Source organism: Macaca fascicularis, chromosome 4, assembly GCF_037993035.2.
Source record: "Macaca fascicularis isolate 582-1 chromosome 4, T2T-MFA8v1.1".
In the NCBI taxonomy this organism is placed as follows: domain Eukaryota; kingdom Metazoa; phylum Chordata; class Mammalia; order Primates; family Cercopithecidae; genus Macaca; species Macaca fascicularis.
In genome coordinates, this window is record NC_088378.1 from 168,881,152 (window position 1) to 168,991,549 (window position 110,398).

Sequence of the window (110,398 nt, forward strand, 5' to 3'; positions counted from 1 at the left end):
TGCCCACTGACTCGTGCAGCAGCCCAGCCCTGCCTCGGGGGTGGAAGATCGCAGGGCACAGAGGGCTCGGGAAAATTCTGCCCACCTGCCACACAGCACTTTTCAATGCCAGCTCACAGAGGCTGAGCAGCGCTGCTCTGTCCATCTACCCTTTCCTACCTCAACTGCGTTCACTGGACTGTGAGGCAGGCCCTGGAGGGTTCCTGCTCATTCCTCCAAAAATCAATGCTTCAAAAACCAATCTACCAAACGACCAAACTCACCAAAGGCCAGATTCATTAAAAGCCGATTTGCTGAGTTGTTGACTGGGACTCACAATTACTGACTGGGACTCAGCAGGCCCAGGCCAGGGGCTACTCACAGGGTTGGAGCCAAAGCCACAAAGTAATAAACGGAGATTTGGCCTCGGGCATCCACTCATGCATTCTCCCTGGATAACTCTGCTGAAGGCCTGTGGATTGAGTTGGCTTCTGGTCCGAGGATTCGGGGACCCTGGGTCCCCACTGTTGCTCTCTCAGCCTCCTTCCCACGCGCGGTGTCTCCCGAATGGCTCTCATGTCATTTGTTGCAGCCCCACTGGTTTCCCGGTTGGAGGTCCAGGCTGCTCACAACCAAGGGTGAGCAGGCACAAAGCCTCCAATCGCACTCGAGCCTGCAGAGATGCAGGCAGTCACCTGCCATTCTTGATAGATAAACCCCAGGACACAGAGGGTTATCCCCTGCAATGAAGGCAGCTTCCACAGCTGCCTCTGGCCTTTTATGTTCCTGCACCCTCTACACTCCAGTCTCAACATTGCAAGAGATAAGCCTGTCTGTAATTTAAATAATAATTTTGAAATATGCCCTTATCTGTACTGGAAACATGTTCTATAGATTTTCTCATGGCCTGCTTGGAAATTAGAAGCGATTTTGTCACTTGGAGCGTATGACTGACGGCATATGACGACTCTCTGAAGTGTGTTTTGCCTTTTTGTGTCCAAGCTGAGAGAAGGGCCCCCTGAGCCACAAGAGGGCTCAGTCAAGTGAAGGAGTTTCCCTTTCCCTTGGAAACTAGAAGGGATTTTGTCACTTGGAGCCATTACGTCTAGATTTCATCAATATTGAACTATCCGGCTTCCCGCAGCCAGAGCTGCGTGGAGACCGATTTTCTTTCAACCCGATTCAGGCTGCAGACCCTTGGTGAGGATGAGCTCACACTGTCTGTCCCACCTCGTTTAAGGCTTCTGTGGAGACTTTTGGAATCTGTTTTACTGACTTTTTTCGTGGTGATCACTTATTATTCAGCATTTCAGCATTATTCAGCTTTTTATAACCTATTCTAGCACCAACATTTTGTTAATTCCAGGATTTATTCCATTTGAGAGACACCCAGGCTGTTTCAGCTGCCTCTGTTTCCCTCCAGCTGCCGTCTTCCAGCCTTGCCACTGCTCAGTGCTGCTGAGGGCCGTCACCCAAGAGGAGACCTCCCTGCTTTCCTGTGGCAGGCCCCTGGCTTCTGGGTTGGAGGTCAAGGCTGCTGACAACCAAGGGGTGAATGAGCACAAAGCCTGCATTTGCACTCTAGCCCGAGAATAGTCCAGCCTGGGCTCCTCCCACCTCAGAAAAGGGAGAGCTGACTCTATATTTAAAAGGCTTGTCATCGAAAATAGCTTGTCTCTGCGCTCTCCTCCAAATTTCTTACAGCAGGAAAAGAATGAACTTCGCTGTGTACTGGAATCAGATAAGACTGCCCACAACTTAAAAGTGTTGAGGAAAAGAGAGGGCAAGTGGCTGGGTCAGTATCTCTGTTATTCCTCGTTTTATCCATTAAGGTGCTTTTCCAGATAACCTTTCCAAGCACGTGAGACACCTTTTAACGTTTTCCTACAAGAGACTGAAAAGGAACCGGGGTGTCCATGGCCACACGCTTCCATCTGGGTAAATGTCACCACTGAAAACCTGTCGACTTGGCACTTTGAAATGAGTGTCTTGAACACCTGCTGTTTCCCTGACCCTTGTAGTTTCCCTGAGAGGCTTGGAGTGGGAGGGCAAAGTTCAAGGACAACTAGCATCGATATTGGTATTGAAATTAGACCGGGCGTCATTCCCACCATCAGGACTGGGACCGCTGCCTTTGTTGAACGTTGTCACTAACTAGGACTCAGGGCTGAGCTCTAGCTTTGGGAGTAGCTGCTCTTTCTGGGATGCATGGGGAAAAAATACCAAAACATTGACTAATCTAAGTCTCATTTCTCCCAGACCACACCCATCTTGGGATAATCAAGGACTTGGATGACAATCCCACTAGGATTTGTCCCCAGCAGTCACCTAGACACCGCCATCCCTTGCCTTATACTTACCCACAGTTGGGAACCTGAAATGTTTCTCCTTTCAGCTATTTTTCCATTTCACTTTTCAGAAGTTTTATTATCATTCCTTCTGCCCAGGGCCTGGTGGGCCTCTGCTATTCCTAAAAGTCAAGAAGAATTCCTTTAAATCCTAAAAGTGAAGAAGAACATTTTTAAATCCTAAAAGTCAAGAAGAATTCCTTTAAATCATTACAGGCCTTCCAGCCAATGAGTGCCATCTGGCTGGTCTTTCAGTAACTCCTTCACTTGATTGAGCCCTCTTGTGGCTCAGGGAGCCCTTCCAGTTTTCAACTTGGACACAAAAAGGTAAAACACACTTGAGAGAGCCGTCACATGCAGTTGGCCCTCTGTATCTGCAGGTTCCACATCCACAGATTCAACCAACCACAGTTAGAAAATATGCAGAAAACAATGTTTTCACAAAGTACCAAAAAGCAAAACCTGAATTTCCTGCATGCCGAGTACTCCACTGAATCCACATGAATGAAGTAATGTGGAGGGACTGTATTCAGTATTAGAAATAAGCTAGAAAGGATTTAAAATACATGGGAGGATTATATAGGTTATATGCACATACTATGCCATTTTTTATCAGAGATGAGCATCCGCAGATTTTGGTATCCATGAGGTGGTCCTGGAACCAATCCCCAATGGATACCAAAGGATGACTGTACTAGGAAAAATGCAAGCAGGTCATTAACGGCTATACCAGAGAAATAGGTCGACGCTAAGAACTGAGTTCATAGCAGACAGCTCTGATCTGAAGGAGGTCGATGTACTAATGCAAGGCCAAGGGCAGGCTGAGAACAGAGGTGACAGGGCTCAAGAAGATAGAAGGGCAGAGAAGGAGGTTCCTACGGGGTGGTTGGTGCGTGGACTGAAAGAAAGGCACAGGCATCTAACCTAGCATCTAATAACCCGTCCTTTGATGGTCTTTACATGATCTAGACTGCATGATTACTGCCTCCAATGTTCTTAATATTCTCAACATGCTTTCATCATTCAGATTTCTAAATCCATCTGCTTAGAAACCTCAAGCATTGTTCCTTAAACCAATTCCTCTGTAATGCAACCTAGTTTTCTAAGCAAGGGAGCTTGTCCTCCAGCACTTACTGACTCGTGGCAAGTGACGCCCCAGAGATGAGGACACTATATTTATCTAAATTTTTTTTGGTTATGGATGACAGAAATCCCACAAAGAATAGCTTAAGCTATTTCTTAGGAATTTATTTACTATAAATTCTTGATTAAATAATTATGAGTTTGCCGGGCGTGGTGGCTCACACCTGTAATCCCAGCACTTTGGGAGACTGGGGCCGGGAGTTTGAGACATTCCTGGCCAACATGATGAAACCTCGTCTCTACTAAAATTACAAAAATTAACCAGGCGTGGTGGCGCATGCCTGTAATCCAAACTACTCGGGAGGATGAGGCACAAGAATCACTTGAACCCAGCAGGTGGAGGTTTCAATGAGCCAAGATTCTGCCACTGCAGCCTGGGCAACAGGATGAGACTTTCTCTCAAAAGAGAAAAAAAAAATTATTATTGGAAGGTATTAGAATGCATTGTGGGATCCAGGGAAGGGTGGACCAGCAAGCTGTGAGAAGAACGAGGATGTGTTTGGGTCTCAGGGATAACTGGAGTCAGGGTCTAGATCCCCCCAGGACTCCTCATCTCTATCTGTGCCTCTCTTCAGAAGCCTGCACTCTCCCTCTCTGCAGGACAGCTTTCTCCAAAGGCGAGAAACACCAAGGCCAACTCGTGAATCTCACATTCTATTGCTCTTACTGCCAGAAAGAAACTCTCTGTTTCACTAATAATTCAAAGCATTCTGGGGGAAGATTCTCCAGGCTCAGTGTGGCAGTGTGCCCACCTGAATGCTCACTTTTGCCACTTAGCACACCCATAACACCAGTGAGCTGTGGGGGCAGGGGAGAGCATGCCATGAATGCAGCAGCTCCCAGGAGCGCCATGCAGTAGAAGCACGATCCGTGTTCCCAGGAGAAGAGAGAAGCCGGGTGTCTCGTAACACAGATGTCCAGAAGACTCAGAAAATCCTTCTTCACCTGGATAATGCCCATTTTCCCCAAGGCTCATCTCAGGTGACACCTCCAGAAAACTTTCTGTAGCCCCAGTGGATCAGGTACCCTACCGACATGCCCCCATCACCCAGCACAGGCACCTATCTCTAGCCTATATTTTTGATTCCCCTCCTCACCTGTACCACCCTGGGGAAAACAACTGTGGCTGTGCATCTTGGCATTTCTAAGACATAATCCAGTGCCTGTCCCATGACATGCTTTCAATTCACATTTCTTAAAACATGCATCAAAGAAACATTGAAAAATACGAGATAATACCAAGGAAAGAGGCTACAGCCCCACTGTATGAGTCCGTTCTCACATCGCTATAAGGACATACCTGAGCCAGGGTGATTTATGAAGAAAAGAGGTTTAATTGACTCACGGTTCCACAGGCCGTACAGGAAGCATGGCTGGGGAGGCATCTGAAAACTTTCAATCATGGCGGAAGGCGAAGGGAAAGGAGGCCAGGTCCTACATGGTGGGAGCAGGAGGAAGAGAGCGAAGCAGGAGGTGCTACACACTTTTAAACAACCAGATCTTGTGAGAACTCACTACTAAGAGGACAGCAAGGAGGAACTCTGCCCTCATGATCCAGTCATCTCCCACCAGGCCCCTCTTCCAACATTAGGAATTACAATTTGACATGAGATTTGGGCGGGGACACAAATCCAAACCTTTTCACCCACCAAGTGTAACGTGGCTTGCGGGCCACTGGGTACAGAAGATGAGGATGTGAGGAAGTCCTGGGCAGCATCGCACACCAGCCCAGAGCAACCGAGGGTACTCACAGAGGCACCAAAACAAGCTGAGTTTGTTCAGTTTACGTTGTTTAAACAAGAGAATGTCTAATTTTCAAGATTTTCATTAACATTGTTTTAAAAATTTGTATTCCATCTCTATAAACGTCAATTTCCTTCTGTGATTTCTGTGAACCTGTGCTCTCTGGATTGTCTTTTCTGTTTATTTTGAGGAGGGAATGTAATAAGCATTTATCACATGCCAATTATGAGGCAGGAATGGTGCTGGGCACCAGCAAGACGTTCAAAACTCTCAGACACAATCAAATCAGAATCACACTGTCAGTGCTTTGGTAGAAGCACCCAAAGGGACTTTGAGAGCAGAGGAGAGAGAATTCTCAATCAGGCTGGGGCATCTGGAATCTTCCAGAAGCTGCATTGTGGAGAGTGAGAGGTGTGTTGACTTGGGTTTTTTGATTACAGCACAGAATCTGCCTCTGGCCAACTCAGGCAAAATGGAACCACATTAGAATGAATCTATGAACACAGACTCGGCAAAGGCAGGAGTCACACCAAATCAAGGGATCTGGCCAGCAAGACTCACAGGTAACCCAGCTGGAGCTGCAGAGCTGGCTGAATGAGCTCCTCACACTTCGTTTCTTTCCTTATGTCACTTCAGTCACATTTCCAAATCCTGAGATGAGGATCCAGGGGCCTGGGCTGAATGACACCCCTTTCCTTTGGCCAGGAGAGGACAGAGGGTGTTACTGACACCCCCACAGTGTTGCACAGGATGGTGGAGAGAAACGTTCCCTGAAGAATAAGGAGAAAGAGATGCTGATAGTAAAACAAGAAATGATCAGTAAAGTGAAAATTAGTTAAGTGAGGAGGTAGAGAAGAACATTGCAATTTTACGGAAATACAGTTGCTTATATGATTGGAGCAAAAGCCCAGTGTCAGAGAGTCACAAGAGTTAGCAAGATGAGTAGGCAGGGGTTGACCTCAAAGAACTTCCTGAGCCAGGCCACAGTCTGTACCCTCTCCTGACAGACGGGAGAACCACTGGGAGGTTTGAGGCAGGAAAGAGACATAATGAGATTTGCATTTTTAAAAGATCTCTGGCAGAGATGGAACTGGATGGGAGGAGGCTGAGCTACTGGAAGCCGCTTTAGGATCTAGGTGGTGAGTGAGGCGTTCAGGAAGGAGGTGGGGGCAGGAAAAGACTAAGAACTGCTGAAGGGGAGAATCCTAGGACTTGATGGCTGAAAGTGGAAAATGGGTGGGGGAGGGCAGCCAAAGGATAAGGGGATTTCTGACTTGATGGCTAAGGGTGTGTTGGAGGGGAGCGGTACAAGGTCAGCACATTTTTGGACACGTTGAGTCTGAGGTTCTTACGAGGCTTCCCAGGGTCTTAATAATCCAAATCCTACTCACTCCCGGTTATAAATAACAGCAAAAAATAATAAACAATATTATTCCCTCATTCATTTGTTAATCAAGCATTTAGTGGCCACCTATAACGTGCAGGTGTTGGGAATATAGCACATAACAATTTCTCTCTGTAAGGACTCACAATCCAGCACAGATAAGTGAACACAGGAATACAGTATGATAATATTCTGCTACAGACAGTAAGAGACTGAAGTAAATTTCCTCTTTTGCTATGAGACTTAGGTGGAAAGAAAGAGTAGAGGCCATTTTAAATATTATGGCAGTCCTGAAGTCATTCTCTTGCATTCCCAAAACTGACATACTCAACTCTTCAAATGTCTTTAATTTTTACATCATGAAAACATAAACTTAACCAAAAAATTCTTCCTCCACAATTCCTTTCAGTTTGTTTCCACTAAATAAGTATGTTCATATTCACACAGGAAGATACATTACACTGCTGAACACCAAGTAACTGAGGAGAGGTTGCAAATAGCTGGAGTAAACAGCAAATTGATTAAACCATAAGTTGATAGAAAGCTCAGACGTTGCACAAACCCCGATCGCTCTCACGACCAACACCAGCGCAGCCCAGGGAGCGTATCTTAAATCGGCAATCTGGAAACTCCCCCGTGGCCACCTGTTCCCCTTGCTGTTCTCAGTCCCAGGCTCTGGACTTCATACTCACAGGCACACACACACATCCCTGCAGACATCTGTTTTCAAGAAATGGTGGTGCTAAACTCCTCCCGGAAAATGTGCTGAGAAAATTCTTCTATCCATCAGCTGTGAAGAGCAGAAAGCAAACGGGAGGCGAGGGCCCTTCCAGCTGCCCCGCGCTCTTGCCCGATGGATGGCTGTCGTCCACCTGAGGGCTCTCATTTCACTGACAGCTGCTAACATCTTCTAATGCTTCCCTGGTGTCTTGCTGTGACAGTTAATTTTGCATGTTAACTTGGTTAGGCTGCATTGTCCAAACATTTGGTCAAACGGTATTCTGGATGTTTCTGTGAGTTTTTTTCAATGAGATTAACATTTAGATGAGTAGATGTTGAGTAAAGCAAATGACCCTTCATAATATGGGTGGGCCTCATCCCAACAGTTGGAGATCTTCATAGAACAGAGACCGACTTCGCCTGAGCAGAAAGGAATTCTGCCAGCAGCCAGCCTTTGAACTCCACCTGCCACTCTTCCTTGAGTCTCCAATGTGCCAGACCACCTTGCAGATTTTGGACTTGCCAAGCTTCCATGATTTTATGGGTCAGTTACTTAAATCTCTAGTTACTTAAATCTCTCTCTGTCTCTCTCTCTCTGCATCTCTCTATCCTGTTGGTTCTGTTTCTCTAGAGAACTCTGACACATATACTTGGCTCATCTTCAGCTGTGTTGCCCAGATGTTTTGCCCCCGAGACCTGTAGTCAGCCTCTAGGGCCTCAATCCCAGCATGGTTTCTGCACCTGCCATGCCGTGGTGTGGAAGGAAAGGGGAGGAGGAGGTGGGCTGCAATGGCACAACCGTGTTGGGCAGAAAACTCCATGCTCAGGCCTTATGTGAGCCTTTCTGCCCCCAATGCCCACCTCAACCCGTCTAGGAGAACGTGAGGCCTCCAATTGTGCTGCATTTAATTGGAAAGAGTGGCAGAGCGAGACTGTACCAGAAAGTTCCCATTGAACCCTGGCCATCGACGCAGCCCTTATAAGGGGTCAAGAGCATGCCAGTCCCTTGCTTCTCTGCGTTCATCAGCATTGGCTGAGTACATGCTGTGACTGACTGGTGTTGGTACAATGGGCACAGAGATTAATAAGACACAGTCACTGCCCCCAGGGAGCCAGAATGTCATGTCCCTTTTCTTTTATTCTTCCACAAAACTGGAAACATCATCCAGACATCAGAATTTCAAGCTTTTTTTTTCTTTTTAATCCTTTCAGAAACCACTTAAAGGGAAAACCCACTGACCACCAACTGAGGGCTGAATTTTCACAGCCCCTAACATCCAGGTGACTATACCCAGAGGCACAACGGAATTCAAGTGCTAAGGAACCACAGGCATTTTAAAGATAAATTTAGCAGCATTTTTAGGCACTGCTGTTAAGCTTGTCTGTTCTACCCCCTGATTTGGGGGCATAGGTTTCAGGTTCTTGAAAGTGAGGCTACATCCATTACAGGTTAGATTCTTAAAAAGGGAGATGCATAAGAGTTTATAGAGTTTTAAAATACATATATATTTTTTAAAATTGTAGTCAACAGAGCACTCGGAGGGAATTACAGGTTTCCTTTGGAAGAGGTAAACATGCTTCAAAACTTCTTTCCCAGGAGGCTGTGTAGTTGTATTCACATTGTCGTCACTAGGTGGCAGCAGAGGTACTTCTGTGACTTTCAACCATTGGCTTTGGAAGGGATGGGGGAGGGGAGGCAGCTGACTCAGGCTTCACTTTGATGTAGGTGAGTGTGGGGCTTTTCCTCCGGGCATCAACTATGTCAAACCACCATAGTATCTATTAATGTCAAAATAAGTACCCCACAGTATAGAATTGATTTTAATACATCATTATCAATATGTGGCCAACAGGGAAATTTCCTAGATCTCAGATGCACTTTGTCCCCCTTGTGTGGCCTTTCCTTGGTGTTCCTGAATAGTAGAGATAATCTAGTTTTAAAACTGGTCCTTTTGTGAATGTGTACTTTCATAGCTCCATGTCTCAGGCACCCCTAGACTATTCACTTAGAATATTAAGTGAATAATATAGAATACCCCCAGGAGTATTCACTTCTCTATTCTCAGGCTGCCTTGGTGCAGACAAATATATTGTCCCCAACTTCCTGCCTTGTGCCCGAAGAGAAAAAATGCTCATCATCACTAGCCATCAGAGAAATACAAATCAAAACCACAATGAGATACCATCTCACGCCAGTTAGAATGGCGATCATTAAAGTCAGGAAACAACAGGTGCTGGAGAGGATGTGGAGAAATAGGAACACTTTTACACTGCTGGTGGGACTGTAAACTAGTTCAACCACTGTGGAAAACAATGCGGCGATTCTTCAAGGATCTTGAACTAGAAATACCATTTGACCCAGCCATCCCATTACTGGGTATATACCCAAAGGATTATAAATCATGCTGCTCTAAAGACACATGCACACATATGTTTATTGCGGCACTATTCACAACAGCAAAGACCTGGAACCAACCTAAATGTCCATCAACGACAGACTGGATTAAGAAAATATGGCACATATACACCATGGAATACTACGCAGTCATAAAAAAGGATGAGTTCATGTCCTTTGTAGGGACATGGATGCAGCTAGAAACCATCATTCTGAGCAAACTATCGCAAGGAGAGCAAAGCAACCACCACATGTTCTCACTCACAGGTGGGAATTGAACAATGAGAACACTTGGACACAGGAAGGGGAACATCACACACTGGGGCCTGTTGTGAGGTGGGGGGAGGGGGAGGGATAGCATTATAAGATATACCTAATGTAAATGATGAGTTAATGGGTGCAGCAAACCAACATGGCACACGTATACATATGTAACAAACCTGCACGTTGTGCACATGTACCCTAGAACTTAAAGTATAATAAAAAAGAAAAAAAAAGAAGTCGTACTAAAAAAGTGCCTATGGAAAACAGCAGAATTTGACTCCGTTCTCTGTGTCTGGAAATGAATGGATCAACCTCCAGTTAGGGATGCTGTAGAGATGTTTCCTGGATTGAGAAAGATGAATATTGAATTAGAAGGTGACCAAAGTTCCTTCTAATTCTAGGATTCCATTACTCATAAACACATGGCAACTACAATAAACCAGCACTCCACAGTACCTCCCAGTGAGCCTGCTTTGGGGATACCCTCCTTAAGACATGTTCAGATCATGCAGTAGCTACAGTCTATACCACTCAGCCTTGAGCTAGAAGAGCTGCTCCACCAGCCCCTTCCTCTGTTTTCTGCCCCTGCATGGGCCCTTCCTCCATGGTTTTTATCACTGCATGGTCTTACATTTACTTGTGTGCTTGTTGCATCAATGTCTACCTCCTATCCTTCACTGAAATCTGCAAAGGACAGAAACTAGGTCTGTCTGTGCTCAGCACTGTATCCCCAACACTGCACAGAGTAGGAGCATAATTGTTGAATGAATGACTGCATACCAGTCCCCCTCGGGCCCATCACTCTTCAGGATGGAAACCATCTGCAGACTGGGCACCTTCATGTCCATTTCTCTGTTCAGTGAGCTGGTCCTGGCTTTCTGCAGCTCAACCTGGCGCTCACAGGAGACCTTGAGAACTCTAGAGAAGCAGGTGATTGGCCCTCTGAGTAAGGTTCCTTCCAGCAAAGTTTACACTGTTTGACCTGCCAAAACAAAGACTTGACTTGAACTGTTCCATTACATTGTAGCTCCAGTGTCTTGGGGGGACCCTCCGATTCAGAAGAGAGTTCTTTATGTCTGCAATAGACCCACATACCTCTCTATATCTTTAATCAAAACCATCAGAACACTGCCACTTTCGTTCTGCTTCCAAAATTCCCAAAATGGGTGATTTTTGCCCCCAAAGGACTCACATATCAGTGTAGCCCTAGTGGGAAGCAGGACAGAGGACATCTCCCAGGCGTATCAGGCAGCACAGAGGGAAAAGATGCCAACACAGGGCTAGGATGTGACCTGATGTGACCTAATATGACCCTTGACAGGTTCTTACTTCACATGTTGGCTTTAGTTTCTTCCTCTGTAAAAACAGAAGGTTTGGTTTGGTCAGATAGCATCTCAAGTCCCTTCCACTCCTGAAAATCTATCATTATGCCTGGGTCATGTGGCTCAAGGGCAACTACCCCATCCCAGGTGAAGACATCCCATTTCTAGACACACTAGTTTGAGGCCTGCTTCAGTAGACTATTTCAATCCCCAAAGAAACTATAAAATGATAGGAGCTTTTCCCTAGATTTCTAACCTTCTCCTTAACACATTATGGCTGAATCTCTTACAGATGTTTCTTGACAGATCATAGTGAAATTACTTCTCAAGAATGACAATCAAATGGAACTTTGTCATTTTTTAATTTAACATTCACTATTGTGAGTTTCCTCAAGGATTTCCAAAGGCTACATGATTATGGCACAACGGATAATTTTTCTGGGGCCCGATTTTAGTAGCAGATGCTACTCTGAGCCGCTTAGCCAATCGATGGGCCTGCCCACCTCCAGTCTCCACAGGGAGAGGCAGTCCTGTTTTCCTCTGCTTCCCTTAGCACACTCAGCAACCGTCATACAGTGATAAAAGTTTCACTTCTTTAATGGAAACAGCACCCAAAGAGAGCCCAGTGTTTACGCTGGCGATGAAAGTTGAAAGAAAGTGAAGAGTTGTAAGAAAATGACAGTTCTTCCAGAAAGTGGAAGTTTTAGCTAATTATGGCATGGTAGGAGCTGTAGTCTTTTAAGGGACAGAGAGTGTGTGGGAAATCCCTCAGTATTTTTTTCTCTCCTTTTTCTCCATTCTCTGGTGCCCCAACCCTCAGGCAAGCCCACAGCAGGCTCGGTGCAGCAGTGAAAAAGGCCAGCAACAGGCATCCGCAGGAGCTACAGCTCTAAGGCAGAGAAAGCTTGCTCTCAGTTCAGCAGAACTCAGCTCCAAGAAGGTGGCACGAACCCTGTCGCCTCTCTCTCTTCCTCTCTCTCCCGCCCTCTCTCTCCCCTCACTGCTGTAAGGCAGTCACAGAAGTGGGTAGTTACTGGCTGGACAACCATAAAATAAAGCCTCAGGGAACCAGAGGTGCTAAGGAGAGAGCAGAGAGAGGAATTTGGGAAAGCATACAGCATTATCCCCAGAGAAGTAAAAAAAAAAAATATATATATATATATATATACATATACATATATATATGTGTATATATATATATATATATAAAATAAGATTGGGAAAGGAACTCCATAAAGGGGTTTATGAACTCCTGGCTAACCCCTGGCCTGAGCATGTATAAATCTGATCCTAATTGGCATTCAAAAGACTTTGAGAACTGAGATTAAGAGACAGGTCTCCCCAGGTTCCAGTCTGACCTCTTGGGTAGGGGGCACTCACAGGGGGCACCCACTTGGGAATGATCTGAGTAGCATTGAAAGGCTTTGAAAATTGAACTAACATTGGAATTGCAGCTCAGAGAAGATGGGTTGAAATGTGAGGCCTGAACGTAACCAGGTCAAGCGCCTGCCAAAACAAAAATGTCAACATCTTCTGTAGGATTTAAACAAAACCTGAAGTCTTAAATATAATAATCAAAATGTTCAGGGTACACTCAAATAGTATTCAGCATATAAAGAACCATGAAAACCTCAACATGTAAGGGAAAAGTCAATCAACAGATGCCAGTGCCATGATGACACCAACGTTGGAAGTACCCGACAAAGTTTTTAAAATGCTTGTATGAGCAATCTTGAAGACTCTTGAAGAAAAAACAAAAATACAAGGTATCATTAAAGAAACAGAAGATATACAGGACAAAAATTAGAAATTTTAGAGTTGAAAGTATAATAACCAATATTAAGAAAACCACACATTAGATGGGTTCAATACCACAAAGGATGTGACAGAGGAAACAGTGAACTTGAAGATACATCAAAAAAAGAGGGAAAAAGCGTTGAAAAAAATCTAGTAGAACTTCAGGTACACATAAAACAATAATAAAAGTTCTAATGTTTGTGTCGCTGGAGTTTTAGAGGACAAGAGAAAGAGTGCAGTGCTGAAAAAAAGTTTGAAAAACCAATGGCTGAAGACTTCCCAAGTTTGGCAAAGGATATAACCTACAGATTTAAAAAGTTGACTGAACTTTAAACAGGATAAACACGAATAAAATTATGCACAGATGAGTCACAATGAAATTTTTGAAAAATAAAAAGAATGAAAAAAGTTTTAAAGCAGCCACAGAAAAACAGTGCATTGCAAATAGAGGATTTTCAATTTGAATAACTATAGATTTTTCATCAAAAACTATGGAGACAAGGAAGCACAACAACATTTTAAAGTAGAGAAAGAAAGAAAGAAAGAAAAAAAGAAAGAAAGAAAGAAAGAAAGAAAGAAAGAAAGAAAGAAAGAAAGAAAGAAAGAAAGAAAGAAAGAAAGAGGGAAGGAAGGAAGGAAGGAAGGAAGGAAAGAAAGAAAGAAACAAAGAAAGAAACAAAGAAAGAAACAAAGAAAGAAAGAAAAAGAAAGAGAAAGAAAGAGCTATAAACTCAGAATTCTGCGAAATAAATACATTCTTAGATGAAGGAAAACTAAGAGAATTCATGACCAGTGTACCTACTTAAGAGATTTGCTAGATAAGTTTTTCAGGCTGAAAGGAAATGATCCAAGAAGAAATCTCAGAACTTCAGTAATAAAAGGGAACACCAGAAATGGTAAGTATCTGGGTAAATATAATAGACTATTCTCTTTTTGAGTACTTTAAAACATATCTGATGTTTGAAAGCACAGGGTATAACATTGTCTGATGAAGTTTTCAATGTGTGCAGATGTAATACATAAAAGAGAAAGGTAACGAAACCTAGTGGTAAGTTTTACACATTCCAATTAAATTGGTAAAATGCTGATTATAAATTGCCATTAAAGTGTTAAAGTTTGTATTTTTTTAAATCCCTAGAGCAACCACTAAAAATGTTATATGAAAAGATATGGTTAAAATCAAAATAAATTCAGATGGAATGCTAAAAACAAAAAAGTTCAAATAATACAAAAGGCAGGAAAGAGAAGATGGACAGGAAGAAAACACAAATAATAAAATGGAAGACCTAAATTCAAACATATGATAATTACATTAAATGTAAATGGTCTAAACAATATCTAGTTTTTACCTCAACTTTGATCCCCATTTAGGGAATCCTAACTAAAAGGTTTTAGAGACTTCCAGAAACCACTGGACCATACTTTTAGAATCACTGCATTTGAATTTTTATCATTTAAAAATAACTAAAAGTGTTGCAAATGGTTGCCTCTGGAGAGTTGGCATTGTGATGGCTTTAGGGAGAGGTCGGAAAAGGAACTAATTTTTTGTTTAATCTACATGATCTGACATAGGCTGCAATACATAAGTTAATGTCTTTTACTACCACATAGTTTTCAACTATTTCTCTAGGATGGTGGTAGGCACCCGTAATCTGAGCTACTTGGGAGGTTGAGGCAGAAGAATCACTTGAACCCATGAGGTGGAGGTTGCAACAAGCCGAGATCATGCCATTGCACTGCAGCCTGAGAAACAAGAGTGAAACTCTATCTAAAAGAAAAAAGAAAAAAAAATCAGACTTAATCTGCACTATAGACCAAATAAATCTAACAGATATTTACAGAACATTTCATCAAACAGCTGCAGAATACACATTCTTTTTCTCAGCACACAGATCATTTTCAAGGATAGACCACATGTTAGGTCACAAAACACGTTTTAAAACATTCAAAAAATTGAAATCATGTCAAGCATCTTATCTGACCACAAAGGAAAAAACCTGGAAATTAATAACAAGAGGAATTTTGGAAACCATACAAAAACATGGAAATGCCACAATATGCTCCCGAATGGACAGTGGGTTAATGAAGAAATTAAAAAGGAAACTGAAAAATGTCTTGAAACAAATGATAATGGAAACACAACATACCAAAACCTATTGGAAACAGCAAGAGCAGTATTAAGGGGGCAGTTTATAGACATAAGTGCCCACATCAAAAAAGAGGAAAAACTTCAAATAATCTAATGATGCATCCTGAAGAATTAGAAAATTAAGAGCAAACCGTATCCAAAATTGGTAGAAAAGAAGTAATAAAGATCAGAGTAGAAATAAAGAAAACAATACAAAAGATGAATGAAACAAAAAGTTGGGCTTTTGAAAAGTTAAACAAAATTGACAAACCTTTAGCCAAACTAAGAAAAAAGAGAGATGATGCAAATTAATAAAATCAGAAATGAAAAAGGAGACAACACAAATGATACTGCAGAAATTCAAAGGATCATAGTAGCTACTATGAGCAACTATATGCCAGTAAATTGGAAAGTCCAAAAGAAATGGACATACTCCCAGATACATACAACCTACCAAGATTGAACCAGGAAGAAGCCTAAAACATGAACAGACCAATAACAAGTAACAAGATTGAAGCCATAATAAAAAGTCTTCCAGTCAAGAAAAGCCTGGAACTCCCAGCTTCACTGCTGAATTCTACCAAATATTTAAAGAACTAATACCAATCTTACTCAAACGCTTTCAAAAATAGAGGAGCAGGGAATACCTCCAAACTCATTCTATGAAGACAGCATTGCCCTGATACCAAAACCAGACAAAGACACATCAAAAAAAAAAAGAAAACTACAGGCCAATAACTCTGATTAGTATTGATGCAAAAATTCTCAAAAAAATACTAGCAAACCAAATTCAACAACAGATAAGAAATATCATTTATCATGGCCAAGTAAGATTTACCCCTGGGATGCAAAAATGGTCCAACACATGCAAATCAATGTGATACATCATATCAACAGAGTGAAAGATAACAACAATAATCACTCCAATTGATGCTGAAAAAACATTTGATAAAATTCAACATCCCTTCATGATTAAAAAAAAAAAAAAACCTCCAAAAACTGGGTATTGAAGGAACATACTTCAACTGTAATAAAGTCATATATGTCACACACACGGCTAGTGTCATTCTGAATGGGAGAAAAAATAAAAGCCTTTCCTCTAAGATCTGGAACACAACAAGGATGCCCACTTTCACCACTGTTATTTGACATTGTACTGGAAGTCCTAGCTAGACCAATCAGACAAGAGAAATAAGTAAGAGGCATCCACATTGGAATGGAAGAAGTCAAATTATCCATGTTTGGAGGTGATATGATCTTGTATTTGGAAAATCCTAAAGACTCCATACACAAAAAAAACTATTAGAACTGATAAACAAATTCAACAAAGTTGCAGGATATAAGATTGACATACAAAAATCAGTACCATATCTATATCCCCCACTATGAACAATGTGAAAATTTAAAAAGTAATACCATTTACAATAGCTACAAATAAAAGTAAATACCTAGGAATTAAAAAAAGAACTGAAAGATCTCTACAATAAAAACCATAAAACACTGATGAAAGAAACTGAAAAAGGCACCAAAAAAATGAAAAGATAATCCAAGTTCATGGACTGGAAGAATCAATATTGTTAAAATGTCCATACTACTAAAGCGATGTACAGAACCCATGCAATGCCTATCAAAATACCAATAACATTCTTTACAGAAATAGAAAAAAGCAATCCTAAAATGTATGTGGAACCACAAAAGCCAAAGTTATCCTGAGAAAAAAGAATAGCCAAAACTATGCTGAGAAAAAAAGAACAAAACTGGAGGAATCACATTACCTGACTTCAAATTATACTACACAGCTAGAGTAACCAAAATAGCATCGTACTGGTACAAAAACAGACACAGAGACCAATGGAACAGAATAGAGACCCCAGAAACAAATCCATTCATCTACAGCGAGCTCACTTTTAATAAAATGGACATCATTATGTCAGGTAAAAGAAGCCAGGCACAGAAAGACAAACACGTTCTCACTTATTTCTGGGAGCTAAAAAATCAAAACAACTGAACTCATGGATATAGAGAGTAGAAGGATGGTTACCAGAGGCTGGGAAGGGTAGTAGGTGGCTGACAGGGAGGTGGGGATGGTTACTGGGTACAAAAACAAGTCCTTAGAAAGAATGAATAAGACCTACTATTGACAGCACAACAGAGTGACTACAGTCAACAATAACTTAATTGCATATTTTAAAATAACTAAGAGTGTAACTGGATTGTTTATAGCATAAAGGATAAATGCCTGAAGGGCTGAATACCCCATTCCCCATGATGTGATTATTTCACTTTGCATGCCTGTATCAAAATATCTCATGTACCCCATAAACATATACACCTACTATACACCCAGAAAAATTAAAAATAATTTAAAAAATAAGTATTGGATTGCCAGGCACAGTGGCTCACACCTGTAATCCCAGTACTTTGGGAGGCTGAGGTGGGCAGATCACGAGGTCAGGAGATCGAGACCATCCTGGCTAATGTGGTGAAACCCCATGTCTACTAAAAATACAAAAAATTAGCCAGGTGTGGTAGCATGCACCTGTAGTTCCAGCTACTCGGGAGGCTGAGGCAAGAGAATCACTTGAACTAGGGAGGCGGAGGTTGCAGTGAGCCGAGATCACGCCACTGCACTCCAGACAGAGCGAGACTCTGTCTCAAAAAAAAATAATAATAATAAAAAACAAATAAATAAAAGTATTGGCAAGTTTGTGAAGAAATTGGACCTTTTGTGCACTGTTGGTAGGAATGATGCAGCTATTAAGGAAAACATTATGGCAGGTCTTCAAAAAATTAATAATAGGTTTACCATATAATTCAGCAACTCCACTTTTGAGTATATACCTCCCGAAATGGAAAACTAGGAGTCAAAGAAGTATTTGTACACCTACATTCATAGCAGCGTTTTCCATAATAGTCAAAATGTGGAATCAACCCAAATGTGTCCATCAGCAGATGAATAAACAAAATGTGGTGTATATACCTATATATATATGTAATCAAATATTATCTAGCCTTAAGAAGGACTGAAATTCTGACATGTACTATGATATAAATGAACCTTGAAGACATGCTAAGTGAAATAAGCCAGACACAAAAAGACAAATACTGTATGATTCTACTTATATAAGATACCTAGAAAAGTCAAATTTATAGAAACAGGAATAGAATGGTTTAATATTAAGAAACATATTAGTTTTAGGCAAGGCATCAGTAAAAAAACAGAATCTTTTCATGAATACCAAGAAAGTATTCAATAAAATCCATCATCCATTCCTGTTGAAAACTGTTCAAAAATTAGAACCAGAGTAATAATGCATTAATATGAAATGGCTCTCTCTCCTAAAAACCAAAAAACCAACATCACATTTAAAACCCTAGAGGATATCCTCTATAACCATTACTAATTTATGTTTTAGAAATTGTAGCCAACACAAAAATATATAAAACAAATAAGAATTATATTTATAGTAAGAAAAAGAAAACATATATCATTGTTTGTAGGCAATATTTCTAGTGATCTAAAAGTACATTCTACACTTTACAGAGAACCCTTCTTTCTGTTCGTCTTCACTCCTCCCACCTTGATTCCAGTTCCTCTTTTATCTGAACATTTATCACCCTTAATTACTCGTTCTTGCTTTAATCCATTTTAAAATATTGCAGCCAGTTTGGACTGTTAAAGACATCTTTCTGCAAACAGTTATCCAGGTGGCCTTGAATCAACCCAGTTCTTCTACTTTTCTCACTTGTAGTTTTCGAGAATAAGTATAAAATGTGCTGGGAATGCAATGTCCTGAGATAGAGAGAGGCTGGCCACAACAGCCTGGGCTTTATTCCAGTTCCCCTCCAGAAACAGGATGTCCTTCGGTGCTTTGGTCCAGGGACCCCCCAGGACTCCGGAGTGTAAAACACAGAGCGGGGTGCTTTCTGGGATCCCTCACCTGCAGTGCAAGTGGAGGATGTACAGCCAGGACTCCACCTGCCTAGGGCAGCTTTCCTGAGCCTTGAAGGACCAGCTTACAATGGACCTTAGGCTTCGGCTGTTCCTGGCTACCTTTCTGTGAGTAACGAACCCACTTCGTGTAACCTGATGTGTGGGTGGGTGATAAGTCGATAACCAGTGTATAGTGGGCCTGCTTACACTTTCCACTTTAAATTCCCAGTAACTTCTCTTTGTTCTTAGAATGAAATCCAAAGTCTGAACACACCCTATAATGTTTTAAATGAGCTGGCCATTTTCTACATAATATTTAACAACTGCAATTATTTTATACATTTGTCCACCTATTACTTTTGCCTTCCTCCCCTGGAATGTGACCTCCATAGAAGCTAGGCATTTATGTGTCTGGTTCACCCCCATCTCCCTAGTGCCCAGGACAGTTCTGGTACATAGTAACCACTCAATGAGCACCTCTTGGAGACATAAAGGAATGAATTTCAATTCTGAGCATCTATAATTTACGAAATAAAGTAAACATTTTTCTCTGGAAAGTTTCATGAGGAAAGGTTTTATCACAGCACTCGATAGCCAAACATTTCAACATGAAATTAATGAAAAGAAATGAAATTACCCAGAACACAATGGAATATTTTTAAATGGGTTTGAGATCAGCAATTGTACTTAATATGAGTTTTTGAAAGTATGACAGCAACAGAAAAGTTGATCTTAGCTTCTGAAAGTTAATAAAGCTGAGTACAAAGTTTAAGAGATTACTGCCTAGAAATCCACAATTAATCAAATTAACTCCAGCTACATTAAATAGATTTGTGGCCTTAGGCATATCTGCCATTACTTTATTTAAGTTAGGAAGGAATTTATTGCTTTTCAGTAAGCAGGGTCAGTGACAGAAAAGCTGAAACATCCATGGATCATCTCACGTTTTTACCCACTAATTCTTTTGAATGAGTAAGTAGATGTTGTCAACTTACCGCTCCTATAGTTTGACATGGTTTGGTTGCCCCCTCCAAATCTCATGTTGAAATGTGATCCTCAGTGTTAAAAGGGGGGCCTAATGGGAGGTGTATGGATCTTGGGGGCAGACTCTTCACGAAGAGATGGAGGATGGGGGTAGTAGGTATCAGTGAGTTCTTACTCTGTTAGCTCCCAAGATAACTGGACATTAAAAAGAGCCTGGCACCTCCCACCTCTCTCTCGATTTCCCTCTTGGAAGTGATCTCTGCACAAGTCAGCTCCCCTTTCCCTTTCACCAGGAATGGAAGCAGCCTGAGCTGCTCACCAGAAACAGATGCTGGTGCCATGCTTCTTGTATAGCCTGCAGAACCATGAGCCAAATAAACCTCTTTTCTTTATAAACTACCAGCTACATGTATTCTTTTAGAGCAACAAAAGCAGACTGCAACACCAACCTTGCTAAATGCTGCCAATACCTTAATGAAGTAGGTGATCACAGCAGATAAACGGCAGATCATTTTACATAATCATGTTATATTATTTGTCTTAATCTCACGTGATTAACAGCAGCCCTAATATATTAATTCCATCTGGCCTGGCTACCTGTGGAGTCACTGTAAGGCATATAATTAGATTTATAAGGGCTGTCTGCAATTATAATTTGGCTTAAAACATTTGGAGGTATGAAATGTGCACTACATTTCTGCTCCATGAAATTCTACAGATGCTTTAGAATGAAAACAGTCATTCAAGAGAATAATCACATTGTATTATTATAATGAAGTGTTACATTGGCTGAATTGAACCTGTGATTTTTCTGCAATTTTTCTATCAATAAAAGCACTGACAACAATTTAATTCAGCTTGCCCAGCATGATCAAAGATACCATTGAGGGAGAGGAATCAGCAAGGATCCTAGCCTAGCTGGGGACTCAAGACATGACTTTGACATGATATTGTCAATTGCAGGCCACAGCAGTGAGGGTGGGGAAGTCCAATGGACAAGTGGAGTCCCAAAACAGGTTCACTGGAGGCATAAAAAAATGCAAGGAGTCAAGTTCAAGAGACTAAATGCATAGGGGTCAGTAATGTAAAGCAGTCATTATGACCTTCCTCTATGAGGTGAATGTAAGCACTTCCAAATATAAAAGAAAGACATGAGTAGTCAGCAAAGAAAGAGAAACTAGTTTTTAAAAAGCCAAACAGAAATTTGAGAATTGAAAAACAGAATACCTGAAATTTAAAAATGCACTAAGTGGGCTCAATAACAGAATTGAAATGAGAGAGAATGATGTCGGTGAATTTAAAGATAGATCAGTAAAAATTACCTTTCTGTAAAACAAAGAGAAAAAGGATTAAAAGTAGGTAAATAGCCACAGGAACTTGTGGGACAATCTCAGTATCAGTGGAGTCCCTGAACAAGAGATGAAAGATATCGGGACAGACAAAATATTTGACAAAACAATGAACAGAAATTCCTCAAATATGGCAAAAGACATAAATGCATAGATTCAAGAAGTCTAGAAAAACCAAACAAAATAAACTCAAAGAAAACCATGCTAACACACATCAAAATTAAACTGCTGAAAACCAAAGATAAATATCTAGAAAGCAGCCATAGCAAAATGATATATTTTGCAAAGGAGACCAACAACTCAAATACTAGTGAATACTAATGATTCCTCATTAGAAACCATAAAGGCAGTGGAGTAAAATCTTTAAAGTGCTAAAAGAAAAAAAATGTCAACTCAGAATTATATATCCAATGAAAATATCCTCCAGGAATGAATGTAAAATAAGGATATTCTCAGATGAAGGAAAACAAAGAGAATTCATTGCCAATGTATCTAAGAAAAATTCCTAAAGGAAGCTAATGTGGAAGAAAAATGTTCCTAGAAGAAAATCTGAAACTTCAGGAATGAATAAAAAACAGTAGAAATGATAAATAGCTGGTTAAATAATACTTTTCTAAGTTATTGAAACTATGTATGAAGTTTGAAAGCAAAAATTGTAACACTGTTTGGGAGGGTGTCAATGTATCCAAATGTAATACAGATGACAACTATAACACAAACAGGGAGGGTGAAGAAACCTATATGGTTACCAGTCTTCAACATTTTACTTGAAGTTGTTAAATATTAAATCCAGATAAACTATATATATGTATGTATGTGTGTATATATATTCACAAACATACATATATGTGTATATGTGTGTATATATATAATATCATAATATTATATATTCTTTGGAACAACCACTGGAAAAAAATACAAAGAGATTGATATGGTTTGGCTCTGTGTCCCAAATCTCATGTCGAACTGTAATCCCCATGTGTTGAAGATGGGGCCTAGTGGGAGGTGACTGGATTATGGGGGCAGATGTTTCCCTTGCTATCATTGTGATAGTGAATTAGTTCTCAAGAGATCTGGTTGTTTAAAAGTGTGTAGTTCTTCACCCTTCATTCTCTCTCTCCTGCTCTGCCATGTGAAGATGTACCAACTTCTCCTTCACCTTCTGCCATAACTGTAAGTTTCCCGAGGCCTCCCCAGCCATGTTTCCTCTACAACCTGCAGAACCATGAGTCAATTAAATCTCTTTTCTTTATAAATTCCCCAGTCCCAGGCAGATTGTTGGTTTGAGGTTTTTTTTGTTGTTGTTGTTTTGTTTTGTTTTGCTTTGTATTGTTCTACAGAGTCTTGCTCTGTCTCCCAGGCTGGAATGCAGTGCCACAATCTCAGCTCAACCTCTGCCTCCTGGGCCCAATCAATCCTCCACCTCAGTCGCCTGAGTAGCTGGGAGTACAGGCATGTGCCACCATGTCTAGCTGATTCTTTTGTATTTTTTGTAGAGATGGGGTTTCACCATGTTGCCCAGGCTGGTCTCAAACTCCTGAGCTCAAGAGATCCACCTGCCTCAGCCTCCCAGAGTGCTGGGATTACAGTTCAGGTAGTTCTTTATAGCAGTGTGAGAATGGACTAATACAGACATAAAGCAAAAATAAATAAATAATTAATTAATTAAAAAATTTTTAAAAACTACCCTAATGGATAAATTAAAATGGAATACTAAAAATAATTCAAAGAAGGTAAGGAAGGAGAAGAGAAGAGCAAAAACAAACAGAAAAATAACAAAATAGGAGGTCTATATCTAATAATATCAATAATCATATTAAATGTAAATGGTCTAAATATATCATTTAAAAAACAAAGATTGTCAGATTGGATTTTTTTTTAAAAAAACTAACAACTATATGTTGTCTACAAGAAACCTACTTTAAATATAATGATACACATATATTAAAAGTCAAAGAATGAAAACAGATAAACCACGCAAACACTAATCCAAAGAAAGCTGTGTTGTCTACATTAATATAAAAAATAGACTTCATATAAAGGAAAATTACTTACCAGGGATAAAAAGGGACAGTACAAAATAATAAAGGTCAATTCATCAAGAAGACATACAGTCATCAGTTTGTAGCCACCTAACAACAGAGCTCCAAAATGCATGAAGCAAAAACTGATTGAACTGAACAGAGAAATAGTCACATTTACTATTACATATGGTGACATCAACATTCCTCTCTCAGTAATTTATGGAACAAGGAGACACAAAATCAGTAAGTGACAATGAATGATAGGATGCACACTCTTGTGACGACACATGGAATGTTCACCACGATAGGCCACATACTACTGGATATAAAACCACTTTAACAAATTTAAAAGAATTGAATTCATACAAAGAATGTTCTTCGAATACAGTGGAATTAAACTAGAAATAAGAGAAAGATCATGAAAAATCCCCAAATACGGCCGGGCATGGTGGCTCACACCTGTAATCCCAGCACTTTGGGAGGCCAAGGTGGGCGGATCACGAGGTCAGGAGTTTGAGACCAGCCTGGCTAACACAGTGAAACCCCATCTCTACTAAAAATACAAAAAATTAGCTGGGCATGGTGGCGGGCACCTGTAGTCCCAGCAACTTGGGAGGTTGAGGCAGGACAATGGCTTGAACTCAGGAGGCGGGGACTGCAGTGAGCCAAGATCGCTCCACTGCACTCTAGCCTGGGTGACAGTATGAGACTGTCTCATTAAAAAAAAAAAAAAAAAAAAAAAAAAAAAAAAAATCCCCAAATACTTAGAAATACCTTACCTTTCCTCCCTTCAGGAAGGACACCTGAGGCACATGTTCTTCACTGGCGCCCAGGATACTACAGTAGAATTGAGTGTCAGTTGTCCACAGAGGTAACTTGCTTGATGATTTTACCCTTTAATGCCTGCCTTTCCCTGCCTCTTTTAATTCTCTACTCTTACACCAAGGTTTCCTGGAATCAGTCCCCAAATAAACTCCTCTCTTGGGGTCTGCTTCTGGGAGACCCTAACCTAAGACAGCTGCATATACAGTTAATTCTCATTATTCATGATAATTAGATTTTCTAAAGTCATAGCAAACACTGAATAAGTCAATACTGAACCATTGTTTCTAGGGGTAATACAGGATTAGTTTCCTTTGAGTCTCTTGTTATATTTTCATCAACCAGTCAATACATAAGCTTATCTGATGTGTGTTTCTGTTGAAAGACACATCATTTTAAAAAAAATAATATGGCCGGGCACGGTGGCTCAAGCCTGTAATCCCAGCACTTTGGGAGGCCGAGACGGGCGGATCACGAGGTCAGGAGATCGAGACCATCCTGGCTAACACGGTGAAACCCCGTCTCTACTAAAAAATACAAAAAACTAGCCGGGCGAGGTGGCGGGCGCCTGTAGTCCCAGCTACTTGGGAGGCTGAGGCAGGAAATGGCGTAAACCCGGGAGGCGGAGCTTGCAGTGAGCTGAGATCCGGCCACTGCACTCCAGCCCGGGCGACAGAGCGAGACTCCGTCTCAAAAAAAAAAAAAAAAAAAAAAAAAAAATAATAATATATATATATATATATATATATATACACACACACACACACACACATATACATATAGTTGATTCAATAATACTGAATTTGCTAACAGCATTATAAACTCAGGCCTGAATGAAGTCTATCTCACATTTTCTCTATGAGGCACATCACAGCCTTATTGCTTTTATACTAGATAGCAATTCAGCATTAAGCTTGCAGGCCATTTTAAATAGCAAATCACACACCCACAAAAAAAGCACAAAAATATGAAAATATGTGGCACTAAGTAAATCCCAATAAGGACATTTGTTTACAGTATGACAGTTGAAAGAAGAAGGCAGAAGGTCACCTTGTTTGACCTCAGCCGTGAATACGTGCTTCAGGCAAGTCAAATTTTCCAACACTCTGGACATGTTGCAGATGCCCCATGAGTATTGATTTAAAGTTTACAAATAGGCCGGGTGCAGTGGCTCACACCTGTAATCCCAGCACTTTAGGAGGCCGAGGCTGGTGGATCACCTGAGGTCAGGAGTTCAAGATCAGCTTGGCCAACATGGTGATTTTCCATCCCTACTAAAAATACAAAAAAATTAGACAGGCATAACGGTGCATGCCTGTAGTCCCAACTACTCCAGAGGCTGAGGCTAGAGAATCACTTGAACCCAGGAGGCAGGGGCTGCAGAGAGCCGAGATCATGCCACCACGCTCCAACCTAGGAGAGACAGCAAGACTCCATCTCAAAACAAACAAACAAACAAAAAAGATAAATAAAAAATAAAGTTTACAAATAAATTTTAGCAAGTAGGCAAATTCTCAAATACACAAACTGCAAAAATAAAAAATAAGGATTGACTATGTTTTTCCAACCTTATTTGAAGTCAAGCTGGTGATTTGTGGGTGAAATTTTAAATGTACTTCTTTCTTATACGGAATGGAGAAGGCAGGAGCACCTTTGCTGAGTCAATAAGGACACCATCTGCGTCTACGAACCAGGGATGCCATTCTGGAACATTCTTCTCAGCCCTTAAATGCATGTAAATTATATAACATTGTGCTGAATACATATAATTGTCTTTGTGGCTCTCTGTGGTTGACTAAATTGTAGGTATTGCTCTTCTTCTTATGTATTCATTAGGACAGGTAAATTTATTTAAACTGTAGTATAAACAAGAAAAAAATGGAATGACTCCAGGAAAAAACAGCCATTTCTTACACAGTGTATCTATCAGTTCCAATCATTTTCAGAGGGAGTGTCCTCCAAAAATGACTTTTGCTACAGAAGGATAGTTGAAAAGTAATCCTCAAATACAAGGTCAGGTTAATGCTTGTGCAACATACAGAAAGAGTGGATAAAAGAGCCTTGGATGAATGAACAAATCATGCAGGTGTAAAGCACTTAGACAGAGGTGATAAAATGAGTCAAACGTTTACTTTTGAAATGACTTTCTTCTCTAAATTATAACGATGGGAAATAAGAAAAATGCCCCAAAGCAGGTAATATTCCAGCATATTATTTTTAATATCTCTGACATATAAGGTTGTGTAGGAAGGCAATACAAAGTCTAGCTAGGAAGAAGAAGAGAGGATTACAGGTTTAATTTATCTCAAGCTGTCATCCAACTAAAGCAGGAAACAATTATGATACAGAACGTCGAACATGGACTAATCATTTTAATGACTAATGGAAAAAGCTATAATAGATTTTTCACCCAGAAACTTATAGTTAAATAATACCATAGTTTCCTTCGTACCACTTTTCCCGGTTCATTTCGGCACAGGAACTTGGCCATAGTCAAAGTCCTTTCCTTTAGCTACCACTCACTGGAAAAGCAACAAAACACACAAACCACAAAAACACTCATGTTAACACCTTCTGACAACTTAATAAAAAGGTAGCAACTGACTCACAACGCATTATCAAATGTGGAAAAGCACGCTCTAGAAGGAAACTTTCAACAGCTCATCCATCATCCAACAAACCTTCACAGAGTACAGTATTTTCTGTCAAGCAGTGTGTCCGGAAATGAGAAATGGGGTTGAATATAGGGTAGAATTCTTCCCAGGATATGCCCCTTGTAATAAAACAGATTACTAATCAGACATAAAACACAGTGACATAGGGGCCAGAAGAAAGAAATGCCCAGGAGACTGCAGGAGCTCAGAAGAGAAGTAACCAGTGGGTGGGTCAGAGGAGATTCCTGGATATGCCAGTGCCTGGAATGAGAGAACCTGGAAACCCAGAGAAACTGGGCATCCCAAGTTCACCTGAAATGGGAAGTTAATGTGTGGGCTGGAAAGAGGTGCCTGAGAAGGCAGGCAGGGGAAATCTTGTGGGCCTTATTTGCCAGTGCTAAGGAGCTTGGGTTTGTTTAGCGGGCAAAGGGGACTCACTAAGAGATGTTCAGTCTTGGGGAGAGACCGGGGAGAATTGTGTGGGGTGTAAGATTTAAAATTTAGGGAGACCAGCCAGGAAGCAGGGAGAGAACGGATTGCAGAGGTGGTACTAAATTAGCAACACTGGGAAGTGGCTGCTACAGGAATCCAGGTAACAGTAATCTCAACATCAATGAGGGCATGAATTAAGACCATGTAGAGGGATATGAGATGAGGGGGGAATTAAAAAATAATTATTTAGGAGACAGAATCACTAGTATTTGGTGAATGATAGATGTGAGGTGTCAGTGAGGTAAGGGAATCAAAGACTCTTCCAGATTTCTAGCTTGCACTGTTAATTGGACAGTGTGTATCAGAATAGTTCCTCAAGACTGAACGGGACAGACTTTGTATATGCTGTAATAACAGTATCTGATGATGCAAATATTGGAAATAAAAATAAAAATTATCATGACTGCCAGAGTCATCATGTAACATTCTACTCCGATATAATCTACTCTGTGATCTCAGAAAAGAAACATCCTCACTACCACTGAGCACAACCTTGTGAAGCTGATACCCTGACCCGAAAGATTCATTACAGCCGGAGACAACATCTCCTGGGCACCTGCTAAGAGAGTCTGAGATTCTCTGAACCCAAAGAACATCAACGGCCCTCCTAGGCAGCATCAGTCCCCTGCAATTCTACCACTTTAAGGCCACCACCATGTTTCGGTTTTTTTCCCTATACACAGGTTAGACAGGATCTAACCAGACTGGAGGACCCCCTCCCCGAGGTTTTCATAAGCGCCAGAGGAAGCTGGTTATATAACAGGGTGAAGATGAGCGCTTTAGAGAGGTCTTGACTGAGCTTCTGCCTTTCGTACTCTTACCCGGAAGCATTACACCCTGAAGATATATCTGGAGTCCAGGATTTCACGGAGAACTGGATAGCTGGGCATGCCAATTGTATCTTCAATGGCTCTCTGCTTGCGCTCGGCACGGAATCCAAACTCCTTAGCACAGATACAAAGATCTTCAAGCTCAGGTGGAGCATTTACCCAAATCACAATGGTTCCCTTTTGCTGCAACTGGCCCTCCCACCCACAGGGCCATGGCAGCCATGTTTACAAGGCATAGTCTGGAGACCTCTTAACAGTTTACTAAACCAAACATGGACGCAAGATGACCCTCTGCCAGGAATGTCTGTCTCTTCTCTTTTTCTCAAATGCTGGATATAATGGGACTTTAGTAAATGACAGCTGGTAGAGGTGCAAATGATTTACCCAATAGGAAAAACATTCCTCCCGAGGTCATGGTTTTATTGCTCTGTAGGATATTAACCAGTTTTGTCTCTAGCTTTGCAATCCATTCCAGCATTTTTTTTTTTACATGGACTATATTAACTAGTCTTTTAACCTCTTCTTTAGCACCCTGTTGGTTCCCTAATTAATGAGCTAAGTAAATCTCTGACACATGCTCTTTCTATATCTTTAAAATTATACTTTGAAAAAGATAAGCTCATTTCCCACACCCCACTCTTTTCTGTGGTAGGAATAAGCCTGAGAGTAGTTTGTATTGCAAAAGGTTTTACTATCAAAATATGCTTACCAGTACGAGATTTTAAAAATATTTCCACGACAGCCGTTTCATCTTCTGGAAATGAGTGAGTCTTGTATTATCTGCAATATCTGATTACTGCATTTCCATTACCTCTGAGGGTCACCTAACAGCCTTGGAGAGAGTCAGGGTCTCTGAGAGAGGCAGCTCTGCCTACCAACTACCACTCTGTAATATCTGGAGAGGCCGGGTGTGGTGATTCACGCCTGTAATCCCAACAGTTTGGGAGGCCGAGGCGGGTGAATCACCTGAGGTCAGGAGTTTGAGACCAGTCTGACCAATCTCTACTAAATACAAAAAATTTAGCCAGGCCTGGTGGCGCATGCCTGTAATCCCAACTACTCGGGAGCCGGAGACAGGAGACTCACTTGAACCCGGAGGTGGAGGTTACAGTGAGCCAAGATTGTGCCATCACACTGCAGCCTATGCAACAAGAGGGAAACTCCATCTCAAAAACAAAAACAAAAAAACAAAAACATGTATCTGGAGAAAGGCTTTGGGATAAGCCCAAATTGTTCTACTTGACTTTCGGTGTTGCCCTACCTACACTATTAGCCAGATCTATCTGATGAAACTTACTGCTAAAGTTACTTGAGACTTGGATTCTGCTCACCTGCAAGCCTCATGTCTTTGGGGAATTCACCAGGTTAATCTTTCTGGGTCTCAGTTCCCACATCAGCTCAACAGGGCAATATGCTCAACAGGGCAATTTCCACATCAGCTCAAAAGGGCAATATCGTTTTCCTTACAGGGTTGTCCAAAGACTTACAATTAGCCTGGCTCACTATCGATGGTCCACAAGTGTCAGCTACCTAATACTAAAACGCCTAGGCATGCTTGGATAGGACAACTTGGGCACAGAATTTAGAGGGGTGGTTTTGTTTTGTTCTGTTTTGTTTTTTGGTTCTCTGGGAACTGGACAAGGTGACACAGCCAAGGCCCTTCCAACTCTTAAGAATTCTTCCCCAAAGAAAATACTTTGCATATGCCTCAGCAGAACTCAAAAATATCCACGAACTCTTAACTGACACTAAAAAGGTGCATACTCCAAAAATCACTTCTGATTCCCAGGTGTCCTACCAGGTCTGCAAATCTTCGATTTGGGGGTGCATGACCTAGCTGCTCTTAAGCATACGCCCTCAATTGTTACCCCATCTCCCGGCTCACGGCTGGCCCTCGGGATGCAGCGACCCCTCCTCGCCAGGCTCCGCGGGACTCCGGGAAGGGCACTCAGTGCTCCAGCAACGGCAGGGTTCGCATTGCTGAGGTCCGCCCAGAGAACAGCCGCGCCTCCAGCTCGCAGTTCCTCGGAGCCAGGCCCGGGAGCATTTGTGCCCCGCCCCACGCGCCGCGTAGGCCTCCCCGGATCACCGTCCCCGCACCCCGCGCCCTTCCTCCACTCCCGGGTGATACCTCGCCTCGCTCTGGCTCCGCCCCCGCATCTCAGTCCCGGATCCTGACCGCCTAGAGACCCCGCCCCGCCCACGCCCCGACCCCCGGCCCCACCCCCGAGCCCCCGCAGCCCCAGAGCCGCCCACGGGCTACTGACGCCGAAAGCGGCCTGGCTACGTTCTCAGCCTGGCCCCGCCCCAACCCTGGCCCCGCCCATGCCCCAGGCTCCTGCCTGGGCTCTGCTCTCGGCCCCGCCCCGCACCCAAGCCCCGGCCCCACCCCCAAACCTCCGCAGCCCGCGAGCCCAGGCCCCGCCCCCGAGCCCCGGCCCCGCCCCTGAGCCGCCCACGGGGTAGCGATGGCGCACTTGGCCTGGAGACTTGCAGAGCGTTGGTGTCCGAGGTAAGCTTGGAGCCCCGGCCTCCCGGCCCAAGGTTGCCCGCAGGATACCGCTGTCCAGGCGAAGGTCGCCGCCGTTGAAAGACCCTCCTTCCCTATTGTCTAGGTGGCAACAGGACTTTCTTTGCTGGTTTTCCAGCGAGGCAGTACTAAAGGATAACCCCCTCACTCGCGCGCCCTCCTGCACCGATGGGCCCAGAGGGGTCAGCATGGGCGCGTCGGAAGATCAGGGCTATGGTTCTCTGTCCGCAGTCCCCGAGGTCTCCGCCTGCGTTCGCGCACGCTCCCATCCTCCGGGGGCCGGACTCCGGGCGGGTGAGCCGCCCAGCTGGGCACGGTGGTTCCCCGGACACCCGGGCCTGCACTTCCCAGCCGGGCTGCCTCTGGGGTGCAAAGCGTTGCTTGCTAAAAGCGAGGTAAACGCAAGCCGTTACCACTCGTGTGGACTTAACACTCTTTGCCCTTTGGAGAACTCGTATGCTATAAAGTGAAATGGCCGGGTACGCAGTCACGGCTAAGCAGCACGCTCCACGTCCCTGGGGTCCCGGGAACCCCGCACGAATCTGTGTGTAGGGAACAAAACCGAAACACGGTGGTGGCCTTGAAGTGGTAAAATTATTAGTGATTTTCCCGACTTTATGTATTTCTTAAATGGTCGTGTTTTTGCTATTTGTTTTTAAAACTCACGCTTTATTTAAAAATAAATAATTTGTTCCACATTTTGTGGAAACTTGTACGTTTCTTCTTTTTGTGGACATTTTAAATTTTTCTTTCGTTTTCTACTTGGAATTTGCCATATAAGATGCAGTTTTTCCCTTTACAGAAAATCATTTTAATATAAAACTTACTGTAGGCTGATCTTACTGAATCAGTTACTAATAGTCCAAAGTTTGAACCTAGAGTTCATTGTACCATTTTCGAGTTACGTAATTGTGTTTGTGTGTGAGGTTTGGGCTTTGTAACCTGTATTATTTTAATCATCTTTGATGCCATTAACTCTACTATTCCGGGTCATCGTCGTGAACATCCATTTTTTGCTTGTGGCCTGCCTGAGTCCTGTGCATTGAAGTTTGCCACCCCACCCCCGCTCACTATGTGTGCTTAAAAACCTGCTCGTCACCCCGCGGTGGTTACTGTTTCTGCTCTGTTCCTGGCTGGCTGGTTAAACATCCCCACAAAAGGGGGCACGCCTGCTGAGCCTCCTCCTTCACTGACTCCCTTCCACTGCAGGTAGATTCCCTCCCATCTGCTGAGAAGGCTGTGGCTCTGTCTGGAATGCCAGCAACTGTTGCTATGCCCTTTTGAATATTTCTTGTATATTCACATCCATTCTCCCTTCCTTCCACCTGTGTGTATGTTGGAAACCGGTTTTCCAGCAAAAAGACAAGAATTGACCTGATATAGTTTATGGCTTATCAGTGAGTGCAGAGGCTGTTTCAGGACTTTGGGACACGTTACAAAATTCTGTGCACTTTAGCTTTTTGGTCTCTTGCTGTTCACTGTCTTGCATGCGCTTCACTTCTTGCTTTTGGCAAAATTTACATGGTATTCCTGTTCTGGCTGTTTTTATCTTAAATTGCTTACAAATACTTCCCTGGATGGTTATTTACTTTTCCATTTATTTAAAGTTAGTACTGTTAGCTTCCGTATTGAGTTACTATCTTGGAATCCTTACAGCCAATTATTTGCAGCCAGTTTGCAGAGGCAAGTATAAAGAAAATATGGACAAACATAGCATTTTAGTATGTATGGGTTGGGAACAATTAGAAATCAGGCTGCAGAAATGTGAGGGTTGGGAACATATAGAAATCAGTCTGCCTAATTGTAGTTCTCTGCAGGTCATTAGTTTCCCAGTAGTTCAGCTGCACCTGAATAGAACAGCAATGAGAGCCAGTCAGAAGGACTTTGAAAATGCAATGAATCAAGTGAAACTCTTGAGGAAGGATCCAGGAAATGAAGTGAAGCTAAAACTCTACTCACTGTATAAGCAGGTAAATGCCTACGGTCTGACATTTAAATAATTTTAGGCAAATGACTCCTTAAGTAGATAAACTGTGTGTTTACTAAAATGTAGCCTTAATATTTTGGGTTTGTCTTGCTCCCTCTTAAGTATGTGTGTGTGTGTGTGTGTGTGTGTGTGTATATATATATGTGTGTGTGTGTATATATATATATGTATGTATGTATATGCGCGCAAGTTTTTTAATATTAGACCTTGAAATATTATCAAGGCACAAAGTGCCTCAGTGTCATGCCAGAGTAAAAGAGACTTACGAGATATAATATTCACATTTGTAGACCTTATTTAGCTCTTGATTAGAATAAATCAATTGAAAAAGGTATTTTTAAGATAATTGGGGAAGTTTTGAATAAGGTCAGAGTGTTAGAAGATACCTAGAAATCATTGTTAATGGTGTCAAGGTTATATAAGAAAATGTTGATATTTTTAAGAAGTGCATACTAAAGGATATAGGGGTGAAACAATGGATAGTTGAAGTTCTCTAAGCAAAAAAAGAAAGAAAAGGATAGATGAGGCCAGGCATGGTGGCTCACTTCTGTAATCCCAGCACTTTGGGAGGCTGAGGCGGGCAGATCCCTTAAGGTCAGGAGTTTGAGACCAGCCTGGCCACCATGGTTAAACCTCGTCTCTACTAAAAATACAAAAATTAGCTGGACGTAGTGGCGTGCACCTGTAATCCCAGCTACTTGGGAAGCTGAGGCAGGAGAATCGCTTGAATCAGGTTGCAGTGAGCCAAGATTGCGCCACTACACTCCAGCCTGAGTGACAGAGCAAAACTCTGTCAAAAAAAGAAAAAAAGAAAAGAGAGAGAGAGAGATGAAGCAAGTAAGGCAATTTGATCGTTGTTGAACCTGGATGATGGGTATTGGGAATTCATTATCGTATTCTACTTTGGTATGTTTGGAAATGTTTATAACAAAATTTAAAACCTAAAGCTTTGAAGTTTCAATGCCAAAGACTTCCCCGATGTATCTGCCTCTCTGGGCTCCTGTGTTATCTGTTTTTCTGTGCTATGATGGGTATGAGCTTCTCTTTCATATGGGTGTGTATAGTAAAAAATTTAACGTTGTCCCAAAGGACGTGTGGCTTTGTCCTTAGCTTCTGGGAAGGGAATCTCTAAAGCCTGATAGGAGTGTCTTTATTTGCCTGGATTGTCTTAACAATGTGATTTAGGGTGGGGGCTTCAGGTTATACAGTCAGGCACAGGTGATGGAGCCCCACTGAAAACTCTGGACACTGAGACTGATGACCTGAGCGTCTCTGGTTGGCAGGACTCCCTGTCACATCAGTTCGGGGAGAGGTGCCCTGTCCTGACTCCATGGGGAAAGGACAGTGGAAACTCCACGTTTGCTACTGCCCCAATCCTCCATCCCTTGGATGATTCTCATCTCTATCCTTTCCCTTAATAAACTACTAACTGTGCGTTTAACAACTTGCAGTGAGTTCTGGGTGTCTTTCTAGTAAATTATTGCACCTGAGGGTGGTCTTGGGCGCCCTCCAGCCTTGCAGTCGGTGGTAGCATTGAGGACAGTCAGGAGACAAGGGCAAGCCCTTATGCTGTGGGCTGTGTTCCCTCTAACTTCTAGGTTGGCTAACTCTTGCCAGATGACACTCTCTCTATCTAAAGAAATTCATAGCCTCCTTTTCTGCCTTTTTCTTTTTCTTTTTTTGAGACAGTTTTGCTTTGTCACCCAGGGTGGAGTGCAGTGGCACCATCTCAGCTCACTGCAACCTCCACCTCCCAGGTTCAAGCAATCCTCCTGCCTCAGCCTCCCGAGTAGCTGGAATTACAGGAACTCGCCACCATGCCTGGCTAATTTTTGTATTTTTAGTAGAGATGGGGTTTCACCATATTGGTCAGGCTGGTCTCGAACTCCTGACCTCAGGTGATCCACCCACCTCCGCCTCCCAAAGTGTTGGGATTACAGGTGTGAGCCTCCCGGCCTGTTTTCCAAAGACTCTTTCTTCTTTCCTCTTTTAGCTAACTGTATTATAAAATTTTAAAATTTTAAGTGGAATTTTGAATTGCCATTTCTGAAAAGTAGCTGAATGGGATATAATTATTCATCTCAAAATACCCACTCCGTCTAGCCTCAAAAATAAAATTTAATTCCTTTTTGCATTTTACTTACATGTTTTTCAGTTAAGTTTCCTAAGAATCAGTGGCTCTGACAGCCCCACCCTAGCCCCTCAGCTGCAGTTTCGTTGCCCAGGTACCAAAAGTCCACCACTGAATTCGTGGTGTCTTTTTGTACCTTTAGATGGGCTTTTGGAATATGCTGTCGGTTTCCAAATATTTGTTGACTAGTTCCTTTTAAAGATTGTTTGCTTGAATATTTTGATTGATTGTGGAAAATATGATTACCAATATAAAACTAATGAATCATTAGATTTTTTTAGAAAGTACTTCCCCAAAACCTTTATTTTCATAGACAGGCAGTTATTTATTTCCAGTCTTTTTTCTGTTGTTTGTGCATTTTTGGCAATAACACCAAAAAGACTGGAGGGGAGAATTCCGATCAATTTACATACCCTGTGAAAGGATTTGGGGGAGGCATTCATGCGCCTGTGGATTTTATGGGTCTTAAATATTTAGGGATCCAGTTTACATGGTCACTTGACTATATTGCCCCTCTCCTTTTCACAGGCCACTGAAGGACCTTGTAACATGCCCAAACCAGGTGTATTTGACTTGATCAACAAGGCCAAATGGGATGCATGGAATGCCCTTGGCAGCCTGCCCAAGGTGAATTTACTAGTTACTCTGCTTTTATTTGCTGTCATTCTAAAGAAGTTTGGTGCTTCTCATTAAGCCATTATAAATGGAGCCTTCAAGATCTTGATGTGCTTCTATTCTTTCTTCATTGCAAGATGCTAGTTATTAGTCTAGTAACTTTCTCAACGTGCTTATTCATTGACCATGGACTGAGGCTGTTTGTCATCTTCCATTCAGGAAACTGCCAGGCAGAACTATGTGGATTTGGTGTCCAGTTTGAGTTCTTCATTGGAATCCTCTAGTCAGGTGGAGCCTGGAACAGACAGGAAATCAACTGGGTATGAAACTCTGATGGTGACCTCCGAAGATGGCATCACAAAGATCATGTTAAACCGGCCCACAAAGAAAAATGCCCTGAACGTGGAGGTAATGTTACCTGCCCTCGGAGTTTGTCCTGTTTTTCTTTTCTTCTTCTATGTGTTTCACGCAAAAGCTGTAGAGTTTCAGCATCATTCCTATTTTATGGTATGTCTTGTTTGATTTGTGCAGGAAGGTTGGTAATTGTGGCTACTTCATACAACAGAGTCGAGCGTTCATTGTTTAGAGTTTGTGAACTTCAGGTAGGTTCTGATATACCCAAAAGGCGCCGTGATTTTCCTAATGATGGAAGCACAAATAATATAAATGAAACATGTTGCTGTGAGAGAATTCGCATAGAAGCCATCTATGTTGGTGTAGACTGCTCCCAGAAGTATCTTCATGTCACTTAGACGTGAAAGTAAGTCTTTCTGCTTGCATGGGGGCTTCATTTTTTACAAGTATAGGGAGAAAGGAGAGAAGGACTTTATCTTAAATCATTACTCAACTCGGCTTTAAAGTAGCTGCTTCACTCGGCAACTTCAGTCTTTGAATCTCTCATTGAACTAGAATGATAATAAAATAACCACTTTAGCCCCTTCTCCTTGAAAAAAATTATAGGGAATTAATTGGATGCTTGGTGCTCCACTGGGACTAAAATTTGAGAGGACTATAGCTGTTGGGTCAGTAACCTCCATTGTGGCAGAAAGAGCATACTCACTTTAAAATCATCTTCAGAATTTCCTAAAGTGGGATATATGTCATTCAACTCATAAAGCATTTAATGCTCAAACTTTATTTCCACTTTGCCCTGACTCATTTCTCTACAGCTATGGTAATCACAGCTACTCTGTACAGAGTGCCTAATGAGTGCCAGCACTCTCTACACAGGTGTTTATTTAATCCTCACAAGGAGCCTACTGTTATCATTTCTTAATAATAAGATAATTAGATTAAGAAGTAACTTGCTCAAGTTCACATAACAAATAAGCAGCAAAACCTAAATTGAAACCCTGATAGCCAGTCGTGGTGGCTCACCCCTGTAATCCCAGCATTTTGGGAGGCCAAGGTGGGCAGATCATTTGAAGTCAAGAGTTCAAGACCAGCCTGGCCAACATGGTGAAACCCCATCTCTACTAAAAATACAAAAAATTAGCTGGGCGTGGTGGTGCGCGCCTATAGTCCCAGCTACTGGGGAGGCTGGGGCAGGAGAATCTCTTGAACTGGGGAGGTGGTGGTTGAGCTGAGATCACGCTATTGCACTCTAGTCTGGGCCTCGCAGTGAGACTCCATCTCAAAAAAAAAAAAGAAACCCTGATAATCCATCTTCTAATCCTGGTCTCACCAGTTGCCCTGCTGTGTTGTGTTATCACTATAATAATGATGGAGTGAGTTCCTTATCACTTCCCTCAGGAGAAATGCTTAGATGCTTATTCATGTACAGTCATCCCTTGGTATCTGATGGGGATTGGTTCCAGGACCTCCTTATGGACACCAAAATCCGCGGAACCTGTAGTCCCCCATAAAAAGGCGTAATATTTGCATATAACCTCTATATACACTTTCATATACTTTAAATCATCTCTAGAGTACTTATAATACTGCATACAATGTAAATGCTCTATTAAAATAGTTGTTATACCTTATTGTTTAGAGACTAATGATAAGAGAAAAAGTCTGTACATGTTCAGTATAGACACAGAATTGTTTTCTAGATATTTTTGATCTGTGATTGGTTGAATCTATGGATGTGGAACCCGTGGATACAGAGGGCCAGCTGTTTTATGTGAAGTCCATGTTTCTTTTGCAGTGTATTTATATCTATAAGTATCAGGCCTCTTCATTCTTTCCCACACTGAAATCTCATCTAAGATTGAAATTGCACCTGTTTTAAATGCATTAAAAGCTATATAGTTGCATGTCCAAGATTTTCAGAAATGTTGCTGATTTAAAATTTTGCGGCCCCTTCCTTGAATACCATTACAGTGTCTTGAAAATTCCAGCCAGACACTTCCCAGACTGCCAGGGGCTTCCTTGAGGTCACAACAGAGACGTTGCTTTGTAGAAAGTTTTCTCTGACCACCTCTCACTGCCCACTCTAGATAGGCCTCAGCACCTGCTCTGAGTTCCCTGCTGCTTCAGGCTTTCCACCCCTCTCCTCATTTCAATATGATAGTCCTCTGTTAATTCCAAAAGCTCAAGGACTATTTCTTTCTCGTTCCCTTTTGGAAAAAAAGTGGTTTATAGCCAGCAGCTCCTACCATAGCACCAGGTACTTAATATGCACCAAGTAATTGTAAAAGGAATGAAAATTCTTTCAGGTGTATCGGTCCACCTTTTTTGGTTATAAAATACAACCAAAATAAATGTTAGGCACTTTGCTGAGAGCAGGCTTCCAGCCTGACATTTAGTGAATCCATTGATGGATGATTCCTGTGTTCAGAGTTCTTTTCTTTTCCTTGTCTTCCCATTACACAGATGTATCATGAAATTATGCATGCACTTAAAGCTGCCAGCAAGGATGACTCAGCCATCACTGTTTTAACAGGTAACAGATTTTCTCAGACATCCTAATTAAATTCCTATTTTGAGGGGCGTCTTAATAGATAGGAAATTGAGTTAAAAAGCTCTGAGACCCGGGGGCCGAGGCGGATGGCTCACGAGATCAGGAGTTCGAGACCAGCCCGACTAACATGGTGAAACCCCATCTCTGCTAAAAATACAAAAATTAGCCAAGCGTGATGGCACACACCTGCAATCCCAGCTACTCAGGAGGCTGAGGCAGGATAATCACTTGAACCCGGAAGCTGGAGGTTGCAGTGAGGCGAGATCGCGAACCACTTTTTTTCCAAAAGGGAACAAGAAAGAAATAGTCCTGGAGCTTTTGGAATTAACAGAGGACTATCATGTTCAAAAGAGGAGGAGGGTAGAAAGTACGAAGCAGCAGGGAACTCAGAGGAGGTGCTAAGGCTTATCTAGTGTGGGCAGAGTAGGAGGTGGTCAGAGTACTGCACTCCAGCCTGGGCGACAGAGCGAGACTCTGTCTCAAAAAATAAATAAATAATTAAAACTCTAAGTTCTTTTCCAGTACTGTCATACTCTGGTTTACAAATACACAAAAACTATTTTTAAAAACCCACAGATATCCACTTCTTTGCAATTACCCAACATAAATTAAGACACATAATGTCCACAAAAAGACTTTTACAGGCGCACTCATGGTAACCTGATTTATAACTGCCAAAACCAGAAAACAACTCAAATGTTCAAAAACACACGGATAAATAAACAAATTGTTGACTATTTGTACAATGGAGTACTCAGCAATAAAATAGAATAAATGATACAAGAATATGGATGCATCTTTAAAACGCAGTTCAGCAAAATAAAGACAGGAGTTTACATATTTATATGAGTCCATTTGTAGAAAGTTCTACAGTAGGCAGAAGTTCTTCTCTGTGGAAATTGAAGTCAGAAAGTGATTGCCTTGGAGCAGGTGGGATGGCTAGAAAGGAGCCTACGGGAAACTTCTGGGGTGACGGAGATGTTCTGTATCTTGTTTTGGATGGTGATCTTGTGGGTATTTAAAAATATTAAAACAACTAAACGAACATTTAAGAACTGGTTGTTTTATTATACATAAATTATACTTTAATTAAACACGCACACTCAGAAGCACACTTTCAATGGCTCTTAGAATAAAGGAAAAAACTTCCTCATGGGATCTACGAAGCACCGTCAGGTCTATTCTGCCAGTGCACACCCTGCACCAACTTCCCCCTGGCTTTCTCTGAGTCAGCTACAGTGGCTCTTATTTCATCTACACTGGGGATAACCTCTCTGAAGAGCCTTTGAACAGATCTCAATTCAGTTGTCCCTTCCTTAGGAAAGTTCTTTCCTGAACTCCCTGATTAGACCAGCCCTCCTGGTACATACCCTCATTTCATGATGCACCTCTCCTCTATTTCAGCAGTGGCATTAGCTACATTTATCTGTGTGTTTTTATAGATCAGTGTCCCGTGTACTCACTAGTTGGTAAGTTAGGGCAGGAACCATCGCTGGTTCTCCAGTGTATTTCCCGTGTCTAACCATAGAGTTTTCCATGCAGTAGATACTCAAGAATTACAGGATGAATGAATGAGGGATCTGTTGATTTTCTTACTTATAGGAAATGGTGACTATTACAGTAGTGGGAACGACCTGACTAACTTCACTGATATTCCCCCTGGTGGAGTAGAGGAGAAAGCTAAAAATGGTGCCATCTTACTGAGGTAAGAGTAACCGACCTTCCTGTGATCCCAGAGCGCCCGTTCTTAGTCATCAAAGTGGTAGGTAGTTGAGCAAAAGTGAAATATCTACTTCTCTGTGTCAGTGCAGTTAATTGTGACTTTGGACAAGCATATTTCTCTAAACTGCCTCCATCCATAGGTGGGCATTCATTCTCTGTCTTTGACCTCTGTTACCTGTTCATCCTGCTGGTCTCATGAGATTTGACTGGAAAACATAAGAGTGAGCTATAGTTGTAAACAAAATTATCTTGCATTGAGGTAGAGGAATGTGGCAAATTCTCATCCAGCCAGCGGAATGGGCGATTTCCATGAATGCTGAAAGTAGGAGACTCGGAGGAGTCTTATAAAACACAGGAGGACGTCATGGAGCTTTCCTCTTTTTTCCTGCCAAATCTGCCATTCCCACTTGCTGTGACATTGCAGCGTGTGCTCAGTCACCTAACCTCATCTCTAAGACTGCGGCTGGTTTACAGCCCTGAACTCGCTGTCCAGAATACAGGATTCAAACCAGGGTTGACCTGTAGGTCTCTCCGGTTGGTCTTCCATCCACTGCCATTCAAATGGATGCCCTGGATGAATCTGGTGCGGAAGATCAGGGAAGTGGCAGGACAGGGAGGCGCTGCCGGTGGTGGCAGTGGAAATACCCAGCCTGACAAAAGGCTTTATCTCAGAGTCAGACCGTCTTGCCCTTGCTTCAGTCATGCTGCTTTGGCACATTTCATGATTTTGTGTTTCCATTTCTGTAGGGAATTTGTGGGCTGTTTTATAGATTTTCCTAAGCCTCTGATTGCAGTGGTCAATGGTCCAGCTGTGGGCATCTCCGTCACCCTCCTTGGGTTATTCGATGCCGTGTATGCATCTGACAGGGTAAGTCAGCTCCCAGAAAGCAAGAGGTCAGGCAAGCAACACGAGACGGGAGCCTTTGAATCCTCCTTCAGCATTGCCAGTCATAAGCAGGTTACATGTTGTTTGTGGTAGAATTAACTGAATTTAGATTTTTCCCAAAGCATTAGTCTAATTTGACTGATTTTATTTTTCCTTCATTATTAACTTGCATTTTGTTGTAAACATTGTTCCAACTCTGATTGTTCTAGATTCTAATCAAGTTCCACAACAGGTACTCAGTTTTCATGTTACTCTGAAATATTCAGGAGACACTGGAAAATTTGTTATGGGAGGGAGGAACAGCATCTTTGCAGGTTGTGGAAGGGATTATTTAATCCTTTTTACTGAGTAAATGGATTTAGAATTTTAGAATGAGAAGGAACTGTGAGCATTATCTACTCTCACTCCCTTTGCAGATAAGAAAACTGAAGCTCTGAGAAGTTCCTTGCCCAGAACACAATTCAGCCTTGTGTTCACCATTGCATTATATAGATTTTAGTTTTTAGTTTTACTATAGTAGTAATATATATGTCATAGTGGAAAATAAAATTTTGAAAGATATGAAAAAGTACCAAGAAAAGCTACAAGGTAAAAATCACTCCTTATTTTACCACCTAGAGATAACCAGTCCTAACATTTGGGTTATTAACTTATCTTGTTTAACCAGTCCCTGCCTGCTGGAACCCTAGGCTGTTTCCAGTTTTTATCATTACAAGCACCTAATAACCACCTTTAGGGCATCAGATTGTTCCAGTGACTTATGCTTATGTGATGGTAAAATGTGCTGATTACAGCCTTCTAGGAAACATGGTTTTTACCACTGAAGAGATTTCTAGTTTTGTTCAGAGGTAATCTTCCCCACTGATACACAGGACCATATAATAGCATCCTTAATTCTTTGAATTTTCTTTTGCTGGATTCCATTGAACCAGATTGGATGTATTGACAGACCTAATTCTTAAGAATAATTTTCCCGCAAAAAACAGCAAATGAGATTCTAGGTGCCAGGCTGCCCAACCTTTGTAGGTGGAGGTTTCTGTTCAGAGGCAGAGATCAATGTCTTCGTTCACAGTCTTGTGTTATGTGACTGATTAGTCATCGACCTGCTTTTAACAGGGACTGGGTCAATAGCTCCTGACCTAAAATTGGGGATCTCTTTCTTTAATACTTGGAGGGCAAATAGTGTATTTGAATCTTGTTCTGATTCTCCCACTGAATTGAAAATTACTTTCAATATACATCTTTTTTTTTTTTAAGAGATGGAAGTCTCAGTCTGTCACCCAAGCTGGAGTGCAGCCGCACGATCTTGGTTCACTGCAGCCACCACCTACCGGCTTCAAGCGATTCTCCCACTCAGCCTCCTGAGCAGCTGGGATTACAGGTGCACGCCACCAAACCCAGCTAATTTTTTTGTATTTTTAGTAGAGACAGGGTTTCACCGTGTTGGCCAGGCTGGTCTCGAACTCCTGACCTCAAGTGATTCGCCCGCCTTGGCCTCCCGAAGTGCTGGGAGTACAGGTGTGAACCACCGAGCCTGGCCTACGTCATCCTTTTAAAAATTTTGATGACTTCCATCTTATGATATAAATTATAATGTTGAAATCAGAGAAGATACATACACAATATATATAAAACGTATCTAGTCTATATATTATAATGTATATTGCATATGTATATTAAATGTTTAAAAATTTGGCCAAAAGTAAAATTTATTTGTCAAATAGTATCTGCTGATAAAAGTTTACCCAATCTAATAAACCAAGCATCAATTTAAAATAAAGGAAATTGAGGTGGGCAGATCACCTGAGGTCAGGAGTTGAAGACCAGCCTGGCCAACATTGTGAAACACCATCTCTACTAAAAATATAAAAATTAGCAGGGCTTGGTGGCAGGTGTCTGTAAGCCCAGCTACATTGGAGGCTGAGGCAGGAGAATTGCTTGAACCCAGGAGGTGGAGGTTGCAGTGAGCCAAGATCGTACCACAGCATTCCAAGCTGGGTGACAGAGCGAGACTCCATCTCAAAAAAATATATAAGCAAAAAATAAATAAAATAATGGAAATATGCTAAAGGAAAAGGCTGTAGAAAAAATCGTTTTATAGGATTTATCATTATTGGCTTCAAGAATAAATATATTAAATGATGGGTTAATATTTAACCCATATAACCAAAATATTAATTAGTACATTTTATCTATTTTGTACTGTGGGCAATCGTTACTAATGCCTATTAGCTCTGTCAGCAAATGATACATTTCCTGTATGAGTTAAGAAAAAGGTAGAAATCATAACTGATAAATCTTTGAGTGGTCACTGTTTAGGCACTCTGTTACATGCATTGTATTTATTATAAGTATACGCATACATGCATACATATTCACATAATGTACAGAACAGCCCTATGAAAGAAGGACTTGGCCGGGTGCAGTGGCTCACACCTGTAATCCCAGCACTTTAGGAGGCCAAGGCAAGTGGATCACCTGAGGTCGGGAGTTCAAGACCAGCCTGGCCAATGTGGAGAAAACCCATCTCTACTAAAAATACAAAAATTAGCCAGGCATGGTGGTGGGCGCCTATTGTCCCAGCTACTTGGGAGGCTGAGGCAAGAGAATTGCTTCAACCCAGGAGGCAGAGGTGGCAGTGAACTAAGATCACATCACTGCACTCAAGGCTGGGCAACAGAGTGAGACCCTGTCTATAAAAACAAACATTCTCCTCCAATGTGGCAAAAATAATTTTTACAATCTAGGCTGGGCATGGTGGCTGATGCCTGTAATCTCAGCATTTTGGGAGGCCAAGGCAGGTGTATCACTTGAGGTCAGGAGTTTGAGGCCAGCCTGGCCAACATGGTGAAGCCCCGTCTCTACTAAAACTACAAAAATGAGTTGGGTGTCATGGCACATGCCTGTAATTCCAACTGCTCAGGAGGCAGAAGCAGGAGAATCGCTTGAACCCGGGAGACAGAGGTTGCGGTGAGCCGAGATTGTGCCACTGCACTCAAGGCTGGGCGACAGAGCGAGACTCCATCTCAAAAAAAGAAGGATTGGTTCCCATTTTACAAATGAGAAAACTGTGGCCCAGAGAGGGCAAGAAACCTTCCCAAAGTCACTAAGTAGTCTGATGCCAGAGCCTAAACCCTTAACTCCATCTTCTGCTCTCTTTCTGAAAATAAGCATTTTAAATGCTGCTTATTGGCAACTTGGCATGTACCTGTTTGTGTCCCTTTAGCTGTTGTTGGCAGTTTTCTCAGTTTCCTGCTTACATTCCTTAGGCTGTGTCTTCTGGGTACATTTTTTTGAATAAGTTTTCTTTTGGATAAAAAAAGAAGATACATGACATTAACAAACTTTTTAAAATATTTTGATTTTTTGATTATTTTTATTTATATGCTGCATAGCATACATTATAGATTTATATCTTCTAACAATTATGCATTAAAAATAACACCGTGTCTGGTTATAGGAAATGAAATCTAAATATTCTTAGTATTGAAGTTAGATAAAATTTAGATACATATGGCCAAATTTTGAAGTTAAATATGAAAATTTAGATAAATTTAGATATTCTTATCATCTAAATACATATTATAAATTTTAAATTAACATTCTTTCATAATTTACTCATCAAGAAACAAAAATGTTTCTTAAATGTAAAAAAAATGAAAAAAACTAAAAATGACTATATACTAAATAACCAATATGGAATTAATTCCAGTAGTTAAAGCCAATCAAAAAACCACTGGGGCAAAATCAAGACAAATGATAGATTGAGGAAACAGTTTTTCTTTTTTTTTTTTTTTTTCTTTTTTTGAGACGGAGTCTCGCTCTGCCACCCAGGCTGGAGTGCAGTGGCCGGATCTCAGCTCACTGCAAGCTCCGCCTCCCGGGTTCACGCCATTCTCCTGCCTCAGCCTCCCGAGTAGCTGGGACTACAGGCGCCCGCCACCTCGCCCGGCTAGTTTTTTGTATTTTTTTAGTAGAGACGGGGTTTCACCGTGTCAGCCAGGATGGTCTCGATCTCCTGACCTCGTGATCCGCCCGCCTCGGCCTCCCAAAGTGCTGGGATTACAGGCTTGAGCCACCGCGCCCGGCCTGGAAACAGTTTTTCAACTCATGTAACAAAAGCTGATCTCTCTACAGTATTTTTTAAAGTTTGTCTATAAAGCTAAAATAAAAATGGGCAATGGTGAGGAATGAATAGGTTAGACAAAATGAAATGTAAAGGGCTATTAAAACCATATGAGAGAAACCACTGAGAAAATGAAAAGATAAGCCACAGACCAGGAGAAAAGATTTGCCCGAAGCCACAGAGCAGGAGAAAAGATTTGCCTGATGCTCTAATAAAAGACTTGCAACCTGAATGTGCATCTTACAACTATATAATAAGAAAGTAAACAGCCTAACTTAAAAAATAGTGAACAAAATATCTTAACAGTTGCTTCACCAAAGAAAATATACATATGTCTAATAAGTACATGGTAAAAGACTTCATACCATTAATGGTTAGGGACACGTAAATTAAAACCACAGTGAGACCCCACTACACACCTACTAGCATGGTTAAAATGAAGAAGACTTTTAATAACTAGGTTTGGTGAGGATGTAGAGCAATTGGAACTTTCATACATTGCTGGTGGGAATGTCACATGGTACAACCACTCTAGAAAACAGTTTAGCAGCTTCTAAGCTAAATATACATTTACCACACAGCCCAGCCATTCCACCACTTAGGTATTTACCTGTGATAATTGCAAACACTCAGTTTTCACCCAGTGACCTGTACACAAGTGTTCCTAACTACCTTTTTGTTAAAATTATCTGAACATTTTTATTTTTTAATTTTTTTTCAGTTTCATTGAGGTATAATTGACAAATAAGAATTGTACAGTCAGGTGCGGCATAACAACATTTCAGTCAATGACAAACTGCATGTAAAACGGTGGTCCCCTAAGATTGTAACACCATATTTTACTATACCTTTTTTTTTTTTCACTGTCACCCAGGCTAGAGTGCAGTGGCATGATCTCAGCTCACTGCAGCCTCCTCCTCCCGGGTTCAAGCAATTCTTGTGCCTCAGCCTCCCGAGTAGCTGGGACTCAAGGTGCACACCACCACACCAGGCTAATTTTTGTATTTTTTAGTAGAGATGGGGTTTCACTATGTTGGCCAGGCTGGTCTTGAACTCCTGACCTCAGGTGATTTGCCCACCTCCACCTCCCAAAGTGCTGGGATTACAGGGGTGAGCCATCACACCCGGCCTACCTTTTCTATGTTTGATATATTTAGATACACAAATGCCATTTGTTATAACTGCCTAGAGTATTAAGTATAATAACATGCTGTCCAAGTTGGTAGCCTGGAAGCAGTAGGCTGGACCACATAGCTAGGTGTGCAGCAGGCTGTAGTGTCCAAGTATGTGTAAGTATACTCCATGATGTTGGCACAATGACAAAATTGCCTAATTAGGCATTTCTCAGAACATATCTCCATTGTTAAGCAACACACGACTATGTATATTTAAGGTGTTCAACTTGTTTTTCATGGCAGCCTTCTTCATAGTAGCCTTTCATACATTGCTGGTGGCAATGTGAAATGGTACAACTATTTGAATACTAGAAACAACACCAGTGGCATTAACTGGTGAATGATAAACATATTATTGTACCTCCATACAAAGGAATACTACTCAGAAATAGCAAGGAACAAACTACTTATACAACAGCATGGTGACTCTCAGAAGTCAGACTCAAAAGGCTACAGAATGTAGGATTCCACTTACACAACATTCTGTAAAAGTCAGAACTGTGGGGAGAGAAAACAGATTAGCGGTTGCCTGTGGGTGGGAGGGAGGGACTGACTATAGAAGGGCCCCCAGAACCTTTCGGGGTGGTTGAAATGTTCCACATCTCAATAGCGGTGGTGGCTACATAAGTCTGTATTTGTTAAAACTCATCCAACTATACACTTTTAAATGGTGAATTGTGTGTGCATATTAACCATATAATCTTAATTTTTAAATAAGTATTATTAAGTATTATGAAGTTATAAGCAAATCGTGATTTTTTAAAATAACACATGAAACCAGGCGCGGTGGCTCACACCTGTAATCCTAGCACTTTGGGAGGCCGAGGCGGGTGGATCACCTGAGGTCAGAAGTTTGAAACCAGCCTGGCCAACATGGCAAAACCCCGTCTCTACTAAAAATACAAAAATGAGCCAGGCATGGCAGCACATGCCTGTAATCCTAGCTACGTGGGAGGCTGAGGCAGGAGAATCGCTTGAACCCGAGGGGCGGAGGTTGCAGTGAGCCGAGATCACGCCACTTCACTGCAGCCTGGGCAGAAGAGCGAAACTCTGTCTCAAAAAACAAAAAAAAATCACACATGGAAGGATGGTTTTCTTTCTCTCCTGCCCCTGCAGGCAACATTTCATACACCATTTAGTCACCTCGGCCAAAGTCCAGAAGGATGCTCGTCTTACACTTTTCCGAAGATAATGAGCCCAGCCAAGGTAACTTTTGGAATGTTTAAAAATAAAATTGTATGGGTCTCTCCGTTCTTTCCCTTGCTGATATGGACAAAAGAGAAGCTAATTATTTGCTCTTCAACTCTAAGAGTTTTACCAGTGGAGGAATCAGGCTATGGGAAGTATCTGCGATGCAGGAAAATTAGACATTCTCTCTGCAACTCCCAGAACTGGGATCCTCTTTCAGCTGGCTGCTTAGTGCTAGCTGCATTGCAAGCAGCACAACACCTCCGCCTTGCAGCTGTGTGGTATTAGTCCCTTGAAGGACCAGGGCTGTGCCAGCCTCCCTTGGTCCCATGAGTTTGGAGGCCACTCGGTTCCTTTATGGATGACCAGTGTCTCCTAAGGAGAAACATGATGATGTCTTCATTTTCAGAGTTATGGTAAGTACCAACAGATGGGAGGTTTTGGGGGCTCACTGCTGCCAGAGCCACTCCCAATCACAGCAGCCCCTCCCTCGGCCTGCCTCACAGGTGTATTCTCTCCCAGGCTGGTTAGGTGGCCGCTCAGGTCTTTCACTGTGTTTCCTTGTTGCCAATGCCCTGTGGCATGACTTAAAGGGGATTGTGACAAGACTGGAAGCTGAGTTATAGGAAAAGGACTTGGCAAATATTCTTCAAGATCTCAAAGTGGGGCAGCGGGAATTGAGCCTGTTTTCATTGCGTATTAGGATTTTGTTAAAAACTTGTATGTTTTTACTCTCATTAGGCTATCACAGACCCTGAATTGAACTTGGGAAGGGGGCAGAACTGACTCTACAAGTCTTAGAGCATTTAACTAATTAGAGCATTCCTTGGCCGGGTGCAGTGGCTCACACCTGTAATCCTAGCACTTTGGGAGGCCGAGGTTGGTGGATCACTTGAGATCAGGAGTTCAAGACCAGCCTGGCCAACATAGTGAAACCCTGTCTCTACTAAAAATACAAAAATTAGCCGGGCATGGTGGCGGGCACCTGTAATCCCAGCTACTCAAGAGGCTGAGGCAGGAGAATCATTTGAACTCAGGAGGCGGAGGTTGTAGTGAGCCAAGATCGTGCCACTGCACTCCAGCCTGGGCAACAGAGTGAGACCCTGTCTCAAAAAAAAGAAGAGCATTCCTTTTCTGGAAAAGAAATTGCAGATGTAGAGAGGATATCCGCTTAATGTCTTCAGTTTTTTCAGAAGCGTAACTGTAAGTCTTTACTTTCCTTCAGTCAAATAGAACGAATTTGAGTACCAGTGCAGGTAAAGAAAACTCTCAGAGCCAGATCACTGGGTAGAGTTTCCAGAGAATGGAATTTTGAAAGTTTCTAAAGGTTGACCCAATGACCGTGATTTTTCTTTCCTTTTTACCTCTTTAAAATAATAGTTTATAGGGCCGGGCGCGGTGGCTCAAGCCTGTAATCCCAGCACTTTGGGAGGCCGAGACAGGCGGATCATGAGGTCAGGAGATCGAGACCATCCTGGCTAACACAGTGAAACCCCGTCTCTACTAAAAATACAAAAAACTAGCCGGGCGAGGTGGCGGGCGCCTGTAGTCCCAGCTACTCAGGAGGCTGAGGCAGGAGAATGGCGTAAACCCGGGAGGCGGAGCTTGCAGTGAGCTGAGATCCGGCCACTGCACTCCAGCCTGGGCGACAGAGCGAGACTCCGTCTCAAAAAAAAAAAAAAAATAATAATAATAATAATAGTAGTTTATAGTGTATAAAATGGAAAATCACAGTTGCTGTGGGTTGTAGAATCAAGCATCTGCTTCAGGTCATTTCTGCCCTGGGCCCCCGATCTTGCCCCTCCAACAACGACACACACAGAAGCAGCAGCCCTTACAGACCTTCCCGGGAGCCTGTCTCCGCACACAGTTTGCAGACCATTGCCTACTGAGGTCATCAGCTTCTCCCTTACTGAGAAATACCAGCAACCTCAAAAGACCATGAGTAAATCTCTCTCAGCCTCCTGAAAGCAGTTAACGGAAGCCTTGTTTTATTAAGTTACTGTCTTAACCTTGCTTCTTGCTTTTCATTTCAGGCAACAGAGATGCTTGTTTTTGGAAAGAAGTTAACAGCAGGAGAAGCATGTGCTCAAGGACTTGTTACTGAAGTTTTCCCTGATAGCACTTTTCAGAAAGAAGTCTGGACCAGGCTGAAGGCATTTGCAAAGCTTCCCCCAAATGTTAGTATTTATCTTTTACTTGTAAGAACGTTGAAAATGATTTCCTAAGAGAAAAATGTATTTGCCTTCAGAGAATAAGTCATAAAAAACACAAGACACATCTTCAGTTACCTCTAAGCACATCGAAATTTGGGATTAAGAAATAACTGTAGTAATGTTGGAAATACAGTACTGATTTTTACAAAACTTATCAAATAGACCTTCCATTTCTGTGTGGGGACGGAGGGGCAATTCTGTATGGGGATTGCTTGAGCAGGATGCTAGGCAGTATTTGCTGAGTACTTTTCCTTTGGAATCCAGGTGAGAAGCGTGGATTAGCTACTTTAGGAGAGTCTTATTGTGTAGCACTTTTGTTTTTATATGTGGTAGTGACAGTGACTGCTTTTATATTCTTGCTATTCAAAATGTAGTCCTGGAACCAGATGCTTGAGCAGCTACCTGAGGCTTTTTGGAAATGTGTTATCACAGGTCTGCCCCACACCTACTGAAGTGATTTATATGCACACTGAATTTCAAGAAGCCCTGTCTTATATTATACATGCAGCTTAAGATTTAGCAGCATTAGGGCCGAGAATGGTGGCTCACGCCTGTAGTCTCAGTACTTTGGTAGGCAGAGAAGGGCAGATCACCTGAGGTCAGGAGTGCAAGAACAGCCTGACCAACATGGCAAAACCCCATCTCTATTAAAAAAAATATATACAAAAATTAGCCAGGCATGGTGGTGGGTGCCTGTAATCCCAACTGCTCTGGATGCTGAGGCAGGGAGAATTGCTTGAACCAGCGAGGTGGAGGTTGTAGTGAGCCAAGATTGCACCACTGCACTCCAGCCTGGGCGACAGAGTGAGACTGTGTCTCAGGAAAAAAAAAGATTTAACAGGATTCATTAAATGAACATGGGAGAAACAAGAACCAGAATCATAGAATAATCCCACTCCTGTTAGATTAACTTTTTTTTTTTTTCTTTTTGAGACAGAGTCTCACTCTTGTCACCCAGGCTGGAGTGCAATGGTGCAATCTCGGATCACTGCAACCTCTGCCTCCCGGGTTCAAGCGTTTCTCTTGACTCAGCCTCCTGAGTAGCTGGGATCACAGGCATGTACCATCACAGGCATGTACCATCACAACCATCTAATTTTTGTATTTTTAGTAGAGATAGGATTTCACCATTTTGGCCAGGCTGGCCTTGAACTCCTGACCTCAACTGATCTGCCTGCTGCGGCTTCCCAAAGTGCTGGGATGACAGGCATGAGCCACCACCTCAAGCCTAGATGAACTCTTCACCTTATTGTTGGTTTTGTTTTTCCAGGCCATGAGAATTTCAAAAGAGATAATCAGGAATAGAGAGAAAGAAAAACTACATGCTGTTAATGCTGAAGAATGCAGTGTCCTTCAGGGAAGATGGCTGTCAGATGAATGCATGAATGCGGTGGTGAACTTCTTATCCAGAAAATCAAAACTGTGATGACCACTACAGCGGAGTAAAGCATGTCCAAGGAAGGATGTGCTTTACCTCTGATTTCTAGTACTTAAACTAAATAAGCTTCATTGTGCCTTTTGCAGTACTAAAATATCAGTTACAATGATGATATTTCACTACAGCCCTGATGAATAAAAATTTTGTAAAACAAGCTTAAGAATTCACATAAGTTTTTGGTAGTAGAGAGACTTACGTCTTTTGACATGAATCGTTGTTGCCAGGAACACTGGAACATGGTGCCTGGGGTCCTACTTTGAAAAGCACTCACAGCATTACAGGCTGAAGTCATGTCTTTGAATGCCACTATAGCACTTTGACGTCCACAAACAGTGACTGACTGAATTGGGCCAAATGCGGACAGCCTACAGATCACTGACTTGAGGTCTTCGGTGGGTTGCATGTTCTTTTTCAGCCATCTAGCAAGGGAGCAAAATGGAAGGAATAGTATTACTAGAAAACAAGAATCTTAGTTGGGGTTTTTTTTTTTTTTGGACAATTTAATAAAGAGGCATGAAGGGAAAATTGGGTCATTTCATTGGAAAGCAATGCTCTGCATCAGTAATTGTTTTCTTATTTGTTAGAGAGTCCCGTTGTTTCATGTGGTAGTTTATGGAAGGCATACCTGCAAGCTCCCTTGATTGACCTTGCAACATCCTGTCTTGATTTCATAGCTATCACTTGACAAGGACTGAGGGTGTAATTCCAAGGGCTGCAGAAGAGGATGGGATATTTTGCTTTTCCTAGTCTTCCGTTTGACCTTTCCTTCAAGGTCAAAGTTAGCTAACTCACCAAATCTCTTAACTTTTTAGTTCTAAATTGTTTATTCCAGTAATTGTAATCCAAAATGTTCAGTTTTATCGAAAATAGAATAGAAATAAGCATTAGTTTCGATTGAGCAGTTACTAGTGCTTAATGTCCATTATCATATTTTATCCACCAAAAGCAATGCCAAAAATTAAAAATGAGGTCTGTTGCTACTACTCATTTTCAAGTAGGCATCCCGAGACATAGAGATTAGCTTCTCCAGAGTCAAATTTCTGGTAAATGTCAAAATGAAGATAAAAACCCAGGCAGAGTTTTCATTCCACAGTGGCAGCACAAGCCAACTACTGGCCATTCCTCCCACAAATTACAACTAAAATCTCTACATGAAATATGAAAAAGAACTACTTGAGCATGCTGAAATTAATCAAAAGCAGGTGGATTGTGGAAGGGTGTCAAAATACAGAGAAGCAACTACACAAGGATACGTTTCCCAGATTACAAGAAATAAACACAATTGCTGGAATCTATCTCCTGAGCATGGTGTTAGAAGTAATGGCAAAAACTGCAATTACTTTTGCACCAACCTAATACTTTTGCCTCAAAGGCACAGCCCTATTGTGGAGCAGTGCTGTGATGACCATGGAGTGGCCAGCCAAATAGAAGCTGAGGAAAACAAAAACACCTTGAAAAGAAAAAGGGCCCTCTGGGGGCTAAAGAGTGAAAGCAAGAAGAGAATCCCAGAGCAGAGAGAAAGAAGTTCTAATTCTGCGTATGAACCCGGATAAGTCTGATTCATAAGTGAGACAGACTCAAACCAGCAGAGCAAAGGCTTTGTGAAGTGTACTGAGATTTTAACCACCACCCACAGAAGATCAAGACCGCTTGTAGTCAATCTAACCAGATTGATTTCTTGCCAAAACAAAAACAGCATTTTCCAGATGATTGTAACATGATCCACAAAAACATAACTTCCATCCAATGCCACAATATAGTAAATATTATACCTTGTAGATCCTGGGATCCCTGTGCAGTTGCTTCTCTGTCTATTATGTCATATGGATCCACAATCCATCCATACAATAGAATATCTAAGGCCCTAAGAAGAATATTTACAAAATTATGTGACATAGAAACAAACATGGGAATGTGAACACTTGGGTGAAATAGACAATCTGCACATGTCAATCCTGAGATGACCTGGACTTTGGAATTTTTACACACAGTCTTATAGTTCTTATTACTACATCCCATGAGGTCAAGAAAAATACACTAGAAATGATTTTAAAATATATGAATTTTCAAAAGAGAAATGTTGAAAAGAGAACCAAACAAAATTTAGAACTAAAAATGTAAAAAATAAAAATTCACTGAAGAGACTCACTAGATGCAAACTAGATGAAAAAGGAAGGAGTCAGTGAACCTTGAAGATATATCAATAGAATTTAATATGAAGAACAGAGATAAGGAAACACAAGGAAAAAATGAATTAACAGTGATATCAGCAAGATGATGAAAGAGGAAGTTCTAAGCCCTCATACTCCCACGGAAACATCAAATAAATACAGACTGACTAAAATAACTTTATGAGTTCTGGAAACTAGTCAGATACCTCCAGCAAACAAGTGAATGCCCAATCAAGAAAGTCACCTTAAAAATGGTAGGAACTGGCAGGGCGCAGTGGCTCATGCCTGTAATCCAAGCACTTTGAGAGGCCGAGGCAGGCGGATCACAAGGTTGGGAGTCCAAGACCAGCCTGGCCAACACGGTGAAACCCCATCTGTACTAAAAATATAAAAAATTAGCCAGGCTTTATGGCACACACCTGTAGTCCCAGCTACTCAGGAGGCTGAGGCAGAAGAATCGCTTGAACCTGGGAGGTGGAGGTTACTATGAGCCGAGATTGTGCCACTATATTCCAGCCTGGGTGACAGAGTGAGACTCCATCTTAAAAAAAAAAAGTAGGAATTTGTGGGGAAAAGAAAGAGAGATCAGACTGTTACTGTGTGAAAAGAAAAGGAGGAAATGTGGGGAAAAGAAAGATCAGACTGATCTCTACTGTGTCTATAGACACAGTAACAGTCTGATCTCTCCTGTGTCTATAGACACAGTAACAGTCTGATCTCTCTCTCTTTTCCCCACAGGAATTTTTGTAATATTTGCTCTTACCCTCTTCCCTGTGTGGTGCAGTCAGAGGCAACTGGCCCAATCCCCTGTTCCCTCCCTCAGGACAGGAGCAGAGTGAAACTTGTTGCCACATCCTGGCCTGTCTGTGGGCTGCCTGTGGAACTGGTGTCTATAATGTCCAACTCAGATACCAGACAGGAAACAGCAAATAGTTTTGATTTCAGGCTGGAAGCCACAGAAGGCAGTGGTGAGCAATGCAGCACATGAAAACTACACAGGGATTGCTGCCCTCTGGGCTTCTGAGGGCAGGAGATTACAAACAGAAGAATACAATAGAGTATCTAAGGCCCTAAGAAAGAGCTGCAGTGAGACTTTAGGAAATGAAAACCTTTAAAATCACCTGTGATGGGGAGGGGGGCGCCACAAACACATTCACTGGAAGGAAGCATGCCTAGAAAATACCCGAGAAGACCTGGACTAATCTCAGATTAGTGAAGGTCTCATGGGCTCACAAATTAGTGAGGTCTTACATGCCAGTCTGCAAAGACTGGGAGAGTGGCCACATTTTTTTTAAATACCCAATTTTCAAAAAGAGATCATAAGGCATGTAAAGAACCAGGAAAAGATGGCCCATTCAAATGAAAAAAATACATCTCCAGAAACAGTTCTTGAAGAAACACAGGCATCAGGCTTACTAGACTTTAAAACAACTGTCGGCCAGGTGCAATGGCTCATGCCTGTAATCCCAGCACTTTGGGAGGCCAAGGCAGTCAGATCACTTGAGGCCAGGAGTTTGAGACTAGCCTGGCCAACATAGTGAAACCCCATCTCTACTAAAAATACAAAAAAATTGGGGCATGGTACTGCACACCTGTAATCCCAGCTACTCAGGAGGCTGAGGCATGAGAATCACTGGAACCCAGGAGGCAGAGGTTGTGGTGAGCCAAGATCACATGACTGCACTCCAGCCTGGGCAACAGAGTGAGACTCTGTTTCAAAACAACAAACAACAACAAAAAAACCCCACAACTGTCAAATATACTCCCAGAACTAAATAAAAACATGAACAAAGAACCAAAGAAAGGAAAGCATATGAACAAAATGAGAATATCAACAAAGATAGAAATCATAAAAAACAATTCTTGAGCTGAAAAGTACAATAACTGATTTGAAAATTTTATTAGAGGAGTTCAACAGCAAACTCAAGTAGAAGAAAGAATAAGCAAATTTGAAATCAGCTCATTTGAAATTATTGCATTTGAGAAGCATACAGAAGAAAAATACAGTGAACAGAGGCTTAGGGACTTATGAGATGCCATCACGCTGACCAAGATATGCATAATGGGAGTCCCAGAAGGAGGTGAGAAAAATGAGAAGAGCGACTATTTGAATAAATAATAGCTGAAAACATGCCAAATGTGAGGAAAGACATGGATATACAAATCCAAGCTCAATGGTCTTCAAGTAGGACAAACCTAAAGAGACCCATACGGAAATACATAATCAAAGCTGGCAAAAGTGCCAGATAAAGAGAATCTTGGAAGGTATCAAGAGAAAAGTTACTCATTATGTACAAGAGATCTGCAATAAGACTATCAGTGTATTATTTCAGTAACAACCTTGGAGATTAGAGGCAGTGGGATGATATATTTAAAGTGCTGAAAATTTTAAAAAAAACAAACAAACAACTGTCAACTGAGAATTCTATACCTGGTAAAATATTTCTTCAAAAATGAGGGAGAAATTAAGACATTCCCATAAAAACAAAAGCTGAGGGAGTTTATTATTACTACACCTGCCCTACAAGAAATGTTAAAAGAAGTCCTTCAGTTTGAAATGAAATAATGCTAGATGGTAACTGGAAGACATATGAAAATATAAAGTTCTCCAGTAAAGGTAAAAATATGAACAAATATAAAAACAGTATGAATGTAATTTTTGTTTATAGCTCCACTTTGGATTTTCTACAGTATTTAAGAGACAATTGCATAAAATAATTATGAATCTATGTTAATGAGTATATAATATTAAATGGTATAATTTGTGACATCAATAACATAAGGGGAGAAGAGCTTTAAGGAAGTAGAGTTTTTATATGCAACTGAAGTTAAGTTGGTATCAATTAATATAGATCATCATAACTCTAGGATATTATATGTAATGCCCAAGGTAAACACCAAGAAAATATACACAAGCAGAAGTGAGAAAGGAATCAAAATGTGCCATTACAACAACTTTAAACATAAAGGAAGGAAGGCAGTAATCAAGGAAATGAGGGAGAAAAAAAGCTGTAAGGGACCGAGAAAACAAAATGGCAAAAGTAATTGCTTTCTTAGCAATTACTTTAAATATAATTGGATTGAAAACATATCAAAAATCATAAGTTGGCAGAGTGGATATAAAACCAGAATCAACTGTATACTGTCTAAAAGAGTCTCACTTTAGATCTGAGGATATGAGTAGGGTGAAAGTGTAAGGATTAAAAAGATATTCCATGCCAATAGTAATAAAGAGACAGCAGAAATGGCTATACAATTGATAAAATAGACTTTAAGTAAAAAACTGTTAAAAGAGACAAAGAAAGACATAATATAATGCTAAAAGGTTCAATTTACCAAGAAGATATGACAATTATAAACATATACACTAAATATTAGAGCTCCAAACTGTATGAAGCAGACATTGACAAAATTGAAGAATAAATGGCTCTGCAATAATAGTAGAAAACTTCAATACCTCCACTTTCTTCAGTGGATAGAGAACCAGGCAGAAGATCATAGGGGTACATAGGACTTGAAAAATACTATAGACCAACTGGACCCAACAGACACGTACAGTACACTGCACTTAATGACAACAGAATATGTATTTTTTAAGTGCACATGGAGCATTTTCCAAGAAAGATCATACGTTAAGCCATAGGACATCTTAATAGATTAAAAATTGAAATATGAAATATCATTTCTGATCACAATGAAATGAAACTAGAAGTTAACAGCAAAAATCGGGACAATTCACAAGTATGTAGAAATTAAATAACACACTTTTAAATAACCAATGGGTCAAGAAAAATCACAAAGAAAAAATTTAAAATATCTTGACATGAATGAAAACACTACAAACCAAAACTTATGGGAGGATGTGAAAGCAGTGCTAAAATGGAAATTTGCAGCTGCAAACACATTAAGAAAAAAGAAAGATTTCAAATAACCTAGATTTACACCATAAAAAACTAGAAAAAGAACAAACTAAAACCAAAACTAGCAGAAAGAAGAAAAAAAATAAAGATTAAAGATAAATAAATACTAGCAATGAACATTCCAAAAAGGAAATTGAGAAAAACCATTCAATTTATAACATCAAAAATAACCAAGTTTAGGAATCAGTTTATCCAATGAGGCAAAAGACTGTGTGAAAACTAGAAAAAATTACTGAAATAAATTACAGAAGACATAAATAAATGGGAAGACTTCACATGTTCATGGATTAAAAGGCTTAGTATTATTGAGATATTAACACTACCCAAAGTGATTTGCACATTTAATGAAATTCTATCAAGATCCCAACAATGTGTTTGCAGATATATAAAATGTATTCTAAAATGCATATGGAATCTTAAGGAACCCCAAATAGGCATAATTACCATACGATCCCTCAATTCCACTTCTGGGTATGTCTTAGTGCATTTTTGTTGCTATGACAGAATACCACAAACTGAGTAATTTATAAAGAAAATGTATTTATTTGGCTCATGGTTCTGGAGCCTGGGAATCCAAGATTGAGGGGCCACATCTGGTAAGGGTCTTCTTATTGCATCATATCATGGCAAAAGGCATAGCATGTCAAGGAACCACACATGTGAAACAGAAAAAGGAAGTTGACTTTCTGACATACTAACCCACTTCCACAATAATGGCATTCATCCCCTCATGAGAGCAGAACCTTCATGACCTAATCACGCCTTAAAGGTCTCACCTTTCAATACATCACATGGCAATTAAATTTCAACATAAGTTTTGGAGAAGACATTTAAACCATAGCAGAGAATATACCCCAAATAACTGACTAGCAGAGACTTGAACAGATATTTGCATACAAAGCATTATTCACAAGATAGAAAAGTAAAAACAAGCCAAGTATCCATCAACAGATGAATGGATAAACAAAATGTAGTCTATATGTAGAATGAAATATTATCAGCCTTAAAAAAGGATAAAACTCTGATACATGCTACAACATAGATGAACCTTGAAGACGTTATGCCAAGTGAAATAAGCCAGACACAAAAGGACAAATATTGTATGATTCAATAGGCAAATTCATACAGTCAGAAAATAGAATAATGGTTACAAGGTGCTGAGAAGATAAAGGAGTAGGAAATTATTGTTTAAAGGAGAAACAGTTTCATTATGGGATGATGAAAATGTTCTAGAGAAGGATAGTGATGATGGTTGCATAACAATGGGAATGTACTTAATGCCACTAACTTAATTACACTGAAGCACTTAAAATGGTAAATCTTATGTTATGCACATTTTACTGTAAGAAATATTTTTTAAAAAGCAATGCAATTCACCATATTAATAGAATAAAAGAAACAAATTATTCATAGATACAGAGAAAGCATTTGACAAAATTCTACATTCATGTGTAATAAAAACAACTAGAAGCAGTAGGGAATTTTCTCAAACTTATAAAAGGAATCCGCAGAAACTTAGAGTAAACAAAACACTGAATTGTTTTTTCTGTGAGATTGAGAAAAAAATGAAAGATGTCTGCTTTTACCACATCTGTTCAACACTGTGCTGAAAATCTTAGTCATTGCAATAAGGCAAAGAAAGGAAATAAAAGAATAAAGAATGGAAAGGAAGATGTAAAAATGTTTCTGTATTTGCAGATAATATGACTATTTACATTAAAAAAATCCCAAGGAATTATATGATCCAGGAATCTCACTTCTGGGTATTTATCCAAAAGAATTGAAATCAAAATCTTGAAGAGACATTAACACCTCTATATTCATTGAAGCACCATTCACAATAGCCAAAGTATGGGAAAAATGTAAATGTTTGACAGAGAAGTGGATAAAGAAAATGTGGGCCGGGCGCAGTGGCTCAAGCCTGTAATCCCAGCACTTTGGGAGGCCGAGACGGGTGGATCACGAGGTCAGGAGTTCGAGACCATCCTGGCTAACACGGTGAAACCCCGTCTCTACTAAAAAATACAAAAAACTAGCCGGGCGAGGTGGCGGGCGCCTGTAGTCCCGGCTACTCGGGAGGCTGAGGCAGGAGAATGGCATAAAAAAACCCGGGAGGCAGAGCTTGCAGTGAGCTGAGATCCGGCCACTGCACTCCAGCCTGGGCGACACAGCGAGACTCCGTCTCAAAAAAAAAAAAAAGGAAATTTGGTATATATATACAACTGAAATACTTGTCAGCCTTTTAAAAGACAGAAATTCTGTAATATGTGACAACGTAGACTCACCTTGAGGACATGCTAAGTGAAATAAGCCAGTCACAGAAATAATGCATGATTCCGTTTATATGAGGCATCTAAAACAGTCAAAATCATAGAATCAAAGAGTGGAATGATGGTTACCAGGGCCTTGTGGGAGGGGGAAATGCGAGTTAATAATCAACCGGCTTAAAGTTTCACGTAATCAAATGAATAAGCCCTAAATATCTGTTTACAACACTGTCCACAATAATGTATTACGTGCTTAAAAATTGTTGAGAGTTTTAAGACCTCATGTAAAGTGTTCTTATCACAATAAAAGAGAAATCCCAGAGAATCTAAAAAATAGCTACCAGATGTAATACATTAATGTACAAGTTTGCAGTATACTACGATAATACACAAAAATCAATTGTACCCTTATATTTCATATTTTTCATTTACAGTGGTGCTATAAACTATAAAATACCTAGTGTCGAGGCTCAGAAAATGATACTCTAGAGTATGGCACTTTGGCATGTTGAATGCTTTGGATTAAATGGAAGGCCTCCAAACCAAGGTCTCTCTAACCTTCCCTTGTTTCTTCCCACAAGTGCAGGGAGGGGCTCTCTCTAAAGTTCCCGTATCTGACTGAGGGAAGTTATTCTCAAAGAAAAACAATTGCCTTTAATATTATGTCTGAACTCTCATTAATGAGGAAAGATTAATCACCAAAGAAAAAATAAAGGTTGTCACCACACCCACCTAGACAGACTTTTCATGTACTCTTCTGAGGGCTCTTCTGAGAGACTTTATCTGCATAAGGCAAACTGTTCATGGTGCAGTTCCACCCCTCACCTTCCCATAACTTGTCGCCATCTCTCCCAGAGCTCAGAGGGACTCTGTCCCAGGCTATTGTCTCTTTTTTGGGCCCAGTCATCTCCCCTAAATATAATTTACTTTTCCTCTAAAATTCCTTACATCCCCCACCTTCCTCTCCTCTATGAAGGGGGCATTTAGTCATTAACCACCTGGCCCTTCTTTGAATTTTCATAACTTGTGTGACTCCCATGCACTTGCACCTTCATAAATCTGTATGCCTTTTCTCCTGTTAATTTGTCTGTTGTTGAGTTTAGCAGACTGCTTTCATCAACCTTCAGAGGGAAAAAGGAAAGCTCCTTTTACCCCTGTGCTAGTAATAAATATAACAAAAAATATCTAAGACTTCGTCACTGAACTACAAAACATTGTTAGGAGACATTAAAGAAGACCTAACCAAAGGGCAAATATATCCTGTCCATGTTGAAAGTCTCAATATTATTAAGATGGAAGGTCTTCCCTATTGATCCTGATTCAACTCAATCCCAAACAAATTCTAGTAGTCTTTTTGTAGAAACTAACAAATTAGTTCTAAATGTTTATGGCAATGCAAAGAACCTAGAATAATCAAAGCAATTTTTAAAGCAGAAGATCAAAGTCAGATGCCTAACACTACCTTATTTCAGGACCTGGCCACAGTAAGAAAGTCTTGTTTGGGCAAAGACATATAGATAAATGGAGCAAAATAGGATCCAGAAATACACTCAAATATATGTGGAAAATCATTTTTTATGAATGTGCCAAAGCAGGCCGGGTACAGTGGCTCATGCCTGTAATCCCAGCACTTTGAGAGGCCAAGGTGGATGGATCACTCTCAAGTGAGTTCGAGACCAGCCTGGCCAAACATGGTGAAACCCAGTCTCTACTAAAAATACAAAACTTAGTTGGGTGTGGTAGTAGGCACCTGTAAACCCAGCTACTCTGGAGGCTGACACAGAAGAATTGCTTGAACCCGGGAGGCAGAGGTGGAGTGAGTCAAGATCGCACCACTGCACTCCAGCCTGGGTGACAGAGCGAGACTCCATCTCAAAAAAGGGGGGGGCCAACCCCCTTTGGGTGTCCTCCCTTTGTATGGGAGCTCTGTTTCCACTATATTAAATCTTGCAACTGCACACTCTTCTGGTCCGTATTTGTCATGGCTCGAGCTGAGCTTTGGCTCGCTGTCCACCACTGCTGTCTGCCACCATCGCAGACCTGCCACTGACTTCCACCCTTCCGAATATGGCAGGGTGTCCGCTGTGCTCCTGATCCAGCAAGGCACCCATTGCCACTCCTAATCGGGCTAAAGGCTTGTCATTGTTCCTGCATGGCTAAGTGCCCAGGTTCATTCTAATTGAGCTAAACAGTAGTCGCTGGGTTCCACGGTTCTCTTCTAATAGAGCTATACCTCTCACCATATGGCCCAAGATTGCATTCCTTGGAATCTGTGAGGCCAAGAACCCCTGGTCAGAGAACAAGAAGCTTGCTGCCATCTTGGAAGCAGCCTGCCACCATCTTGGGAGCTCTAAGAACAAGGACTCCCTGGTAACATTTTGGCGACCACGAAGGGACTCTCCAAAGCGGTGAGTAATATTGGACCACTTTCGCTTGCTATTCTGTCCTTCCTTAAAATTGGAGGAAAATACTGGGCACCTGTCGGCCAGTTAAAAACTATTAGCGTGGCCACCAGACTTAAGATTCAGGTGGGAGGCTGTCTGGGGAAGCACTTTCTAACAACCCCCAAACCTTCTAGGTTGGGAGCGTTGGTCTGCCTGGAACCAGCTTCCGCTTTCAATTTTCCTGGGGAAGCCCAGGGCCAACTAGAGGCAGAAAGCTGTCATCCCGAACTCCTGGCGTTAGCTGGTTGAGATCATGGCACAGCCGAAGCCTCTACTCAACAGTCTCCCATGTGTGTGCCCCTACTTTTCCTTCTGACCCATACCTCCTGGGTCCCAACCACGAATTTCTTGAAAGTATAGCCCCGAAATTCTCCTTACCTCTGAATCTACTTCCTCCGATCTCTGTCTCCTAGGTACTAATGCTTGAGACCTTCACTTCCTCTCCCAAGTATTAGAGCAAGTTTTATCTCCAAAGGGATCTAAGGAAGCTCTATGCTGTGTCCTTAGGCATCTAGGCTATGAACCCAGGGAGTCTTTTCCCTGGTGTCCCTCCCAATTTAGGCATACTGCTCTAGATATGGGCAGTTATGTGAGACCCATTGCCCACCACGCTTGCCAGGGCCTTAGAACTGATGACCCAGTACTTTAACAATTGGAACTGGGTCTAAGACAATATAATAGATCAGAATGAAAGCAAATTGAGTAAGTCAAGGAGAGAAGAGACAGAGAGAGACAGAGAGAGAGAAAAGAGACAAAAGAGAGTGAGAGAAAGAAAAAGAGAGATAGAAGTAGTAAAGAAAAAACAGCATGCCCTATTCCTTTAAAAGTCAGCGTAAATGTAAAACCTATAATTGATAATTGAAGGTCTTCTCCGTGACCCTATAACACTCCAATACTACCTTGTTGCCTTCTCCATGACCCTGTAACACTCCAATACTACTTTGTTGTCAGCGTAAACAAGGGTGTAGTCTGAAAACACTGAGACCACTGACAACCAGTAAACTTCCTATCAAAAATCCTTAACCCAGAAACCCGCGGATGGTCCAAATGCATTCAATCTGTAGTGGCAACTGCTTTGCTAACAGAAGAAAGCAGAAAAGTAACTCTTAGAGGAAATGTCATTTTGAGCACACCTCACCAGTTCAGAATTATCCTAAGTCAAAAAAGCAAAAAGGTAGCTTACTAACTCAAATCTTAAAGTATGGAGCTATTCTCTTAGAAAAAGGTGATTTAACATTAACCAATGAAAATTCCCTTAACCCAGCAGATTTCCTAACAGGGGATTTAAGTCTTAATTACCATACAAAGGTCCAACCAGACCTAGGAGGAACTCCCTTCAAGACAGAACAATAGATGGCTCCTCCCAGGTGATTGAGAAAAAAACCACAATGGGTATTCAGTAATTGACAGGGAGACTCTAGGAAGCAGAGTTAGGAGAATTGCCTGATCATTGTTCTGCTCAAAAGTGCAAGCTGTTTGCACTCAGCCAAGCCTTAAAGTACTTACAGAATCAAAAAGTCTCTATCTCAATCCTGACTCAAAAGGTTACCTACACCCTCTCTGAAATGAATTTGCATAAGAATTGTTGTTTATGGGAATGCATCTTGATGGGGCAGCTGGGTTGTTATGAAATACTCAGGAACCCAGCCCAGCTCCAGAACTCACCTCTGAGAACAAAGGCAATGTTGGGCATGCTGGTAAAGGACCACTAGAATCCAGCAGCCTGGGCCTCTTTCTCTGTGATCAAGAAAGGCGGGAAAACAGTTGCAGGACTGCTTCATTGGTGAGTGTAACTAATCCAATAAGCAGAGGTCCATGGGTGGTTACGCACCCTGGAAAGGAATAAGCATTAGGACCGTAGAGGATGCTCTAGGACTCATGCGCATCAGAAAATGACTAGGGGTGCTGGAATCCCTATGTTCTTTTATCGGATGGGAAACATTCCCCCCCAAGGTAAAATGCCCCTAAGATGTATTCTGGAGAATTCGGCCCAGTCAGAGTGTACGCACCTTTTTCCCTGTCAGACTTGAAGCAAATTAAAATAGACCTAGGTAAATTCTCAGATAACCTTGATGGCTATATTGATGTTTTACAAGGGTTAGGATAATCCTTTTATCTGACATGGAGAAATATAATGTTACTGCTAGATCAGACACTAACCGCATATGAGAGAAGTGCCGCCATAACTGCAGCCTGAGAGTTTGCCAATCTCTAGTATCTAAGTCAGGTCAATGATAGGATGACAAGAGAGGAAAGAGAACAATTCCCCACAGGCCAGCAGGCAGTTCCCAGTGTAGACCCTCATTGGGACGCAGAATCAGAACATGGAGATTGGTGCCACAGACATTTGCTAATTTGTGTGCTAGAAGGACTAAGGAAAACTAGGAAGAAGCCTATGAATTATTCAGTGATGTCCAGTATAACACAGGGAAAGGAAGAAAATCCTACTGCCTTTCTGGAGAGACTAAGGGAGGCAGTGAGGAAGCACACGTCCCTGTCACCTGACTCTACTGAAGGCCAGCTAATCTTTTTTTTTAGATTTGTAGAATAAAAATATTTATTCACATAATTTTAAATTAAAGTTGAGGCTAATAAATCTGTCGTGGTAATGATTTAAGCGCAAGTGATGCTTGGCTTTCTTTAACATTCATTTCTTTTCTTCTGAGTGAAGGCGTATCAGTTATTCTTGAACAAGTCAATACAGCTTTGCAAAAAGGAGACATTGTTCTGTGGGGAAAAAAGTCAAGGCAGACCAACGAATTATTAAAACTTGCCATATACCTGTAATGACGCAAGTCCACCAACATAGCTTTTCACAGGAGATTTAAAGTCAGCCAGAGCAAGCTGGCCCTTCTCTTCGTTAAATCCCAGACGAACTGCAACATACCACTCATCCCAATTTCATGCGGGAGAGCTCCTCTCCCTCCGTGGGTAAGGCCACCAGCCAAAGAGCTGACATTCGCTCCAGCACCTCTGCCCTCACCTGCTTGCTCCTAAATGTGATCCTGCTTACTGTAACTTCTTAGACACTATGTCAGTGCATTGTTTTATGAAGGTGAGGGCCTTGGAAAGATTGCATAAAAGTTGCTAGAAATTAGGACTGGGAGCCGTGGCTCACACCTGTAATCCCAGCACTTTGGGAGGCCAAGGCAGGTGGATCGCCCGAGGTCAGGAGTTCAAGTCCAGCCTGGCCAAAATGGTGAAACCCTGTCTCCTGGCATGTTTTATTTCCAGTTCAGATGTTTCAAGTAGATTCTTTCTAAATGCTGCCACTCCTTTCCGTTTGAAATTTATCAGTTCTTCTTTTGGAGATTTGGAAGGTTGTTCAAATTTCTGGCAGCACTCCTGCTGGTGTGCCTCAGCCAGCTTGATGTCTTTGCTCTTTAACCGGACCTTATCCAGAGATTCGTTTGAGTTATCATAGTCAATGAGGGCTTTGGTGCGTCTGTATAAGAGATCCTTAGCAACTTCGATGTTGAGCGTGTAGTATCAGAGGAGCTCTGTTAGCTTCAAATCTTCATCTGATGAAACTCAACCCTCTACTCTCCTAAGTTTCTCAAATAGCTCAGCAACCTTCAATGGGTACTTTTTGATGACTGTGGGCTCTTCTAAAGCCAGGTTATGTAAGCAGGCTGCAGTGTGAATATAGTCATCGGTAACATTTTTATGAGATCTGGTCATTTTGTCAGCTTTCACACAAGAATCTTTGATGCTATTGTAATAGTTAATAAGGAAGTTCTTCTCTTGCTCAAAGAAGTCATCTACCTCCTTAACTCCAGTAAAAAGGACTTCAGCACTTTTCACCACACTTTTGAAGAAGCCTCCAAACATCCCTTTAGTATTTTTCCACCTAACACTTAGATCCTGATCATATTCTAGGAAAACATGGAAGTGGCGATCTTTACTGAGAACAGGGCTAGATGAAAGCCATTGAAGAAAGACTTCATGGGAGGACACAGTCTTCTTAAAAACATCGAGATACTCAGCTTCCAGTTCTTGTATCATCTTGGCAAATTCTTCTTTGGTCATAGACCCTTCACCTTCTCCCAGTTTCTGCATCTTCTCTTGAGGACCATCAAAGTCGGGCTTCGTAGGAGCAGTTGGAATCTGAAGCAGAGAGCTCAACAGCCTCTTGTCTCAGCAGTGATGTTTTCTAGTTGGGGCCTTATTCTACTCTTGCTGGTTCACAGGAGACAACCACTCCACACCTGTGGGGCTACTTAAGCGTCAACTCCTGTTTTTTCTTAACCTTCCTTATTTCTTCTGGCCGTTTAGAATGAGGTGTCTTCCTGAGAGTTGCGTGTTCACTTTGATGGCAATCATTTGTTCAGTTTATCCATTACAGACAATCATTCCGAGCACAACAGTGTTTATACTGCTTCAATGTTGGCCTAAAACTAGTACAACGAATGCTAGGCACCAACAATTAGCTGTCAAGATTATAAAGTCTCCAGTATTCCAAAGGAATTTTTTCCTAATCCTAAAGGATAATCAAGGACTCTAATTTTGAATGAACAGAACATTTCTAAATATAAGCTTTGGTACTAATTTTGTTTTATGATTAAGAAATCATCATTTGGACAGGTTCTTCAGTCTGCCTGGCAGGACAAAATGCATGGAAATCTCCTTTAAAATCAGTTAAGACTCTGTTCCTGCAGCCAAGAATGAACAATCAAGGGCTGAAAACTGCCTCCTTGAGCACTTTTTTTGTTTTTTGGCAGATAGAGTCTTTCTCTGTCACCCAGGCTGGAGTGGAAGGCCAACTAATCTTAAAGGATAAGTTTATCACTCAGTGAGCTGTAGACATTAGAAAAAAACTTCAAAAGTCCGCTTTAGGCCAGGAACAAAATTTAGAAACCCTATTGAACTTGGCAACCTCAGTTTTTTTATGATAGAGATCAGGAGGAGCAGGTGGAATAGGACAAACGAGATAAGAAAAAGGTCACTGCGTTAGTCATGGCCCTCAGGCAAGCGGACATTGGAGGCTCTGGAACACGGACAGTCTGGGCAAATCGAATGCCCAATAGGGCTTGCTTCCAGTGCACTCTACAAGGACACTTTAAAAAAGATTGTCCGAAAAGAAATAAGTCCCCCCACTTGTCCATGTCCCTTATGTCAAGGGAATCACTGGAAGGCCCACTGCCCCAGGGGACGAAGGTCCTCTGAGTCAGAAGCCACTAACCAGATGATCCAGCAGCAGGACTGAGGGTGCCTGGGGCAAGCGCCAGCCCATGCCATCACCCTCACAGAGCTCCGGGTATGCTTGACCATTGAGGGCCAGGAGGTTAACTGTCTCCTGGACACTGGCGTGGCCTTCTCCATCTTACCCTCCTGTCCCAGGCAACTGTCCTCCAGATCTGTCACTATCTGAGGGGTCCTAGGACAGCCAGTCACTAGATACTTCTCCCAGGCACTAAGTTGTAACTGGGGAACTTTATTCTTTTCACATGCTTTTCTAATTATGCCTGAAAGCCCCACTTCCTTGTTAGGGAGAGACATTCTAGCAAAAGCGGGGGCCATTATACACCTGAACATAGGAGAAGGGGAAACCAAGCCCCAGTACTCAGCAGGAGAAATAGAATGGGGAACCTTATGAGGACATAGTTTCCTCCCCTCAGGATGGCTAGCCACTGAAGAAGGAAAAATATTTTTGCCTGAAGCTAACCAATGGAAATTACTTAAAACCCTTCACCAGACCTTTCACTTAGGCATTGATAGCACCCATCAGATGGCCAAATTATTATTTACTGGACCAGGCCTTTTCAAAACTATCAAGCAGATAGTCAGGGCCTGTGAAATGTGCCAAAGAAATAATCCCGTGCACTGCAGGCCATACATTTCAATCCCTGTATCTTTAACCTTCTTGTTAAGTTTGTCTCTTCCAGAATCGAAGCTGTAAAACTACAAATGGTTCTTCAAATGGAGCCCCAGAGGCAGCCCGTGACTAACATCTACTGTGGACCCCTGGACCGGCCTGCTAGCCCATGCTCTGATGTTGATGACATCAAAGGCACTCCTCCTGAGGAAATCTCAATGCATGACCTAATTCACCAGGAAGCAGTTAGAGTGGTCGTCGGCCAACCTCACCAACAGCACTTGGGTTTTCCTGTTGAGAGGGGGGACTAAGAGACAGGACTAGCTGGATTTCCTAGGCCGACTAAGAATCCCTAAACCTAGCTGGGAAGGTGACCACATCCACTTTTAAACACAGGGCTTGCAACTTAGCTCATACCCAACCAGTCAGGTAGTAAAGAGAGCTCACTAAAATGCTAATTAGGCTATAACAGGAGGTAAAAAAGAGCCAATCATCTATCGCCTGAGAGCACAGGGGAAGGGACAATGATTAGGATATAAACCTAGGCAATGGCTACCCCTTTGGATCTCCTCCCTTTGTGTGGGAGCTCTGTTTTCACTCTATTAAATCTTGCAAAAAAAAAAAAAAAAAAGTGCCAAAACAATTCAATAGGGAAAGGAAAATCTTTTCTTTCTCTTTTTCTTTTCTTTTCTTTTCTTTTTTTTTTTTTTTTGTGAGATGGAGTCTTGCTCTGTCACCTAGGCTGGAGTGCAGTGGCGCAATCTTGGCTCACTGCAAGCTCTGCCTCCCAGGTTCATGCCATTCTCCTGCCTCAGCCTCCTGAGTAGCTGGGACTACAGGCACCTGCCACCACGCCCAGCTAATTTTTTGTATTTTTAGTAGAGACGGGGTTTCACCGTGTTAGCCAGGAGGGTCTCAATCTCCTGACCTTGTGATCCGCCTGCATTGGCCTCCCAAAGTGCTGAGATTACAGGTGTGAGCCACCGCACCCGGCCAGGAAAATCTTTTCAATACATGCCAATGGATCAACTAGATAGCCAAATAGAAAACAGAAATTAACATCAAACCAATGAATATCAAAACCTATACAAAAATAAAGTAAAATGGCCTACCAACCTAAATTTAAAGCTTAAAACTACAAAACTTCAATAAGGAAATATAGGAGCAAATCTTGGCAACCTTGGACTTGTCAAAGGATTCTTAGAACATAAAATGCAAAAACTGTAAAAGAAAAAAAATTGATGAATTGAGAATGTAAAACCTTTGTTCTTCTGTATTATCATGAAATAATGAAAGGCAAGCCACCATCTGGGATAAAATATTTGCAATGCTTGTATCAAAGAATTTTATATTGAAAATATGAAAAAAGCTCTCACAACTTCATAAGGCAAAGAAAATGTAAAGTAAGCAGAAGATGTGAACCAGTCACATCACAGAAAACGTTTGAGACATCTTTTCTAGTAGGGGCATGGAATGATGCTCCCCAAGATCAGAACACACAGGCGGCCCTTCCATTGAAATCAGCAGGGATGTGTGAAAGTCAGCAGGGGTAGGAAGTGTCAGCAAGTATTTGCTAAGACCTGCCTCTAAATTCCAGAGGGATAACACATGACCAGCCCAATCACCTCCATTCATACATAAAATCCAGTGACAAGTCCCCAGAAGGAGGTTCCACACCATATGCCGGGTCTTTTTCTCCAAACTTGTCTCGGTTCCCTTGTACCCAGGCACCCAAGCATTGTTTTCCTGCCTTTCCATGTAGATTGGCTTGCGGCTACTGCTGCAGGATTTCTGGCCCCGCTTCTAGGGGGAACACTCTTTTTATCGGGATCTAGTCTTTCAGAGTCCTTCTTTCTCCTTCTGTATTTTATTTTCTCAAACACTTGTGATGTTAATTTGACGTCCCAGGACATCAGGACTCTGTTTCTAGGTTTTTTTTTTCCTGGATCATTCTTCCCATTTTTGTGGGACCCCTTTATTCTCATTAATGGCCTTGAGGGTAGAAAAGTATTTTTCCAGGCTTACTTTTCCCTGCAAGTGGTCAGGCCAGCTGTGATTACTTGTGAAATGCTAAAAATATCAGACTCTACACATCACAGATGATTTCCTGCTGACTTGGAAGGGCTCAATGGTTCTCACCGCTGGCTGTGCATTATCATCTCACCTGGGGAGCACTCTGAAAACAGCATGGCTTGGCCACCGACCCTGAGATGATGGTTCAGTTGGACTGGATGGGCCAGCAGGCACGGGTGACGCTCATATGCAGCCAGAGTTCCGAGCCACTAGAAGGTTGGCAATGAATGGCTTCCTCTGACAAAGACCCTTTGCTTGGGCAAATTCTAGTCAGGCTTCGCAACCTTCTCCTAGGCCCATGTTCACTGCCTTGTTAAATCCAGCTTTAGCAAATAACACTGCCAAGACAGTTTAGCAAGAATCCCCCACCCTCAGTACCCAATCACCCTCAATATTTGATCAAAATTCTTCAGTCCCCATCCTTGGTGTCTGATCACCCTGGCCTGCCTTCAGCAGGAATTCTGCGAGGCTGATTCAGCCAGAATTTCCCCCAGCCTTGATGTCTCCTCTTAGCAATTTTTCATCCACCAATCTCCTGCTCCTTGGCTATACATTCCCCCTAATCCCTGGTGTGTTCGAAATGGAGCAAAGTTTTATACCTGGTATCTCTCTTCCCCTGTTGCAATAGTTTTTAAAAATAAAGTTGCCTTCACAACTGTAACTTCTGTCCAGCCCTGATTTCCTGTGACACCTCCGAGACCTTCCTGCACACTTCCTCAGTCGGATCTGAGATATCTCATTACAAAGCATTATCCTGAGGCTGCTAGTTACTCTCCGCCTCCCCACTGTGCCCAGGGGACTGCTGCTGCCTCCAGGTGGACAATGCGGGTCATGGAGGAGGGAGGTGTCACAACAGAGTCCTTTCTTTCTTTACAAATGCACACTTCTCAATCATCGGTCTATATGATTAATTTCCGTAGTGAGCTCATTCTTCTTAAACTATGCAAAAAACTGTACTTAAGTCCCTTTGGAATTCCACAAATGCTGAATGTATGGAATGTGTAAGGGTTCTCCAGAGAGACAAAACCAGTAGAATATACTTATCTATCTATATCTAAATGGAGAGAGAAAAACAGGGAGAAAGGAAAAGATTTTAAGGAATCGGCTCATGCAATTGAGGCCGACAAGTGTTGACATTTTTAGGACTGGTCAACAGCCTGGAAATTGGAACAGGGGTCAATGCTGCAGTCCTGAGTGCAAAGGCCCTCTGGAGGCAGAATTCCTTCCCCTTCAGGGGACCTCAGCCTTTTCTCTTATAGCCTTTAATTGATTGAATGAGGCCCATCCACATTATGGAAGGTAATCTGCTTTTTTCAAAGTCTGTTGATTTAAATGCTTATCTCATCTGAAAAACGTTTTTACAGCAACATATTGGTTTGTTTGTTTGTTTTTGAGACGAAGTTTCACTCTTGCTGCCCAGGCTGGAGTGCAATGGTGCGATCTCGGCTCACCACAACCTCCACCTCCTGGGTTCAAGTGATTCTTCTGCCTCAGCCTCCCGAGTAGCTGGGATTATAGGCATGTGCCACCATGCCCAGCTAATTTTGTGTTTTTAGTAGAGATGGGGGTTTCTCCATGTTGGCCAGGCTGGTCGCGAACTCCTGACCTCAGATGATCTGCCCACCTCGGCCTCCCAAAGTGCTGGGATTATAGGCGTGAGCCACTGTGCCAGACCTACAGCAACATCTTTACTGGTGTTTGACCAAACAGCTGGATACTGTGGCCTAGCCAAGCTGACACATAAATTAAACCATCACATGGAATGTCCATCAGTGCAAGTTTAGCCTGTAGATACACCCAAGAACCTTGATGGGCGTATCAATGTTGGTGAATCAGAGTAGACTAGGAACCCAACATGCTCAAGGGGGGCTCTAGTCCTTGCTCTGCCACTCCTACATGTGCGCCCCTGAGAAAGCATCTGTTTCTCCTGGACTCAGTTTCTTTTTCATTTCACAAGGACCACGTGGCTGTGCCAAGAGTTCTTCCAGCTCTCAGAGCATATGTGTCCTGTCTCGGTTGAAGGAGCAGTAACAAAAGAGAGGGAAAAGAGATGTGAGAGCCTTTCGTTCGGCCACATAGAGTCAGTTATATTTTTAATTTATCTTATGATATTAGTTTAGAAAACATTAAATGTGGCCAGGTGCAGTGGCTCACGCCTGTAATCCCAACATTTTGGGAGGTCGAGGCAGGTGGATCACGAGGTCAGGAGTTTGAGACCAGCCTGGCCAACATGGTGAAATCCTGTCTCTACCAACACAGAAATTAGCTGGGTGTGGTCCCAGCTACTCAGGAGTCTGAGGCAGAAGAATCGCTTAAACCTGGGAGGAGAAGGTTGCAGTGAGCTGAGATCATGCCGCTGCACTCCAGCCTGGGCAACAGAGCGAGACCCAGACTCTGTCTCAAAAAAAAAAAAAAAAAAATTAACCAGGTGTGGTGGCGCATGCCTATAATCACAGGTACTCGGGAGGCTGAGGCAGGAGAATTGCTTGAACCTGAGAAGCAAAAGTTGCAGTGAGCCGAGATCATGCCACTGCACTCTAGCCCAGGTGACAGAACAAGACACTATCTCAAAAAAAAAAAAAAAAAAGAAAAGAAAAATGGCCAGGCATAGTGGCTCATGCCAGTAATCCCAACACTTTGTGAGGCTGAGGCTGGAGGATCTCCTGAGGTCAGGAGTTCGAGACCAGCCTGACCAACATGGCAAAACCCCGTCTCTAACTAAAAATACAAAAAGTAGCTGGGTGTGGTGGTGCACGCCTGTAACCCCAGCTACTCGGGAGGCCAAGGAGGAGAATCGCTTGAACCTGGGAGCCAGAGTTTGCAGTGAGCCAAGATTGTGCCATTGCACTCTAGCCTGGGTGACAAGAGCGAGACTCCATCTCAAAAAAAAAAAAAAAAAAAGGAAACATTAAACGTTTTTCTTAAATGTTTACACAGCCCACAAGTGGAGTAGCAAATCAACGCAGACACTATAACATGGTAAGTACAATATACAGGAGGAGTGGCCCCAAGTCAGGATAAATTGCAAATGTCTATGGCAGAGAGGTGGGCAAAGTAAAACCCATTGACTACTAGCTCCCGTCTTCAGTTGCTACCACACTGATGCAACAAAACATTACGGAATCTAAACTAAAGTTCTCATATGGCACAAACAGCCCTCTTCTGTTCAAGTACTGCTTTTGTCACACTTACCAAGAGAAAAAAAAAAAATTAAGCCCTAGAGTTCATATAAATATGGCATATTGAGCCAGTAAATACAGTTTACAAGTAATTATAATTTACATGCAGTACCCAGTAGGGATTTACAGTATTATAGAGCTGGGGGTTGGAATCCTGCCAGCTTCACCAACAGGGATAAGACACCACCATCTGCAGCTCTAGACTTAGAAAATCTGTTTACCAGCATGGTCCCGGGACTCCTGGCTTTTGTGCCTGCTGATTTGTTTACATAGCATAGCACTGAAGGAACTTTGTCAAAATCAACAGGCCTCATGTATGGTCTGCCTGTTTTGTGGCCCTAAAACTGCTATTGCCATGTGAGAGAGAGGCCTTATCCTCTCTGTGCTAGTGGGGGGATTAACAGCATAAACTGAGCAAATGTTGGCCAAGGCAGGTTCAAGGTTAGGACCTACAGTTGGCTCAATCTAACATGTGAAAATACTGTACAATGCATTCAAATAGTACTTCATACTTGTCAAAACTCAATTTCACAGTCATTGCTCTATCAGTGTCACAACTCTGATACAACACGAGGTATTAGTAGCACCATTTTACAGGTGGTCAAGGACATGAATCAGTAGTGTTCAGTAGTTCTTAGATAAAAACAAAGCTATTCTTCTATTAAATTGACATAATAATTGCACATATTTATGGGCTACAGTGTGATGTTTTGATGCATGTTTACAATGTGTAATGATCAAATCAAGGTAATGAGCATATCATCACCTCAAATAATTTTCATTTCTTTGTGTTGGGAACAGTCAAGATATCCTCTTCTAGCTATTTGAAAATAAACAACAAAAAAAAATGATTGTTGGCTATAACCACCCTACAGTGTTATAGAACACCAGAACTTATTCCTCCTGTCTAGCTGTACTTTTGTATCCGGTAACCAACCTCTGGCTATCCACCCCTCGCTGTTACCCTTCTCAACCTCTGGCAACCACTATTCAACTCTCTACTTCTGTGAGATCAGCAATTTTAGCTTCCACATATGAATGAGAGCAGGCAGTATTCTTCCCCACTTCTTCTCACTGCCCCCACTACCCTTCTCAGCCTCTAGAAGCCATTCTTCTACTCTCTACCGCCATGAATACAATTGTTTTAATTTTTAGCGTTCACAAATGAGTGAGAACAGTGTGAAGTTTGTCTTTCCGTGCCTTGTTTATTTCACTTACTATAATGTCCTCTAGACTCATCCATGTTGCCTCGTATGACAGGATTTCGTTCCTTTTTATGCTAAAAAGTATTCTTTTGTGTATAAACACCACATTTTTAATTCATTCATCTGTTGATGGAAAGCTAGGTTGATTTCATGTCTTGGCTGTTGTGAATAGTGCTGCAATGCACATGGGAGGGCAGACAGCTCTTTGACATACTGATTTACTTTCCTTTGGGTTCATACCTAGTAGTGGGATTGCTGGGTCATATGGTAGTTCTAGTTTTAAGGACAAAGCTATTATTGATGATTCTTAAAAATAGTCAGGCTTGCTTTGGCTAAAGAATGAATTCACTCAAGGGTGTCAGTTAAGTCACAAAGAATTAAGAATGATAAAGTTATCAAATGATGATATTTACCATGTTACCAGGTAACAGGGGAAGAATCATTAATGCCAGGAGGCATCCTCAGAACTAGAACAATTAATTCAGCAGATCCTTCAGGAATCTGGAGTCATAGCAACCACAACAAGGTTCATGATTGATTGATTGCAAAATGGGCCTAATCCTCCAACCTTTCCTGTACCCAAGCCCCCTGCAACACGACTTTGCAGCTCCTTCCACTGAGGCGAAGCCTGTTTCTCCACCTGTTGAATCCCTGCCCAATACTGTTTTCCCACTTCCACTTTGATACAACACCACTCCCAGGAAACCTTTTGCATTCTTATTTCTGTCTCAGCACTTGAGACTCCAACCTGTAACACTAGGAATACAAAAATAAATAAGATAGGCCGACAGTCCCTGCTTTTAAGGAAAGCAAATAAATGTTTGTAGAATAAAATGTTTAAAAAAAAAAGAGTATCATTTCCTGTGTTCTGATACTCTAGCTATATTTTCAGAAACCAAACTAGGATGTAAAGATCTATAACTTCAAATGAAGACATCAGGACCTAAAACTGAGGTGTATAAACTTTCTATGGTTGTGAAACTTGGATTTTTAAAAATAGGCCTTGTGTTATTCTGTCTTCACATTGCTATAAAGAACTACCTGAGACTGGGTAATTTATGAAGAAAAGAGGTTTCATTGAATCATAGATCCACAGGTTTAACAGGAAGCATGACTGGGAAGCCTCAGGAAACTTACAATCAGGGCAGAAAGCAAAGGTGAAGCCAGGCACATCTTACCGTGAAGGAGCAGGAGAGAGAGAGGGAGCGAGTGGGGAGGTGCCACACTTTAAAACCAACAGATCTCCTGAGAACTCACTCACTATCACGAGAACAGCACGCAGGAAATCTGTCCCCATGACCCAGTTGCCTCCCACCAAGCCCCTCCTCCAACATGTGGGGATTACAGTTCAAAATGGGATTTGGGTGGGGACAGAGCCAAATCACATCAGGCTTCCAAAGCAAGGTCAAATAATCTTCACTTGAGTAATCAGATATCATCACTTTATATATCCTTTACCTACTTCTGGACAAAAATGTAGTGTCTTTGCATTGTCCAGAAAATACCATGGTTCCACTGACCACCTTCTTTTATAATACATCTTTGCCTTCTTCGGCTACGAATATTTAAATCAAATTGGCAAATTATGCCACCGAGGACACTGAAAAAAATGTAGACAAGGACTCTATTTCACCAGGGCAATGATCCCAGCGGAAGCTTCCAGTTCAGGCAAATTCATGAGCTGGGACTGTCTCCCGGTTATGTTACCTTCAAATCAGAACTGATCCTGTCTTTGTAGCAACATATACATTTACCCTGTCAACCTGGCAAAATTGCTTGAATACCTACTATGTAAAAAGTGTAGGCATCATTGCATTGTACAGCAATACATGCAGCAATATGAAAGAAACAAATATAGACCAGGCATGGTGGCTCACGCCTGTAATCCCAGCACTTTTCAGAGGCCAAGTGGGCATATCAGCTAAGGTCAGGAGTTTGAGACTAGCCTGGCCAACATGGCGAAACCCCATTTCCACCAAAAATACCAAAAAAAATTAGCCCGGTGTGGTGGCACCTGCCTGTAATCCCAGCTACTCAGGAGGCTAAGGCAGGAGAATCACTGGAACCCGGGAGGCAGAGGTTACGGTGAGCTGAGATAGCACCACTGCACTCCAGCTTGGGTGACAGTGTGAGACTCAGTCTCAAAAAAAAAAGAAAAGAAAAGAAACAAATATAGAAACACCATCTATCTGGCATAAGCAGGCAAAGAAGTGCACCAAAAAAGATAATTTGTCAAGGAACCGAAGCTTATGACTTTGAGCACCAGGATCCAACCAACTCCACATCCCCACTCTTACCACCTGGGCCACCATCCCTTGCCTGTAGATCTGTAAAATCTCCCAACCGCTCTCCTCCACCCACGCAATCCTTGGGAGGCCAGAGAGGATTTGAGTCAGATCATGCCAGTCCTCTTGTTAAGACTGTCCAGTGGTGCTCCAGTTCTCTCCACGTAAAATCTGGCAGGCCAGGGATAAAGCCAAAGCTCCACTACATCCTGCTATGGTATCCTAGCCCCTGGTCATGCCAACGGTGGGCATGAAAAACCAAGTTGCTTCACAACTTATGCAGCCAAAAAGCCCCACAGCTCACTGGTTGGGTTTCTCTCCAAGTTTCGCACTCTGTTCTTGCTAGATTTCTGCTCACTATTCTAGACTGCAATGGGCCATGGAGGACCCACACTCCTGCTCCCATCTCCATGAGTTTACTCCCAGTAAGGGCTCCTCTAGCAGCTTGGGGGTGGGTAAAAATGGGGCCTATGTGCTTTTATATAGAGCAGTGCTTATCATTTTTTAGCTAAGGCATGTAGAGATTTTGTGATCACCCTGTGTGGCCCTAAATATATCCACGTAAAGCAGAAATCAGAGTCTACCTGACAACTATGGTGGACATTGGAGGCTCTTTCGTGTTTCTCGTCAGCAAGTGACATTTCTTCCACCCGTCAGTTACATTGTTGATGATTTTTCTTTTCCACAGGGGCATTCTGTTCGGCTTTGGGGTCAGATTAATCTCTTTTGGCAATTCATGTCTTGCTAAGATTCTTTCCAAGCCAGAGAGCTCAGGATTCTCACCTGGTAATAGAATAAGCATTAATACATTCAATGTTCCTCTCCATCTTTGCATAGCAAGAGTTAACAAGGCAGATTTGAAAACATATATATGCAGCTTGATAATCCCTATTTAGCTTTGTCATTCCTTTATTCCAACAATATTACTGGGCACCATTTAGATCTTAGCCTGGTCCTAGACATCTAGCAGATACATTGTAAGTAAATAAAAGAATGAACAAGGCCAGGCATGGTGGCTCACGCCTGTAATCCTAGCACTTGGGAGGCTGAGGCGGGCGGATCATGAGGTCAGGAGATCGAGACCATCCTGGTTAACATGGTGAAACCCCGTCTCTACTACAAATATAAAAAATTAGCCGGGCATGGTGGCAGGCGCCTGTAGTCCCAGCTACTCGGGAGGCTGAGGCAGGAGAATGGTGTGAACCCGGGAGGCGGAGCTTGCAGTGAGCTGAGATCCGGCCACTGCACTCCAGCCTGGGCAACAGAGCGAAACTCCGTCTCAAAAAGAATAAAAAAATAAAAAAGAATGAACAAACAAGCAAACAAGCAGGCAGGCTGGGACCACACAAATAGAGTTGGTTATGTGTGCATTCTCAAACTAAGGGCAAGTTACATACAATTATTATTATTATTGTGATTCTTATTTTCCCTTTAATTGCATACTTAATTGGAGATGCACATTTTGAAGCTTCCCGGAAGAAATAGGGTGAATGTTAACATTATTGTCAGGCCACGTAACTTGGGGCCCCCTTTTACTGGTGATTTTGCCTGAGCAAGGGTTACAACATGGATGGAACTGAAAACAACAGCATGCTCTGTCAGTTAGGATGTGGGAGTGTAACTTACTGTTCTTTTTGATTCCACAAAATTCATTTCTGGCCAGAAATGAACTGTTTTTTCTTGCTCTGTTATAAGTGTGTCTATTTTCAGCTATGTCAGTGGGAAATGCCTTCCTTCTTTTGGGTGTTCCAATAACTGAGACTTGAGGTTTGGATTGTTGCAGCCTGCTGTAGGAACTCTGGATGGCCAGTGGCACAGTTACAGCGCATGGTAGAGCTGCTTGGAGATGAACTCAATACCAGAGGGGCTTAGATCCTGTGTTATCAGAAATGGAATAGCATCCCTCCCTGGTCAGCCAGCACCTCCGTGAGAGCTCCACGATGGAGTGCGGTGGTGCAATCATACCTCATTCCAGCCTCGACCTCCTGTGCTCAAGCAATCCTCTGACCTCAGCCTCCTCAGCAGCTGGGACTACAGGCATGCACCACCACACCCAGCTAATTTTTGTTATTATTTGCAGAGATGGGGGTCTCATTTTGTTGCCTAGGTTCATCTCATTCCCAGCTTCAAGTGATCCTCCTGCCTCAGCCACCCGAAGTTAACTTTATATTTAAAATACAAAAGAAAAACCTGGGGTTGTTTTTGTTTTTTGTTTTAATTATGGGTGTTTAGTTCTTTTTCTTTCTTTCTTCACGTAATCATTTCTGGGTAACCAATATAGAGTAATATAGGCAAAGCATCCTTCAGGTGAAGAGGAGATTGACAGGAAAAGGAACAAAACCTATTTTTAAGGTCAAAAGAAATTTCTTCTGGAAGGAAGGCTTTCGACCCAGCAGCAGCAAGACAGCAGTCTCCATGTTTAAATTCTTGGTCTGATGGATGAAAGTCAGAGAAATAGGGCCATGTCTACAGGATGCATATGCAAGGAAATCACTATATGTTTGGAAATGGCATCTTGGCAATGGAGCAAACTTTTAGTGATGAATTCAAGACCTCAAAGGCCAATGTGTTCCCAATGACTGACTGGACTCAGCCTGAGGCCAGGTCCCTGAAGGCACAAACTCAGGACTCTGAGGGGTCATTTCTTACCCCTTAATGCCATTCACCTCAGCCGCATGAACCTCCTTAAACTGGCTTCCAACCATAGCAAAGAATCACTGCACCCAAATACCTCTGAAACAAAGGCACCCCGCTGCTGCTTGGCAGTTGCACATGGCAGGAATTACCAGCTGCTAAACTTGTATGGACGTCTATCGCCGTCTACATTGGGAAGCTACGGAGACAAAATCTAAATCTACATAGAATGGGAATGTCTCTAGAAAATCGAAACCCATTTCTCCAACTTCACATAAATAATTACTGCATTTTTCAATGTTAATGTTGCATTTTAATTACAAAAGTAAAAGGTTTCCATTGGAATAATTAAAATGAAACAACTCAGCAAAGTCTACACAGTAAAAAGGGGAAGTTTTGCTTCGTTTTCCTTCTCCAAGCTCTATCCTTTCTCTGGAGGTAGCCGCTGTCCTGAATTTCCTAAGTCTCCTTCAAAACTCTCTTCTATGCATTTATAGACACACATATATATGTACACATGTAGAGTTTTCTTTTGGCATACATGGATCCATACTGTGTATCTTCCTTTGCAGCTTATTAAAACTCTATAATATGTACTGGAGATATGTTAATGTCAACCTTCTTTTTAACAGTATTCCACTGTATGGATATATGCCTTCATTTAATTATTCAGCTACTGGATGTCATAGGTTGTTTAAATTTCTGACTATTATAGACAATATTTCAGTGCATGGCCATGTTTATCTATTTTTGTGCTCAGGTACAAGTTATTTCTGTAGGATAATAACTAGAAGTGGAATTGCTAAGTTGAAGGACATGTACATGTAACAGGATGTGAAAATATACCTTTTTCTGTTGGGTCTGTTTCCTCCAAGGCCCCAAAGTCTGAGAAAACTCGAGTAGGTGCCAGACACCTATTCATGCACAAGACATCCATCCATATGTGAAAAAACGGAGCATTCATTCAGGATTCCTTAAGGCACTTGAGGATTTCTTTAGGCACAGAGTTGGGGCAGTGCTGTGTACTATGTCATTCCCCTTCCTGCTCTTGGCTTTAAGGGGACTTTAGAGAAGTACCTGGGGAATGGGACTATGTCTCCTAACACTGGTGCGTCAGTCTCCTATGGCCGTCCTAACAGTACCACAAAGGGGGTCGCTTGAAACAACAAATTCATTGTTTCACAATTCAGGAGGCCGGAAGTCAGAAGTCAAGGTGGCAGCAAGGCCATGCTGAAGCCTTGAGGGGAGAATCTGTCTTTGTCTCTTCCTAGTTTCTGGAGTCTGCCTGCAATCCTTGGTGTTCCTGGACTGTGGATGTATCGCTCCCATCTCTGTCTCTACTGTCACAAGAGGTGTCTCTTTCTTCTTATAAGGACACCAGTCATACTGGATGAAGAACCCTCTCTATACTTATTATGACCTCATCTAAGTTTAATGACTTCTGCACCCTGTAAAGACCCTATTTCCAAATCTAGTCACATTCTGGGCCCCTGGGAGTTAGGACCTCCATGTGTCTTGTTGAAAGACAATATATGTTGTTGAGGGACATCTATGTATTTTGTTGAGCCCATAACACCTGGAAACATAACGGTGAGTGGCTGGGATCACAGCTGCCTGTGGCCACAGAGAAAAGAGGGCAGTGTTGGAAGCCAACTGTGCTTTCATTAACCGGGTGAAGGTATGGGGAGCAAGGGCACAGATTTTCTATGAGCTAAATGTAAACGCCAGCCGGACTTAGTGGCTCATGCCTGGAATCCCAGCACTTTGGGAAGCCGAGGTGGGTGGATCACTTGAGGTCAGGAGTTTGAGACCAACCTGGCCAACATGGCAAAACCCTGTGTCTACTAAAATTAAAAAATTAGCCGGGTGTGGTGGCACATGCCTGTAATCCCAGCTACTCGGGAGGCTGAGGCAGGAGAATCGCTTGAACCCGGGAGGCGGAGGTTGCAGTCAGCCGAGATCACACCACTGTACTCCAGCCTGGGGGACAGAGTGAGACTGTTTCAAAACTAAAGAAACTGGCCGGGCGCGGTGGCTCAAGCCTGTAATCCCAGCACTTTGGGAGGCCGAGACGGGCGGATCACGAGGTCAGGAGATCGAGACCATCCTGGCTAACACGGTGAAACCCCGTCTCTATTAAGAAATACAAAAAAAAAAACTAGCCGGGCGAGGTGGCGGGCGCCTGTAGTCCCAGCTACTCGGGAGGCTGAGGCCGGAGAATGGCGTGAACCCGGGAGGCGGAGCTTGCAGTGAGCTGAGATCCGGCCACTGCACTCCAGCCTGGGTGACAGAGCGAGACTCCGTCTCAAAAAAAAAAAAAAAAAAAACTAAAGAAACTAACTAAATAACTAACTAAATAAATAAAAATGTAAACCCCTTAGAAAATACAGTTGACCCTTGAACAACATGGAGGTTAGGGGCTCTGACCCCTGCCCAGTTGAAAATAAGCATATAAGTTTCTTTTGTTAAAGAGTCTTGGCTGGACTCGGTGGCTCACGCCTGTAATCCCAGCACTTTGGGAGGCCGAGGCGGGTGGATCACAAGGTCAAGAGATCGAGACCATTTGGCCAACATGGTGAAACCCCGTCTTTACTAAAAATACAAAAATTAGCCGAGAGTGGTAGCGCATGCCTGTAATCCCAGCTACTCGAGAGGCTGAGACAGAGAATTGCTTGAACGCGGGAGGTGGAGGTCGCAGTGAGCCGAGATTGCACCATTGCACTCCAGCCTGGGCAACAAGAGCAAAACTCCATCGCAAAAAAAAAAAAAAAAAAAAAGTCTTGCTATGTTGCCCGGGCTGGTCTCGAACTCCTGGGCTCAAGCGATCCTCATGCCACAGCCTTCCGAGTCGTTGAGCGTGGTAGTCTAGCACCTGTACCACGCCACCACATCCAGCTACTTTTTTGACTTTTGATTCACTCAAAACTTTTACTAATAGCCTACTGTTGACCGGAAGCCTTACTGTTAACATAAACAGTTGATTAACACATATTGTAAATGTTATATGCATCATACCTCACATTCTTAAAGTAAGCAAAAAAATGTTATTAAGAAAATCATGGCCAGGCGCAATGGCTCATGCCTGTAATCCCAGCACTTTGGGAGGCCGAGGCGGGTGGATTGCTTGAGGTCAGGAGTTCAAGACCAGCCTGACCAACATGGTGAAACCCCATCTCTACTAAAAATACAAAAATTAGCCGGGCATGGTAGCAGGTGCCTGTAATCCCAGCTACTTGGGAGGCTGAGACAGAGAATCACTTGAAACCGGGAGGTGGAGGTTGCAGTGAGCCGAGATAGCACCACTGCACTCCAGCCTGGGAGACAGAGCAAGACTCTGTCTCAAAAAAAAAAAAAAGAAAAAGAAAAGAAAATAATAAGGAAAAGAAACACATTGACACCACTGTATTTATCAATACTATAAGCTTACACCATCTGTTTACAAGAAAACTTGTCTGTCTGAAGTGGCAGGCAACTATTCAATATACAGTACATATCAAGCAACTCAACTTTTTCTTATAACATCCTGATTTTTCTCTGCTTCTTGGGAGTACTTCCAGCATCACTAATGGCACTTTGTGTGTGTCCCATGGTGTTATTCAAGTTTTATGGTATTGCACTAAACACACAAAAAATGCATGAGAACTGTAAAATCACTTTACTGTGATATGTAATTTACTAGAGAGATGAGCTGCTCACACAGAGATGACTGGCATCACATGGCATTTTAAGTGGCTATTCACACCACTTGACCTCACAGCAAGAGCAACGGGAGGTGGCTATGAAATTACTACAGCACTACGGTATTGCTACAGTTACTTTTCTACAGTTAGGATTTAATACTGCATCTTTTTTTTTTTTTTTTTTTTTTTGAGGTGGAGTTTTGTTCTTGTTGCCCAAGCTAGAGTGCAATGGCATGATCTCAGCTCACTGCAGTATCTGCCTCCCGTGTTCGAGAGTCTCCTGCCTCAGCCTCCTGAGTAGCTGGGATTATGGGTGCCAACCACCACACCTGGCTACTTTTTGTATTTTTAGTAGAGACTGGGTTTCAACATGTTGGCCAGGCTGGTCTTGAACTCCTGCCCTCAGGTGATCTACCCCCTCGGACTCCCAAAGTGCTGGGATTACAGGCATGAGCCACTGTGCCTGGCCTAATACTGCATCTTTATTCTCATTTACATTTCCCTTGACTGTGAATGACACCAAATACAGTCTGTAAGTGCTTGTGTAAGTTTTTATAAATTTTAACTTTTCCTAATAGGTTTGTGTACATTTTATGGTAGTAAATGATAAAGTAGACTAGTATCTACATATATTCTATGCAGTCACGACATTCCTTTTTCTCTCTTTTTTTTTTTTTTTTTGAGTCTCACTCTGTTGCCCAGGCTGGAGTGCAGTGACACAATCTCAGCTCGCTGCAAACTCCACCTCCCAAGTTCAAGCAATTCTCCTACCTCAGCCTCCCAAGTAGCTGGGATTACAGGCGTGTACCACCACACCTGCCTAATTTTGTGTTTTTAGTAAAGAGAGGGTTTCACCATGTTAGTCAGACTGGTCTCGAACTCCTTACCTCAAATGATCCACCCGCCTCAGCCTCCCAAAGTGCTGGAAATACAGGCATGAGCCACCATGCCCACCACCCTAATTTTTTCTTAATTTTTTTTATTTCTGGACTATATGATTGGTCTACAAATTTTTTCAAATTGTGGCAAATCTTCAAAAAAATTTCCAATATATTTATTGAAAAAAATCCACCTATTGTTGCGGGATCAGGAGGACCAGAGAAAGACCTTGGGGTGTATACAGAAGGATATGTTTATTATCGAGTGCACTTAGACCCAGCAGATTTAACGTCCAAAGACTGGGCGCAGAACAAAGACAGTACTTGACTTTTATACTTCATAAAAGGGGGTGGGTTAGCTTGAAGCAAGCTTACAGTGGCGTGAAAGCAGGGATAGAGAGGCAGGATAAAGACAGTTAATTAAGTTGTAACAGGTTCATAACTCAGGATTACACATGACCGTTGCCAAGCAACCCAATGTCTGTTACCTAGATTTTGCCTAGGCATGGGCTTACCCTATAACCTTCATTATGGCGCCCAGGTGGCCACAACTCAGGCCTATTTAGAGGCTCATGACCTTCACTCTACTGCTTAGACAAAACAGAATTACTTTAAGTTACTATTTACAGAGAACAGGAATCTATAAACTTATTCCATAAAACAAAGGAAAATTTAATTTTCTTCTCCCTGTGTTGAGGGAGTGCTGGGAGTTTCCGGAGCACATTAGATAGTATGACTAAAACTTTTTCTGGGTCTGGGCTGTGCCTGTTGCTGCCTTTGGGAAAAGTCAGCCTAATCCAGGAAAGTTTATTTCTTTTTTTTGTTGATTTTATTTTTCTTTAATCTCCTGCCACACCATAAGTGGACCTGCACAGTTCAGATGAGCTGTTCAAGGGTCAGCTGTAGTCGTTTGGCGCCTGCTTGAATAGGAGGATCTCAGGAGGGTTTCCGTCAAAAGATGATGCAATTTCCGTTGAAATAGGATGGAAGTGAATCTTACAAAAGCTGGGGAAGGCGGTGCTATGGTCTGAATGTTCATGCCCCTCAAAATTCATATGTTAAATCCTAACCTCCAAGGTGACGGTATTACATGGTGGGTAGGCCTTTAAGAGGTGATCAGGTCATGGGGGCGGTGCCTTATAAACTAGGCCTGAGAGAGATACCTACCCCAGCCCCTTCCACTACATGAAGACGCAGCAAGAAGGTGCCATCTATGAACCAGAAAGTTGTCTCCAAACATGGTATCTGCCTTGATTTTAGACTTCCCAGCCACCAGAACTATGAGAAATAAATTTTTCTGTTTATAAGCTACCCAGTCTATAGTATTTGTTGTTATTTTTGTTTTTTTTTGAGCGGAGTCTCGCTCTTGTCGCCCAGGCTGGAGTGCAATGGCACGATCTCGGCTCACTGCAACCTCCACTTCCAAGGTGCAAGCGATTCTCCTGCCTCAGCCTCCTGAGTAGTTGGGATTACAGGCACCCATCACCACGTCCGACTGCTTTTTGTATTTTTAATTGAGATGGGGTTTCACCATGTTGGCCAGGCTGGTCTTGAACTCCTGATCTCAGGTGATCTGCCCATCTTGGCCTCCCAAAGTGCTGGGATTACAGGCGTGAGCTACGGCTCCTGGCTTCGGAATTGCATCCTAATCTCTGTGGCAGCTGCTATTTTGTTTTCTAAGTTCATGAGCACAGGTGGCTGCCTCTACCTTTGTCTTCCACTTAATCAGGATCAATTTAGGAAGCAGACTCCACCCAATGCTGCAAATTGGCCCCATTATCAATGACCCCGACAGAATTTCAGGAGTGGCAGGCCACTCCAAACTGCACAAAGTACAGGTTGCTTATAATCCCCAGGAGAAAAGAAAATATCCAGCTTCTTCGCGGTGCAATCATGGCCATAGGAGGAAGGACTAGCAGGAAACAGAGCAAAGGAACAAAGTTCAAAGCCTGCCCTCTTTCCACGTGGAAGTTCTCTCCCTAATCTTAAAATCAAATATAAAGCTTAAATTGTAAATTGAGCAGCATTTCCCTCTCAGTACCCTTTCCATTTTCCCACAGGTAAGCTTTGCCTAAAGAAGAGGGTCAGGCCTGGCCGTGTGCAGTGGCTCACGCCTGTAATCCCAGCACTTTGGGAGGCTGAGGCAGGCAGATCACGAGGTCAGGAGATTGAGACCATCCTGGCTAACTCAGTGAAAACCCGTCTCTACTAAATATACAAAAAAAAAAAAAAAACTAGCCGGATGTGGTGGCGGGCACCTGTAGTCCCAGCTACTCAGGTGCCTGAGGCAGGAGAATGGCATGAACCCAGGAAGCGGAGCTTGCAGTAAGCTGAGATTGCGCCACTGCACTCCAGCCTGTGTGACAGAGACAAACTCTGTCTCAAAAAAAAAAAAAAAAAAAAGAAGAGGGTCAGGCCTAACTTGGCTCACAAAAGACTATTTATGCAAAAGGAACATGAAGAAGAAATGGATAATCAGCACATGAGTATATTCTGGAATAAGCTTGGAAGCCCATGGATGGGGACATGTGTCTAGAGGACCAATCACCCCGACAATGTAAAGAACGAGTTCTGACCGGGTGCAGGGGATCCCACCTCGAATTCCAGCACTTTGAAGGCAAAGGCGGGCGGATCACTTGAGCTTGGGAGTTTGAGACCAGCCCAGGCAACATGGCGGTGTGGGGGGCTGGGGGCATCTCTACAAAAATTTAAAAATTAGACATTGTGGTGGCAATGCACCTGTAGTCCCAGCTACTGGGGAGGTCGAGGTGGAGGATCACATGAGCCCAGGAGTTTGAAGCTGTGGTGAGCCATGATTATTGCACTCCTGCACTCCAGCCTGGGGGATAAAGCGAGAGCCCCATCTCAAAAAATCATAAAAAGAAACTAAGTAAAATAAAGAGTAAAAGTTCTTACTTACGGCTTAAAGTAGAGGCAGTTTGTATCAAGATAAAGTGTATGCTTACTGAAAAGAACTCATGCCCACCCTCCACCCACATACATTTTTTCTTGTCCTCTTCACTCCTGTATGAATAAAGCGTCTCCATTAGGTGATTAGGAAGCAGCTTGTGGAGGTTAGACAGTGTGTCAAACGTGTGACACAAAACTTCTGGCTGGGCATAGTTTTTCGGCTTCTTGTCAAGGAGTGAAAATTTCATCATGCTGGAGCTGCTGCTGGCTGTTCTCATGATACCGGTTGCATCACAGAGAAGAACAAACTGAGAACATGAGGAGTGGAGGGATGTGCAATTGTTCTCCTGGCAAGCTTTCCTCCATCTCAAAGATGCTTTGAGATCTCTTACTGCCTCGCATTCCGAGAGTCACAATGGCCCAGGCATTGGTCCGGAACCCTGAGGGCTCGTCCTACGTTTTCAAAGCAGACAAAACCAGCCCATTGAAAATATCCTGCCAAGCCATTCAGGGATTTTTGGCAGAAACTCCAGTCTTGTGTCTGGACATGGACCATTTCTGGGGAAAACTGAGAGCTTTGCTAAAAGGAAGAGGGGAAAGTGGGGGCGCGCATATCCGGTGATATTTTCCCATCTGGTACTTTGTAGAAGCCTTGCTCCCAGTATGTACCTAATTAAGGCTCCACAGACCTACCAGGCCCAAAGAGAGAGTGGTTACATCAGTGCAGTCCTCAGCATAACCGAGGAAAGAGCCTCATCGTCCAAAACTGAGCAAATGCCCAGATTAACACAGGTAAGAAGCCAGACTGCTTCTTATGTTCTTATCCAAACTAATACCAAGAAAACAAAGTAAACAAATGCTCAACTGGAGCTTTCCCGGTAAGAAGCCATTCTTCATTGTAGACCAAAACGCACAGAACAACAGAAGTATTAAATAATCTTAAATCACCACACCTGATAGCACAGCCCAGCGCAAGATAGAAGCGGCTAAGAACTACTATCAGATTTAGAACAAAAATGCAAATAATAGAGTTTGTTACAGCTACTTTTAGATTTCAGCATGCTTTACCAGGAGCCAGGTTCCCCGTAATTGTTCTACTCTTCATGAACCAGCTAGAGAAGCACATTGCAGGCTGGTGAGAAGCAGAGAAGGCGTGTAAGCCTAGCATGCTATGGCAAATCTGGGAGCTTGGACCAGCTTTTCACCAACCTTAAAAACATTTGGCCAAGACTATTAAAGCATCATTATTATACCATATGACACATTAGTGGCCAGAGCGGCAAATATAAAATTCCATTCATATATGTATACATATAGATCTATAGATGTATTTTTTTTTTTTTTGAGATGGAGTTTTGCTCTTGTTGCCCAGGCAGGAGTGTAATGGCGTGATCTCGGCTCACCGCAACCTCTGCCTCCCAGGTTCAAGCAATTCTCCTGCGTTGGCCTCCCGAGTAGCTGGGATTACAGGCATGCGCCACCACGCCCAGCTAATTTTGTATTTTTAGTAGAGATGGAGTTTCTCCATGTTGGTCAGGCTGGTCTTGAACTCCCGACCTCAGGTGAGCCGCCCACCTTGGCCTCCCAAAGTGCTGGGTTATAGGCCTGAGCCACCTCACCCGGCTTTCTTTTCTTTCTTTTTTCCCTTCCCCTCCCCTCTCCTCCCCCTTCCCTCCCTTCCCTTCCCTTTCTTTCTCTTTCTTTTTGAGACCGAATTTTGCTCTCTGTGGCCCATGCTGCAGTGCAGTGGTGTGGTCACAGCTCACTGTAGCCTCGACCTCCGGGGCTCAAGCAATCCTCCCACCTCAGCCTCACAAGTAGCTGAGTCTATAGGTGTGCACCACTACGCCCAGCTAATTTTTGTTATTTTTATTTTGTAGAGATAGGGTCTCTCTATGTTGCCCTGGCTGGTCTCAAACTCCTGACCTCAAGCAATCCTCTTGCCTCAGCCTCCCAGAGTGCTGTGATTACAGGCACAAGCCACTATGTCTGACCTATTCCATCTCTTAACTTTCAACTTGCAAACTCAAAAAGTCGAACTTAAAAAAAAATACTTTAAATGCAAGTACATATTTAAAATATGTTATATAACTAACAAGAACCACTTGAATTCAATGTGATTCTCATAATTTTACAGGTGTTTTTGGTGGGGAGAAGTGGGGTAGAATATTCTGGCAGCCGGAAGACATATCCCCGGCTTCTTTCTTCCAAGCAAAGCTGAGTGCAGGCCGGGCGCGGTGGCTCAAGCCTGTAATCCCAGCACTTTGGGAGGCCGAGGCGGGCGGATCACAAGGTCAGGAGATCGAGACCACAGTGAAACCCCGTCTCTACTAAAAATACAAAAAAATTAGCCGGGCGCGGTGGCGGGCGCCTGTAGTCCCAGCTACTCAGGAGGCTGAGGCAGGAGAATGGCGGGAACCCGGGAGGCGGAGCTTGCAGTGAGCCGAGATCGCGCCACTGCACTCCAGCCTGGGCAACAGCGTGAGACTCCGTCTCAAAAAAAAAAAAAAAAAAAAAGCTGAGTGCATTCCTGTAAACCTTCATTTATATAAATAGCAAACAACAAACCATGTTTTAAGTAATTCAACATGCCAAGGAAGTGATCTACTAAAATGTAATTCCTTACACTTCATGTAAATTGACTCATATGTTCTTAGTCAATGCTCTCAATGACTATTCCATTGCAACTGATGGAATGTTTATAGTTATCTGATGCATGCTGACCTTGGTTGAAATCTGAAGTAGGTCACAATGATTAAATTTTGTTTTTAAATAAACTATCAGATGGATATATATTTTTTACACACATACATATATATATTTACAATGAATAACACTTCTAGGAATCAGTCTCATTCATTTTCTCTAATTACGGTGTGATTAAAGAACACTGTTTAGGAGAGACGTGTCATGAATGACGCCTGGCAAATATTCTGCTGCTAATCAGCTGTGTGATCTTGATCTGCGCCAACCAGGCCTCAGCCCATGGTACTAATATTCCTGGATGGAACAAATGCTTTCATTTTGTCTTTTGTTTTGTATTCCTCTTACTTCCAATTCTATTATTCAGTGGCTAATATATTTACCTTTTCAAAACTGGACTTTTAACATATTATTATTTTCTCCCAAGTCTTTTGTTGTTGTGATGAGAGCTGCTATGCCGGGCCAGCAGCCCACAGAGGTGCTAGCAGCGTGTTATTAACTAAATTGATCCCGCAGCGCAGCAGCTGCATGACTCTGGGTTGTTTTTCTAGTTAGGCTGATCTTTTATTCATGACTTTCAGGTAAACGCCATTCCTTTTTCTGTTCCTAAGAGGGTTTCTGTGTCTCCTGAATACCTTCTTCTTCCCCCCTGCCATGGTGGGTGTGACAAGATCAGCTGGCTTCCAGAAGGCAAGGTGTTCAGTAATGTTCAAAGAGAGAAGATTATCTCCAAGTTTTTTAAGGAAAGCATTCTAAAGAAAGTGTTCCGTTCACAACAAATGAGGTGGGAGGGGTCTGACGACCAGAAAGGGACTTCAAGTTACACCTTTCCTGGCACCAGAAAGTAAGTTCTGACACTGAAACGTTAACCAAAACTTAAAGTGAATTTGTGATATAAGGCTAGGAAAATAGAGTTACAGAGTATAGGTATCTGAAAAATAGAAAGGCTTATGAAGCAATTCAAATTGCAGAAATCAAGTCTTAAATCAAAACAAAGGAGAAAATATATGATTGAGAATTTATTCAGAAGCACTAGCTGCAACATATGCAGATGTGAAATTCAGTGATTGATGTGTTTATTTTGCTTCCTTTTGGAAATATGTTCATATACGTCACTATCATACGTTCTAGGAATAAATAGTTTTTAAACAATATTTCTTAACTATTTGCAACAAAACACTGGCCTCCCAAATAGTACATCGCTATGGGAGCAGAGTGGTAAAGGTTAATTTTTAAAACTTCAAATTAGAAATATTTGCATAGATATTTCTTAAAAAGGAATTATACAAACACAAGAAGGTATATTTAAGATGAATGCTCATAGAATCGAGTTCTAAATCAGGATAAATTGGCCACTACTGAAAGACAAAGCAGTTGCTCAAAAAACAAAAACAAAAAAAAGACTAGATTGCTAAACCGTATGCTAAATACAAATTGCTCATAATTGAAATGGAATGTTTCCCATTGACTTAGCATCTTATTTGAGAACAAAACTGCATATTATTAATTAGAAAATATTGTCCTAACGTTCAAAAAATGTTACATAATATATTGAACAAGATTCTGCTATAGGCTGGGCACAGTGGCTCACAGCTGTAATCCTAGCACTTTGAGAGGCCGACACGGGTGGACCACCTGAGGTCAGGAGTTTGAGACCAGCCTGACCAATATGGTGAAACCCTGTCTCTACCATAAATATAAAAAAATTAGCCAGGCGTGGTGGCATGCGCCTGTAGTCCCAGCAACGTGGGAGGCTGAGACAGGAGAATTACTTGAACCCGGGAGGCAGAGGTTGCAGTGAGCTGAGATTGCGCCATTGCACTCCACCCTGGGCAACAGAGTGGGACTCTGTCTCAAAAAGGAAAAAAAAAAAAAAACTCTGCTGTACATGAGCAGCCATGACCTTGGCAATTCCAAAGGGAACAGCAAAGGAAGATGAGGACAAATGCATGGGTAATATCAAAAGGTGAAAGATACTGAAGGAGGTAGACTGAAATCGAAGCCTTTTCCCTCCAGAATAATCAGAATCTAAGTAATGTTGCTACTGACATATCTTTGCATAATTCAGGACAATGGAAAGCAATGTTATCTCAAGGTGCTTTCCAAAGTAGTTACGTGGTAGTCAATGTCATCGCCTTTGTTACAGGAGGAGAAACTCAGGTGGGCAGCAAGCCGTGCTTACTGGACTACTAAGTGACTGACCCAAGGCTTGCCTTTGTCTCCTTAGCCCGCCTCGCTTGTAATTAACGCAAGAGTTTGCTAAATGCCTGAGATAGAGAGCATCTGCCTCATCCTATTGTGTTTATGAAAGAATGGTTTCACTCAGGATCAGCTAAAGAGGTGCAGATTTGAAGTAAGGGAAGCTGAGGCTACCACTAAAATCTGAATCCTGGGAATGGCCATAAGATGGCTGGATGTGCAGGGGCCAAGGGTTTGGCCCTCTGAAGATTTGCTGAAAAATCAATTTGCAAAAGGCAGAGTAACTGGGGAAAAGGCATACAGATTTATTTAGCATGTGTTATACATGGGAGTGTACAGAATGAAAATTCAGAAATAGAGGGGAGAGTTTCCAGTTTTATGCTTAGGTTCAACAAAGTATGGGCAGCTGTGTAAAAATACGATTGGACAAAAACGGTTTGATCTAATGCTAATAGCCTGAGCGGATGAACCCAGCAAGGCCTGGCTCTCTAGATTCTTCTTGGCCTCTCTGAGCAGTGTTCCTTCCTTCTGGGTATGGGGCAGGGCACTCTCTGGAATGGGAGTCTTTTTGTTTGTTTGTTTTTTTGAGACGGAGTCTCGCTCTGTCGCCCAGGCTGGGGTGCAGTGGCCGGATCTCAGCTCACTGCAAGCTCTGCCTCCTGGGTTTACGCCATTCTCCTGCCTCAGCCTCCTGAGTGGCTGAGACTACAGGCGCCCGCCACCTCGCCCGGCTAGTTTTTTGTATTTTTTAGTAGAGACGGGGTTTCACCGTGTTAGCCAGGATGGTCTCGATCTCCTGACCTCGTGATCCGCCCCTCTCGGCCTCCCAAAGTGCTGGGATTACAGGCTTGAGCCACCGCGCCCGGCCTGGAATGGGAGTCTTATGACCTACAGTCAAACAAGCTAGGTCAGATAATTTCCTTATGGCCAGTTTTTACACAGAAAGGCAAAGGGAAGATTAGAGTAATATTTTTAGGTTTCATGGCTGGCTTTGGGAAAAAAGCATTCTGATTTCTGTAACTTGCACTGGAAAAGAGGGATTCTAGTTTCTCAGGCTAGCCTTGGAGGGAGAGTAGGACTGAGAGGCAGGAAGGCAGAAAAAGGTCAGAGAAAAACTTTTGCTTCTGAGGCTATTTCCTAAGGCTTCATTTTCGGGAACTGTTTTCTGAGCCCCAACAGAAAGAAGGTGCATTTTCTTGGCCTTGGGATTGATGTTAAGCTGGGTCTGAGCTGCTGTAGAAAATGACCCACTGTCCAACCCCCTACACTGGGCCAGAGCCAGACCACACCCAAGGGTTTGGAGAGGGCACCATTTCCAAGTTGCTGCTTTCATATTTCACACCACCACGGCCGTGCACATTTAGCAATGAGGGAAGGGCCAGCCATGATTTTGATGCTGATGTCAAAGCATTTGAAAGTCTCCAGAGAAAGGAAGACCAGTTGAGTGGGGGTGATAATATGAAAGGAATGTCTTTAAGAGTAAGTTCTGTTAAGGAAAAGAAAGAATCTTAGAGGATGCATTTATGGATGACAAATCTCAGAAGGACTCTAAGGGATCAGGAATCAGTTTGAGTTCTGAAATAACAGAAAAAAGGCATGAACAGAAACATAAAGCAAGGAAGATGGGAAATGTGTAAGCCAGATATGTGGAATTCACACACACGCACACATAATTTCTGTCTCAAGAACGGGGAACATTTCCCAGCTAGATATATTTGTAGAAAGCAATAGCTGGAAATACATGAACCCCAATATTTACCCCTATTCGCAATTTTTCTAGTAATTGTAAATTGGGAAACATTACATAATACATCTAAGGCTCAGGTTACTCAATTATAAAATAGGAATAACTAGGCTGGGCTCAGTGGCTCATGCCTGTAATCCCAGCATTTTGGGAGGCTGAGCCTGGCAGACCACCTGAGGTCAGGAGTTCGAGACCAGCCTGGCCAACATGGCAAAACCCCTCTCTACTAAAAATACAAAAAATTAGCCGGGCATGGTGGCAGGTGCCTGTAATCCCAACTACTAGGGAACTAGGGAGGCTGAGGCAGGAGAATTGCTTGAACCTGGGAGGCAGAGGTTGCCATGAGCCGAGATCACATATTTGCACTCCAGCCTGGGTGACAGAGCAAGACTCTGTCTTAAAAAAAAAAAAGAAAGAAAGAAAGAAAGAAAAGAAAATAGGAATAACTAGTGGTACTTGCTTCATTGGATTATTAGGCATATACATTGGTTAATCCATATAAAATATTCAGCACTATGCCTGGCATATAGTCACCACACCATACATTTCAGAGAATACTATTTTTGCAATAATTAAATCAATTCAAACATTTATTGAGTGCCTTACCTACTACATGCCAGGCACTCTGTTAGATAGAATATGGGCAGATATCACCTTCAAGATGTTGAAAAGAAAGTGATTGAGATATTGTAAATGAATAATTATAATGTAACTAAGGGACTGTAAATAAATCATTATAATATAACCAAGTAGGGATCTTGGAGGAGATAGCAACTTACTTTTGTTTTCTTTTTCTTTTTTTTTTTCTGTATGTTTTCTAGCAATTTACTCTTCCTGAACAATTAGGAAAAATGACTTGTGAGTTTGAACCGTATGACTAGAATTTAGCCAGCTTAAAAAAAAAAGGAGATAAAAAGGAGGTACTATTACAGGAAGAGTAACAACGATATATGCCCTGGAGGAGAGGGTTTAGGAAAATTGTAAAATGTCCGATGTGCTTGACATGAAGTGGGCGCTGGGAAGATGATGAGCAGATACCTAAAGGATGGCTGCAGAATTTGGGTTTCCTTCTTCAGGCATTAGGAGGCAGTTGAGCAGGTCTGTATTTTAGAGCAGCAGTATGGAAAACAGCCGAAGGAAGAGAGGGCCTAGAAGGGAAACCTCCAAGGAGCCTGCAAGGAATGAGGCCTGCGCAAATCTTGTCCATTCACTTACATCGATTGTGTTTCTATGACTGTGCTTCTATGTGCCCAGCACAGTTTTAAAGGGTTGGGGATGTAGAAATGAACTAGACAGGCAAGGCCCCTGCCCACATGGAGTCTGATATTCTACAGGGGAGAGACAGGCAATACAAAAACAAACAAGTAAACAGCAACATTCTGAGGAGTACAAAGAAGAAACTAAAAACAGGGTGTCATGAAGTAGAGTAAGGCAGGTGGTAGGTGGGAAGGGTTTCTTTAAAGGGAAGGTCTTTCTGAGGAGAAAATGGAAATGCAGAGGAAAGAGTCAGGAGTCAGGGATCAAAGAACCTGAGAAACCCTTGAAATTGTGTTCAACATGTGGTATATAAGCGCATTTTTATGGGGAGATTCTCAAAGGGGCATGGCCGTGATCTCATCTCCCCATATGATATTTAGTATTCATTTGCTGTACTTACATATAGAATTAATTTTGTTTTAAATTTTTCTCTATATCAAAAGGTGGGGGAGATAGCTATGTAGATATATCTAACTAGATATACAGATATTCTTCCCCCACCCCTCCACTTATTTCATGGAGCTGTAATAAGAGATACGCACTTAGGGGTACAAAATTGGGCTCTGTGATTTAAATGTATCCTCTACATGAAAAAAGGAAAAAATCGTCTTTTGTTCTTCCTATTGAAAGGCCGACGACGGACCTGAAACTGACCTGATGGGCTTGGTGTCAACAAGGATGCCTCTTCTATGTTAATTAATATATTGTAGAAGCATAGATATAACCTTTATATTTTAGCGTAGTCTGGAGGGCTACGTACGGGCGGTGCTCCTGGCTTGATGTGAGCAGGCGGTGGGAGTTGAGGCGGGCGGGCCAGGCCCCGGGTCCCAGAGGCCTACTGGCCATCTTGCAGAGAGTTCAGCCTGGAAAGGCCCAGGGAAGGGCCTGGAGGCCTCCGGAAAGGCCCGGGGAGGGTCAAGGAAGCCCGAGGAGGCCCAGGAAGGCCCCAGAAGGTCCAGGACGCCGAGGGGAAAGTCAGAGAAGGCCCGGGAGGCTCAGGCTTTCCTGCGAGGCCCGGGGCGGCCTCTCCAGGCCAGGCTGGCCGAGTGGGCTGCGCAGCCCCAGAGGGGGCCGTGCGGGGCGCAGGGACAGGGCCTGAGGCTGGTCGTCCTCCCCTGGCGGCGGCGTGCGTCCCGCGGGCTCGGCAGCCGGGTGACCCCCGAGAGGCTCTGCGCCTGGGCGGCCACCGGCGACCCCGCGGCCCGCGAATACCGGTGGACCTGGTGGAACGCGAGGCCTCCCGGGGCGCCCCGCTCTCTGGTAGTTGCCGGGAGACCCGGCCGGTGGGGAAGCCCGCGGAGCCGCAGCCCCGGCCCCGGCGCCGGCAGGTCTCTCTGGGCCCCGCCTGGGCCCTGGGCCCGACTCCCACCCCTGCGCCGGCCCGCGGGCTTCGCAGTCCCTACACCGCCGACCCGGCTGCGCTCCAGGCTGCCCGCCGCCCTCTCTGTCCCCCGCTGCAGGAAGCCCGAGGCAGAGGGGGCGCCCTCCAAGCCGTCAGCCACGCACGCGGAGGCGCCGGGGCCTCGGGGCGGCGCACCAGGAGAGAACGCCGGGGAGGACACTGGGGCCTTCGGCGAGGTGGGGTAAGAGACCCGGCACCGGGGAATCCCGCACCCCCTCCTGCTACCCCTGGAACTGGGCTCCCCACCCAGTCCGGCCACAGCTCAGGAGGAAAAGGCGATTCCTCTTCCCGGGGGCCTCGCAGTTCCCTGAGACACGCGCCTTCACGCATCAGCCCCTAAAGCTCCTGTCCCCCAGCTCGCAGTACCCAAGGCGTCCTTTGTCCCCAGGGCCGTCCCTCGGGTGCGGTGACCTTGTCCAGGAACTGGATGCCCTCCTCCTTGACACACCCCCAGTGGCCCCAGGCAGCGCCACCTGCTCAGCCACGCCTTCCTCCTGCATTCAAACCCAGTGTCTGGCATGCACACACCCGGTGGACCAATACCGGCGTTGGCTGAAAACCGACCTAAACTAAATCTCCCATTTCTTCCTACACTTTTAAGTAGGGGACAATCAATTGTAAACGATTAGCAGATAGACCGATTAGTGCGGTGGCTTTAATTTGTAATTCTTGGCCAGGCGCAGTGGTTCACGCCTGTAATCCCAGCACTTTGGGAGGCTGAGGCGGGTGTATCACGAGGTCAGGAGTTCAAAACCAGCCTGGCCAACATGGTCACTTGAACCCGGGAGGCAGAGGTTGCAGTGAGCCGAGATCGCGCCACTGCACTCCAGCCTGGGCAACAAAGTGAGACTGTCTTAAAAAAAAAAAAAAAAAAAAAAGTTATTCTTTCCAGATAGCCATACCTTAATGCAGTGACTTTTTTTGCTTGTTACCTTAGAGTTCTCTAATTCTTTTACTTTAAACGGCAGTGGGTTAAAACGTTTTAGGTACCTTGACTCATTGGTGTGGAAAATATAGTTTGGTCCTGGGGGCGATTTGGTGTCTCTGAAATATGCACGAGGTGCTTGCCTGGCCTAGTTGTAAGGGTTCAATCCCGCTTTCAAATGGAGCAATTGTTTTGAATGATTAAAAGGAGACTTTGTGCCCCTGTTTTCTAAGTTCTGGATAATTCACCATAGTTTGTTCCAATTTGTATTTCATCTTTTTAGCTGGTTATTTACTTTCTCACCTCTGATCCGGATTTCCTCATCTTGTTCTGAGATCTGCTAGTTTGCTGTTGTCTGTGCTCCTTTTGAGTCAGGCTTGCCCCTTGTTTTTGGTTGGTTTGGTACTGTCACCCTCACCCTGCTCGCCTAGCCCCTCTCTTCTGCTTTCTAAGCATTCTCTTACCTCCTTTAGATGGGAAATCAAACTCACACTTCTTCTTTTTTATAAATGTTGACCCTTACTCATACATGTGCCTGTCCCACAATCTGTATAGGATTTTAAGGAAACAGAGCAGCAGCTACAACAAAATGGGGAGAAGAAATGAGACCTGTGGTAACAGCCTACGTGTGTCAAACGTCTCTCAGGAGGTATGGCAGGCGCTGTTGAACTTGAGTGTTTGGGCAGCGGCTCCTGTTGCTAAGACAACTCCCTTGGAGTTTTCTTGCAGTGATGTCCTTGCTGCTTTTGCATCGTGGGCAGTTTATCCTGTGTTTTCCTTTTGGCACGTTTGGAACGGCAAATGGAAATTTTCTATTTCTTTTAACAAAGGAAAAATTAGCCAGCTCTTCTCCAAATGCCAAACATTTCAAGTTGCAATTTTGCTTCATTTAAAGGTGCTACCTTGTTATCCACCAGGCAGTGCTCACTTCCTTTGTTTTCACACACACGCCCTTTGTGAAAAATATTGGTAAGGCAGGTGGGATATCACAAAGCATAATCAAGTCCCAACTCTTAAGAAATTTGCACACTGTCAGACTTCATGTTTAGTTAATGAGCCTTCTTTACCAGTTGATCAATTTGGTTATGTTAATTTTTTTTGTTGTTTTTGGTTTTTGTTTGTTTGTTTTGGAGACAAGGCAGTCTTCCTCTGTCTCCCAGGCTGCGGTGCTGTGGCAGGATCTCGGCTCACTGCAGCCTCCATCTCCCAGGTTCAAGCGATTCTCCTGCCTCGGCCTCCTGAGTAGCTGGGACTACACGCATGTGCCACCACGCCGGCTAGTTTTTATATTTTCAGTAGACACATGTTGGCCAGGCTGGTCTGGAACTCCTGACCTCAAGTGATCCACCCGCCTTGGCTGCCCAAAGTGCTGGGATTACAGGTGTGACCTACCCATGCCTGGCCTGGTTACATTCATTTTATTTTATAATTGCAACACACAGTTTCATCAACTGAGGATGTTTCTTTCACATGTTCATTTCATACAAGAGTACCAGGATTTATATAGCTGAAAAAAGCTTAAAAATCCACCAGATATCGTAAAAAGGTTTGAAGGGGCACATCTCACACATGAACGTAAAAACCCAGTCATCATGCTGTGAACTACAAAAGGATCTTTTAAATACAAATAACTGGGCATCACCCTCATTCTTTTTTTTTTTTCCATTTTTGGAGACGGAGTCTCACTCTGTCACCCAGGCTGGAGTGCAGTGGCACTATCGCAGCTCACTGCAACTTCTGCCTCTCGGGTTCAAGCGATTCTCCCCTCAGCCCCCCAGTAGCTGGGATTACAGGCGCCCGCCACCACACCCAGCTAATTTTTGTATTTTTAGTAGAGATGGGGTTTCACCAAGTTGGCCAGGCTGGTCTAGAACTCCTGACTTGAGGTGATCTGCCCGCCTCGGCCTCCCAAAATGCTGGGATTACGGGCTTGAGCCACCGCGCCCGGCCCTCACCGTCATTCTTTAAAATCAGGATTTTTTTTTTCTCAACAATTATTTTTAAAAACCTCCCCAGGTGATGATTCTCATGTAGAGATTAGCCCTTGTACATATCATGCCAGAGAACAGGGTATTAGTTGTATTATATTTTTCATAAATCTGTAGATAAAGATAATCTGCAGCCTCCCTTCCAATGTTCAACTACCCTTCCCATCAGGAGATATCTCTGTGGATAAATTAAATCCTCATGCTGTTTTGAAGCTTATTTCTCTCTGTTCCTCCTTAATGAAGAGATTGTATCTAATAATACCTAACATTTCATTTGCTTAGAGTTTCATTTACAATGCTTTTTTGAGACAGAAAACAATTGGGTTCATTCCTAAAAATTTACTTTCTTATAAACTAATCACCTCTTCACTTTCTGTTTTCCAGAATAAATTGTTACAGTCTTGTACACACCTGCCACATTTTCCTCCGTAGTGCTCTGCACCTTGTCTGGAACATAAATACTCTGTTGTTAGTACATTTCCCTTTTGATTTTTGGCTTTCTTTTGAATATTTCGTAAGTGTTTCTCCACATCTGGAAGCCAGAATGAGTAGTGGGCTGGTTAGTGTTGAATATAATGTGAGGGTTACAGACTTCCTGTGGTTGATGGAAAGATTTTTATATGCTTTCATTTTTTAAATTTTATTTATTTGTTTATTTATTTATTTATTTTGAGACAGTCTCACTCTATGGCCCAGGCTGGAGGGCAGTGGTGTGATTGCAGCTCACTGCAACTTCCACCTCCTGGGTTCAAGCGATTCTCCTGCCTCAGCCTCCCAAATAGCTGGGATTACAGGTGTGTGCCACCACAACCGGCTGATTTTTGTATTTTTATTGGAGACAGGGTTTCACCATGTTGGCCAGGCTGGTCTCGAACTCCAGACCTCAGGTGATCCTGACCTGCCCCGGCCTCCCAAAGTGCTGGGATTACAGGCATGAGCCACCAGACCCAGCTTTTTATAGGCTTTTAGATCTGATACTCAGATATAGAAAGTTTGATTAATGCACAATTGTGTTCCAGAGACACACTGAACAGGACATTTTATTCCATTTTAAAAATCAATTTTGAAAACCTGTGTGTTATTATTTTTAACAAAATGTGAATGAAACCACAAATTATTGTAAAAGCCTTTCTAATTCCTCAACAATAGGTGTTATCAAGCTGATAAGGGCTTGGTTAAGAGAAAATTGCTTTCTCCTCAAAGATGCTGAGAAGTTCTTTATAATGAGGGGTGAGAGTCACGAAGCTTTGTGCCTTTTGTCATACTTTACCCAAAGAACGTGTGACATGATTGAGGTTTTTATGTTTTCTTAATGTTAAGTTTATCCTAAAACAAATATTGTTTTAGAACTTATCTCACTGGAATTTGGATTCAGAAGTGCCTGTTCCTGAAAACAAAATCCTCCCAGCTGGAAGGGATAGAGCAGCAGGTGGTAAGAAATCGTAGATGTGTATACTTATACTGAAAGAATCACTCATATTAAAAGGGGGTTTGTTTTGAATATAATCAGTTTTATGTAACTATTAATTGTCATTTTTTATACACATTTCAGGCAAAATTAACAAGGTAAGGATAAATGTTTGGTTTTAAAGTATTCATAAAACATACTATTTTAAAATTATATGTTCTTTAAAAAAAATTTCCTTCCTGAAAGTTAAACTTTAAATTTCATTTCTGTAGAGTTCTTCACACAAGTCAAAGTCAAATATTTTACAGAGTTTCAAATTGGTTATTACATTAATATTTTGTCATATTAAGTATTTTTCAGTATAACAATACTATAAATGAAAATTGAGTATCGTCTTTTTTAGTTATTGTCAAAAAGGAAGTAGTCCTGTCCTTTAAAATGTCTTGAAGCAGGCTAGGTGCAGTGGCTCACGTCTGTAATCCCAGCACTTTGGGAGGCTGAGGCAAGTGGATCACTTGAGGTCAGGAGTTTGAGACCAGCCTGGGCAATATGGTGAAACCCCATCTCTACCAAAAAAAAAAATTAGCCGAGCATGGTGGCACATGAGTGTAGTCCCAGCTACTCGAGAGGCTGAGCTCAGCAGGAGGATCGCTTGAGCCCAGGAAATGGAGGTTTCAGTGAGCCAAGATTGTGCCCCTGTACTCCAGCCTGGGTGACAGAAGGAGACCCTGTCTCAGCAACAAAAACACAAAGTCTTGAAGTAGTTGAAATGACCAATATCTTGTTCTGAAGTAGTGGAAAATTAATCTTTTTGTTTATCCTTTTTGATCAGAACATAAAACATTTAACTGCAAAATAAAGACAATCTTAATGATATTCAAGTCTTATTAACAGTTTAGTTGGTATTTGTAATAAATAGGTTATACTAATTTTTGCTGAAATCAGTAAAAACAAAATATTTCTTTATATATAAACAAAGTATCATTCAATTTTACCATGTATTCCTTGATTAGAACAAGAGCTGTACATTGTTAGAACAAGAATAGGGAACAGAGATATATTATGTTTAAAAGTCTTCTGCTGCCTTATAGAACTATTTGGAAATTCCAGTGGAGCAGCCGATGCCAGAACCTAATTTGTCGGCACATACTCAAAAAAGTACACAGGTGGGATTTGATTCGTCATACCCTTAAAATATTACATTTTAAAAATATATGCAGCTACTAAACGATTTCCCATTATTTTTCTGTCATCAGAATAGTAAACAAGGGATCTTTCAATTATGGAATTGTGCTCTTAATGAAGGAAGTACCATAGAGAAGAGGTAAGCGAATAGTTATTTTGTAACACCCTAAATTGCTGAAATAAATTTAAAATACACATGAGATAACTACTTGGAATACAAGGACCATGAACCACCAGAAGAAAATAGTATTCTGTGGGAATAGTGGGCAATGATAGAAATCCACCCTAAAACAGGAAGTGGCTGCAAATAGCACCAGACAATTAGAATAGGTGGGAATCAAGAGTTTTACTATGTTCTGACAATGAAGATTTTAGATGGATAAAGTATGGGCTTCCCGTTGAAAGCAACAGGAACTGTAATAGGAAAGTAGTATTGCATTCCAGGGACTATGTTAATTCCCTGTATGTAGTAGTTCATGTAACTCACAGCTGACCACGTAAGGAAGGCAGTTATCATCATCCCTGTTTTACAGTTGAGGACGCTTGAGGCATGGTGACAAGTAACTTGCTCAGAGTCGCACAATATTAATGAAAAGTGGAGGCCGGGCGCGGTGGCTCAAGCCTGTAATCCCAGCACTTTGGGAGGCCGAGACGGGCGGATCACGAGGTCAGGAGATCGAGACCATCCTGGCTAACACAATGAAACCCCGTCTCTACTAAAAATACAAAAAAATTAGCCGGGCGAGGTGGCGGGCGCCTGTAGTCCCAGCTACTCGGGAGGCTGAGGCAGGAGAATGGCGTAAACCCGGGAGGCGGAGCTTGCAGTGAGCCGAGATAGCGCCACTGCACTCCAGCCTGGGCGACAGAGCGAGACTCCGTCTCAAAAAAAAAAAAAAAAAAAAAAAAAAAGAAAAAAAGAAAGGTGGAACCAGGATATGAAAGTAACCTGGCTCAGGCTCATAGACATTACAGTATATCGCTTCTCAGACCTTACCTGAGGTTTTTTTTTTGTTTTTTTTTTTGTTTTTTTTGAGATGGAGTTTCACTCTTGTTGCCCAGGCTGGAATGCAAAGGTATGATCTCGGCTCATCGCAACCTTTGCCTCCTGGGTTCAAGTGATTCTCTTTCCTCAGCCTCCTGAGTAACTGGGATTTCAGGCATGGGCCACCATGCCCAGCTAATTTTGTATTTTTAGTAGAGACGGGGTTTCTCCATGTAGTCAGGCTGGTCTCGAACTCCCGATCTCAGGTGATCCACCCACCTTGGCCTCCCAAAGTTCTGGGATTACAGGTGTGAGCCACCACGCCAGGCTGCTTTTTAATTTATTATTATACTTTTTTAAGTTCTGGGATACATGTGCAGAACTTGCAGGTTTGTTACATAGGTATGGTGGTTTGCTGCACCCAACCTTACCTGAGTTTTAAATCTTTTTTATTTTTTTATTTTTTTTTTTAGACAAAGTTTCGCTCTTGTTGCCCAGGCTGGAGTGCAATGGCACGATCTCAGCTCACTGCAACCTCCACCTTCCAGGTTCAAGCAGTTCTCTGCCTCAGCCTCCCAAGTAGCTAGGATTACAGGTGCCCACCACCACGCCTGTCTAATTTTTGTATTTTTAGTAGAGACGGGGTTTTACCACCTTGGCCAGGCTGGTCTTGAACTCCTGACCTCGTGATTCACCCACCTCGGCCTCCCAAAGTGCTGGGATTACAGGCATGAGCCACCGTGCCCGGCTCCTGACTTTTCTTATTTTTTGATTCTTAAACTTTGCCTTGCATTAGGACTAGCTAGAAGGCTTCTCAGAAAGCCAGGTTACTAGTATCTGGAAATGAACGCTTACTGAGGACCGCTTTGTGGCACTTCACACAGCGTCTTTGCTCACGGTCCTGAGTTTCAGGGCTCTTCTGTGTAGTTTAGCAGGAGAGTGGTTCACGTGCTATCAGCCGTGTCCTAGTCAGAGGGTTTTACCTCTGTGAGGCCTGGGGTGAAGTTCACTCTATGTTAAAATTCAATGGGGAAATCAAGTTCTATGGCAGTTGTGGTGACTGATGACCTAAAGCAATGTTGGTGCTGATGGGGATAAAAAAGGCTATTTTTATGAGAAAAAACCTCAGCTGGGAAAACGTATTTCAAGATAAGCGGTCAAACGAAGTGAATTGAATTTTATCACAGTAGCAGAGGAGTGAACAAATGGAGGCAGTAGAATGCAGTGGTTAGGACCAGGGGCATGGGAGTCCACCACGTGGAGTCACTTCCAGCTCTCCCACTTCCTAGATGTGTGACCTTAGCCACTCTACACCCCCGCTTCCTTATCTGTTCAAGGTGGAAAATAAAAGTGCCTATCTCATGAGGTCGTGAGGACTGAAGAGAACAATGTGTTTGACGGGCATTTGCTATTAATACTGGATAGGTTTAATAATGTTGCAGAAATGGAGGTTTGGTATCAATGAAAGATTTTTCTCCTCAATATACCATCAACAAGTAAAAAGAATAAAAGTAATATCTTAGTGTTTAACATTTTGCACAGCACATTCATATAAATTCTCTTGCTTCTCAGACTACCTCCAAGGTAGGTATTATCATTTCCATTTTGCTCACTCACTGGTAGCAAAGGGGTTCAAACCTAGGCCCTCCCCTTCCGGATTTCACACTCTTCATACTACATGTACGTGTCTATTAACACTTGTAGATTTAAAGTGATTTTCCTGTGGTTTTTCAAAGGCAAGGCAGTATACCTAGTATTTAGCTAAATGAGTATTTTTTCTTTTTCTTTTTCTTTTTTTTTTGCAACAGGGCCTCATTCTGTCACCCAGGCTGGGGTGTAGTGGTGCAGTCGTGGTTTACTGCAGCCTCCACCTCTGAGGCTGAAGCGGTCTTCCCAGCTCAGCCTCTGGAGGAGCAGGGACTACAGGCGCGTGCCTCCATGCCCAGCTCATTTTTTGTAGAGATGAATTTTGCCGTGTTGCTCAGCCTGGTCTCAGAATCCCAGGTGCAAGCAATCTGCCTGCCTTGGCCTCCCAAAGTGTTGGGATTACAGGTGTGAGCTACTGCGCCTGGCCTCGAAAGTATTTTTCAAAACTTTTCCAGATTATTTTGTTATCTTTAATGTCAACTGGCTTAAAAAGAAGCAAGAGGATATCAAGCCTATATGTCAACTAATGCATCAAATCTTTCAATCTCAGTATTTCTAGTTATCTTTAAAAAATAAAAACTAACTAGAAACTCAGTATTCTATGGCTTTTTTGTAGTTTTCATTTTACCATAATACCTAGAATTACTCCTAAAATAGAAGAGCATCATTACATGAAAATTACTAGGGACTATATCTGGGATAATTTTTGATAGACATTGTTCGCTTCCTTTTTTGTTACAGTAATTTTTACAAACCACAGTGGCTAACATAGAAGGCTTTTTAAAGTAACATAATTACATTCTTTGAGTTTCCTTTTATCTAATTCTGGATCAATAAACATTTCATTTTAATTTCAGTTTGAGTTAGATATCCTCATTTTCAAACCTAAGAATCGCATGTACACTATCGGCAAACATATAGTTATCCACCTTTAACCTATTGTCTATCCACAGCCACAGTTAGCCATTTTAGGTGTCATAATCTAGTCACCTGTGCTTGCACAAAGGGATGCCTAGTTAATATTTTAATCTATATTTTAAAAAATTTATGTAGTTGTATATTAGAGCATTTTTGGAAACTAACATATTTCTGTTACAGGTAGCTAGATCCACATATGCCATTGGGAGCTACACATTAACCAGCCTTTGATAAAGGGTACTTAACCTTATCATTTTCATAGCATTTTAATTCTAGTCAATAAACGATTCATTGAATTATTTTTTAAAGGGAATTCAAAAAATCTTCAGTGGAAACTGGCTTTAATGTAACCAGTAATCCTATCAGGGTCTTCACTCTGAGCCACCCATTCACAAGCACTTCAGCTGATGAGCAGGTTGGTCCTTACCCTGGACTGCCGGTGCCACTAGGTCTCTGCTGGCCCCATGCTGATGGAGACTTTTTCAACAACAGAAATGAGATTCAATTTAGTTCATGTTCAACTATAGAAAACAACGATGGTGAAACGTTACCTGCTGCAAATTGGAATTTGAAACACGGAAGGAGCAGTGTGGAAGAAAATTTAACAGATGAAAGTGACTTATCAGAAAATGAGAAAGCAAATGATACTTTACTTAGCTCTTTTACAAAGGTGGACCTGAACTTGAAGCCAGAAACAATAAAAAATGTTGAGGAACCTTTCACCGAGGAGCCAAATGAAGTATTTCCATATCCTGATTTTCTCCCTCCTGCTTTCAGTACTCTAGACTTGCACAATTTAGCCCTCTCCAAATCTGACAATTGGAAAGCAACAGTGGAACCTGCAGAAAGCTCTATTGAACACTTGATAACTCGTTTACTGGAACTAGAACGATTACAACATATGACTATTCAAAAAGAGAGGCCAAGACTACCAGCGACTTTCTGTACTCCAGCAGTAACTGAACGACCCTCTTCCTCCAAAGCTACACCAAAAGCGAGACAGCTAAAACTTTGTGACTCTTTGAGTCTTCAGATACCTTGTGTAGATAAAAGTCAAGAAAGAAGTAAAAACAACTCTGGTTCTTGCAAACTTGAGCAAAATGCTTTAAAATGGAATTGGAGCAATGCTGGCAAATATAAATGGAATACTAGACCACCGCCTCTAAAAAGTTCTTCCACCACAAAACAATTGACTGAAACTTATAAGAATCCCAAAAGTTATATTTTAAATCCATGCCAAGAACTTTCATCCAAGCCTACTACTGGCCAAACAACTCAATCACTGCTTAAAATGGTCTCCACAAGATGTCTGCCATCGAGGTCTCTAATGCCAGTTTCACCTATACCTCTGTCTTTTCCCGAAAATCAGAAGGAAGAAATTAAGGCACCGAAGAGAAACTTTGGGACCAAAAAGAAACTTTACCGACAAAATACAGTGTTGAATAGACCGTTCTCTATTCAGAAGCTAAACTGTTTGTCACCTTCCCTTATTGCTAAGGATAAGTGCTGCTCACCCATTGAACAAAAATAACTCTTTTCTTTCACACATCTCAGTGTGAACAGATCTATTCTAAGAAGCCCAACTAAGATATGGTTAATTATTCCAAGACACAGGTACTGTTAACAATCCCCCAAAATCACCAAACGGTTGCTTGATGTGATATGGAGTGGAACTTGTGAAGAGCACTGCTGAGATGTCTATATATAAACCCACAGGCTTCTATACTGACATATTTGCATGTTGTGTTTCAAATAAATGGTTCACTTAGTAGACTATTCTATTCAAAAGGCTATTGTTTTTTCAGTGATTGTTTTCCAGCATCATTCCATCAATAAATGGTATAATTGACTTATTGCAGCTATAGTTCTTGTTATGTAGTCATGAGTTGATTTTTTAAAAGGTCTTTTTTTTTTTTTTTTTTTTTTTTTTTTTTTTTTTTGAGACGGAGTCTTGCTGTGTCGCCCAGGCTGGAGTGCAGTGGCCGGATCTCAGCTCATTGCAAGCTCCGCCTCCCGGGTTTTTACGCCATTCTCCTGCCTCAGCCTCCCGAGTAGCTGGGACTACAGGCGCCCACCACCTCGCCCGGCTAGTTTTTTGTATTTTTTAGTAGAGACGGGGTTTCACCGTGTTAGCCAGGATGGTCTCGAACTCCTGACGTCGTGATCCGCCCGTCTCGGCCTCCCAAAGTGCTGGGATTACAGGCTTGAGCCACCGCGCCCGGCCTAAAAGGTCTTTCCCACTCTGGTATCATTTTTTTTTTTTTTCCTGTGCCCTCATCTCCACAGATCTATCATTTTGACCTATCCTTTGGGCATTTACTTAGCCCTTAAAAGCTAAAGAAGTTGTTGTTCTATTAATGTACAAGATCCTCTAGATCCCCCTAGCTCCTCCCAAATCCTTAGAAATTTTCTATGTCCCCGGCCTTTCTTTGTCATATACATGAAAGATTGTTCTCTTTGGGGCCCAACTATAGGTTTAGGCATGAAATAACCCTCTTCCACTCAGACCCAGTATTTTTTAAATGTTGAAGAAAAAAAATGGGTAAGATCACTGTTCACAGAGCAGCCAAAATGTCATGTTACTAGAATTTTTTCCAGGCTCTGCACTGCTGGAAGTCTTTTTTTTTTTTTTTTTTTTTTTGAGACGGAGTCTCACGCTGTTGCCCAGGCTGGAGTGCAGTGGCGCGATCTCGGCTCACTGCAAGCTCCGCCTCCCGGGTTCCCGCCATTCTCCTGCCTCAGCCTCCTGAGTAGCTGGGACTACAGGCGCCCGCCACCGCGCCCGGCTAATTTTTTGTATTTTTAGTAGAGACGGGGTTTCACTGTGGTCTCGATCTCCTGACCTTGTGATCCGCCCGCCTCGGCCTCCCAAAGTGCTGGGATTACAGGCTTGAGCCACCGCGCCCGGCCACTGCTGGAAGTCTTAAGGCTGGTTAGTTGAAATTCATTCAACCAACACATAACTCATTAACTAGTGAAAAAGGAAAACTACATGACTGACAAACTTACTGCCCCTAAGAATCAAGGAAACAAAATAGAGTCCTAGCTTCTATTGCAGGCCCTCTGAAACACAGTCTTTGGAAGTGGGACCCATGGACACACACTATAAACAAACATTCTAGGTGATTTTAATGCAGGTGGTTCTTGGATCATACTTTGAAAGATGTGATGAAAGGATTGATGTAACATACATAAATCAGGGGTTCAGATATTTGGGGATATACTGTGTTTGGGTTTTAAGTGGATGGTTGGTGAATTAAAATTAATTTTTCTAAAACTTTAAAAAATACACGATTAAAACTTCAACCATTACCCAAAGGTACCAAATGAAAAGTAAAAGGCAGCTGGGCACGGCAGCTCACACCTGTAATCCCAGCACTTTGGGAGGCTGAGGTGGGTGGATCATGAGGTCAGGAGTTCAAGACCAGCCTGGCCAAGATGGTGAAACCCTGTCTCTACTAAAAATACAAAAATTAGCCAGGCGTGGTGGCAGGTACCTGTAATCCCAGCTACTTGGGAGGCTGAGACAGAATTGCTTGAACCTGGGAGGTGGAGGTTGCAGTGAGCTGACATCGCCCACAGCCACCGCCTGGGCGAGAGACTCCGTCTAAGAAAAAAAAAAAAAGGAAAAAAAAAAGGCCTCTCCCCCCATAACCCCACATACAAAGACAGCCACTAAATCTTTGGGTATCATCCCTCCAAATGAGATGGAATATTTGAGTTAGGGATGAGTGAATTAATGGATAATTCAAATAAATGCTGAAGAGAACAACTGTAGCTTTTCCAGCTTTAGTAGCTTAAGGCTCAAAGTTTTCTTAGAGGCAGGGGTCACAGAGAGCATGCTTAGTTTTTAGTTTAATTTCAAAGAATTTTCTAGAATCAAATAGCACAGCAATAGAAAACAAACAATTGCATAATGAAATTTTACCTGTATGTATCCCAATCAGTCTCATTAATCCAAAGTGGTATAATATCCCTCTCATAAAAGTATATGCCAAAGTAGACTTACATTTTCACTAAATTCCAACTCTCAATGACCCGTTTCCCACAAACCATCTTTAATTCTTACAATTCCTTCTAACTTGTGTACTGAACCTTTTCGACAAGCCCGCTGTTTCCATTCTCATTTCTACTTTCCTTAGCAACCTGGATTCTTCCCCTCACCCCGAGGGTCATGATGTAATTTGTATTTGTAAAACCTTCAGAAAGGACATGCCTGTTTTGCTGGCTACTGTATCCTGGCAGGTAGTACTTGACTACCAATTGTCATGCATGACATAGTGGTTACAAGCACTAGCTCTGTCTCCAGGCTGTCTAAATTCAAACCAACTCTTGCCACTGAACACCTCTAACACCTTCAGCAGTTTCCTTAACCTCTCTCGCTTCATTTTTCTGATGTGTAAAGTGGGTAGACTGTCTTTATCTCATGTAATAATCATGTGAGGGTTAAATGACTAGCAGCGAAAGTGCCTGACATATACAAGTATTCACAAAATAATTAGGGAAGAAAGAATGACACAGGAGGGCAGACCATCGTGAGAATGGACGTCCTTAGCATTAGTTAGGTGCAGGAACGGTAATTCCTAACAATGTCGTTTCTTGCAAGGCATGTGCCAAAGCACACGGAAATGGTATGGTGCAACAGATACAAACCCTTCCAGTGAGACTAGCAGTGGGAATGGGCATGGAGATGGGACTGGGACCAGAAGTGCAAGTTTTGTAGGGATTAGAGATGTATCATCTCCTTTATTCTGTAGACTGACGGGGGAAAAATACCTGGTTCCAACAGGTGAAGTTGGACCCACTTGTCCACGTATGTAGTGGACAAAACTGGAGACATGAATACAAAATATTTGGCTATTTTTCATACTTGGTGGAAGTCAACGTCCACTATTATCTTTGAAGAAGAAAACATTTGGCAGTTTAAAACACACATGTAAATTCTGTTCAGGAAAACTTAGACTTGGTTTGCTCATAAATTCCCATGTTTAGCTCTCCAGTCATTGATGGTTCTCAGCTCACAGGATCTTCATGAGGTTGAATCTTTCTAATTAAAGTATGTGTGGCCGAGTGTGGTGGCTCACGCCTGTAATCCCAGCACTTCGGGAGGCTGAGGCAGGTGGATCACCTGAGGTCAGGAGTTCAAGACCAGCCTGGCCAACATGGTGAAACCCTGTCTCTACTAAAAATACAAAAATTAACGGGGCGTGGGGGCAGGCACCTGTAATCCCAGCTATTTGGGAGGCTGAGGCAGGAGAATCACTTGAAGCCAAGAGGCGGAAGTTGCAGTGCGCCGAAATCATGCCACTGCAGTCCAGCCTGGGCAACAGACTCCATCTCAAAAAAAA

General features: G+C 42.4%; 3 protein-coding genes and 2 pseudogenes across 8 annotated transcripts; 2 read left to right on the forward strand and 3 right to left on the reverse strand.

The window, feature by feature from the left end:
* The first annotated feature begins 30,760 nt into the window (after positions 1 to 30,760).
* On the forward strand, positions 30,761 to 51,385 carry ECI2 (enoyl-CoA delta isomerase 2). 5 transcript variants are annotated; one of them, XM_065544480.1, is made up of 10 exons: positions 30,761 to 31,237; positions 32,650 to 32,812; positions 35,489 to 35,587; positions 35,795 to 35,983; positions 38,393 to 38,462; positions 40,083 to 40,185; positions 40,950 to 41,070; positions 47,506 to 47,595; positions 49,614 to 49,757; positions 51,064 to 51,385. In XM_065544480.1, exons 1-10 carry the CDS (start codon positions 31,011 to 31,013, stop codon positions 51,217 to 51,219), a joined length of 1,362 nt encoding a protein of 453 aa, XP_065400552.1. In that variant the 5' UTR covers positions 30,761 to 31,010; the 3' UTR covers positions 51,220 to 51,385. The 5 variants fall into 5 exon arrangements, with proteins under 5 accessions (XP_065400552.1, XP_015304268.2, XP_015304269.2 ...); XM_015448782.3 differs by having other exon boundaries at positions 30,761 to 30,824; XM_015448783.3 differs by having other exon boundaries at positions 30,761 to 30,824; positions 32,660 to 32,812.
* Positions 35,994 to 87,598, reverse strand: TEX56 (chromosome 4 C6orf201 homolog). Its single transcript, XM_045390464.3, has 5 exons — positions 86,784 to 87,598; positions 77,175 to 77,373; positions 51,428 to 51,650; positions 44,297 to 44,394; positions 35,994 to 36,214 (listed from the first exon to the last, which is right to left on the reverse strand). Exons 1-4 carry the CDS (start codon positions 86,968 to 86,970, stop codon positions 44,311 to 44,313), a joined length of 693 nt encoding a protein of 230 aa, XP_045246399.2. The 5' UTR covers positions 86,971 to 87,598; the 3' UTR covers positions 35,994 to 36,214; positions 44,297 to 44,310.
* On the reverse strand, positions 65,072 to 66,215 carry LOC141410178 (sorting nexin-5 pseudogene; annotated as a pseudogene).
* Positions 87,599 to 95,718: 8,120 nt separating the features above from the next.
* On the forward strand, positions 95,719 to 106,897 carry FAM217A (family with sequence similarity 217 member A). 2 transcript variants are annotated; one of them, XM_015449939.4, is made up of 7 exons: positions 95,719 to 96,178; positions 97,478 to 97,571; positions 100,258 to 100,342; positions 100,463 to 100,476; positions 101,410 to 101,484; positions 101,575 to 101,642; positions 105,360 to 106,897. In XM_015449939.4, the coding sequence occupies exons 2-7, from the start codon at positions 97,512 to 97,514 to the stop codon at positions 106,579 to 106,581; spliced, it is 1,524 nt and encodes a 507-aa protein (XP_015305425.3). In that variant the 5' UTR covers positions 95,719 to 96,178; positions 97,478 to 97,511; the 3' UTR covers positions 106,582 to 106,897. The 2 variants fall into 2 exon arrangements, with proteins under 2 accessions (XP_015305425.3, XP_015305426.3); XM_015449940.4 differs by lacking the exon at positions 100,463 to 100,476.
* LOC123573270 (small nucleolar RNA U13) lies at positions 98,446 to 98,536 on the reverse strand (annotated as a pseudogene).
* Positions 106,898 to 110,398: the final 3,501 nt, after the last annotated feature.

Excerpts from the sequence above, each read along its gene's own strand:
- ECI2 (XM_065544480.1), top strand. The coding sequence starts at position 31,011 with ATGGGCCCAGAGGGGTCAGCATGGGCGCGTCGGAAGATCAGGGCTATG. Across the intron at positions 35,984-38,392 it reads AAAATGCCCTGAACGTGGAG|ATGTATCATGAAATTATGCA; the intron begins GTAATGTTACCT and ends CCCATTACACAG. Across the intron at positions 47,596-49,613 it reads AGATAATGAGCCCAGCCAAG|GCAACAGAGATGCTTGTTTT; the intron begins GTAACTTTTGGA and ends TTTTCATTTCAG.
- FAM217A (XM_015449939.4), top strand. The coding sequence starts at position 97,512 with ATGGGGAGAAGAAATGAGACCTGTGGTAACAGCCTACGTGTGTCAAAC. Across the intron at positions 97,572-100,257 it reads TGTCAAACGTCTCTCAGGAG|AACTTATCTCACTGGAATTT; the intron begins GTATGGCAGGCG and ends ATATTGTTTTAG. Across the intron at positions 101,643-105,359 it reads GGAAGTACCATAGAGAAGAG|GGAATTCAAAAAATCTTCAG; the intron begins GTAAGCGAATAG and ends TATTTTTTAAAG.
- TEX56 (XM_045390464.3), bottom strand. The coding sequence starts at position 86,970 with ATGAGAACAGCCAGCAGCAGCTCCAGCATGATGAAATTTTCACTCCTT. Across the intron at positions 51,651-77,174 it reads ATGTCCACCATAGTTGTCAG|ATGGCTGAAAAAGAACATGC; the intron begins GTAGACTCTGAT and ends CTCCCTTGCTAG. Across the intron at positions 44,395-51,427 it reads AACGATTCATGTCAAAAGAC|AAAACTTATTCAAAAAAATG; the intron begins GTAAGTCTCTCT and ends TTTATCCAAAAG.